The sequence below is a fragment of the Sycon ciliatum genome, chromosome 3, assembly GCF_964019385.1.
Source record: "Sycon ciliatum chromosome 3, ocSycCili1.1, whole genome shotgun sequence".
Taxonomy (NCBI): Eukaryota; Metazoa; Porifera; class Calcarea; order Leucosolenida; family Sycettidae; genus Sycon; species Sycon ciliatum.
The window spans coordinates 22,358,508-22,487,622 of record NC_088645.1 but is presented as its reverse complement, the minus strand read 5'-3'; the positions used below and the strand labels follow the sequence as shown (position 1 = coordinate 22,487,622).

The window sequence follows — 129,115 nt, the reverse complement described above, 5'->3', positions numbered from 1 at the left end:
AAGTGTTCTCAAATTCCTAAAAAGCGCTACTTGTGGCGCATGTTGCTGCGTAGGTAGCAGGTCTGAAAACACCAACAAAATCAGCGAAGCGCTTGCCAAGGTGTACAGTTGGTACCAGGAAAACAACAACAAATCACTCAGGGTTGGTGTCGCCGCGTTCAGTTCAAATTTGGTAGAAAGATTGATGGGCTGTTAGTAGCATTGCTCAGTGACTTGTGATTTTGTCGGAATTTTTGGCACGGACTGTAGCAATCGAATTGTACACACAGATCAGTATAACACCACCACCCACCCCCGAGCCAAACTGCTTGCGTCATGCAATTTGTCTTACCACTGCGGTGTGTGCGGTAGAACGCGAGCCACGAAAGCGCTTGCATTTGAACATCAGTTCTGATGGCATTGATGTTCCTATCCAGGTTTGCACTGAGAAACGAAACTTTGAAGTCTTGCAGTTTCTTTTCCTCCTAAACTGTCTTTGAGACACTGCGAGACACATCCTTTGTATTTTTTTTTGTTAACTCAATATGGAAAAGAAAAAGGACCAACAAACTACGCCTATATGCCTTGTATTTTTCTTGTTTGCGTTCATGCAGTTCTTTCATTCACTTCATCACAAGTGTCTGCGCCATCGTTGGTGGACTCTTCACGGGTGAGTGACCACTACTACTATACAGCATGCAGCTTTTCTAGGCATCCCCTGCTCTCTCTCTCTCTCTCTCTCTCTCTCTCTCTCTCTCTCTCTCTCTCTCTCTCTCTCTCTCTCTCTCTCTCTCTCTCTCTCTCTAATTCTCTCTCTCTTTCTCTCTCTCTCTCTTTCTCTCGCTCGCTCTCGCTCTCTCTCTCTCTCTCTCTCTCTCTCTCTCTCTCTCTCTCTCTCTCTCTCTCTCTCTCTCTCTCTCTCTCTCTCTCTCGCTCTCTCTCTCCGCTCTCTCTCTCTCTCCTCTCTCTCTCTCTCGCTCTCTCGCTCTCTCTCTCTCTCTTTCTCTCGCTCTCGCTCTCGCTCTCTCGCTCTTCTCTCGCTCTCTCTCTCTCTCTCTCTCTCTCGCTCTCTCTCTCTCTCTCTCTCTCTCTCTCTCTCTCTCTCTCTCTCTCTCTCTCTCTCTCTCTCGCTCGCTCGCTCTCTCTTCTCTCTCTCTCTCTCTCTCTCTCTCTCTCTCTCTCTCCTCTCTCTCTCTCTCTCTCTCCTCTCCTCTCTCCTCTCTCTCTCTCTCTCTCTCTCTCTCTTCTCTCTCTCTCTCTCTCTCTCTCTCTCTCTCTCTCTCTCTCGCTCTCTCGCTCTCTCTCTCTCTCTCTCTCTCTCTCTCTCTCTCTCTCTCCTCTTCTCTCTCTCTCTCTCTCTCTCTCTCTCTCTCTCTCTCTCTCTCTCTCTCTCTCTCTCTCTCTCTCTCTCTCTCTCTCTCTCATCTCTCTCTCTCCTCTCTCTCTCTCTCTCTCTCTCTCTCTCTCTCTCTCTCTCTCTCTCTCTCTTTTTCCAACAGAGAGTTAGGTACCCAGTGATTCTTATACAGGCGTGCTGGCAGGTTTTCTGTCATGTATTTGTTGTCTATCTTCTTCTCCGGAAACAAACAATTTGTTGACTTTGTTTTTCGCATTCTAATGAGTTACTGTGCGCAAGAAATTTCGTTCAGTGGAACCAAAAAACACACTTCAATTGACACTGATTGGCCATCCTGTTCTTTGTAGTATGTACACTACGTGAAAATCCCACCAGAGCGCCCCTACCTCCGCGACCCTTCGAGTAGATCCCGGTGGGGAGGGGCGGATGGGCGAGTCCTACTTGCCGCTTTCAGTACCACATGAAAAGAGTACTCTTCCTACGAAAAATTGTGCGTGCGTCTCGTACACCGACCAAAGGTCAAGAGCAGGGAGTCGCACAGACGCATCAAAACCCAGGGTTTTTGTGCGATCCCTGGTCAAGAGGATAGGAACTGTTGCATACATTTCCAACGAGGTCCAGCACCTGTATGCAGTACAGTACGGCATCACACTTCACAGAGTCATACCAGGATTCACTGCCCTGGCAAGAAGTCAGGAAGGCACGCTCTGGCGGGATTTTACTGTAGTATTACGATAATAAATTATTATAATTACACAAAAGAAATTGGCACGGTGTGAGTCTCACCATCTTGGTTGCTCAGAGCTCAAATCACCAGAACTGGCAGGTCGAAACAAGTCACAACGTGTTTTATGTTCCCAGAGGAAGTGGAAGTATCTGACATAATTACACAAAGTATGCGCGTGGTGTGTTCATCGTGCCTTCCAAAATTCTCACATGCAACTTTCCTCTTCTTTTTGTAACCTGCTCCAGTGTCGAGCCTGGTGGACTCTCTCATCTACAACGCTCAGCGTGCACTGCAAAAGAAAATTGAGCTGGGCAAGGCATCATGACCTAACCACGAGAGCTACTTATGGATCTCGACAGCAGTACAGATAGCAGATCCGCAGCCCCGGGGGGTTTCCCCCCTGTGTTGTATCCTGTGCACCATGAGGTGAGGTGCGCTGCTGCGCTGGCAAAGAATATCCTTTGCGGCAACCAGCCTGCCTGCCTGCATGCTAGCCATGCCGGCATGTGTCCACTCTACTCTGCTCTCATCGTCCAGCCGTAGAACTGCCTCACACTGACTGCTCTGGCCCCCTCTTGACTGACTGCCCTGCTGATGAGGCCACTCGTCCGCTCATTTGAGAATCGGACTTACGCTTGCGACTGACATCAGGACTCTTTTTTCTTTTCTTTTCTCTCGCTTAGTATTGTGACCGCGATTTTGGTTTTAATGGCTTCGTGTATGCTTATTATTGTTTAGGTAGTATTTAAGGATGGCGAGTGCACCTCTTCAACAGCCAGCCATCGTCTTGCTCTCATCTGACAAACTTACCTCTAAGACTTCTGAATAGTATTAGTGTTTTAGATGAGTGTAATAAAATCAAGAGTGTTGATTGCGAGAGCATGGAACTTGTAGTAGCAGCAAACAAGCCTTGATTGTCCTTGTTCTGTAATATCAAGAGTACATACCCCCCCCCCCAGAGTGTGCAACTCCCACATCCCCTGCTGTCCCGAAAGAATTTCAAGTTGACGTCATTTTTTTATAATGCAATGGTCTTCGCATGAGTGAAGTAGTTGGGGGGTTATGTGCTCTTGATAATAATTATATTATCATGCTCGTCTTGCTCTCATCTGACCTCTGTCCGGGTAGCCCTTTCTCTGGGATGGGGATGGGGAGAGCCATTTCGGCATGCAGATAGCGTACACACGGCGCACTCGTGCATGCAGTGCAGGTAATTTTTGGAAGTTGCTAGTGTGTGGCAGTAGTTCCCGGTTATAAGTCGAATCCCGAATCCCGGTTGTAAGTCGACCCTCAACTTTTCTCCTTCCATTTTTAGTCGAAAAAGGTCGACTTATAACCGTAAAAATACGGTACACGTCTGCACATTCCTGATTAATTTACTGTATAATTATTATTTTTTGAAACGGTGTCAATGTGTGGAAACAATGTGCAGTCACAAAAGGAAAAAGAAGATGTAATAGTGAAAATAACAATGAGGAAACTACAGGGATGCGAACAAGTTCGCACAATACTCATCAGGAATTGCCAAGTCGCCGACCCACCGAGTTTCTGCAGGCACTCCCCAGGGATATCACCTTGGCCCCATTCTTTTCATTCTCTACATTAATGCCCTTCCTCGCACCATGTCGTCTGAGGTCACTACTGATGTGCTCTTATTTGCCGATGACACTACTCTTGGGAGAGCAGCCAGAGGACCTAACCAACAACAAATGGTCCACCCCTCCAGGCCGCCACTGATGGCGTTCTGCAGTGGGCTGATTCAGTCGGAGGGTTCTTCAACCCTTCGAAGTCCTGCACCATGCAGTTCTCTCCTAGAAGTCGTGCAGAACGTGCCCACCCTACTCATCCGACTCCGCACCTGAGAATGCAGGGAGATGACGTGTCTGATGTAACGAGTACTATACATGTAGTACTAACGACTCACCGACATCTTGGAGTCATCTTGGACTCTAACCTCGACTTCACCAGCCATGTCGCCACCATCACGACAAAGTTCCGCCAGCGAGTGGTCCTGCTGATCCACATGACCAAGCGTATCACCCCAGCCGTAGCCAGCCGCTTGTACACTAGATATGTTCGACCTGTGGTTGAATACGCTTCATCCCTCTGGCAATTTCAACTCTCCAGTGCTCAGGCTACTACCCTTGAACGGCTACAGGCAAGAGTGGCGCGTGTGATCCTGCGGCATTATGGCGTGTACCCTCCTCAAACGGAGCCGAAAGCCTCACTTTTCGCGCACCTCCAGTGGCCCAGCCTCGCATGGCGAAGACACATTCAGTGCCTTCTTGAACTCCACCACCTTATCAATAGCCAGATGACGACCCTGGAGGACCTAGGCTACTCAGTGTCAAACAGCGCCAGGCGCCCCCAACATCTACTCCCACCTTTCTCTTTGTCACCACTGCCACATGGAACTCCCTCCCGGCTGCCATTCGTACTGTATCCAGCCCAAACTGTTTTACCGCTCTTGTCCGCACACACTTCTTTGCTATCACCCGTTATGAGCCCTCTGGTTTCATTCCACGGAGAGTAGCGATGTCATAGAGCACTGTGTTATTATTACTACCACCCCGCATCATTCTATTTCCTATTTTTATTTTTCTCCTCAGCAACGGTTGTTATCACCCGCTAGGTGTACGTTCTCTCACTTTCATCATTTCTTCCGTACAAATCACATGACTGTACATATTGTTCCGTACAAATCACATGACTGTACCTTTCAGTGACTGTCACTGGTCACTGTTGTTGCTCCTTGGTTGTTTTGGATTCTCCACAGGCCTTAGCCTAAATCGAGGGAGTCTCCGTCAACAGCTTATGGAGAAGAAGCTGAGGAGAAAAAGTGATGACTGATAACAGCTGTTTGTTCAGGTACTTTGTGGCGTGCTGGTCTAGTCTAGATGTGTACTCCCAGTTGACATGCCCCCTTTCGAACCCAAACAATATTTTCGGGATTGGTCTATTTTCCGCCTTGACGCTATAATTTTTCTTCTGCTTTTCTCTTCTTTCTTTGTTCCTCTCTCTCTCTTACCAATTTTCCCATCCCACGTATTTCATCACTCAAGCGAAAACAGGAAACCCCCTCAACAGGCAAACCGCCTTTGGGGAATCCTTAATTAGGAAGGCCGTCTTGGATCAAGGCCAAAGCGTAGAAGAAGAAAAACTTAAACAGTAGTGAGCACGTTGTCTGAAACAATCCACTGAGACTGAGGTTGAATTGCAACGTCAAGTCTCCGGACGAAGCTGGACGGGTTCAGATGCACGATTTTCGGAACTGGACCTAGCCAGCTTCATGCGTGACACCGTTGTCGACCAGCAATTATGCTTGTAAATGTAATGCCAATTTTGCATGCTTAATGATGTTATAATGCCAGCATTATGCCACCTGGAAAAAGGGACTATAATGCCAGCCCTAATGCTAGCATTACCCGCCCATGTCTACTTTGAGTAGTTGTGCTCCTACCTCCCAAAGGATGCCAAACCATGCTCCACATTTTCAAACACCAAATTATGCCAAAAATTATGCCGGCATACAGTCAACTTCGCCAATAACGACATTCGGCGGGGCATCAGAAAAGTGTCCTTATTCGCGAAGTGTCCTTATAACCGAAGTCCCATTTGAATGTATGTGAACCCATATTTTGTATAGTATGACACGCATATCAAAATCAAGCTCTTTTCTTGCTCTATGTCAATGTGTACTTTATTTTCATAATATTATTGCAGTTGAAAGGAACTAAAAATTCAATATGCAAGGGAAATCAATTGAAAAATATGCCTTTTTGAGCCACCTACAGGGCCAGAGACATGTACATGTATGATGATTACTGTACAATCATGTACAACTACATGTACAATGTATACATACATGTATAGGTGTGCTGGTAAATCCAACAATTTTGAAGCCAACATAAAAAAGGAAGAAAAAGCCCCCCCCCCCCCTTTGGCTGCATTTTCTTGCATGTGTGCCTTTATAATATTAAGGGGTCGTCCACAAATATCGATGTTTTTTTAGAGAAGATATTCGTTCGTTTGGGGGGGGGGGGGGGAGGGGGTTTGGGCCCTGTTCGTCTGGTCTGGAGAAAAAATGTCGAACTCTATCTATCATCATCTATGGACGGGCGCTGTTCGAACATGTAGTTTATGACCTACACAAAGTGAAAGTCAACCTCGTGAGGATAGCCATGGCAAGGTTGTGCGACCGTGGCAACGTAAACCTAGGTGTATGGTGACATTAGAGTGGCAGCTGGTCACGTTTCATGAGGAAATTGAACTTCATTAAAAAATATCGATCCCTTGCATTAACATGTGTATGTTCGTTTTGAGGGGGGAGGGAGGGGGTCTGGGGAGAAATGAACAAATATCGTCTTGAAAAAAACATCGATATTTACGGACGGCCCCTAATATCCATCACCATAGGTTCTGGTGCATGGCAGGTACATGTACATGTACATGTACATGTACTTGACTGACAGGTACTTGAAATAGCTGTCAAAAGCCCAGAAAGTCGTTATTCAAGCAGTGAATATGACCTCGGGGCACTAAAAGCATGTCGCTATACGCGAATTGTCGTTATTCAGATAGTCGTTATATCCGAAGTTAAATGTATACATTAGATGGGACTTTGCTCTGGGCATGGAAATTCGGTCGTTATTCGCGAATTGTCGTTATATCCGCAGTCGTTATTAGCGAAGTTGACTGTAATCCGCCGGAGCCTAGTTGTGCTGCGTCACAGTGTTGTCTATTTCCGCTCCGTTTTTGGTTATTTTGGCATCATTATGCTTCAGTGAGAACTTGCTCATTTTGAGTTGCGATATTAGCAACTTTTGAGCTTTTCTGAAAATATGGATGCGATTTCAGCAAATTTCACTTGTTTTGGCATGGTTGCGAAAAGCATAAGTAGCGAAACATTTTTGGCATCTTTGGGAAAGGGCTAGTTAACTAGTTGCGGAGCCGTAACTCGTAAGCATCGAGTACATTGTGAACGGATTCACAAGATACAGTAGCTCTCAACGGCTTCGACAGAAAGAAATTCATCTTGGAAGATGGTGTTCCGACACGCTTGCCTTTGGACATAAACACATGGCTGTACATAATCATTCATGATTTTCATCGAGATGTTTATGTGAAGGTGAGCGCACACGCACACACACACATGCGCGCACACACACACACAGGCGCGCGCGCGCACGCACTGTGACTTTGTTTGAGTGCCTGACACGACCATGCACTGCAGACTGCATCTGCTTCAACAAGCACAAGTCACTGAGTGTTGAAGTGACGCCAGCAACAGTCAACATCTGTCTCTTCTGCTGCGCATGGTACATGGTGTCAACTAACTAATTACTCGAACGGAGTCAGACATTGTGCCAGGAAATGCCCGTGTTGCACGCGTTCCGGGCACAGTGCGTACATTACTGTTTACTTGTCACCCGCACGGTGGCTATACACGTGCAGTCATGTAATACAGCAGTATCATTATGATTGTAGTAAGGTCGTATTATAATTTATAGCAGACTTAGCGGAGGACGTTCAGTAAGGCCGTATACATGTACAGTGTATAAGGCGGTCCCAGCGGACCACGTACTTTGAAGCATGTACTATGTAGCACCAGGCACGGAGTCAATGACGATTAGCACAGAAAGGCTATGTCAACCGACATGCTATAGTATGGCCTCCTGATAGAACTCCTGTCTACCCGGAAGGGCATGCAACCATCTTTCTCTTGGTAGGGCCCCAGTCGGCAGCGTGTCCCTGAGGGCTTCTACTATTTACGTACATGTACAGTCATGTACTATGTCTATGGAATATGGTCATTGTAGATAGATGCCCTCAGGCATGTACTATGGTCATTGTAGAACTGATAGATGCCCTCCGCCATGTACGCAATGATCAGCAGCTCTATCACGCACTGCATGGGACTGGGCTAGCTTAGATGCAGGTGTCCAGTTTATATAACCCAACGTTCAACGGATAATGCGGCAAGCATCAATCATATGCATCATCACAACGCAGCGACACCTATTCTCACCCGCACCGTGCACGAACCCATCCATCCACATCGTCCCGACCATGCGCAAGCAGAGGCCCCGAGAGGACAACGTTTCTTTCATTCCACGAGGAACTAACTTGAAGAAGGAGCTCCGGAGCACCGCGTTCTTCTTGCGTATGCTTTGCGCGGCAAGTACCCCTTGGCCCCCTGTAATAATTCGAAGTAGGTGAGGTGCACCACCAGGCCAGTCACGGACTGATATTCCACGCGGTATCCTATACCAGCATTTCCATCATGAAAGGCTACCAATACTACTAGTCAAACGTGTTCCAGTGGGACGCGTCGTGTCGGCTATGGCCCGATCTGAAGGCGATTTACTGCGAGATCTCGGACTCAGTGCTTCCGACATTGTTTATCTGGGTGAGATCGCAGTGAACGATGACGATGAAATCGGCCGCGGTGCCGATGCTGTCGTGTATCGTATTGAGTGGCAAGGCATACCCGTAGCTGTGAAAGTTGTCCACCACCTACTTGTGCAACCGGGTATCCAAGGAAGACGTGAGAAGCTGCGCAGGTTCGGCGCGGAAATCGCCAATCTCTCGCGGCTGCACCATCCGAATTTGTGCCAGCTTCTTGGAGTTGGAGTGACCAGCGACCGCGGTTTACCCGCCCTGGTCGTCGAGCTACTGGATGCTACCCTGTTGCAGTGCTGTGTGGGTGAGAGCAGACAGGATGACGTAACGTGTTTGTCCTACCTAGCGGACGCGATAGCTGGTGTGCGGTACCTGCACAGTCGGAGCGTTATCCATCGAGATTTGACCCTGAAGAACATATTGGTGAAGAGCCGCACGGCGAAAGTTTGTGATTTCGGAGTTGCTCGAGTGCTGCAGCCGGCCGGCAGTAGTTTCTTCCAGCAATTGCAGGAGGCCGCCAACCTGACGACATGTCCCGGTACATTATTGTACATGGCACCCGAGGCGCTGGCGGAGAATGCATCTTACGACACCTCTCTCGACGTATTTTCGTTCGGAGTACTGGCACTCGGCGTGCTCACTGGATTTGAACCTTCGAAACAGTTGTTGTTCCTTCCGAGGATCAGGGCCATGGAGAAAACGGACGGAGCAAGGCAGGAGGAAGTGATCACAGAGGTCGAGCGTCGTCGCATGGATTTGGACCGGCTGCAGGACAGCCATCCGCTGAAAGCCACGATCGTCCGCTGCCTGTCGAACGTGCCGGAGGAGAGGCCAACAGCAGAGCAGCTGCACCGAACGATCAAGGATGTGGCAAGACTGGCAAGCGGTTTGAACCAGGTTAGGGAAAATACGCGTTGGTCGGCCCACTCACTGCATGTACAGAGGAATCTGCGATTCGCCTTCTCGAGATCTCTCACACCCCCATGTCAGGCAAACCACCAATAATTGCCTTAGCGTTAGGGAAAGGACTGTTCCCCCCCCCCCCCCCCCCCGAGTTGATCTACACTGGACAAGAAAACAGCCACGGGCAATGACAAAAATGTTTTCACGGCTCGCGTGGGACTCGGTTGGAAGCCGAATTTTCCGCATCCGTAGGAACGCCACCATCCTCTAGGATGAAGGTGCAGATGCAGTTCCTAAGCGGTGGGAGGTGAGTAGATCAGACCCACCACAAAGTGGTCAAAGACCGAAATCCCTTTAACTGCATCCATGTTTCACTCGTGCCAGGCTACGAGTTCCCAATCAACTGTGGTTCGCAGCACGGCTGGAAAAAAATATGTTCGCTTCCAAGCAGGACTTGAACCTGGTACCCTCTGTTTCTCAATCATGCTCTTAGACTGTCCCACTGTGCTTGCCTGCTGACAAGAAAGCAAAGAACTATTGCTGGCATCAGGCACTCACTCGCATATGCTGGCAGGAGCAGTTTGACGTGACCAAGAAATGATGAGCTGATTGGTTTGGGTTTGAGTAGCACTGGTGTTGAAATATGGTGGCCATTACCACGCTTTTAAAATGCTTAGTTTGCCCTTGGTCTTTGCCTGTCCTCTCTCTCTCGTGCCTGCATGCAATACATAGGGTAGGAGTACTGGCTTGTTGCAGAGGGTAAACCACATGGAGAGCATGCTGCTGAGCCTAGAGAGCCACGCCGCTGGGCAGATGGCAGGGCAGAACGAGCTGCTGGCCCGTCTGGCGACCACTGAGCAGCAGCTGAATGCGATCACGACACAACTGAGAGCCGTCAGCAATCGCACAGTGCTGGCAGAGGACCAGCTGGCGGCGCTGGTGAAAACTACTACGGAGACAGACAAGAAGGTACACGATGGTTGTACTGTAATGGAATTTCTCACGGTGCAGGGCCAACGCAAGCACCATGCACGGTGCAGGGCCAACGCAAGCACCATGCACGGTGCAGGGCCAACGCAAGCACCATGCACGGTGCAGGGCCAACGCAAGCACCATGCACGGTGCAGGGGCAACGCAAGCACCATGCACGGTGCAGGGGCAACGCAAGCACCATGCACGGTGCAGGGCCAACGCAAGCACCATGCACGGTGCAGGGGCAACGCAAGCACCATGCACGGTGCAGGGGCAACGCAAGCACCATGCACGGTGCAGGGGCAACGCAAGCACCATGCACGGTGCAGGGGCAACGCAAGCACCATGCACGGTGCAGGGGCAACGCAAGCACCATGCACGGTGCAGGGGCAACGCAAGCACCATGCACGGTGCAGGGGCAACGCAAGCACCATGCACGGTGCAGGGGCAACGCAAGCACCATGCACGGTGCAGGGGCAACGCAAGCACCATGCACGGTGCAGGGCCAACGCAAGCACCATGCACGGTGCAGGGCCAACGCAAGCACCATGCACGGTGCAGGGCCAACGCAAGCACCATGCACGGTGCAGGGCCAACGCAAGCACCATGCACGGTGCAGGGGCAACGCAAGCACCATGCACGGTGCAGGGGCAACGCAAGCACCATGCACGGTGCAGGGCCAACGCAAGCACCATGCACGGTGCAGGGGCAACGCAAGCACCATGCACGGTGCAGGGGCAACGCAAGCACCATGCACGGTGCAGGGGCAACGCAAGCACCATGCACGGTGCAGGGGCAACGCAAGCACCATGCACGGTGCAGGGGCAACGCAAGCACCATGCACGGTGCAGGGGCAACGCAAGCACCATGCACGGTGCAGGGGCAACGCAAGCACCATGCACGGTGCAGGGGCAACGCAAGCACCATGCACGGTGCAGGGGCAACGCAAGCACCATGCACGGTGCAGGGGCAACGCAAGCACCATGCACGGTGCAGGGGCAACGCAAGCACCATGCACGGTGCAGGGCCAACGCAAGCACCATGCACGGTGCAGGGGCAACGCAAGCACCATGCACGGTGCAGGGGCAACGCAAGCACCATGCACGGTGCAGGGGCAACGCAAGCACCATGCACGGTGCAGGGGCAACGCAAGCACCATGCACGGTGCAGGGGCAACGCAAGCACCATGCACGGTGCAGGGGCAACGCAAGCACCATGCACGGTGCAGGGGCAACGCAAGCACCATGCACGGTGCAGGGGCAACGCAAGCACCATGCACGGTGCAGGGGCAACGCAAGCACCATGCACGGTGCAGGGGCAACGCAAGCACCATGCACGGTGCAGGGGCAACGCAAGCACCATGCACGGTGCAGGGGCAACGCAAGCACCATGCACGGTGCAGGGGCAACGCAAGCACCATGCACGGTGCAGGGGCAACGCAAGCACCATGCACGGTGCAGGGGCAACGCAAGCACCATGCACGGTGCAGGGGCAACGCAAGCACCATGCACGGTGCAGGGGCAACGCAAGCACCATGCACGGTGCAGGGGCAACGCAAGCACCATGCACGGTGCAGGGGCAACGCAAGCACCATGCACGGTGCAGGGGCAACGCAAGCACCATGCACGGTGCAGGGGCAACGCAAGCACCATGCACGGTGCAGGGGCAACGCAAGCACCATGCACGGTGCAGGGGCAACGCAAGCACCATGCACGGTGCAGGGGCAACGCAAGCACCATGCACGGTGCAGGGGCAACGCAAGCACCATGCACGGTGCAGGGGCAACGCAAGCACCATGCACGGTGCAGGGGCAACGCAAGCACCATGCACGGTGCAGGGGCAACGCAAGCACCATGCACGGTGCAGGGGCAACGCAAGCACCATGCACGGTGCAGGGGCAACGCAAGCACCATGCACGGTGCAGGGGCAACGCAAGCACCATGCACGGTGCAGGGGCAACGCAAGCACCATGCACGGTGCAGGGGCAACGCAAGCACCATGCACGGTGCAGGGGCAACGCAAGCACCATGCACGGTGCAGGGGCAACGCAAGCACCATGCACGGTGCAGGGGCAACGCAAGCACCATGCACGGTGCAGGGGCAACGCAAGCACCATGCACGGTGCAGGGGCAACGCAAGCACCATGCACGGTGCAGGGGCAACGCAAGCACCATGCACGGTGCAGGGGCAACGCAAGCACCATGCACGGTGCAGGGGCAACGCAAGCACCATGCACGGTGCAGGGGCAACGCAAGCACCATGCACGGTGCAGGGGCAACGCAAGCACCATGCACGGTGCAGGGGCAACGCAAGCACCATGCACGGTGCAGGGGCAACGCAAGCACCATGCACGGTGCAGGGCCAACGCAAGCACCATGCACGGTGCAGGGGCAACGCAAGCACCATGCACGGTGCAGGGGCAACGCAAGCACCATGCACGGTGCAGGGGCAACGCAAGCACCATGCACGGTGCAGGGGCAACGCAAGCACCATGCACGGTGCAGGGGCAACGCAAGCACCATGCACGGTGCAGGGGCAACGCAAGCACCATGCACGGTGCAGGGGCAACGCAAGCACCATGCACGGTGCAGGGGCAACGCAAGCACCATGCACGGTGCAGGGGCAACGCAAGCACCATGCACGGTGCAGGGGCAACGCAAGCACCATGCACGGTGCAGGGGCAACGCAAGCACCATGCACGGTGCAGGGGCAACGCAAGCACCATGCACGGTGCAGGGGCAACGCAAGCACCATGCACGGTGCAGGGGCAACGCAAGCACCATGCACGGTGCAGGGGCAACGCAAGCACCATGCACGGTGCAGGGGCAACGCAAGCACCATGCACGGTGCAGGGGCAACGCAAGCACCATGCACGGTGCAGGGGCAACGCAAGCACCATGCACGGTGCAGGGGCAACGCAAGCACCATGCACGGTGCAGGGGCAACGCAAGCACCATGCACGGTGCAGGGGCAACGCAAGCACCATGCACGGTGCAGGGGCAACGCAAGCACCATGCACGGTGCAGGGGCAACGCAAGCACCATGCACGGTGCAGGGGCAACGCAAGCACCATGCACGGTGCAGGGGCAACGCAAGCACCATGCACGGTGCAGGGGCAACGCAAGCACCATGCACGGTGCAGGGGCAACGCAAGCACCATGCACGGTGCAGGGGCAACGCAAGCACCATGCACGGTGCAGGGGCAACGCAAGCACCATGCACGGTGCAGGGGCAACGCAAGCACCATGCACGGTGCAGGGGCAACGCAAGCACCATGCACGGTGCAGGGGCAACGCAAGCACCATGCACGGTGCAGGGGCAACGCAAGCACCATGCACGGTGCAGGGGCAACGCAAGCACTGGCCATGCATCAACGAAGTCAAAGGGTTGCCGGAAATCGATTTTCATGTCACTTCCGTCAGTGGAATAATATTGTGACTGAAGTGAAGGCACACCAATAGTGCATGAGTGTATTGAAATCTATGTTGGCAACCCTTTGACTCCATTCATGGTGGTGATGAAGGCAGAGTTAGTTCTATTAATTGCTATATTTAAATAGAATTGTTGCCTCCGCGTCGTTTATTTAGATACCCGGAAGGATAATTCAAGATAAAAAAAATGCAAGTACCTGCCAGCAGAGGATGCAGTTGCGGGATGTCTGAATAACTTCTACTGGACCACATCTTCTTTCTTTTTCTTTTTTTTCTAATCCGCCGATTAAAGGAATAAAACCAGCTGCAGGCTCTTTACAAAGTTTCCAAGAGCACTTCCATTGCCTTTTCTTCAGGCGAATATAGGCAGAAGAAGAAGAAACAAACCCGTACGATGATTGATTAGCGAGAAGAACACGTTGGGAAAGGATGGTATAAAGTGACGATTCTCAAGCACATGGATATGTAGCCTGGCCTCAGTGGGCCAGGCAGCAGACAAGGAGAATCATCAGATCAAACTCACGAGAAGGTCACAGTTCAGTTGTAGATCAGATGTAGACTCAGAATCAGACTGAATCAGAAGAGGATGGACTGATGTGTGAAAGCCCTACTTATACCTGGCCAGAGTGCTCTCTGGCCAATCAGAAGCCATGCATGTGACTACCATGACTACAGGTGTGGTTCAACTGCACCAACTAGGAAATGCAGTAAGTCATGCATGATGTCAAGTAACAGATGCCTGCTAAAAAGTATGAAAGCAAGAAAAAGAATAAAGCTTTACAACAAGGTGGCTCGAACCTAAACTACATGATCTACTGTTCCCAAACCACTGGCATCCCTTCATACAAGGTACAATGAATGAGGCATGCCCAAATGCAATATGCACTGTGTTACAGAAACATAGCACATCCTACAGTCATGCACCAGTGATATTATGCATGAAGAGGTGTGTGATCACTGCGATATCTATTGTGATAACAACTAACGACGGATGAACAGAAGTAACGGTGTGTGGATGTCCTACCCAACAGCCTGTGAGAGTGAGTATGTTCTGCTCCCATACATATTCAGTTCAGTACATTCGTCATCTACTGTTATCACAATAAATGTACACACAGCCTCACACGGTTTCTTCAACTCTGCACACGTACATCATGAGTGCATCAGTAACCGTAGGATGTGTTATGTTCCGATGGGAGTGAAAGTCGTCACTTTACAAGATCAAGTGTTGTTCTTGTTAGCTCCCGGCTAAACGCAGTCCCCTCACTCTCAGAACACAGGGTTTTGTAGGACTGAATATTATATTGAAGACGTATTTAGACAAGAGAGAAGGACAAGAGTGAGAAGGATAGAGAATAGAGAACCACTGGATCATGTGCTCTTCTGTACTTCAACTCGAATGGTGTCCTTCTCCTTCTTCTGTACTTGATGGGATCTCACGCTAATCTACCTACTGTAACTTTTACAAAGGTCAAAAAGAATGGTTCCACCAATTATATTATACATACGTTGTAACGCTGCGTTTCATGCACGTAGCTAAATGCTAAGGCAATCATCAGACAACTAATGCTTTTGTCGCGGGATAGCTTGTTCTTATTGTGGGGGATACGCATGGGCATGTAGAGGAGGTGTGAGTTATCAATGCAGGGCATGCATGGGAAGAGCGAGTGATAAGAATTACATCACTGGATGGGCATGCGCAGTAGGCGCGAACTATGCATGGAGCGTGCAGACGCGGAGAAACCACCAGGCAGGACAAGGGTAAGCCATGGGGGCACTGGGCAGGGGGTGTGATGTGTGGCGGTGGAAGCACACTGTGGTGTCCACATTCAACAGCCGTGGGTATTCAGAGGATGTGGCGGTGATAGTGGTAGCCCGCGGTGGCTATGTCACGGCAGAGTAGGTGGAGAGGTAGAACTTGTTTTGGTGTCTGCACTTTGATACCAACTCCGACCTCTTGTTGAGCATAGTGTGAGGCGTCTTGAAGGTGATGATGCGCAACTTTTCTGCTAAACACAAGCAGCACCTTTTGGATATGTTGCTGTAGGACTTGACCCGATCTATGACTGCCCATTTGATACTGTATTCCTCACCTTGGTCAGCCAGCGACCATGTGTGCTTGGATAGATCGGTCTTGGAACGGTACTTTTCATGCCGCATACTGGTTAGATGGTTGCCATAGCGCACCTTGAAGGGCGTCTCGCACAGGCCGATGTATTGCCTTTCCTCGCGGTACTTGGGGTTGTGACGGAGGCCTGGTACACCACTTCCCCCTCCAAGCATCCGCCGCCCAAAGGGCATGATGGCTTGGCTCGGCAGTTGCACCCTGCCGCAGATCTCTCTTCACCAGGCGTTAGTACCTTTTGGTTATGTCCCTTCATCAGGTAGGACATGTTGGGCATGCAGGAGTAGCTCAACTTCAATGTGTTTCTGTTGAAGATCTTGTGTAGTGGCGACGCGGCAGGGAAATGTTTGCTGACTAGTTTGAAAAACCTCTGACCGATAGTGGTGGATACAGATTTGCTGTATGGTGGGTTGTACCATGTTATGTTTCTCCTCCGCTTGTTCTTCTTCTTGGTAGGCCCACCGCCGTTGAACACCATGGCCCCTGGAAATCCGCTGGCAGATAGCGCAGCTCTGTATGAGGGTGCCGCGTTGGTGAATGCCTCCTCGTCGCACGAGATGTCGGACACCCGCCTATTGATCATTGCAAGTAGATTCCGGAGTATATTGGGCGGGTGATTCGACTTGGTGTGTATGTATCTGGGTGCGTCATGCGGTTTGCGGTATGGGTGGTAGCGGCCGCTGGCTAGATCAAAGGTGATGTTGAGGAAGTCCACTGTCCTCTGGTTGGTACTGATGGTTATTCGTAGGCCAACGTCTTTGAATAGCTTCGTGATTGCCTTGCGGATGGAGTCTGCCGCGTGTCCTGTAGTAGTCCTGAGCACGGCCAGTCCGTCGTCGCGGTACAGCCCGACACTAGCCGGATCATACATATCCGCGAGTCGTTTGATCAGGAACGCTCCCACTAGTTGACACACCACTGCCCCATCAAAACTTCCCATCGTCACATCAAATAGGCTCTGCCTGTCTTTCTTGGCCCACACCTTGCCATTGGCAAATAGCAGCGACTTTCGTGCGTGGAGAATTACGTCGATGTCGCACTGGGGAATGGGAGTGAATTGGGCGGCGAACTCGAGAGCCGTTTTGAGTAGCTGCTCCGAGATGGACGGGTAAAACTCGACTATGTCGAAGCTGACAAACGAGTAATGCTCCTTGTCCTGTATTCCCTTGAACCACTGGATCACCTCGGCAGAGTTTTTCCACAGGTTGGTCTTGGTGTGGCTCTGAACTGCCCGGATGATGCGGTCGAGAATCGCCTTGCTGATGACGCCAACCTCTGTAACTTTTATCACACCTATCCGTTATTAAACAGTTATTGTACTGGTTTTTTCTTCTTCTTCCTCTTCCTGTATCTACCTGAAGAGAAAGGGATGAAAGTGCTGGTGGAAACTTTGCAATGTTGATAGTGAAAAAAGCCTGACGCTTGTTCTAGTCCGGAGTCTCAGGGCATGATCGATTGGGCGAATCCCGAACAAGTGCGCTCCGAGTGAGTGTGATCAATTGGTCGAAACCGGAGTAGGTATACTTGGAGTGGAATCCAACCACACCGCCCCCCCCCCCCCACACCGGGAGTGGCTGGAGTGGAAATGGATTTTGGCGTTTTTTACAGCTTTCACAGAATCTTTGTACGATATGCGTACATTTCGCGTACTACACCCTTGTTTTGTTCGATTGGGTGAGCGTTGCTCGGACCACACCGCCTGCTCGCACTCAATCCAGATTCGCCAATCGATGACACCCTCAGCATCGCCATGTTTTAAATGTTTGTTGTTTGTTTTGTTTTTTTGCTTGTTTGTGTTATTGATTTGTTTTGTTGATTGATTTGTCTTATCGATTACTCGATCACTGACTTGAATTTCTGTCTTTGCTGTTAGGTGTCGGCTATTGCAGCACACCTCGCGACCATGAACCACTATGCTTGCTCCAGTTCTCCAAGCATCGCAGCTGACGGCAGCTCGAGCCCAAGTCTTGCGACAATGGACGAAAGCCGACTTGAGTCGAGCACAGCCAGCATGGAGCACAGCGCATCGTCACAGGAGCAGCAAGACGGCAACCCGTCAGCGCAGCAGAAGAAGTGGTTCAGACGCATTCTACTACGCCCCAAGAGTAGCGATGTTACAGTCGCCAGCCAGCAGGTAATCTCCATCGGTACACATGCAAGCATGAACACACCAACACACCAACACACACACCAACACACACACACACACACACACACACACACACACACACACACACACACACACACACACACACACACACACACACTTGAAGTCTGAACAACCACCACATTGCCATAATATTTTTCTCAGTTTTTAGATGTGCATCTTTATGCATAGTGCACGCGGTTGTGCACAATGTTAGCCGACTGAGCTCAGCTGGCCTTGTCGAAATACCCGCATGTACATGGAGTAATGTTGCTCTCCGGCTGCTGTTTGTGTGTGTGTGTGTGTGTGTGTATGTGTGTGTGTGTGTGTGTGTGTGTGTGTATGTGTGTGTGTGTGTGTGTGTGTGCGTACGTGTGTGCATGTGTGGTTGTATTATGTAATTTTCCTCTCGTTGTTCAGGAAGCATCCAGTTCAGGCGCCGCTACTGGTGACAGTGACTTGGACCGGACTGGATCTCTGTCAAGGGTAAGAGTAATAGGGCGTTCACAGTAGCTGTCAGACCTCGCTTATCCGGTCCTCTTTTATCCGGATCCCTCGCTATCCGGCAGAAAATCGTTGGTTACCGATTTACAGCATATGCCATGCGTACATGCAGTATGTGTGTTCGATTATCCGGTTCCCTCGCCTATCCGTATATTTTTGTGGAAAACGGATGTGTGTGGTTTTGAGCGAGGTCTGATTGTACAGGTAATGCATCTTTCACAACACAAGTCATAGATCTTTCACAGCACAGACTTTCACAGCACAAGTAATAGATCTTTCACAGTACATATACAGGCAATAGGGTTTTCACAGCACAGGTAATAATACATCTTTCACAGTACGGGTAACAGATCTTTCACTACTGCTGCTCTTCAGCGCCGCGTTTGCTGGTACTCGAGATTGCTCTATGTGACACGCCATGACTATCCTCACTGAGCATAGTCCGATTACTATTATGATCCTAAAGCAGAGTAGAGTGTGACTGAGGGTGATTGAATGTCTTATGTCTGCCACACAAGTCTTGTGCTCAAAGTCTCTATACCGTCTGCAGGCTTCTGGATATGCATACTTTAGGGTACCTCAACTCAAACTCTCACAATACGGTCTCTTTGCTGCATACGTTGTTTTGTTCTATTTCCACCTTGATGATGGGCCATGGCTGAAAACTCTTACTTTACTTGGTGAACAGTTTAAATGACGTGTGCAGCAAGGAAACCGTAGTGAGTTGAGGTACCCTAATGTGTAGATGGCTGCACTGGAGTCTCTGTCCCCGGGGAAAATTGCGGAAAAAAATGCGGGGAAAACGCGGCATAATATGGCATAATTTGCGGTGAATTTGCGGTAAATATGCGGTAAATATGCAGTGAATAATATTGATGTGCGGCAATTTTCAGTGAGTATGTAGTGAAATCAATCAGTTACAAGTCTCTGGTGTAAGCACTCGTCATATTTGAGTAAAAAGCCGCCACGATGAGACGTTGCTGACCGAAAGTGCACTGTATGTACGTGTAGTGCAACAAAAAAGTTCAAAAACGCGGGAAAATCGCGGAAAACGCGGTCTTTTAAAAAATCGCAAAAACGCGGAAAAAAACGCGGCCGCGGAATCGCAATTTTCCCCGGGGACAGGAGTCTGTGAGTGATTAGAAAGGGTATGCATCATGGCTAGTACTGCAAAGACTGCAGACTGCAAGAGAGTGTCTTGTTTGCTGTTGGCCTGTCGGTGAATTGCATGTTTTCTACTTGCACACATGTACATGCAATAGTAAACACGGGGGGCCACTTGACAAGGACGATGACTGGGAAGTTCAAACACTATTGTTGTCCTGTGCTCTTTATTTTGGTTTCGGTGCATCTGGTCATTCTGGTACAGTTCTTCACAAGCACTGTTAGTCCTGACCCTTGCGCTGGCGGCGGCGCTGGCCGAGGAACACAGCTGCTCAGTGCGTACTCTGCTGATCAGTTGCCACGGCGAATACAGAAGATCCGAAAGAAGCGCAAGGTAAGACTGGCAGTGGTGATGATTGACTGCTCGTGCTAGCTCTTGTTTGCTCTTTCAACTCCTTATTCTGACGATAAAGATGTGAAACAACCAACAACAGGCATTGCTGTAGTCAGTGTCGCTGCTACTGCCGTTCCTGCTGATGTTGCTGCTACTGTAGATACTGCGGCGCTTATTGTTGTTGTTGCTGTTGTTGCTGTTGTTGTTGTTGTTGTTGTTGTTGTTGTTGTTGTTGTTGTTGTTGTTGTTGTTGTTGTTGTTGTTGTTGTTGTTGTTGTTGTTGTTGTTGTTGTTGTTGTTGTTGTTGTTGTTGTTGTTGTTGTTGTTGTTGTTGTTGTTGTTGTTGTTGTTGTTGTTGTTGTTGTTGTTGTTGTTGTTGTTGTTGTTGTTGTTGTTGTTGTTGTTGTTGTTGTTGTTGTTGTTGTTGTTGTTGTTGTTGTTGTTGTTGTTGTTGTTGTTGTTGTTGTTGTTGTTGTTGTTGTTGTTGTTGTTGTTGTTGTTGTTGTTGTTGTTGTTGTTGTTGTTGTTGTTGTTGTTGTTGTTGTTGTTGTTGTTGTTGTTGTTGTTGTTGTTGTTGTTGTTGTTGTTGTTGTTGTTGTTGTTGTTGTTGTTGTTGTTGTTGTTGTTGTTGTTGTTGTTGTTGTTGTTGTTGTTGTTGTTGTTTCAAATCTTTATTCTCACGATAGCCAGTGGCCAATAAGAGATGTTGTTGTTGTTGTTGTTGTTGTTGTTGTTGTTGATGTTGTTGTTGTTGTTGTTGTTGTTGTTGTTGTTGTTGTTGTTGTTGTTGTTGTTGTTGTTGTTGTTGTTGTTGTTGTTGTTGTTGTTGTTGTTGTTGTTGTTGTTGTTGTTGTGTTTGTTGTCGCCGCCGTCGCTGCTGTTGCTGTCATTGTCATTTTTGCTGCCGTATTCATTATTCTTACAATGTTCTAAGAATAATACCCGTGATCCACACAGGAGCACTACACCGGGTTTGCATTATGTATATGTAGCTCGCATTCATTGATGGTGCTTGTGTATTGGCATGGCACCCCCACCCCAAACCCCCACCCCCAACCAGCACCACCAGCGCCACCTAGAATTCAGCTATCACGTGTGCATATTTGTCACTAACTACGACACTCTACCTCAGTTTTGTCAGTCTGCTTTTGTGTCTGACTTTGCTCACGTGTCCAACTATTTTTTTGTATTTCTTTGTCTTGGGATTGGTCACGTCTTTGCTGTTATGTCTTGCTCTGCATGTCAGGTTTCCGTTCACCTACTTCACAGTACGGATTTGACGATTTGTAGATTTGCAAACGCTCACAGTGCCGTGCACAATAATGGTGTTCTTGGGCATGCTTCACACAATCTCTACATTGTGTCCTAACGAGAAGGCTTGAAAGTATTCTCGTGAAAACTATCAAGATGTTCGAGAACCTGACATGTGTTCTTCTCCTAAGTATTCTATTTTGTTTCTCTGTGTGTTTTCTTTGTGAATGTTGTCCTGTTTTGTTCTCCAGTGGAACAAGCTGTCCGTGGCAGTGGGAGCAGAAAAGCCGTTCGTACTGGTGCACGACGGAGCCCTGGTGGTCGTGTGGACCACGAACGGTCGCCTGGCACGCATACAGCAGACTGCCGATCTGCGCACGTGGCACGACATCGGCATGCCAACCGATCACCGCAGCATGGAGTTCTCTTCAGTGGCCTCGCACGACGCATGCCTCTACCTGCAGTGCTTTGACGGCGGACACTGGTCGTTCATTCTCAAGTACAACGAAGAACACGCGTACGCGAGCAGCGGGCAGTGGCAGAAAGTTGTCGATGTTCCGTTTGAAGGCCACCGTCGATGCACGTTGCAAGTCACCGACTCGGCAATCAGCCTCTTCGGCGGCTTTGGAGATCACTTTGAAACCACCGACAGCGTCACAGTCTACTCACGGGAGCAAGAGCAATGGAGGTCGTCTCTGAGAGTGCAATCCCAGCCGGCGGTGTGCGCTCTGCCTTGCTCCTGTGCCTGTGCGTCCATGGTTACCTGCGGAAATGGTGCACGGCGGTACCTGGTCGGTGGCGAGAGCGCTTGCTTCCTTCGCCATGACAGCGACGACGGAGACGGCGAGGAGGGCCAGTGGACGGCGGTGACCGGGCTAGACGGCGTGAATCTGGAGAGCAGCGCCGCGTGTGCACTGGCCAACGACTGCATGGTTGTGGTACGCTGCCGTAGTCCTGCAGCACGATGTGTTGTGTATCAGGCAGCGTCGACGGGCGGTGGTGGTAGTGGTGATCAACAGCATGACCTGCCAGTGCTGGAGTCCGATGTCACACACTACCCGTCAGTGGCACTGTTCAACGACCGCCTAGTGATCGGTGTGCTCATAGACGGTATCCACACACTGGATATGAGTCCTGTTTAGTCAAACAGACTGAAGCCACTTGTAGGGCTCAAAGACGGTATCCACACACTGTATATGAGTCCTGTCTAGCCAAACAGACTTTAGAAGCAGTGTGTGGGGCTTACTCAGCCTTGTGGCCAGCCTACAAGAGGCTGTGTTGTTCCTACTTCAGTATCTCTTAAACTGTCAAATCCTATAATTATAGGATTTTTTGAATTTTTTCAAATAATCACGACCATGCTTCCGCCCGGGATAAGTTGTGTGCCTAAAATGTATCGTAAGGTGGTAGGTAGGCACCGGCGGATAATGCCGGCAGAAAAATTGGCAGAATTCTCGGTACTTTCTCTGGTAAGTTTCATGCATGTTCGATATGTGGATAAAGAAATGGAGCAGAATTCGAGGAATTGCCCGCCATAAGGTTTGTATGGTTCTGCATTGTCCAGAGTGTCGTAATGGATGCATCTCTCCGGAGGTGTGTGTTCGAATCCCACCGCCGCCACCAATGTAGTAGCTGGCCCTCGGAGACAATTTCACACGCTCAAATAAAGCACTCACTCACAAGTTGTGGTTTTACGAATACTCGTAAGGACAGAATATTAGTTGCACACTCGGCAAGTAAAGATAAGAAGTGAAAGAGCACAAGAAAAGAACAATGCAAGAAGACAAAACACACGGCGAGCGGCAGCCATGTTTTAGGTCATTAACCAATCAGCAATCTACAAAAACCGGTCGCCGACGAAATTCTAGAAACATTACTGCGGCATAATTAACCAATCACAGTTCACAGCTCTGGAATATTCTAGAACAATAATACTAGCAGCCAATCACAGTTCACAACAGACAGTCATACGGGTAAAGTGGGGAAATACGGGTTTAGCCATACACGACTCATACATTACTCACGAGCGACTCACGGAAAGGGTAATAACATGCAGATACAAAATACGCAAGGAGAGAAAAATGTAACTAACTGCCCATCTTGGGGTTTGAACTTTGAACCTAGGAATCTGTATCAACACAAGCTCTACAAATAAATACTCTTTTACTGCGAAAAATATACTTTATATCAAAACGCAACTCCTTTAACCGTAAACTACAGCGGAAGCCGCGTTCGCCCCGAAAATTGGCCAATCGGCTTGAAATTTGGATTATTCCTACGGAAGTGTATGGAAAACAGTTCCAGACACCTCATGAAACCCATTTCATCAATTTGCATAGGTTGTGTAGTAAAAAAACTTCCTTCTGTCATGTACGCATGTACAGACTCAGCGCGAAGAGCTTTCGACAGCCGCTTCCGCAACTGCCCAGAGCATCAACGCACTGATCACGGAGTGCCGTCACGGCGTTGACATCATACTGAGCCACGAGAGAGAACTTCAACCTTGAACAATAGCAACTACAGTAAGATCGGGCGCCGAAGAACGCAGGGGCTCGAGCGCAGCCTAGGAAAGTTCTTAAATTTTTGATTCTAGCCAAACCATTCTTATTCACACGCGCGCGGCGAGTTGTGTGACGTCATGACGTTTGTCATGTACATTGGAAAGGCTTTCTGTCTAAAGCCTTTCCATACTGGTGCTCGATGTTTTCAGTTTGGGGACACCAAAATTAGTGTACCGCTAAAGACACGTGGTCGACACGTTGTTGACACGTTGTTGACACTTTGTTGACACGTGACCCAGTTACCGGCCTACCAAGTGCCTTTGGCGACCGCTAACAGCAACTGTGGAACAGTGCAGTGCCCTTTTTTGGAGCAACGTACGAGTAGTGCCCATGGATTATGACCCCGCGACCCCAATCTACGTGGCGGTCCGCAATTCGCTACTTCATACTGACTGGCGTCCGGCCTCGTCCCGAATTTGGCCACAATCTGCTCTCGGGACCCCTATAGGGCTCCCTGACCTGCTCCATCTCCGCCATCGTCAATGTACTGCGCATCCACCCAGGCCAGGACTGCACTTACTTACGAGAAGGAGTATTTGCAAGATGGAACCTGGGAACTGGAAGACGACGAAGAGGAAGCGTGGGAATCCGGCGGCAATGGCTGGGATGTAAGTCCAACATTGCTGGTGCCAGAGTTGCCACTGCTTGCTTATAAGGGAATCATGTGTGTTGCCTTTTTGCCTTTTCCGACGTCCTCCTCCGACTGTACTCCCGATCCCAGGACTGAACTTACGGGAAGGAGTGCTTCCAAGATGGGAGACGAAGAAGAAGAAGCCGCTGAATCCGGCGGCAATGGCTGGGATGTAAGTCCAACATTGCTGGTACTAGAGTTGCCACTGCTTGTTTATAAGGGATTCATGTGTGTTGCCCTTTTTTGCCTTCTCCCATGTTCTCCTCCGACTGTACTGGTGAACGCTGTCACATATGTTGCCCTTTCCAGGCAGTAGAAGGGAGGGGCGGGGGGGGGGGGGGGGGGGGGGGGGCAGCACATCCTGGCATCCAGGAATACTAGGCCCTAGGAACTAGGCAATCTGACCTTTCCTCTTACTCCAATAATGGTATGGATGGGGAGTTCTTGAGCATCCTCAGTCTTGTTAGAGTGAACTGTGCAACTCGGCAATCGGTGATAGCAGAGGACCAATGCCGATGGCGATGCTCCTTCCTTTTTCTCTGTCACAGGCTGCGTTCTCGAGAGGAAGCGTTATTTCTGCATTCCAAGAAGGACGGTACAATGGTGAGTGGAACCTCGTGGGTGTGCAGCCTTGCTAGTTGAATTGTAAATCAACCATTCTTCCTGTCTCTGACTTCTTCAATGTCCTCCTCAGTGTCGGACTGTCCGCGTCGCATTGAACTGGTCCGATGAGGCTGCTATTGCACACACAGTGTGGGCACTCCCACACGGGAACTCGGAAGTACTGCTACAGTACAGGTAAGGTGGCCATTGCTTATGTGCGTGCGCCGTTGTTGTCAACTTCTAAGCCAGCTGTACTCCAACCTACATGGAGTTTGAAAGTAGTCAGCTGGCGAACTACAATTGAAGTTTAGACGTTATATGCCGAGGCTTGGTCAGCTTTTTCAGTTTCACAATGCATTGCACTCAGCACCGCTTCTCGGAATATCTTGTCAGGATAGCTGTGGAATGCATCCTCCCCAGTGGGGGGACGGCAAATGTGCTGTTCATTTTTTAGGCTTGCTTTTATGGTACGTACAAATCCCCATTGAAAAGACATAGTGGAGACCAGAAACTGCAAATAGATGTTGGGGACCGCGAAGACCACCCTTCCTTGTCAAGTTCCCTGAGGGTGTGGAGGGGGGGGGGGGGAGCGGAGGAGGGACATTCCTGCACTGCTTAAAGCACGATTCACAGGAGCATTTTCAGAAATTGCTTGTACATTTGTACCAGTTGTAACCGACAAACGCATTCTCATTGAGCTTTGACTTGAGGCACGTCAGCAAGGCGCTGTTGCATCGCTGACGTCTTGTCGTGATTCTGTGAATGGTATTTTGTGCGAGTTTGCATCGCACGCAGAATCGCAGGTCGTGTCGCATTACGCAGCACACTGCCAAATTGCTTCTGTGAATCCCACGTGAATGGGAATTCCAATGGGAAGGTAATCCATTGCCAACAGGTGTATTCCCGAGCTGCGCATCATACTGCAAAATTTCTCCTGTGCATGCAAATGGATTTCATTGCTCTTCTGTAGTTTGGGAAATTCTCGATTATGATAATTCTGCGTGTGTGTGTACACCAGCCCTTAACATACATGTAGGTGACCCATTTGTGGTGTCTCATAGCCTACCTCACGACCTTATGCTTTCTTTCTGTATCACTTGTATCTTGCAGGTATATCACCCCGTGACGACCACATCGAAGTCTGAAATTGAAGTGTGAAGATGCTTCAGCAACCCCTTCATATTTTTCCATTGCTTTTATTGTGCTTCTACTGTGCATGTGTGTAACTTGTGGGGTATGCATGTGATGACAATGTATGCCGGTGACACAGTCAGATTTTGTCAATGCGTGTAACGTACACCTGCATGCTATCGTTGAAAAGGATCTGCCACTTACGATCTTCGGACGAGTATCAGGTCAGCTTGGTTTTGTGTGTGCTGTACCAGATGCTGTTCACTTCTCTATCTGTTGGATATGTGACTTTCTGCAAGTTTCTGGTGTATGGTGGCCACTTCTTTGCTTGTCTTTAAATGACATTACCATAATTCTGTATTCACTGCTTCCATGGTGTGGTCTGCAAACTGCAATCCTTAGGCAAATATCATCACGGTTTGCAATGTTGTGCTTTGGCCGCCAGCTTACCTACACATTGTAGTTGAATTATTTTTGTTTCACAACTGACTTCCTTAAGTATGGTGGCCACTGCTTTCCATGGCATTATACAATGTTCATCAAGAATTTCCTGTTTGGGTTGTGTGTGTGTATGTATGTATGTGTGTGCGTGCCCATGTGTGTGTGTGCCATGTGCATGTGCGTGTTTGTCACAAGGTGTCTGTGTGCGGGGTAGCAAGGTGGGGAGGGCTGGAATGTTTCAGTGTGCTACTGCAGTTGCATGGCTACATACAGTGCATCGCGCGCGTGCTCACCATGTTTATCTTCGGAGCTGGGGTGGGGTGGGGAGGGAACAGAAAAAGAACTGAAATTACCCATATAAAAACCGCTCTGTGAGCGGTTCTGAAAAACCTCTACTGGTGCAGCCCCGTCGTAAAAGTAAGAAATTAGAACTGGCGCATTGTCCTCCCAAATGTGAACTGATCCACCTAAATCGCGATTGACGGGACCCAAACGCACCAGTAGCACGAGGTCGGGAGGGCACAGGATCACAGCCGGCGTCGGCGCTGATCAAGTTACCATACAACACCCCGAAGCCCACCTTTGCCGCTTTGGCTTTGGCTATGGACCAGCGTCCCCAGCTGCATCCACAGGTAGGAACCTCGTGCTACTGGTGCGTTCGGGTCCCGTCAATCGCGATTTAGGTGGATCAGTTCACATTTGGGAGGACAATGCGCCAGTTCTAATTTCTTACTTTTACGACGGGGCTGCACCAGTAGAGGTTTTTCAGAACCGCTCACAGAGCGGTTTTTATATGGGTAATGTACATTGGAAAGGCTTCCTGTCTGAAGCCTTTCCATACTGGTACTCGATGTTCCAGTTTTGTGACACGAGAATGGCACGAGAATTAGTGTACCGCTGAGTGTACCGCTATACACGTGGTCGACACGTAGTCGACACCTTGTTGATACTTTTTTGACACGTGACCCCGTCAACGGTCTGCTTTGTGCCAATATTGCAATGCCACTCGGTAAACGCCGATGCCGCGTACGACAAAGACGACTATCCCGTACGCGAAATAGTTGAGAACTGCATGACGTGGACCTGACGGCAAGGACAACTGCGAGGAGACCCCTTTCGGTCGACGGGAAGGAGAACTGCATGCAGAAGTCGACGAAGTCGAACGAGGAGGCCCCTTTCCGTACCCCGTACTGCAAAGTGCCATTGATGGATGCCTTTTGCACCTGGAACGACCCCTTAAACGCTGTCGCGGCGACTATCCCGTACGCGAAATAGTTGAGAACTGCTGACGTGGACCTTTTGCACCTGGGACGGCCCCGTAAACGCTGTCGACGATGTCGTGTCGGCGGAGTGAATGTGCAGGGTGAAAAGAATTGCTGCAAAGACGTCCGCTCTAGGCCTTTGGAGACATCGTGGGAACTCCTTCCGGTACTATACAAGCTGCTGACGTGGCCGTGGACATGTACATGGAGACATGGTGGGACTTCATGTACATGGATACATGGTGGGAATTCCTTCCGGCACCCCCGTACCGCAAAGCCAACGGTGGGGAAGGAGAAGAGCAGACGTGCAGGAAGCTTCGAAGACGAACGAGGAGGAACCAGGACGAGCGAGCAATGGCAGGACTAGCTGGACCGTAAGTAGTAGCTGAATTGTGCATGACAACTTGACATCCGTGCGGCACTCGCCACTTGCCACTGCATATTATTTTCTTGTCCACTAACAATGTCTCTCCTCTGCCCCCTGTGTGTCCACGGCCCTGTTGCTGAATTGGCCCGATGAATCGAATGTCTTCCGCAACTGGAACGGCCCAGTAAACGATGTCGCGTCGGCGACTGAATGCGCTGGAGGGAAAATATTGCTGCGAAGACGTTTCCTCTAGACCACGGTAAGGCAACCCGTTGATATGTTGCAAGTTACCTTCTACTAACACGTTATCAGGTGGAGAGTGTCTTGTACTCACGTTATCAGGTCGAGAGCGTATTGTAGTCACTCTCTCTATTCCTGTACTTCATTACGTTTAAGGTGTACGTATAACTTCTCAAAAAAATTTAATGGTCTACAGTCGTGTCGGAAGGGTACGGTGGGACTGTAGACCTGTTACCTTCTAACACGTTATCACTATATCAGGTCGAGAGCGTATTGTAGTCACTCTCTCTATTCCTGTACTTCATTACGTTTCAGGTGTACGTATAACTTTTCCAACAAATTTAATGGTTCACGTCTTCAGATAGAGAGCGTATTGCACCCACTGTCTAGTCTCTGTAGTGCATTGAGATTTTGTTGATCGCACATGAAAATGGATACACAGGCAAAGCAGGCCAAGTACATGGCGAGATGTCGCCAGAAGAACGTCTTCAGATAGAGAGCGTATTGCACCCACTGTCTAGTCGATTTTGTGGATCGCACATGAAATGGATACACAGACAAAGCAGGCCAAGTATATGAGAGAGTGGACGATGTGCGGATCGACACGGCCTGCGGGTACTTCATTAAAGTTACCCGTGACATAACTAGGATAAAAGTTAATCACTGCAAAGACATTGCCAAGTATGTGAGCACTTTGGACTTGACAGAAGAGTGCAAGGGCGACGTTGACAAAACATACCGCGGTGACTGTCACCATCATGACAGCAGGGCACATCGCACGCAGCATCGCAGATCGTGTCGAATTGCGCATCATAATATTGCAAAATTGCTCCTGTGCATGCAAGTGGATTTCATTGCACTTCTCAGTTTGGGAAATGCTCGATTATGACAATTCTGCGTGTGAGTGCACTAGCCCTGAACATACATGTAGGTGACCCGTTTGTGGTGTCTCATAGCTAGCCCTTTCCCAAAGATGCTCGCCACTTTTTTCGGAACTTTTCGGTGTTTAGGAAGAAATCGCAACTTTCACAACTTTCTTCATTTTTCGGAACTATTTCGCAATTTCTCCGCAACCTTGGCGCAATTGGCCCCATGGCATGGGGTCGAAAGGTCAAGTCACCGACTACATGTTGCATTGTTGGACAAATACATACTCGTGCTCGCTCATTTCTCGCCTGCCTTCAGGCTCATTTCTGAGAAACAGTAGATCAACGGTAGTTACGATAATTATGTGCATTCCCTTTTCCGTGCACTGTAATGATGTACATGTACATGTAGGATACATGCAACAGGCTACTGGCACTGTGTAAAATGGTGGTTCACAGCAGGAAGGGGTGTACGAGTTTGCTGTCGCAGCATCGCTGCATTTCTGCTATTTCTGCTCCCTGTTTTGTAGGTTTTGCACAAGAACTCTCCAATTTTGAGTTGCGATGTTGGCAACTTTTGAGCTTTTTCTGAAAATATGGATGCGATTTCAGCAACTAGCACTTGTTTTGGCACGGTTGCGAAAAGCATAAGTTGCGAAAAACTATGGCATCTTTGGGAAAGGACTACTCATAGCCTACCTCACGACCTTCTGCTTTCTTTCTTCATCACTTGTATCTTGCAGGTATATCATCCCGTGACGACCACATTGAAGTCTGAATTTGAAGTGTGAAGATGCTTCAGCAACCACATCGTACTTTTCCATTGCTTTCATTCCTTCTGCTTTCTTTCTTCATCACTTGTATCTTGCAGGTATATCATCCCGTGACGACCACATTGAAGTCTGAATTTGAAGTGTGAAGATGCTTCAGCAACCACATCGTACTTTTCCATTGCTTTCATTGTGCTTCTACTGTGCATGTGTGTAACTTGTGGGGTAAACATGTGATGACATTGTATGCTGGCGACACGGTCAGATGTTGTCCATGCGTCTAACGTACACGTGCATGTTATGCATTGAAAAGGATTTGCCACTTGCGATCCTGGGACGAGTATCAGGTCAGCTTTGTCCTGTCTGGGCTGTATCAGATTGCTGTTCACTTCTCTATCTGTTGGATGTGTGACTTTCTGCAAGTTTCTGGTGTATGATGGCCACTTCCTTTCTTGTCACTTTGTATGATATTACATTCTGTATTCGCTGCTTCCATGGCGTGGTCTGCAAACTGCAATCCTTGGGCAAATGTCATGTTTGCTATGTTGTGCTTTGGCCGTCAGCTTGTCTACACGCTGTAGTTGAATTATTTTTGTTTCACAACTGACTTCCTCAAGTACGGTGGCCACTGCTTTGCATGGCATTATATATGAAGAATTTCCTGTTTGTGTCGTGCGCATGTGCGTATGTGTGCGTGGCCACGTGTGTGTGCCGTGTGCATGTGCGTATGTGTGCGTGGCCACGTGTGTGTGCCGTGTGCATACGCATGTTTGTGTATCTGTGTGCGGGGTAGCGAGGCGGGGAGGGCTGGTATGTATCAGTGTTTTATTGCAGTCTCATGGCTACATACAGCACATCGCGGGTGGTCATCATGTTTATCTTCGGGGTTGGGGTGGGGAGGGAACGGAAAAAGAACTGAAATTATCTATATAAAACCGCTCTGTGAGCGGTTCTGAAAAACCTTTACTGGTACTGCCCCGTCGTAAAAATAAGAAATTAGAACTGGTCCATTGTCCTCCCAAATGCGAACTGATCCACCTAAATCGCGAATGACGGGACCCGAACGCACCAGTAGCACGAGGTTCCTACCTGTGGATGCAGATGGGGACGTTGGTCCGGACCAAAGGCCATGTACTGTACTAGCGGTAGGTGGTGTTACCCTATGATAATTGCTGTCCTGTGCCCTCCCGACCTCGTGCTACTGGTGCGTTCGGGTCCCGTCATTCGCGATTTAGGTGGATCAGTTCGCATTTGGGAGGACAATGGACCAGTTCTAATTTCTTATTTTTACGACGGGGCAGTACCAGTAAAGGTTTTTCAGAACCGCTCACAGAGCGGTTTTATATAGATAATGTACATGTAGTGCAATGTAGTGTACTTCTAAACTAGTGGGTGTCGTAAATGGGAATGACTGTACATGTAGCAGTTACTGTTTACACGTGTACATGACATGTACTCACCTCCCATACATGTACAATGTAGATCTACGTGCAAATTTTTAAAAGTGTTCTTAAATCTGATAATTCTAGCCTGGACTGTTCTTAAATTTTGCCGGTTTTCCAGCCTGGGTGTTCTTCGGCGAGGTGTTCTTCGGCGCCCGATCTTACTGTACTCGGGACTCTGACAGCCGGCCTGCTGAAAGCACCTTGAACACCAACATCCGCAACGGCAACGAACAAGCCGCACAGCTCCCAGCGCTAGCAGTGGGCTTCCCCTCTCAGTCACAAGAAACCAGGAGCGACTCACAGCCTATGGAACCCACAAGTCAATCTGTGCACTCTGCCCACTTGAGTGATGTGATATCTGAGCAAGCGTTGTACAAACGCGTCATAAGTTGTTATCTTATTACTTACGTTGCCTGCATGCATATGCGCATGCCCGTTGTTTTGTTGTCTTGTCTTGCTCTGAACGAGTGATATACAAGTCTTGAGTTTTCCCTATCTGACAAGTGTGTCTTGGTCTTGTGTAGTGCCTGGGTTGCATGTAACAATTTGGCGACGAAGACAACGTCCTGCGCGATGGAGGGAGATCGTGACCGTCTTCCACCATTCGACACGTCCGGACCCCCATCTCAAGTGGCTCTGAGGTGGACAAAATGGGTTCGAGCCTTTGACTATTATCTGACGGGAAAGGACATTACGAACAAGAAGCGTTAAAAAGCACTGCTCTTGCACTTCGCGGGTCTAGAAGTTCAGGATTTATTCGAGGACCTATCCGACCCAGATGACAGCCTTCCACCAGATCAGAGAACACAGAATGACAATGAGTTCCTCAAGTGCAAGCGCACCTTGCAAGCTCATTTCGGTGCTCCTGCAAACCCTACGTATGAGAGGCACGTCTTCCGTCAGCTCACTCGCCGGCAGGGAGAGTCCACAGTGCAGTACTGCACCAAGCTTCGGCAGCAAGCTCGGCTTCGTTCTTTCGAGAATGAAGGACAAACTGCGGAAGCTATACGTGACCAGATCGTAGCCACAGTCGACAGCAGTGAGCTGAAGAAGAAGCTCCTGTCAGAACCAGCCCTGACTCTGCCACGAGCGTTGGAAATGTGCAGAATTTGGGAGGACGCCCAGTCCCAGTCGGAAGGAATGTCCTCAACCACTTCTACTTCGTCTGGTACCGGTTATACCGGGAGTAGTAGTATGCTTGTCAATGCCGTGCACCACCGAGACCAGAGTCACAGGCAAGCTGGACGGGGTGGATTTGTGCAGTCATCGCGTGGCCAGTCACGTAAATGCGGTGGATGTGGAGACCAGTGGCACGAGAAGCGCGAGTCATGCCCAGCTTGGGGCAAGTCGTGCCGGAAGTGTAGGAAGCCAAACCACTTGGCCAAAGTTTGCCGTTCACAGCAGTCCAGCACTGGTGGCAGTGTACACATGGTTGGCCAGTCTCAAGAAGTACATGGAACGTTACGTCGCCAGTCGACCCTGCTCTTGCTCCAAGTCATAGTGCAAGTGCTGGTACTGGTGCGAGTGTTGCATCCGGTCCTACAACTGCAAGTCCGTACAGCAGCGGCCTGGACAAGTACTATTCGTTGTACCGCACGCAGAGTGACAAGGACCGCGTGGACCCGTACTGTTGTACCCTCCAGTTATGTAAACAGCCAGTCGTGTTTGAAATCGACACGGGTGCAGCCGTGACGGTGATGTCTGAAAACGAATTTCATCGGCTGGCATCCAAGGTCAATTTCAGTGTCGCTCGACACAAGTGATCTGCCGAAGCTGCGTACTTACTCCGGCGGAATTCTGAATGTCGTCGGTCGCTTTAGTGCTTCTGCGACCCATGCTTCTCGTAAATCAGCAGAATTGTCGATCGTCGTTGTCCAAGGAAACGGACCAAATCTCCTGGGTCGCGACGCGTTGCAACTGCTGAGGTTGAATTGGAACTTCGTGTTCAACGTGTCACGCGAGCACTCGATATTGTCAGAGTTCCCGCAGCTCTTCCAACGTAGCATGGGCACCTGGCAACATGGAAAAGTCAAATTGTCCGTGGCAGACAGCGCCAGACCCCGGTTCCTGAAGGCACGCTCTGTTCCTTATGCGTTACAAGCAGCAGTGGAAAAAGAGCTGAGTCGACTGGAGGAAGCTGGCATCATTAGTCCTGTCCAGTATTCGGAGTGGGCAGCTCCAATCGTACCCGTTCTCAAGCGGAACGGTAGCATACGAATCTGTGGCGATTATAAATGTACTATCAACCAGTCGGCAAGAGTAGACAAGTACCCCTTGCCCAACATCGACGACTTGTATCAGAAGTTATCGCAAGGCGCATTCTTCTCCAAGCTTGACCTGAAACATGCTATCAACAACTGTTGCTCGACGACGAGTCTAAGCTGCTGACGACAATCAACACCTCCAAAGGATTGTTCGTCTACAACCGCCTACCCTTTGGCGTGTCGGCGGCCCCGGCAATATTTCAGCGCACGATGGAACAATTGTTAGCAGGTCTGTCCTTTGTCGTAGTGTATCTCGACGACATTGTTGTTTCTGGAAAGACTCGTGCGGAGCATGATGAGAATCTGAGGCTGGTCCTGGATCGTCTAGCGTCCGCGGGTCTCAGGTTGAATCGTGAGAAGTGTCTCGTGGCTCAGCAGTCTATTGAGTTCCTGGGCCATGTTATTGGTTCAGTCGGCATTAGGCCGTCGGCTGAGAAAGTGGATGACCTTGTGAAGGCCCCACAGCCCAAGAATGTCCCTGAACTGAGAAGCTTTCTGGGACTCATAAACTATTACCACAAGTTCATCGAGAATCTAAGCTCAGTGTTAGCTCCATTGTATGAATTGTTATCATCAAAGTCGTGGTGTTGGTCTGATAGTCACCAGAAAGCGTTTGATACAGGCAAGACTCTGCTGCTTTCTGAGCCGATACGTATTCATTATGATCCTAGTTTACCTATTGTCGTGTCCTGTGACGCTTCCCCGTATGGTGTTGGCGCAGTTCTGTCGCATGTTCTGCCAGATGGGTCTGATCGGCCAGTAGCCTTTGCATCTAGAACGCTGTCGTCTTGTGAGAAGAATTACTCGCAGCTTGATCCTGAGGCTTTGGCAATGGTATTTGGCGTCTCCAAGTTCCACAAGTACATCTTCGGTCGCAACTTTACACTACAAACAGATCATAAGCCACTGCTGGGATTGTTTGATCCTGATAGACCCATTCCTGTTCAGTCTAGTGGTCGTATTCAGCAATGGGCACTCAAACTAGCCAATTATGAATTTGTTCTGGAGTACAAGCCTGGGAAACAGAACGGTTGCGCTGATGGGTTGAGTCGCCTCCCCAATCCGGCGCTGGTACCGGAACCGCCGCAGCCAGCCGAGGCTGTACTATCGCTATCCGTCTTGAACACTACACCGGTTACGTCTGCATCGGTTGCTCGCTGGACGAGCAAAGATCCGTCCCTGGCATTAGTATACAAGTTCGTGTCTGAGGGCTGGGCCCCAAGACATTCCAGAGGGATTAGAGCCATATTCCCGTCGTCCTAGTGAGCTGTCTGTCTTGAATAACTGCATCCTAATTGGTTCCAGGGTAGTTATTCCTTCACTGGTTCGTGCACCATTGCTGGACGAGTTGCACGCCGGTCATCCCGGTATCGCTAGAATGAAAGCCCTGGCACGCAGCTATGTCTGGTGGCCGTCTCTCGATGCAGAAATCGAACAGACCGTCCGTGGTTGCACGCAGTGCCAGACCGTCACCAAGTCGCCGCATCGCCAGCAAGTCCACCCATGGGAATGGCCTGGTAAGCCTTGGTTACGTGTCCATGTTGACTTTGCTGGACCCATCGCTGGTAAGGTGCTCTTCATTATTGTCGATAGTCATAGTAAATTTATTGAAGCACATGTTTGCTCTGGCTCATCTGCTGCTGTCGCAATTCGCAAGCTGGAGCAGACCTTTGCTCTGCTTGGCTTACCTTATAATATTGTTTCTGACAATGGCCCTGCTTTTGCAAGTAGTGAATTTCGTGAGTTTTGCTCATCTAATGGCATACGTCATACTCTCGTTTCACCATATCATCCGTCTAGTAATGGCTTAGCCGAGCGCGCAGTACAGACGGTGAAGTCTGGCTTGGCCAAGATGTCTGGCCCTGATTTGGAAACCCGCCTTGCTAGGTTCCTGTTCCAATACAGAATGACGCCGCAGTCAACAACGGGTCGTTCTCCGTTTGAGCTACTTTGGAAGGAACATCGTCCCCGCTCACGTCTGGATCTCGTGTTCCCGGACAGCGGCAAGAAAGTCTTGGACAAACAGTGCACTGCCCATGATCGTGGTGGTGCAAATGCATACCAGTTTTATTGTGGTGATGCCGTCTGGGCAATGAATTTCAACTCCTCACCGAAGTAGATAGCTGGCATCGTGGAAGAACAGCTTGGTCCTCTAACATTCACGGTTCGTCTTGTTGATAACAGAGTCTGGAAGCGTCACTCTGACCACCTGAAGAAACGCCTTCCTGCTGAGTCGGTGCAAGATGCTTCAACTGCTACGTCAGCACCACGGCTTCCATATTCCAGAGCTTTACCTTCTACCACAGCTCTACCGTCTTCAACTGCTCTACCTAGTGTTCCGCCGAATGAGTCTATGTCACTGCCTGGCTCAATTGTACATGATGAGATCCGTGAGAATGCTGATTTATCTGTTCCTGAATCTACTTCTAACCAGTCTAGTGGTTCTAGTCCTGTCGTGTCTATGCGCAGTTCTTCTCGTTCTGTAAAGGCTCCTGTCCGTCTTGATCTGTAGTTCGTCTTATCAGATTATTTGCTGCCACGACACAGTCTATGTATTTCTGTTATTCTGGTCGTTTCCATCTGATGGTGGAGGGATGTGATATCTGAGCAAGCGTTGTACAAACGCGTCATAAGTTGTTATCTTATTACTTACGTTGCCTGCATGCATATGCGCATGCCCGTTGTTTTGTTGTCTTGTCTTGCTCTGAACGAGTGATATACAAGTCTTGAGTTTTCCCTATCTGACAAGTGTGTCTTGGTCTTGTGTAGTGCCTGGGTTGCATGTAACAAGTGAGGCGAACACCACTGTTCCGCAGGACTACACCACGCTAGTCCATAAACATTGAAACTGTGATGGATCGTAACTACACACTGGGTTCTTCGATATAACCAAAACGCAAACGTGCTATTCGTGAGTAAAAGCAAAAGTGTACGGTATTATATGTGACCAAAAAGATACAGTGAAAGAAAAGCCTAGCAAAGCATTGCAAGGCACGTTGGTTCGGCTGCGTTGGTTCAGCTGCACGCTAGTGCAAACATGCAGATCGACAATGTTGGGCGGAAACCAAACACCACAACATTGCCAGAAACTAACTTGTTCACACCTACATACAATCATGAGTCCATACCGTGTCTGGTCTGGTTTGTTATGTTAGCAACCTAGAATGCATTGAACACATGGATTCGATCACAGGCGCCTACACGTCTACCTCAAATGTCTAAGTACCGTGAAAATGGATGAATACAAACCAGCAAAGCGCCATAATGCTGTAGGGCATGCACATAGAATCGGTATGGCTCGTCTAGCCTGCAGTTACCTAAAGTACCATACATGCACAGAACAATGCATCCAATAGTCCGTGTCCAGACACACTATCTAATGTATAGTCAAGGAGAGCCTCGTGAACATCCTCCCCCTCGAATACGCGATGAGTTACCTCGCAGCGTATTCCACTACTACCTAGCTTACAATTGCATGTGTTGTACCTCTATCGGTCTAATCACTGCGTGGCAAAACGATGTGGTAAACATAAAAATGATAACACTGTGGTGCTTATGTGATATGCCTGCAATGTATGCTGCATCTATTGAACTACTGCTTCTGTCTTACTTGTGTTACCACCATAACTGAATACGTACAGATCTAGCTGCCATCTTCTCTATGCATCTAGCGGGCAGATCTTGGTGATGGGACGGGTGATTCGCTTCCCGCCGACTTGCACCTCCACAACACGCACGTGACCATCTGGGCCCGGCTTGGTCTCCATGACGCGTCCGAGTGGCCAGTGCCCACGTGGTGCATCCGGTTGCAATACCAAGACGATGTCTCCTGCCGCCACGTCTCTCCGTTCTTTTAGCCACTTCCGTCTCGCGTTGAGAGTCGGCACCCACTCCTTGAGCCAGCGCCGCCAGAACTGCTTCACCACGTCTTGAACTTGCCGCCATCGCTGGTTGGGGTGGAAACCTGTGGTGTCTACGCTTTCTGGGGCGAACTGACCGCCCATCTGACCCGTCAGAAAGTGGTTCGGCGTTAGCGGCGAGCTGTCGTCAGGGCTGGCCGACTGGTACGTGAGCGGTCTGCTGTTCATAAGGCTTTCGGCGTTCGTGAGCGCAGTTGCCAGCATCTCATCCGTCAGGTCAGCATTGCCGAGAACTGCCTTGAGGGCGCGTTTCGCCGCCTTAACCATTACTTCGTGGACTCCGCCGAAATGCGGGGCTAGCGGCGGGTTGAATTTCCAAGCCACCCCACGGTTGGCCAGGGACTTGAAAACTGCGTCGTTATCCAGAGCCTCCACCAGTTCCCTCAGCTCACGATCGGCTGCCACGAAATTCGTCCCATTATCTGAAATGATCTCCAGCGGTTTTCCACGGCGCGCGACCATCCTTGAGAACGCGTTAAGAAACGAGCTGGCGTCGAGGCCGTAGCTCATCTCGAGGTGTACGGCTCGGGTTAGCAGGCAGGTGAAAACGCAGAGGTAACGTTTGGCTTGGCTGCGTCCTCGCCCTTGTTTCGTTAAGTATGGGCCGCCATAGTCTACCGAGGCTCTAGCGAAGGCTCTCAACGGTGTAGCGAGCCGGACCTTCGGCAACGGCGCCATAACTTGCTCTGCCGTCCTGGCTTTGCGACGTCGGCACACCATGCATTCAGCTTCCCACTGGCGTATCTCCTTTCGGGCAGACTCCAGCCAGAACCGTTCTGTCAATGCCGCGAGCGTCTCGTTCGTGCCACCATGCTGTCGCAGCTCGTGGTGGTGCTTCACGATTAGCGACGTAACTTCATGTTTCCGGGGTAGAATGATCGGGAAGCGCGTGCTGTACGGGAGCCAGTCAGCTAGGCGGGTGCGGCCGTCACAACGTAGTAGGCCATCCTCATCCAGTCGCGGACACATCTTTGCTAACCGCGATGCTGCTGGCAGAGTCTTCCCCTTCTTCAGTGCGCTGATGTCGTCACCAAATGCATCCTGCTGCGCTCCGTAGATGATGGCAAGTTCCGCCGCTTCCAACTCTTGGATGTTTAGCTCTCCGCTGACGCGGTCCCCTTGTCTGCAGTTATTGACGAACCGGTTGATCCATGCCTGAACTCTCACAAGTCTCGTCCAGTTGGAGTAGCGGCTTGGTTGCACGACGGTGATCTGCTGCGTCACGAATGCGCTCTCAGACGCCTGCACAGCTGCCTTGCGAACTTCCGGGTCGTCGCTCAACCCCGAAGTATCCTTTAGCTCCGTGGCTGGCCAGGTTGAGCCGTTGCTCAAAAACGCCGGTCCTTGCCACCATAGGTCTGCGTTGACCAGGTCGTTGACGCAAGCTCCTCGTGATGCCAGGTCAGCTGGGTTCTGTCCCGTAGGGACGTAGCGCCACTGTCGCGGTGCGGTACGCTGCTGGATGTAGCTGACGCGATTCGCGACGAATGGTTTGAACCGCCGACTGTAGCTACGAATCCAGTGGAGGACCGTCGTGCTATCGCTCCAGAAGGTGACAGTACTAAGTGGCACGTCGAGCACTTTACTCATTCGAGTGGCAACCTGATGGCCGAGAACTGCCGCCATGAGCTCGAGCCGGGGAATGCTGGTAGCGGCGGTGGGCGCGACACGACTCTTCGACACGAGGAATCTGCACTCCGCTGTTCCATCTTCGCGCACACTTCTCGCATACAGAACAACTCCATAGGCTTCGCTGGACGCATCGCAGAATGCATGCAGCTCGAGCTTGCCGGTCGATGCTTCAAATTGACGCGGGACTCGGACGTTGCTGAGCTCGCTCAACTCTTGGAACCATTGCTGGGCTTTATCAACTATCGCGTCGGGAAGTTGCTCGTCCCAGTCGACGCCACTCATCCAGCATTCCTGCATCAGCATCTTGCCTCGAACGACGAACGGCGATATGAAGCCGAGTGGGTCGAATACGGCTGCTGTCCGCTGCAAGAGGTAGCGCTTTGTGATACGCTTGGGCAGATCCGGTTGCTGCACGCGGAACGTGAACTCGTCATCGAGGGCAGACCATGTCACTCCGAGCGTTTTTACCGATGGTAGGTCTCCCACCGTCAGGTCGACATCCGCTGCGCGTTCTTCTTCTGGGATCGTACTCAGCAACGCAGTCGAGTTGGATAACCACTTTCTCGGTCGCATGCTTGCCTTCCCCCACAGCTCCATTAGGTCGTCATGGAGCTTGGTACCGTCGGCGACCGTGGCAGTACTGTCCATCGTATCGTCCATGTACGTACTGTCCAGGATGGCCTCTGCTGCTGATCGGTGGGTATCGACGCTTGCGTCCGCGACTTGGCGGGCGACATACTGAGCCAAGAATGGCGACGCGTTTACACCGAAGACTAAGCGGTTGAACTGGTACTTCTTGACCGGACCATCGGAGGCCGGGTCCTGCCACAAAAAGCGGTGGTACGGCCTGTCCTCGGGGCGTATTGAAACTTGCAGATACATCTCTGCTACGTCGCAGGCAACGGCGATGGGCTTTCTTCGGAACCGGGTGAGAACATCGCAAAGGTCTCGCTGCAACTTCGGGCCGGCGTGGATGGCGTCGTTAAGTGAGATGCCGTGGTAGGAGGCGGCTGCGTCAAACACAATCCGGACCTTAGTTGTCGTCTTCTGTGGCCGCACAATGGCGAAGTGTGGCAGATACCAGCATTGGTCGGTAGGCGCTTCGTCAGTGACGTCGGTGATATATCCTTTCTCGAGGTAATCTTGGATCACTCTGGCGTATGCTCGGGCTACTTGCGGTTCACGTTGCAGTCGTCGACGTGTTGACTCCAGCCGCTTAGTCGCCATATCAACGTTGTTGACTAACTCCGCCTTACGACTGTTCCATGGTATCGATACTTCATACCGGCCGTCTACTAGCCGCGTGGAGTCTTCCACTAATTTCACCGCTGCGGCCTCGTCTGCCGATGTTGGTCCTGGAGCCGCATTGTCCGTCTCGACGCCACAGCTGTCGACCTTCCAGAACTGTTGCAGGGCTTGCTCGACTCCTGCAATTGACTTGTCTCCACCGACGTAGTACGAACGGTTGGGCTGTGGGCCCTGCGTCTGCTTGGAGTTGGGTGCTCTGAGCTTCCCTACGCAGGTCCATCCGAGCGGTGTTAACCTAGCGACGGGTTGCCCAGGTTCACCAATGACGTCACGCGTCGATACGTGCAGCTGGACTTGGTCACTGCCGATCAGCATATCTACAGTGTCGTGTTCTCCCACCGCTGGGAACGGAATCTCCCTCAGGTGCGGGTAGTTACTAGCCTCTTCTAGCCAGTCGACTGCGCGAAGGTCGCCAGTCACGGATTTGTCGGTGGTGTACGCCGTGATCGTCTGCTTCAAGTTGCCATCAACACTCCTCAGCTCGATGTCTACTGGCATAGTCTCGAACGTCTCCAGTTTGCCATTGAGCGTGCTGACCGTCGTCCGTTGGCGTTTGCCACTCAAACCGAGTCGAGTGGCGATACTAGTGTGCACATACGTCACAGTGCTGGCATCGTCCAGCAAAGCGTTGACAGTCACTGACTGCTGACCGTTGCACAGTGTCACCGGGATTGTCCGTAGAGCTACACGGTCCGTCCGGCGCCCTTGTGCCACATGTGTCGCTGCTTCTGGCTCCCCCTCTGTGACAGTCGTGACCAGTGATGTCTGGGGTGCGGGCTTCTCAGCTTCCGGAGTTGGCTGTGCGCCGCCGGTAACATTGCTGCCATGGAGCAGCGGGTGGTGATGTTTGATGCATCCACTAACCGGGCACTCACGATCACGGGGGCAGTCCTTGCCAGCATGGCCACTGCCCAAGCACCGGAAGCACGCGTTGCTCTGCTTGGCGAGCCGCCAACGCTGATTGACCGACATGACCTTAAATGCCGCACACTTCCACAGGGGATGTGCGCCTTTGCATACTGCACAGTTGACGTCGCTCTTCTGTTGAGCATGATATGCGTGGTTGCGACTAGGCGGAGCACTACGCCTCTGGAACCGGGTATCTCGGGGTGGTTGCTGCTGTTGGGGCGTGGTTTTTACTGCTACGCCGCTCACCGTTTCTGCCGAGATCATCATTAGCTCTGATTCTACTCGTGCCCATTCGAGCAGGGCTTCGACGGACTCTTCTACTTGCCGATCATACCGCCATCGATGGTACTGTGCAAGCACACGTTCGTCGAACTTACGGAGGAGCTTCTGGTAGAACGTACCAGCCTCCAGTTCTGCGGCCCGGCCGCTGTCTTTCAGGTTGATGACTACTACCTCGAGGAGCTCCGTGAATTTCTCGAACTCGGACGCTCTGTTGTAGCCAACCTTACCGAACTGCTCGATTTCTTCTACGTGGATCGCGACACGCCTGCGTTCTCCGCCATACTTCCTGACCAGTAGCGCTTTGGCGGCCTCGTACGCAGCAGGGGAATAGCCTAAGCTATCGATGGAGTCCAGTGGGTCGCCGACTAGGTACTGCCTGAGTTGCAGTAGCTTGTACTCTGGTGCTGCCGGAGATGCGTCTATGCATGCCATGAACGCCGCACGCCAAGACTCGAATTTTCTTTTGTCGCCGTTGAATGTCGGAATGCCGATCTGCTTCAGCTGACGCCATGGTTCCGGTTGGTGAGGTGCCGTCAGTGCACTCTGCGGTTGTGGCATGGTGGTGGACTCTGCAGCAGGTAAGGCTAGACCATGCCGAGTTGTCATGCTTGGTGTCTGTGCGACCATTTGTGGGACGTTGCTATAGGTTGCATAGCTAGGCTGCGTGATGTTGTTGCCTGTCCACATAGGTTGCTGTGTTCCATACTGGTTGGGACTACTGAATTGCATACTTGGCATGGCACTGTAGCTGTTAGCACCATAACTACTACTGCTGTATATGTAGCTTGCACTAGCAGATGCAGGATTCGCACTAGGGGTAGGGTAGATCCTTGGCATAGAAAATGCACTTGCACTGGTCAAGTGCTGCCGAGTGGCAGGCTGTGAATGCGTCGACCTCACTTTCGATGCCTGCGATGCGTGGGCTGCGATGCCCTGACTTGCCTGATGCTGCCTGCCCGCGGCAGGCCGACTTGCACTGCTAGATTGTGCACTATACGAAGTGCTCGCGGTCGCACGTGTTGTGACTTCTGCTGCACCGCGTGGTTGGCGCGGAGCTTGCGTCTTCGTAGCGGATGTTGCACTTGAGGCGGTCGGCGCCACCACGAGTCCTGCAACTGACGAGGTTTGCGGTACGACACACGAACTCGTGGCGGGTGGCGGAGCTGCCACTGCTGTCTGCGTGACCTGCGGGACTTCTCTCTGAGACTGCTGTTCGTGCTCTGAGGAGATTTGGATTTCTTTCGTTTGATCTCCCCCATCCGCGCTCAGGCCGGTTGGCGTTCGCCTTTCATCACTAGCTTGCGGCCATCCCTGAACTGGTGCGTGGTGCTCCTCGTGAATGGCGGCAGCTACGTTCACGGCATCTCGGGGTCCCGGAATGGATAAATCACTCAGGCTCTGCGAAAGCTGACGCGAGTTCAGCGATCGTCTCTGTAACGGTAAATACGGGCTAGCCCCACGTGTGCGTGCGTCGTATCTACTATCTTGAAACTGAATTGACCTTTCGTCATGCGAACTATCGTGAGGTGCTGCATACAGCCTCCTAGATCTAGGGACAGGGTCTTCTACTGCGCCTCTGCCATACTCAACAATCATGGCCGATGCCTCTGCATATTCTTCTTGCAACTTCTCAAGTTCTCTCAACATCTTCTCTGCCTGACTATTGTTATCCTCCGTGGTGTAAACACTAACGAGCTCGGCAATTACGGATGCAGCTCGTTCGTAACACTCAGTCAACACGGGTGAGCTTGCTACCTGATCAAATGACAACTCACCGGAACTGACCCGACGGAGATCGACGATCAGGGTCCTTCTCGCGTTGGTGAAGTCCGACTTCACTTGCACTTTCAGCGCTCTGAGTTTGCCTGAGTCCAGGGCGACCGCCTCTGGTTCACTATCCGAAAGTGACGTACCAGACGCTTGCGATGCCACCTCCTGCTCCGCATCCTCCATGCCTGCAGTGCTCCGATTTTCGGTATCGGACGTGCTCATGACTACAGTTCTCTCTGTAATCAACTTCTACGAAACGCGATCAACCATCCTCTGCTACCATTAATGTTCCGCAGGACTACACCACGCTAGTCCATAAACATTGAAACTGTGATGGATCGTAACTACACACTGGGTTCTTCGATATAACCAAAACGCAAACGTGCTATTCGTGAGTAAAAGCAAAAGTGTACGGTATTATATGTGACCAAAAAGATACAGTGAAAGAAAAGCCTAGCAAAGCATTGCAAGGCACGTTGGTTCGGCTGCGTTGGTTCAGCTGCACGCTAGTGCAAACATGCAGATCGACAATGTTGGGCGGAAACCAAACACCACAACATTGCCAGAAACTAACTTGTTCACACCTACATACAATCATGAGTCCATACCGTGTCTGGTCTGGTTTGTTATGTTAGCAACCTAGAATGCATTGAACACATGGATTCGATCACAGGCGCCTACACGTCTACCTCAAATGTCTAAGTACCGTGAAAATGGATGAATACAAACCAGCAAAGCGCCATAATGCTGTAGGGCATGCACATAGAATCGGTATGGCTCGTCTAGCCTGCAGTTACCTAAAGTACCATACATGCACAGAACAATGCATCCAATAGTCCGTGTCCAGACACACTATCTAATGTATAGTCAAGGAGAGCCTCGTGAACATCCACTCCTCACTCGGTCTCGGACGTATACTCTGAGGTTGTACATTGGAAGAAGCTCAAGCTCCCAACAGGCTCAGCCGGGAAGCGATTTGTAACATTGATGTGCGAACAGATCCAGGACTTTGTTCAGTCTGCTGATAGTGGTACCCACAGAACAGCTCTGTACAACCTAGCCGTGCTCCCAGCTCTGTTACTACCCAGGGAGTAGTAAAGTATAAGATACAGTATGTATTTTACTACTCCCTGGTTACTACAACAAACGTATCGTCGATCCAAGCCCAAGGACAACACGAGTCACCTCCAGCGCCGGATGGCCCTCTGGGCAGATGGTAATATCACTGCTCTGGTTGAGGAAGGACGCTGCCTGCAACGGCATCGTGAGCCACACCGAGGAGCACGTCGACGAGGTGAGCAGGACAAGGCAAGGCATTTTGGTTCCCTCATGGCAGAAGGACGCAGGCGCGTGCTCGGCGATGGGCACGGGGGGCACGTGCACCCCCCCAAAAAATTTCAATCTGGGTAATTGCAATTGTAATGTATGCAAATGTGCTCTAAAATTCAAGAAAGGTTGCAAACAAATTGCAGAAAATTGCCAGGGGGGCTCCCCTCGGCTCCCGTGCACCCCCCTAGTTGGGGGGCCGAGCACGCCCCTGGGACGTGTGCACGATACCCTGCGTTCCCTATCTGAAGCTGAGTCCACGCAGTCATCCGGTGTGTTAGGTATCAATGACTCGATCACCATCAAGGACTCCACCACAACCGTGCGGGCAGCCCTGGAGAGTAAGCATCCTTGCGGCACTCCAGCAGCAGAGCACATCCTGATAGCGGGAGCAGCGCCTCAGTGCCACCCAATCCGATTTGATTCCCTGACTGCCGACCTCGTCAAAACCGTGGCCATGTAGGCGAAAGGCTCGGCAGGTCCCTCTGGTCTTGACTCGTCAGCATGGCGACGTATGTGCTCGGCGTACAAAGGGGCCTCCAACAACCTTTGCTCGGCGATGGTGTCCTTCGGCCGCTTGCTAGCAACACAAACCTTGCCGCCAGACTCTCTTACCCCCTTCACCGCCTGTCGTCTAATTGCCCTGGACAAGAACCCAGGTGTCAGGCCCATTGGGGTGTCTGAGGTCCTCCGTCGCATTCCAGCCAAATCCATTCTCCGAGTAACGTCAGACGATGTAATGGAGGCCTGTGGTTTTCTCCAGAAGTGTTCTGGATTGCCAGCTGGGATAGAAGCAGCGGTCCACGCCATGAAGCGCTTGTATGAGGACGCCACAACTGAAGGAGTCCTACTAGTTGACGCAAAGAATGCCTTCAATTGCCTGAACCACCAAGCAGCTCTTCACAATGTTCGCCACTTGTGTCCTTCCCTGGCTACCACACTGCTGAACTGCTACCAAGATGATGCCCGCCTCTTCGTTTCTGGCGGTGGTGAGCTTTCCCCTGCAGAGGGTACCACACAAGGTGACCCTCTGTCGATGGTTTTCTATGCCCTCGCTACATTACCGTTCGTACGGCACCTCCGCACTACCCACGCCAACATCCGTCAATTGTGGTATGCCGATGATTCATGTGGTGCAGGCAAGCTACGGGCCCTTCGACGCTGGTGGGATGATGTGGACGAGATCGGGAAACCTTACGGTTACCGTCGGCCATGTCAACGCCTCGAAGACTCTCCTCCTCGTCTAGCCTGACCAGCTCAACCTGGCCCACAGTGTCTTTGCAGGAACTGGCATTGAAGTGGTCACGGATGGAGCACGCTACCTGGGTGCCGCCGCTAGGGACACCGGATTTCATCGCTGGCTATACAGCTGGGAAAGTACAAGACTGGCAGCAGGAGCTTATGCGACTGTCCGAGATTGCCACTACCGAACCTCATGCGGCATATGCCGCCCTAACACACGGATTGCGTGGTTGATGGACATATCTCCTTCGTACACTGGAATTCTCAGCTGAACAGCTGCAGCGCCTGGATGACACGGTCACGGAGCACTTCCTTCCGGCTCTGACAGGGAAACGCACGTTCACGGCGGATGACCTCTCTCTTTTACGGCTACCTTGCCGGCTCGGTGGAATCGGTTTGCCATACCTCAAAGAAATCGCTACCTCCCAACTGCAGGCTTCCCAAGTCATCATGAGCAGCCAGGTTGACGAGATCATCCACCAGCACGATCGAGAGTGGCAGCATCATTCCTGCGACTTTGTGGATCAGCTAGCCCGCTGTGAGAGAGCATCTGCTGCCAAGTCCTCCAAGAAAGCTAGTGCTGCCTCTTTCGCTGCTCTCCGAGAAGCTGCGGACCGCCCCTTGGCCCGTCGTATGGATGAGCTGTCCCGCAAAGGCCCCTCTTCCTGGCTCACTGCTCTTCCTCTCAAGGAACATGGGTTCCACCTCTCGAAGCAGGAGTTCAGGGACGGCCTTGCATTGCGGTATGACTGGCCTCTCCTCGATGTCCCCACGAAGTGTGCCTGCGGAGTTCTGTTCTCCACTGCTCATGCCATGTGTTGCCCCCGGGGTGGCTTCCCTACAATCCGCCATAACGAAGTCCATGACATGGTAGGGGAGCTACTCACGGAGGTCTGCCACGCAGTGGCAATCCGACGAGCCTCAGCTAGCCCCGCTCTCTGGAGAGGTGTTTACGGCTGCATCGGCAAACACCGCCGAGGATGCCCGCGCTGATGTCCGTGCCCGTGGCTTCTGGACCCGAGCACAGGATACTTTCTTTGACGTACGCGTCTTCCATCCTGATGCGGCGTCCTACTCAGCCCCCACCCGCACTGGATGCCCTACTGCTTCAGCACGAGCGCCAGAAGAAGCTGCAGTACGGAGAGCGAATCCTCAATGTCACCGGGATCGTGGCACATTCAGCCCGCTGGTGTTGTCAACTTCTGGTGTTGCCTCCCCTGAATGTGAAAGGTTTCTTCTAGGAAACTAAGCGCCTCTGTGGCTTGCTTGCCAGGCCGGCTGATTCCAGCATGCCCTATGCACACCATGTTGCATATGTGCGCTGCAGGCTGTCTTTCGCGCGGCTCCGGTCCGCTGTCATGTGTGTCCGTGGGTCTCGGTCGGCATACCATCGTCCAGCTAGCGAGCCGGAGCTCAGGGAGCTGGTGGTGGTTGAAAGCCGGATCTAAAACCGGGCCATTTGTGTTTTAGTGTAAAACTCTCGCCACTCCGGAGACATATTTTCCACACCTGTGTACTATTATTAATAATCTTCCTATCGTACCCTGGTTTCTCATCGTTGCTTTTGCCCGTAAAAGAGGCTGTTTCCTTCTCTTCACCTGGGTCTACGAGGTCTACGAGGTCTACGAGGTGATTTGTAAAAAAATTACATGGCATAATTTACAAATTGAGTAAAATATCATTGTTGAGAGCTAGTACGTACGTAGGTCTACGTAGGCGATTGCATTCTTCCCACAGACTCAGCATCTTGACGTCATTTTTCGTATTATTGACGTTTTCAAAAACGACATGCATTTTTGTTGCATTATGCATGCATGACATGACATGTCGACAATGCATGATGAATTGCTTCAAAAGTTTGAAGGAACTATTACTTAGTTGAACTACAACTATTACACAATGTAATTACTTACTACTCGGCGAAACCAAGGCTTTGCAATTCTGAGTGAGTTCATCGTCGTCTACAAGTACAAGTAGCTTGGTGATGACTGCTGTGCTGCGGTACGGTGGTCTACGTGTAAAATTGGTATGGATGAGGAGACTATTTCCAAAGCTGCTGCCAAAGTGCTGGAGCGCCTCAAGTCAGAGGGTGTTTTCGATGACTTTCGCAAACGAATCGGATGCACCATTGAGGACGATGTAAGAAATGTGGATCGTTTTGCGTCTGTAGGTTTTCAGAAGCGGACTCTGCTGGTGGGACTGAAGTACAATAATGAAGTGCTCTATAAATTTTAGCTATGAGGGCAAAAAGGCCATGTTAGATGAACAGAGATTTTAGGCACAGAAAAGCAATGCCCTATAGAGGTTATGCAATTACATCTTCAGTTGAGATGCTCTGGTGGAGCTGCGGCACAGCACTTCACTTGCACTACATGTATTGTCGGGCGCCGAAGAACGGCCAGGCTAGAATTTTACCAATCACCGCATACCGATGTGTAACTCAACTGTGCATAAACTGTAGTACATGAAAATGAGAACGGTCTAGGCTAGGAGGCTGACCTCCAGTTCGTCGGCAACTGACAGTACTGTAACAACGTGTGCTACATGCACATACATATCACCCAGAAGTGTTTCCGCTGTATGTATACTTAGCGCCTATTAGCGATTCCGCTGGCTTGCGCTGTATAGTCCGCGTCCATAAGCGGTTACCCTGATCTCCCCCCCCCCCCCTTCCACCTCCCCTGATCCCCCTGATCTCCCTCCTTCCACCTCCCCTGATCCCCCCTTCCACCTCCCCTGATCCCCCCCCCCCCCCCTGAAATCATTCACATAACCTCTTTTGGGTGGTGTGTGTGTGTCGGTGTGTTTGTGCGGCTCGTACATTTTAGGTATGAAACAGATGCATCGAAAGTACCGAAAATAAAGTACTGTAATTTCACAATTTTTCGGTGTACTTTTATTTTCGGTACTTTGGGTGCGTCTGTTTCATACCTAAAATTAAATTTCAATACACCGAACAAACACTAACACACATAGTCCAAAAGGGAACTGCTACTCCGTACCTAAATTTTCTGTTCACCTAACCTGGCTTTTTGCGCTCACACCGAAAATATTTCTGAAATTAGGGGCCGTCCGTAAATATCGAACTTTTTCACCAAACGAATTATTTTAGTTTAGACTAGGGCTGAAACGATTATACCGAATAATCGAGTACTCGTTTGATAACTCTAACGATCGAGCAATCGTTTAGATTACCGATTACGATTATTTTGCGTTTTTTAAATTTGTGTCCAGAAAGTACTGTAAACCCTCGTTTTATGAAGTTTGAATCAGTTTCCGCTGGCAATATGCAGTTGCCAGGGGTATGGTTCATGTTCTGAGGTTAAATTGACTTCAAAACTGCCATGTTTCGGAGCTACCCTTTCACTAATGCAGATTTGTTGGTATTATGAAGGCATAGTTTGTGGAAACAGAGTAATGTTTGCACAGAATTATGACACTATTTGCTAACGATTATAATCGATTACTCGATCGTTAAGCTAACGAGTAATCGATACATGAAAATCCACGATCGTTTCAGCCCTAGTTTAGACCCAACCCTCCCTCCCTCCCTCCCCCTCAGAACGTAAAAAATGTTGACATACATGCATATACAACGGCCATGTGCATGGATCAATGTTTTCTGAAACGAAATTGGTCAACCCCCTCCTACCCCATAACGAAATTATTTCGTTTTGTGAAAAAAGTTTGTTATTTATGGACGACCCCTTAGCGTATGCTGGAATTTGTGAAATTAGAGTACATGTGTATTTGTGATAGCTATACAGAGTATAAGGGATGCAAGCATAACTCATCACCATAACACCAGATGCAAGTTTAAGTACGATTAAATTTATTAATGTCTGCACTCCTAAAGCTGTGTTCCCAACTGGCGCGTGGACGCGGTACGCTTGCGGTTCATGCGTGCCCGAACGCGCGCTCAGGCTTTCACAAAAAACAGCAATCCATTTCGTATTTAGCGCGTGCGACACCTTCGAGTACAAATTTTTGACCCCGCCAGTCAAAGTGACTGGCTGGTACGTGCCTGATACGCGCTCAAAATTCCAACATGTTGGAATTTCCATTTCGGCGCGTTTCCGTACGCATGGCGCCCCAAAAGCCAACGAAAATACGCACAAACGCGTGGTTTCACGCGTACACGCGCCAGTTGTGAACACAGCTTTACACTCTTCATAGCTATAATTACGTTTCTTTTTCCGCATCAATTATTGAGTATTTGTATTAAAGCAAGAAAAACAAAATAGTGTGTTGCTCCCTATGCGTGAGCCTGCGCAATTCTTTCCGCCTTTACTTGACACTTGGCCAAACTCACAACTGCCACCCAGAGCCCACGTGAGCCCCACCAAACCTTCCAAGGACGCCCGCAAGAGAGCACTCTCTGTTCGATACACATTGTTTCTGGGAAGTCGATCAATCGTCAGCTTGACTAGGCTTAAGAATGTTTTTTTACTGCAGGACCACAACAACACAAAGTGCCTCAGCAGCCCAAACGTTGCCGGGGATATCCGATAATAACGTGTATTATTTTAATTCGCAGAATCGAACGGGCAGCAAGCCCAATTACATGAGAGCGAATGTGTATAGTGAGTATACGGTCATGTTCGGTTTCCAACAACGCACATTTTCTCTGCTATCGCCGAACTTTTTCGTAGAGAAACAAATTGTTTAAGAAAAACCCAGTAAATTACGAATATCCCAATGTCAGGGCATGTCGGATTGCAGTGAGTGTGGGGGGGGGGGGGGGGTGCATGTGCAGTGTGTGTGTGTCTGTGTAGGGTGTGCATAGGTAACTAACTGTCTTGGCCGTTTTATGCCGATGTACTCCGTGTGGTGTAGACCAGGTGACTGGTGTGCATTGGTGGTCGATTCACATGGCTTCGCCAGTTGTGTGGCTTAGACAGTTATCTGGCGCAAGTCTTGATCTGTCTTATTCAGATCTTGTTCGCTATCGTTGCTATAAGAGAAAAACTGTGGGCGCACATCCAGTGCATTTGCAGATTTGCGTGCTTCTCTTGCGACGGGCGTATGCATGGTGCATGGTGTGTGTGTGTGTGTGTGTGTGTGTGTGTTATTGTGTGGTTTGTGATATTCCTTTCCTCTGGTGGTGAGTTCTTTTCCATCAATATGGCAGCTTGTTTTGATTTCCTTTTTTTTCAATTCATTCTGCTCTACTTTCTGTTTTGTTTTGTGCCACTGCCCCTCACCTTGCGCTCAGTTCTCTGAGTGGAGGGCGGCGTGACCCCACTGGGGTAGCTGATTGATAGTAGTAGTAGTATGTGTTATGTGTGTGTGTGTGTATTTGAGTGTGTGTGTGTGTGTGTTTGTGTACTTGAAGTATGAGAAAAGTGTTGTTATTTGCTCGTCGTTATTCCTGAGTTTGAATTGAGGTGTAAAGTATGCATTCGAATGATTACTTCTAGGTTGAAGATTATGTTGCTACTTGTGAGTTGTTGTTGTAACCGAGGGTTGTTTCGGGGTTTCTCTACATGCTCACCATCGTGTTGTCTGTGTGAGCCTAGTGTATGTACAGAGGCACATGTTGATGTTTTCGTCTCTTTTACTGACCCGTTGCTTTGCAGGAAAAGTTTGTGTACTTGAAGGAGAAGGTGGGTCGGTTTGTGGAAGCCTCCCTGAACTCCCTGACGTGGCCGTGCAAGCGATCACAGATTGAGCTTCAAAACCAGCTGCGATCGGAGCTAACAAGGTAATTGAGCCCTTCCAGCCTAATTGTCTTGTTTTGAACGGTGTGTAAATAAGACAGTACACACCCGCCAGCACTGCACGTGCTCTTTGGCTGACCATGTCCGCTGCTGCTGCTGCTGCGTACCCGGCTAAATGTTCCGTCACCTGTTCTCTGCTGGACCGATGGCAGCACGATAGCTTAGCAGGTGTGTCAGACAATATCGTAGGGTGGTGCGGTCATCCATCCAAAGTACTCCTAGTGGGGCGCTCTCCTGACAATCTAGAGCCAAACACATTATTGTTAAAGTAACGGGTACTTGTACCTGGGGCGTAACGTGGTGACCGTAGCGTGTTCGACGGCCCTGCCTAGTAGGGCCGGGCACCATTGAAGCTCGGCTGTTCCATCCCAGTCCCAACATGCTTGCCGCTCAGTAGGAGTGGCCTTACAACAGCTGATTTGGAACAGTGACCATAGATGTGTTGCCTAGGGAAACGCACGTTGTTTTGAATGTTTTGAGACCCAGCGAAGGATGTATAACTCATCCTGCGAAGCACGGGATACTCATCCCGCAAAGCATGGGATACTCATCCCGCAAAGCATGTAAAACTTATCCTGCAAGGCATGGGGAAACTCATCCTGCACAGCATGTAAAACTCGTCCCGCACAGCATGTAAAACTCATCCCGCACACTGTGTGTTTGTGTCCTTACGGAAGCGTTTCCTTGTCGGTTCATTTCAGTTAGAATAATAAACTTTGTGAACCAGCATGTTGCTGTGGAGACTGCGTCGAATAGAATGGAGGAGAACATAAGCGAGATCATAAAGTTGTGCAGAGGGGAAATCGCGAGGCCAGCAAAAATAGAACTTATAATAAATTTAAAGAGGGAAGGTGAGACAATAGCAGTGAAGTGAGAGCTAAGTGCAACGGTGGGTGAAAAACTAATAATTATAACGCTAAAACTGTGTAGTGAGACAAACAATCATGCTGTGCACCTACGAAAACAATTTTAACGCAACTACATGTTTCTTCTGCTTACAAAGATCAGGCTTATGCAAACGAATACAAACAGCCTCAAGTACTTTCAACTGACTAGCATACCGTGCACGACAAAGAACAGAAAAACTAAAATCATCATACACCTGCAGACACTTAGGGTGAGACAACAAGTGAAGAAAAACGGCAGACTTCTTACGATCACAATCACCATCTGATTCCTCGTCTCCAACAACCGCAACCTCGTCCTCCGTTTCATCTCCCAACTCGTCCTCAGTGTCGTCCTCCGTGTCATTCTTCTCATCAACACTGATCGGTCCCAGGCTCGTTTGACGTTGTTTAACCTCTGTTCGTTGACTCCTCCTTTGATCTTGATGGCAACTTGTTACCATTGTTGTTGTTGTTGTTGTTGTTGTTGTTGTTGTTGTTGTTGTTGTTGTTGTTGTTGTTGTTGTTGTTGTTGTTGTTGTTGTTGTTGTTGTTGTTGTTGTTGTTGTTGTTGTTGTTGTTAAATCTTGTGTTCCCAGTGTCCTCGCCGGTGCTTGATCTCCAGTACTGTAATAATTCATTGAATAATTGGCCGTTGATCGTCTAGGTCTTTGAATGTTGATTGTGTTACTTTCTTTGTTGAATTCCGTTCCCTTCAGCCTTCTTTCTCGTTGTTCACAATCAGTGCTTGCCTCATCCATATATGCACGTGCCACCGACACCACAGACTCAGCCCCAGCACCGCCGATGATAGATGTAGGTGGCGGTTCTGGGGGAGGCAACGGCAAAGACGGTGATGAGGGCATTACCTCATCACAGCGTCCACTTTGGTCTTGAGCTGAATGTTGTTGTGGTGTGTTATCTTGTGTTGTTATGGTGCATTGTGTTGTGGTGACAATAAGCCCATTACCCGACTCCAAGACTCTCGATACGGGTAATGGAGGCACTATTGCCGATGACGGAAATTGTGCTAACGATGGCTGTGGCCGAGGGTTCTTTAGTGGCCTGCCGCGTTTTGGTCGCAGTGCCCGTGCCGAGCCAGTCAGCATATGCAGTGGGACGTGCTGCTTGATACGTGCGTTCAGATGTTGAAGAGTCCTACCAACGTACCGACTACCGCATTGTCGGCACTCAAATTGGTATACCAATTTAGATGCAAGTTGGGTTGGTAGGACATCCTTCCTCACCGTGAACGCACGTACAGTTGTGAAAACGGGTACAAAATGTACCGCGTAGTAAGTTTGCTGTACAATTTTCCGTACCAAGCGACTCATGGATAATGAGAGGTTACCTTTCCAGGGGAGAGAAAGATACGTGGGACATTTGTCCGGGCCAAAACGTTTTTCCTTTTTATCCAGCCTTTCGCTCATGAGTTCCTTCAATAGATCGTCAGGGTACCCGTTCTTTAGAAAAACGGACTTAAGGAAGTCCAGTTCCTCAGCTAGTTTGGAAGAGGAGCAAATACGCTCTGCTCGATCCACCAAGTTACGCACTAAATTCACCTTGTATTGGTACGAACAATACGAGTCAAACATTATGTACTGGCCGGTGAATGTAGGCTTTCTGTACACAGATGTTACGGTACCCTGACTAGACTTTTCCACAAGGACGTCTAGAAAGGGAAGTTTGTTGGCTTGTTCGTGTTCACACGTAAAACGTATGGAAGGATGTAGGTCATTTAGAATACCAAGAAAGATTTGGCTATCTTCAAGAGAATCAAACCAGGTGAAGGAATCATCAACAAAACGAACGTACAATGCTGGCCACAACTGTTCTGCAATCAGTGACTCGCAGTAACCAACGAACACATTCGCTAAAACTGGACCCAATGGAGAGCCCATGGCTACCCCATCAACCTGCCTGTACATAATGTCACCGAAGGAAAACTCCACACCAGTCGTCACGAGCAACATCAGTTCCCGGAACGCCGTCTCCGATATCCATGGCGTGTCAACTTCATCATTTCGGTACAACACATCTAGGCAAATATTGATAGTCTCTTCTAACGGGACGTTCGTGAACAGACTAACAACATCAAACGAGCACATATGCGCGGAGGCCGGAACCGGGTGGGAGCGAAGGACGTCAATGAATTCGAAGGTGTCTTTAACTGTATGTTTGCAATAGAACGTTTGCACGATGTCAAGCCAACCACGCAGCCATTTAGAGATATTATATTGTGGTGATGCAACCATGGATAATATGGGGCGCAACGGACAGTTCGGTTTATGTATTTTTGGTAGCCCATAGAGACGTGGCCGGACGGAACCAATGGGCCGCATTTTGAAGAACTCTTCCTCCGATATCTGTTTATTTTCCTTAAATCTCTTGAGAAAACTATTCAACTTTTTCTCTACTCGAACTGTGTTGTCATGAGTAGATACCGGACCGAGATGGACAAACTTACTCGTGTCCTCAAGGATGACCGCCATTTTTGTATTGTACTCTTGTGTGCTGATAATAACTGTAGCTCGACCCTTGTCTGGTCTTGTGATTCTAATATCGTTGTTGTTCGTAAGATGACGTCGAGCCTTAAGGTGTTCTCTGGATAATGAAAATGTGCTTCGGTCTGGAGGTTTTTCTGCGTGTTCTTCGGCGATGGCTCGAAGATTAGCCGTACAGATAGCACGCTGATTTTCAGATACTGGTGTAAAATTCTTCATGAGTTTTTTGTGGAACATTTCGAATTGCGTAAGAACTATTTCCTTTCTGTTGTTAGAAGGAGGAATACCAAACTCCGTTCCCCGGCAAAGTAATTCCTTTTGCACAGGGGATAGTTCGATGTTGGCCAGATTAATAATCGTGTCCATGTTGGGCTTAAAGGAGCCATACCGCTTTGCACGCAGCCATTTGATGTTTTTCTCGTACTTGGCGAGGAGTTTGACTTGCTGTTTGCTGTCATTCTCGGCCAGTAGTGTACTGAATCTGAGGTAGTCGTGATAGGAAAGGAACGAACGAGCCGAACTATACAGACATTTAAATTGAGACTTAACAGAACATAATGTGTCACTAGAGCGCGCAATGTCGTCTTTGAGGAATACTCTTTCTATTGCTAATGAGTGATAAGCACGGGCTTTGTGCACCCGATTCTGGATGGAAGTAGGGCACACTCCATTTTCCTTACAGCGCTTCAAAAAGATAATATTATGTGAAATGTTTCTAGCCAAGTAGCGTTTGCGCAGAGCATCATTCAGGGTTTCAACCTGACTCCTAGAGTATCTCCGTTTAAAATATGCAAATAATCGACGTGGAGACAACAATTTTATAATAGCAATAAAAAGAACAAATTCTGCAGTCATCGCCACACTACAACGAAGTCATGAAAGTTTACCAGAATTAATTTTCTTGTCACATTCATCAGTGGAAAGTCGTGATTGGTTCCGTCCGGCCACGTCTCTATGGGCTACCAAAAATACATAAACCGAACTGTCCGTTGCGCCCCATATTATCCATGGTTGCATCACCACAATATAATATCTCTAAATGGCTGCGTGGTTGGCTTGACATCGTGCAAACGTTCTATTGCAAACATACAGTTAAAGACACCTTCGAATTCATTGACGTCCTTCGCTCCCACCCGGTTCCGGCCTCCGCGCATATGTGCTCGTTTGATGTTGTTAGTCTGTTCACGAACGTCCCGTTAGAAGAGACTATCAATATTTGCCTAGATGTGTTGTACCGAAATGATGAAGTTGACACGCCATGGATATCGGAGACGGCGTTCCGGGAACTGATGTTGCTCGTGACGGCTGGTGTGGAGTTTTCCTTCGGTGACATTATGTACAGGCAGGTTGATGGGGTAGCCATGGGCTCTCCATTGGGTCCAGTTTTAGCGAATGTGTTCGTTGGTTACTGCGAGTCACTGATTGCAGAACAGTTGTGGCCAGCATTGTACGTTCGTTTTGTTGATGATTCCTTCACCTGGTTTGATTCTCTTGAAGATAGCCAAATCTTTCTTGGTATTCTAAATGACCTACATCCTTCCATACGTTTTACGTGTGAACACGAACAAGCCAACAAACTTCCCTTTCTAGACGTCCTTGTGGAAAAGTCTAGTCAGGGTACCGTAACATCTGTGTACAGAAAGCCTACATTCACCGGCCAGTACATAATGTTTGACTCGTATTGTTCGTACCAATACAAGGTGAATTTAGTGCGTAACTTGGTGGATCGAGCAGAGCGTATTTGCTCCTCTTCCAAACTAGCTGAGGAACTGGACTTCCTTAAGTCCGTTTTTCTAAAGAACGGGTACCCTGACGATCTATTGAAGGAACTCATGAGCGAAAGGCTGGATAAAAAGGAAAAACGTTTTGGCCCGGACAAATGTCCCACGTATCTTTCTCTCCCCTGGAAAGGTAACCTCTCATTATCCATGAGTCGCTTGGTACGGAAAATTGTACAGCAAACTTACTACGCGGTACATTTTGTACCCGTTTTCACAACTGTACGTGCGTTCACGGTGAGGAAGGATGTCCTACCAACCCAACTTGCATCTAAATTGGTATACCAATTTGAGTGCCGACAATGCGGTAGTCGGTACGTTGGTAGGACTCTTCAACATCTGAACGCACGTATCAAGCAGCACGTCCCACTGCATATGCTGACTGGCTCGGCACGGGCACTGCGACCAAAACGCGGCAGGCCACTAAAGAACCCTCGGCCACAGCCATCGTTAGCACAATTTCCGTCATCGGCAATAGTGCCTCCATTACCCGTATCGAGAGTCTTGGAGTCGGGTAATGGGCTTATTGTCACCACAACACAATGCACCATAACAACACAAGATAACACACCACAACAACATTCAGCTCAAGACCAAAGTGGACGCTGTGATGAGGTAATGCCCTCATCACCGTCTTTGCCGTTGCCTCCCCCAGAACCGCCACCTACATCTATCATCGGCGGTGCTGGGGCTGAGTCTGTGGTGTCGGTGGCACGTGCATATATGGATGAGGCAAGCACTGATTGTGAACAACGAGAAAGAAGGCTGAAGGGAACGGAATTCAACAAAGAAAGTAACACAATCAACATTCAAAGACCTAGACGATCAACGGCCAATTATTCAATGAATTATTACAGTACTGGAGATCAAGCACCGGCGAGGACACTGGGAACACAAGATTTAACAACAACAACAACAACAACAACAACAACAACAATGGTAACAAGTTGCCATCAAGATCAAAGGAGGAGTCAACGAACAGAGGTTAAACAACGTCAAACGAGCCTGGGACCGATCAGTGTTGATGAGAAGAATGACACGGAGGACGACACTGAGGACGAGTTGGGAGATGAAACGGAGGACGAGGTTGCGGTTGTTGGAGACGAGGAATCAGATGGTGATTGTGATCGTAAGAAGTCTGCCGTTTTTCTTCACTTGTTGTCTCACCCTAAGTGTCTGCAGGTGTATGATGATTTTAGTTTTTCTGTTCTTTGTCGTGCACGGTATGCTAGTCAGTTGAAAGTACTTGAGGCTGTTTGTATTCGTTTGCATAAGCCTGATCTTTGTAAGCAGAAGAAACATGTAGTTGCGTTAAAATTGTTTTCGTAGGTGCACAGCATGATTGTTTGTCTCACTACACAGTTTTAGCGTTATAATTATTAGTTTTTCACCCACCGTTGCACTTAGCTCTCACTTCACTGCTATTGTCTCACCTTCCCTCTTTCTATTTTGGCACTGTATTTTGTTCTCGTAACACATCATTGAATATAATAAATTTCGTTGGCAAACCTCGCGCTTGTCTGATGTCGTGGCTAATAGACCACACCAGGCTTTGTCACAGAACTAAAAAATTGGACAGATACAGAAAAACAGATACCGTGAAACCTGTCTAAGACGACCGCTCAAGGGACCTTCAAAACGTGGTCTCTGTTACCAGGTGGTCTCCTTATCCAGGGTCATTTGACTGGAAATAGCATCCCTTGGTCCTGATTCCAGTGGTCTTCTAGGACAGGTGGTCTTTTAGGACAGGTGGTCGCCTTGACAGGTTTTACTGTATCTGCAATCTTGAGGTAGGCAACGGCAGCAATGAGGCTTGCGAGTTCCAAGCAAGCTGAATATATGAGGCTTGCGAGTTCCAAGCATGCTGAATGCTTTGAGGCCAATATGGTCAGCATTATTCGGACCATGACAGTTGCTGTATATGGAATGGGCATACAGCAGCTGTTCTTGCGCCGGCAGATGCAGCGCCTAGCGGTGGGGCGAAGGGATAAGTCTCGCAACCTCTGGTGAACGGGTGCCGAAAACCCCATCAGCCGCATCCGTGTGTGGAGTTCGATTGTAGCTGGCTTGTAGCTTTCGTCCTCTGTTTGTGTTTCTTTCTTTGCTCTTAGTTAACCTCTAGCCACTGTAATCTTAGTAGCAGTGGTGAAGCTTCCTGCAGCTTCATTCATAGGAGGTGGTTTCAGGGCAGACCGCTCTTTCCCATTCGCTCTGCAACTAGATTAAACTCTTTTATCATATCAGTTATTACAACGTTTCGGCAAATTGCCCTCATCAGGCACTCTAATCATGTGTATTGATATTACATCGTGTTCACTAGCAAGATTCTCATTGGTTGTGTTGTGTTTCTGTTGTGTTGCTGCCGGTACTGCTATTGGCGCGGCTACTGTCTCCGTTGTTCACGTGGCCGTTCTGGATGCGTGCTCCATTTCTCTTCTCTCCACGGTGTGTGTGTGTGTGTGTGTGTGTGTGTGCGTGCGTGTGTGTGTGCGTATACGTGCGTGTGTGTGTGTGTGTGTGTGTGTGTGTGTGTGTTGTTACCCGTCGTTCACGAATACTGTGTTCAGCTCCTCAATCCTTCGCGACGTGAACCCCCTCGTCGCCAACATTCTCTCCTCATCCATGGACTCTCTGGTGGCGCCGGAAATTCACAGCATCGTTGGTGACGTCCTCCACAACATGTATTTAAGCCAGGAGGATCTGGATGAAGCTGAGCAGGAAATGGCCCGCCTGCAAGCTGAGGAGGAAGCTGAGGAGGCCGAGCGAAAGAAGTTGGAGGAAGCTGAGGAGCGTCAGAAGGCAGAGGAAGCAGACAGGAAGAAAGCGGAGCAGGCCGAGAAAAAACAATCGGAAGACGCAGAGAAAGCAGAAATGGTCGACGAAGAGAGGCTAAACGATGAAGTTGACGGAAGTGTGGCCCGAAAGTCAAATCCCACCAGCACCGGTGGGAAGATCTCTCGGAGTGCGTCGTCTGAACCCCCCAGTGCTGAATGTGCAGTCACCAGCGAACCTGGTCAGACAGCTGTTAGCGCTCCACCGTCACCAACCAGGCTGCGTTCCACAGCGGCTGCTATGTCTCCAGTGGCTGCCACCACTCCCGCTGCAGTGTCCAGTTCGGCGGATTCAGTGTCGGTGTTGCAGGATGGCGTACTCACTGCCATTCCCAATGTCGTTCTGTTCCCGCCGCTTGTGGCCACCAACTTTGAGGAGCCCGCACCGACTAAGACTGCTGCCAGCGTTACCACTGGGAGCAACACGACCGAGAGTGGAGCCGACCCTGGTGTAGCGGATAGTACGTCGTCGCGCAGTGCCGCGTCACGCCAGCCGAATGTTACATCGCCGATGGACGACTCCTCAAAGCCGGTGTCCAGTCTTGTCACGCCACCATCCCCACCGCCGCTGAGTATTGCAACCAAAGCGGTGACAGTATTGGCTAGTGGTATACCGGGTGAGGACAACAGCAGAGCTAGTGTACCTCCAGCATTATCAGCCAACCTGGCCGCACCAGCACCGCCTGGCCCTTCAGCAGCACCAGAGCGGCATCACTTCCCACCGATAGATGCCGAGTCATCTCACTTCACTCTTGCGGCTCCACCACCGCCGCCTAAAGCCACGGCTGTCGCATCTGTCGGCGAGTCGTCCGCATGCGTGCACGTTGATTCTGGCGCCTCCTCTACTTCGCTGCCTGGTGCTGAAAGTTCCGCGGACCGGGGTGCTAGGGCCCCTGGTCACCATGCAATAGCCCAACACGCCAGCCCTCCTACATGTCCCTGGCAGCCGCTTGGAGAGACAGACACGTGTAAGGACAACAAGGCGGGTGATGATGATAACAAACGATCACCACCACAGCCACCACCGCCACCACCACCGAAAACAGCCACACCTGTGACGCAGCCAAGTCCGTCTCAGCCCAAGCCACTGTCTTCACCGCAAGCCCCACAGGCCAATTCCCCGGTGTCGCCAATACCTCCAGCAGTCACATCCAGCCCCACAGCTAGATCTCCTCCTCGTTCAGCTTCGCCACCACCACCTCTGTCTGCAGCACCATGTCCAGCCGGCGAAGACGACGCCAAGCATCCGGCATTGGCACCAGCAACAGCTAAGCCCGGCTCTAAGGTACAGGCTGCGCCTCGCCGCACTGTCCCAGTGGTCAGCCTGCAGAAGATCACATCGCCAGACACCGCTGCCAGGCTGGCAGGGGTGGCAGCACTGGCATCGGGACACGCTGACTCCAGCCAAGGCGTCGCGAGCGCTGATGCCGCAGCCACTGACACAGCAAGTGCAGACGTTGCTCGGTCTGGGTCTGCCGTGGATGATGAATACGCTCTAGCCGTCGATCCATTGGTCAGCGAGCAGCCGTGCGATACCCAGCCATCCAGCGCGGCAGCCGAGCAACAGAAAGCAGAATCGAAATCTCCTGCCAATCCAGCATACGTCTCCTCTGCTAACGTTGTCGTGGATGAGAATGTTACATCGCCCGTCGACATCATGCTTTCCGACCAGGGAGACGGTGGCAGCGGAGTGTGCGACGAGACTCTCTCCGTTAGCTCCGTTCACACCAGCGACCTGTCATCGTTTGATAGCCGCATCTCGTCCGAGTCCGACTCCCCGTCGCCGAGTGCTCCGTGCTCGCCAGCTCCACCACCGGCCGTGTTCACCGCCACCAAGCGCTCGTCGTGTTCCCGATCACGTTCGGCTTCCTCCAGGAAGATCTCCTCCTCTACGTCTCCCGATAGGACTGCGGACAGGTCACCGTCACCGTCGACTCCATCACCAAAGCGACGGCGGCGACGACAGGGCCGATCTCGCAGACCAGTGAACAAACCACCAGCAGCACCAGCAACAACACCAGCACCGGCGTGTGATGATGTCGGTGTTGCGAAGGAGAAGGAGGACGATGGGGTGGCGATGTCACGACGCGACGGCGCTCACGGGTCGCCGTCCCTGGTCGTGCCGTCGCCGGTAGCGTCGCGCAAGTCTCGCCGCTCCAGCCGGCCCACTCGCCGCTACTCTCCCTCTGAGAGACGTCAATCATCCGTCACAGCTTCAGCACCACCACCAGCAGCAGCAGTAACAGCAGCAGCAACGCCAGTGATTGACGAGGTCAGAGTGAGAGCAGTGGCGGCTGCCAAGACCACCACCATCGCTGGGCTGGCCGGGGTGCGTGCAGCCACCACCATCGACGACAACTCGCCGTCGAGCTCCGAACCCGGCACGCCTCAGTCGACGTCGGCGCGATCCCGACGCCAAGCGAGGGCCACGCCCGTTGCGGCGGCCGCGGCACGACTGGGTTCGGAGCGCCGCCGTCGCCACAGCAGCTCATCGTCGGCATCGGTTGCCAAGCGAACACGGAGGTCTGCCACCGCCGGTATGACTGGCGCAGGCACTGGTGATGGGACGGCGTCTGACATGGACGTCACCAGTCCGGTCAAGGAGTCTGCGGTCAGGACGTCCGCCAGGCTCAAATCCAGCACCAGGCACTGACGACGGCACCTGTGCGTGTGTGTGTGTGCGTGTGTGTGAGTCTAACAGTTAGCTGTCTTCTCCAACCCTCTCCATCTCTATCCCTATCTCTTCTGGACTTCGATAATTATGTTGGCACACGTGGGCTAGAGTTGTTGTGGAAAAATCGGACGTATCAATCACTGCCTGTGGCTTTGGGCTACTGTTCGCTTTTCGCTTTTCCAGTTAGACAAGACATGTGTTTACGTGTTTGATGCTTCAAAACCACTCTTATTAAATTTGGACAGGTTCTTGTCTTCTTGATCAACCTGGTTTAGGCGTGCGGTTGTTGTGTTGTGTGCTGGCTTTTCAAGCATCTGATACGTGATCAAAATTTCGAAAATACTTTGTGTTACATGTACTGTACTCACATCTGTGTTTGCGTGTTTGTGTGTGTGTGCGGATGGTGTCTGCTGGAAAATGGCCTAATGGCGGAGTGTGACAAGCAATGGTAATATCAAGCTGGTGGACGAAGCGCCGGTAGAAGGAAAATGTATTTTAACAATTTGAAGTCTTAGCAACTGTGACAAGTTCTAATAACCCTACACACCCCTGGGAAATTTCTCCGGAACACCGTACTTCTAAACATGCATGGAGTGAATTCCAGCGATCTGCGCCTAAGAAGCTGGTATAGTACTATGCAATATACATTGTATATCAGCTAATCCATAGCGGCCGCATGCAATACAATTGTCGCGTGCATTCTAGATCTACATGTACATGATCACATGATTGTGTTGTTTGACAGCATGTTCAATAGTTTGTTACAAGGCGGAGGGTGTTTTCAGCAAAACAAGGCTTATCTAATAGTACATGATTGCACATGTATCGCAGTACATGTAGTACAGGATTGTACAGTCAGATCATGCATTGCAGAGAGCACTAAAAAGTGAAATGTTGAAAACATTTTTTTTTTCAGTCATTGTCAACATCACCACGGCTCAAGACCAAGAGTAAAGTCATACCAAGAGTACACATGCATATACCGTAAAGTTTTATATAAAAGCCGCACTTGAATAGAAGCCGCCCTCGAATAGAAGCCGCACTTTTGGGCCCATCAAATCACACATAAGCCTGGTTTTAGTGTTCACATACATAGAAATACCTGTCTTGTATAGAAGCCTGTCTCATAATTATAGAAGCCTGCAAAATTTCACCAAAATTTCACCAAAATTTAACATTGTATGTACTCTAAACAAACCTTCGGGGAGAAGGAAAAAAAAGAAAAAAATGAAAAATGTTTCCGCTCGGGTTCGACCCGAGGACCTTGTGCGTGTGAAGCACACGTGATAACCACTACACTACGGAAACTCACATGCTGGTTGAACGACAAAAGCGGTGTGTGAGTGTGACTGTTACAAACTGTACAGACAGACAGTCAGTGGAACCAGGGGGGCCGGGGGGGGGGGGGCAGGGAGCCCTACACGTACCAAGAGTAGGGGGGGGGGGGGGGGTGATACAACGATACAAGTTATATTCTTGCACATGTTTAAGTTAACTGGTCGGATCCCTTCAGGCATATCGACATACAATGACTATGTACAAGCACAATGTAGATGATGGCTTCCACAGCAAACGCACAGGACGGAACAGTGCCTGACGTGCCCCTCCCAATTCATTAGTGCGCCATGCCAGTGTGTCATCCTACCTTAGGAAACGCAAAGTCCAAATCGACTTTAATACACCCAAGCAGGATCTTAATAAAAAAGCTAACATTGAATCCCTTCTTTACCGCAGGCAGTTTTTAAGCTTGGTTACCATGCACAAATTTATTTTCAAGTATCGACGTTGCCTTGCTTCATTCCATTTCAATATCACGCAGAGTGCGAGACGCCCTAACAAAATTATTCTCCCTAAAGCAAAGACCACATCAAAATCGTTGTTTCTCTTCCAAACCTCCCTCTTATGGAACTGCCTCCCACCAAGACTAACTGCAGAACCATCCATTATTGTTTTCAAGAATGAGCTTCGCAAACTCACTTGCAAACATAGTGCTTCGCTCTCCGGTATGCCTACGCCATGTACATTATAGCAATAAAAACTGCTTCATGGCAGTTTTCTAAAAAAAGTTATTGTGTTCTAGTCCATGGACCACGTCTAAAAAGTAAGAAATTAACGAAATGTGATAGCCGAAAATTAAAATTTCACACAAAACCTCACAATAATCACAACACTTGAAATGCTGCTTTCAACACTAAACTTGTACTGCACCAACAATTGGCAACATGCATGTCATGCATGCATAGGAAAGAGGATCACGAGGGGAAAAGGTCTTCTACATGTAGCTTTTCATTCTGTGTGTGATTATTGTGAGGTTTGTGTGAAATTTTAATTTTCGGCTATCACATTTCGTTAATTTCTTACTTTTTAGACGTGGTCCATGGACTAGAACACAATAACTTTTTTTAGAAAACTGCCATGAAGCAGTTTTTATTGCTATAATTTCTTTTGTTTTTTCTGTCACCAATCAATGGAATGCCCTATACTATATCAATGTGTAAATTTAAACTAAATGATGGCCTTCACATCATATCAAGACTCTTGTACAGATTATCGCCCATTTGTTCGTTCATGCTTAACCTTTCTAGGGGCTCCCGTAAGAAGACCATAGGTATGTGGGAAACACCCTAGTAAAATAAATAAAATAATAATAATAATAGAGTACATAAACGGTTTATGTACTCTTGATCATATCAATACCGTATTATACGCCTTGATGTGCAAGCCTTTTCTTGCAGAAAATGGCATAGCATGTTCTTCTACGGGGAAACATGTGAGTACGTAGTGGTGGACCGCGGTGATACTTTTTTTATACGGAGGTCATTCTGTGCATGTTGCTGTAGCAGAATTTCATGACTGTCATAAAATCGTCTTGCCTTTCAGATATTTCAGATTTCCCCACCCTCGATCAGATTTAATTGAGAAATGTAACCAGGTGCGTGTCGCAGATGTTTTTTGTTGATTCTGTGTTTAAAATGGTTTATAATCATGGGTTTTCGTGATAAGGTCATCCTGCATCATATTGCACTGAAATCGTAATCCTGTTGATGTCGATAGAACTTTTGGAAGTAGTTCAATGACTTCAAACTGTTAGTCCACGATATTCTAAAACAACACAGCAAAGGAGGAACAATAAACATGTATTAAAATGTAAACAAAATACATTGCTGAGTCCGACACCTCGTTCCAACAACTACACTGATCCTGAGGATAAAAGGGGCAAGGCTATGGTTGGAGGTACTGAGAGATAAACAAGACAAAATCTTACACATCTTTTGGTGGGTATGAATGATATCCAGTCGAACCTCTTTAGGACGAACACCAAGGGACCGATGGTATTAACTCTGTGAGTTTGTCTTAACCTATTTATAACCAGTGAATACAATTATTTCTCCAATAGACATACGAATAGATTTCTTCTACAGCGAAAGATTCTAAGCCACACCAACTCATTGACTCGTCTCGTATGAAACAAATGAGTCGTAGAGAGGTTCTGCAAAACGAAAATGCGTACAAACTTTCGTTCTACTTCATGAAGTGCGAAACTTCGCACGAACTTTCGCAATTTTGGACACGAAACTTGCAGGGAACGCGAAATTAAGTGTCGTAGGAAAATTCGTGAGATCGGGTCATGGCGTACGTGCACTTGGCCCGCGCAAACTACGAAAATGTGCAGAACGCAAAATTCGTCCACACTTTCGCAAGGACTGTCGCGAAACTTCGTTCGAATTTTCGTTTTGCAGAACCTCTCTACTGAACCTTTCTTTAGAAACATGACTGCAACTGAAACAGCAACAGAGAAAGTACGATACATGTGCAGCACATTCTTGCAGGTACATGTACTACAAACAGATTGCAGATCGTAATTCTTGCTTTGGCGGCACGAAACTTTATTTGGGGCAGTGCAATCTCGGCGGTACTCACAAATAATAAATCAAACAGCCCAGACTCGAGTAAACAAATCCAATCATACAAGTACGAGATCTTCACGAGACGAGACTGCACCCATTGGCTTGTTTCGTATGAAGCAAACAAGTTTACTGAACCTATCCACAATGGAGATTTTCCCTGATATGCGAATTTATTTTGCAAATTCGGTCAATGGGTCCTTGAACCTTTCCCTCCAGATTGGGAACTGCCAACGATAGTATGCCACTGACCAGTGCCTTACTTGTAACGTACCAATGTACAATGAATATGAGTATTTCGACAACACATCTAACATACCGGTAAGCCTTACCGTCAAGAAGGTGAACTCGCGTTCTTCGTACACAAGGGCAAAGAGATAAAAATGGACCTAAATCCGAATAAAATCAGCACACGTTTCCGTAAATGAAAGGGTGAGCATAAGCAAATGAATCGAAGGAAACCGGTCAACTCAGAGATCACCTGTCATCGAGTATTCCGTAAAAGGAGGCCTCGGCAGCGGAAAAGCTAAATAATTTAGAAAAGAGATCCTGTCAGCTTTTCCATTATTTATTGCATTCCGCCCAAAATCAGCACACTTTTCGTAAATGAAAGAGTGAACACAAGCAAATGAATCAAAGGGAACTGGTCAACTCACCTGTCAGTAATATTCCGCGAAAGGAGGTCTCAGCAGCACCGAAACGAAATAAGCCAGGCCAGGAGTCGAAATATCCGAAACAGCTCATACAAGAAGCAGTTCCAAAGACAGAAGTTCCTTGCGCATGTACATCCGAACACGGACTGCACTGCAACACAATGTCTGCCGTGCACGTGCACAGCACGCGGCTACCACCCGCTGGTAGATCTAATACCGAGCACCTTACGTAGAGACTTATGTAGCCTAAGTGAAATACCGAGCACCTTACGTAGAAAGTTACGTAGCATAGCGGTGTCGTTTTTCTTGCCATGTGAACACAATAATAGAAAAGCTGACAGGATCGCTTTTCTAAATAACCCCCCCCCCCCGCCCCCCCGTGTGCTCCCCAATGCATTCACGCTGCACAACTTTTCACTACTTTCACTTTAGGCCAAGTAAAAAAAAAGCTAGATGATCGTCCCCGTCCGCCCCAGTTTTTGTCAGCGCCCCAAGAAATATTTTATTTTTTAAATCGTGAGTTTTACTATATGGACCACATACTACTAGTATATCACAACGTCAGTATCGATCTGCTGAAGAAAGAAAAAGAAAAAAAGAAAAAAAAAGAAAAAAAGAGAAAAAAAACCTTGATGTTGTTGTGTACACTGTGTGCATGAGAGGGTAAAAAGTAAAAAAATAAAAATAAAATCCTCCCGCCCTCCCCGATTTTTCCAAAAAAAAGGACGATCATCTAGTAATTTTTTTTACTCGGCCTTAGCGTGTACATGTACATCCTTCAAAGCGGTGAACCCCTTGATAGGCGACAAGCCTCTGGGTCATCCTAATAAAGATATTATTATTATTATTATCAGTTCACACTTACTGTACAGTATGTGTATATCGGGATAGCGATAAGAATAAGCTGAACAGCTGGCGAGTAAAACAGTACCGTAGTACGGTACATTGCTTTGGTGTAGTGTGGATCGAAAGGTAATAAGAATGGTGACTACAGACCCACAGGCCCACTGGACCACTGCACTGACGGGTACTATTGGACGCTAGAAGGGGTGTGCGACTGTGCGGATTCTGCTCGAAAAGGTGGCGGATTCTGCTCGAAAAGGTGGCAGATTCTGCTCGAAAAGCAGTGAAATTGGCAGAACCATACAAACCTTATGGCGGGCAATTCCTCGAATTCTGCTCCATTTCTTTATCCACATACCAAACATGCATGAAACGTACCAGAAAAAGTACCCAGTTCTGCCAATTTTTTCTGCCGCCATCATCCGCATATGCCTAGATACTAGTAGTGATCGTGTGCTACACATGTATTGGATTGGTATTCAAGTGACGTTCCACAAGACATCAGTGTGTGGTGAATCATGAGTTCATGACCGGCGTCCTAATTGTCTCCTCTGTCTCCTGTTGTTGTAGAAGTGTACATGTATGTAATCCTCAGTCATGTTCAATCCCTTCCATTGGTTGGTTGGTTGGTCTTTATTTGAATTAGTTGCGGCTACACGTACTGGTAGAACAAACGAGCAAGAATGCTCACATAATAAGTTGTACATGGCGCCGGGGGGAATTGGTGTGTGTGTGTGTGTGTGTGTGTGTGTGTGTGTGTGTGTGTGTGTGTGTGTGTGTGTTTGTGTGTGTGGTGTAGGGGGGGGCTAGAGGAACAAGCAAAACTAAACGAGTAACGTTACAGATCCCGGGGCTTAGCGATGCAAGGTAGTGAGTGGGACGTGTGTGGGGGAGGGGGGGGGGGGGGGGGGGGCACACACACCCATACACGCGCACCATGCATACACACTTTCATCTCACGAACTCTTGAAACTCCCCTGACAAGTATCATTATTTACTTTTGAAGAATCCTTCGAAGAAAATATGATTGAATGAATGAATGAATGAATGAATGAATGAAGCGTCTAGGGTAGGCCAAATGTTCGGGGCTACCCAAGAGAAAATAAAAAATGTTAGCTGTACATGTGTGACATTTTTAACTCCTGGACAGCCTCAGCCCAGTGAGTAATTAGTTCTTCCGTGCGAAAACTACTTGCGAACGTTTGATCAGGGGTGATACAGTCGTGTATAGCCCCTATCTGAGAAGAAACTCAGAAAACGTCTAGTGCCGGACCGGTCTTCCTTCGAGGTGGTGGAGAGTCAATGTAGAACGCAGTATGTTCATGGGCTTCGCAGTTTGCTGACAGATCCAGTTGTGCGTTACGTGGTCATTGTGCAAACTACAGTTCATGTAGTACTACTAGTAGTTCAGTTATCCGGCGAGGGGGGGGGGGGGGGGGATTTTGGACAAGGCCTATCTTGAGATGATCACTGTAGTCATTCCACTACATGTAATTGCAGGACAAGACCGATAAATCGTTTGTCACGTTTCCGGTCGAAGCTGCGCCAACTCTATAGTATAGGGGCCAAATAGGCTAGCTCGGTGCACACTGCACAGGTCCTAGGCTGTCAGGTCCGTGCACTCTGTCAAGAATGTTCTAAATCCTGACAGGTAGCTATCTACGCGTCTCCTCCGTGCCCATGGCCCAGATTATCACGATGTCATCTCACATGTCACACACAGTCTACATTTTTGAATCATTATGTAGCACTGTGCGCGATCGGTAGGTTTGGAGCATAAACTCCAGTCAGATTAGTATACGTGTGCTCACCAATGCTGTGTGTGCGAAATTCCTAGGAAGGGTCAGGTCGTATGACAGTCGGGTGCTTCACCCATGCCTTAAGATGAGTTACGTTGACACCTTGCTGCCAAAATGGTGCTACCAAGAATGCTTCACACGCAGCGTACCTTGAACTCCTGTCAGAGACGGAGTAGCCACAGGACACAGGTTTTTGACATCCAAGATGGCATGCCAAATCCGCCCTACCACGGTCGGGCAAGAACGAACTCTATCGTTTCCCTTGTCGTCCTCTGAAGTCAATGGGCAGCTAGTGAGTGGTGTAATGCGCTCACTTCGGATGAGTCACAAGTGCTTGGAACATTTCATGACCTGTTTTGTTGCTGCCACGGGCCTCGCCTCAATGTCTAGACCGCCCCAATGAATCAAGAATGGACTGAACAGAAGTGTCTGAAGCCTGAGGATTGACACTTTCTTACAGGAAAAGTCTTTCAATCTCTTACTCCTCAGTGGTATAACTGTAGATTGCAGTGCAGTTCTGCTCCATAATTTTATTAATTAGAAAATCCCGAGATACCTAACGCCGAGTAACGGTGCCTGTGTGTGCGTCTGAACGTCAAAGTACTCTTGGCCTCTGATGTTACTGCTCTACATTTCCTATTATTAGTATGAGCCGCTCGTACTCTTTGTTTCAAGGACAAGCATCGACCCAGGGAGAGAGGGTGTAATTTTGTCACAAATTATACCCATTCTCTCTCGGTTGATCTTTGTCCTTGAAACATTGAAACTTCACAGTACATGTACAGTCATGACATTGTATACCTACTCAGGCTACTGGGATTGATCATTCCTTCGGCGGACCGAGGACCATGCAAGCAGGAGTCGAGTCTCAGTTGGCAGCAGCAGGAACATGCTCCCACTGCCTGAGTGAGACCTTGCAGAGCCGCGTGAGAAGTGAAGAAAGGGAAACACAGTGCTGCCCGATGATGAAATCCGATCCTATCATCATGAGTCGAGTTTGCGCCTGCACCAGTGCACACACCAGTACAGTGTTCGCAGGTCTAGGGCTACATAGCATAGCACCCGGCGTCATGGACTGGCCGCTGGATCGGATTTCATTGAGCAGCACTGTACATCATGTTGAAAAGGGCACTCTTGACTTTAATAATAGCTTCACAAACTGCTATGTATCACGTACTGCAGGGGAGTTGAAAGGTATTTTAGTGTGGTACGGTCAGCCATCAGAAGTACAATTTTACTCGTGGGGAAGGGATCATGGGCTGAGCCGAACATTTTGGGAATTTAGAGCCCAAATCGGTGCATTTTATTGATCCGCAGGGTACTTGGGGCAAATAGTGGTACGGTCAATACCGTAGTGACCGTACCGTGTGCGACGCTCCTGCACTGCACACAGTCTACTGAGGTTTGGAACCGTTGAACACTGCAACCTGGCTTACCATGCTTACTGCACTGGCACATACATCATGTGAGTGACATCACCTAAGAATTAGATCTTCCATCAAAAAAAAGCTGTTGCCAGTCACGCGGTTGGTTTCAAACCAACACACTATCAACACAGATGCATGTCGCATCTCTCCTTGCATAACACGCCAAACGCAAATGATTCATGTTGTATGACTGTCCTCATCCGTCGCCTTAAGAGGCATAGGGCACAGTTGCACACAAACAACATGATTCACAGCGCACTAAAGCTGTATAAATTCTCAAAGGGTTCACAATGGCAGGCAGTTTTAAAGAAAAGAAGTACAGCTGCATTCGCTCTGCTGCAACACCGGAAGTCAAACATTTAAAAAATGAGTGAAGTGGGGCTGCAGCTGGAGGAGTCATAATTGTATTGCTCTCCCTGTTAGAAGTATAGAATAAATACTCTGGAATATAATTGGGGTTTGTGCTTGACGAGATCAAGACGAATGGGGTAGGCTATTGGCACACCATCAAGAGATCTACGAGTGTACGCGTCTCTGCCCTGCTCACACCATTAGTTCGGTTTACCTAAAAAAACAACAACAACGCACATAAAGAGTACGGAGATTAGAGTCCTGAAGTTCTGAATATAGTGCTGTCTTGCTCTACTGTACGAGTAAGTGTGTTCCTCGACTGTCGGGTTAGGCGTCGCGTTTCGTTACAAGCAGGCGGATGCCGTTCTTCGAGTGCATCACGATCGTCGGGTACGGCTGTGGCTCCGGGCCAGTGATATCTGCCTGGCTGCTGAACTCGTAGCGGGCAATCAAGAGTGACAATAGCGACACGACCTCCTCCATGGCCATGCGCTGACCCAGGCAGCTGCGGCTGCCGACGGAGAAGGGCAGGAAGGCGTCGCGCGTGGCGTTCGGCGTGAGCGTGAGATCGCGAGCGCGTGGATCCGACGCCGTCAGGAAACGCTCGGGCAGGAACTCCTCGGGCCGAGCCCAGACGGCCGGGTTGTGGTGGAGTCCCCACAGTGAGACCATGATGCGAGTGTCGCGCGGCAGCGTGTAGCCGTCGATGACCATGTCCTCGCCAAGGCGCCGGTGAATGAACGGCACTACGCTGGCGAGACGCATGGCCTCCTTGACGCACGCCAGCAGGTACGGCAGCTGCTGCTGCTGCCGAGACGGTCTAGCCGAGGCACTCGACGCCGATGAGGATACAGACGCAGAGCTGTTGTCACTGTCCGAGCTGGCGGTGGTGGTGTGCGTACCTGCGCTGTCCGATTCGCAACCACCGGAGCAGGCGTTGGCGTGCGAAATCTCCTTGTAGCATTTCTGCTGAGCGTCGGGATGTACGGCGAGGTAGTGGAGAACCCAGGACATAGCCGTTGCCGTGGTATCGTGGCCAGCGAACACCAGCGTTTCCAGGTCCGACTCCAGTGCGTGCAAGGCTTCCGCTGAGAGCGAGGCCAGTCCAGGCACCCGGCTGACCAGGTGCTGCTGCAGTGGATTGCTGCTGCTGCTGCTGTGTTGTGTGGCCGTTGCCGACTCACTGTTGTTGCTGCTGTGCGCCTTCTGCAGTATGCTGAGAAAGTCCTCGCCGCTCTGGGTCCTGGCAATGGCGGCAACTTGGTCGTCGCTGTCCTCGCTCTCGGTGTCCGACTCCTCTTGCTGCCGTTGTCGCTTGGCAATCTGATTGTGTGTGAACGAGTGCGCTGTTCGAACAAGCTGCGTATACAGCTTGCCCGCCGTCGTCCTCCAGTAGACGGCGTCAATATGATGGGTGATGGCCAGGAGTCGGTCTACGATCATGCTCAACAGCTTGGGCACTGCTCTGGCATACGCAACAACGTCCTCAGCAGGCTGTTCCATACGCGAGTCATCAGGCATAGCAGCTCTCTGACAGTGTGATGAATAACTGTACGCACACCGCAGTATGACGTCAAGGCTCAGCAGGCACATGGCCTCCTGAACATCCACCACTGCACACGGTCGCTCTCCGTCTGCCGCTGCCGACAGTCGAGCGTCCCACACCGTGTCCAACTCGGCGATGCTGGCCCGATAGATTGCGCCGCGCCGCGCCGAATGGCGTGCGCTCAGCGCCGGAGCGAGAAGCTTCCGACGCGCAGCGCAGTCCGGCGCACAGTTCGTCACCAGACTGGAGCCTAGCCAGGGCTGCAGGAAGCTGTAGATGTACTGCTCACGCGGATGGACGCTGGAGCGCAGCACCTTGTTGACGCTATCCGGATGATGCACGACAATGAAATCGTCCAGCGGCAGGCGATGCAATCGGAGAATTCGGGGATGCTGCGCCACCCAGCGGCGCCAGTTCGGTAGGGAGATGTCTGGATTGAGCAGCTTGGCGTGCCCGCTCAGCCAACTGCCCTCAACCGTCGGCACGCGCCTCAGTAAGGAGACGCGTTTTAGCAGAGAAACAACCTTAGCCATTTGCTCACGGAGAGAGAAGGAGACGAGGACCACTACCAGGCTGCTGAGCGCCGCCGAAGAGAACTGGTTGAATGAAGTGAGGAGAAACATCAATGGCAGTAGCAACGACACCAGCGTAACAGCAATTGTGCCGCACCCCTGCAGCACCATTGGCGATTGGGCTTGGGGCAGGAGAGCCACAAGAAAGCGCAGCCAGCCGCTAACACCGCCATTGGAGTTTGCGAAGCTTTCACCAGGAATTGAGCTATAGAAAGTTGTCGTGGACGATTGCGACGAGTCCATCTGCACTTTATTTGCGGAGCGCTCGCTTGATGAGCGGGCGGATGCGACTTTACTGTGAGGAGCTGTCCCCTGTAATAATGCACGAGCTGCCCAATGCTTTTCCGTGCGCTGCTTGGCTAGCTGCGCGAGTGGTGGCCCCTAGGGACTGTCCCTGCACGCCGCTGACAGCACGAGGTACTGCTGGATGCTGGTGTGTGTGTGCGAGGGCACCACTCCACACACACCGATGAGCTAGCGCGTTGAGGACTGACTGGGCAAGCTGATGTGAAACTTACACTGAAAGGCACAACGCATAGCACAGACTGCACGTACGGCAATGATGTACACGATTTGCCTGTGCTTTCTCGCAGCGCGAGCAAGCTGTACTGCGAGACAAAAAGAAACAGACGGCGGCAAAAATAGGGCACAAACGTTCTCTCCGTCAGCCTCGTAAGAAATGAGCCTACCTCTCTGATTCAAGCTGTTTTGTTGCCCACGATCTAGGTCTTCATTGTATCGTTTTCATTTGTTCTAGGACAGGGTTTGTCGTGTGGCTGATTCAAGCAAGGCGCACTTTGCTGAGCCTTCAATACGGTCAGGCTGGCCCAGCGCGTACTTTTGAACTCGGAGCTGCTGCAGCTATGCAGCAGGCCCGCTGCGGCACGTGCTACATGATTGGGTGACATCTTTTCTTGCATTGCTTCGCTACTACGCCAGTATCGAACACTGATTGTATGCGTATTTGCTTTTACGGTTCGGGGTTCGCGAACGGTTAATCAGTGGAGGACGGATTGCCGTGGATAAAATGCCCGAAAGGACGGACCAGTAGTTGTTGGGTGTATCGGAGTACGCGATCAGATCGCTGAGACCAGGTGTTCGTGGAACAGCACAGGCATGATGTACCGACTTCGCTGCGTGGCTTCGCCTGGGCGACCTTTCGGCACTGCGCGGTTTCATGGGACGACCACAGCATGGCGATATGCCCAGAATTCGTGTGAACAACATGTTTGTGCTGGACGGGGCCTCGACCGAGAGGGGACAACATTGGGTTTAGACAAAGGCAGGAGGCCTTTACACCTCATCCCGATGTCCTTGATCACAAAATACCTACAATGTTATCGAACAGAGGCTTCAGTCACCTCACAAATGTATACTTTTATACGACGGGAACAATACTTGTTGTGCAATCAATGAATATTGCATGTAGTTTCCCGACGAGGCTACCAGGATTCCAGGGAGTGGAACATTCGCGGATGTTCCCTGTTTCTAAGGCACTGGGGGTGCAGTTTGAGGGACCTCTGGGAGTTGTGTCACGGGTCGCTGACAACTGCGGTACGGTCATCTACTTCGGCAAGGAAGAATGAGGTCGAGAGTACTAGTGCTTCACAATGCCATACGAATGGTACACGGGTTACGGGTTAAATTGCTTCTGTGTATGGGATATAACAGCAACGTTCCACTGCTTTTTGTTGTTGTGTGTATGTGTGTGTGCGTGTGTGTGTGTGTGTGTGTGTGTGTGTGTGTGTGTGTGTGTGTGTGTGTGTGTGTGTGTGCGTTTTGTGGACAGAATTGCACCTACTTGAACCATCTGGACGTGTATTGTATGCCATTGTCGACTTCTACGTGAGCTACATGTACATGTATGAGCAGCAGCACTCTCCATGGAGTATGCATAGCCAGTAGTAGTTGAAACTCCGCTTGGGAATGCTCACCGGAGTCCGCACTACAAAAGTGTACTGCCCGAAGTGTTTGAGTTGGTGTCATGAATTTCTCCTCGATTCTCGGACAGTGTCGGAGCCAGGGAGTACTTCGAACTAGTAAAATGCCATAGATCGGTATGTTACTGCTCCCTGGTCAGAACACAAAGTTCAGAGAAAGTGCAGCAGCCTCACCCTGCAATCTGTGCCGCACAGTCGACCTCGTCGTCCTATTGACGTTGATCCGCTCCGGGAGAATGTTGTTGATCTGCTTTGTCCACAGCTCGCCATGGGATGTCAGCTTTGCGCGTATACTCTTTGTTTCGTGGAATCAGTGTGCGTAGCCGGTTGTTGGGAGATGTTCTGCGAGCTTTTATTCCAATCTTGCTTTGCTATCAGGTAGGTAGGTACGTTTTTTATTTAATTTCGCAGACTGGCGGTGTCGCACACGGAAGCGAATGGGAACAGTAAGCGAATAACATCTTACGACGCCGCGATGTTATTCTAAAAGAAGCGCCTTTCCGATATGTTCAACGGTCCTCTACTTCAATTCCAAAGAAGAACAATCATTGTCAGCCCTTCTGAAATTCCGCGACGATCAGGTTTGCGGCATGAAGCTCGGAGTTACGAGAAAAACGTGAACGTCCTCTGCTGAGTCTGGTGTGTCTGTCTTTGACATAATGACATTAATCACATTGAGCACTCTCTGCAACTCGGCGATCAACGCATTCGTAGACACATGTATCTCCATATTCATGAAGTCAGCGCACCACGTGGTACAGGTACTAGGTGGTGTTTCCACGATTGAAGAGCACAATTTGCATCGGCCAGTCCGGACAATGGCGGCCCCCACGAGGATCGGATACGCGTTTACCGGATATTTCAACCCTTCCCCGGGAGTCGACCCCGAGAGCAGCTGTGCTGAACACCTGGGATTCGCATACTTTAGATATTCAGTGAATGATGTACTGTCTTTTGCGCCAATACTGGCAATAGTACAAATAGAAGCAGCGAAGATGGAAGGAAGACCAGCGACCTATCTTCCTCTGCACACACCGGCCAGTGGTTCTCAGGAAGTGCGAAGGGCACTGAGATCTGGAGATCAGGCATTGGAGCTGACAGTAGTAGTAGTAGTAGTAGTAGTAGATTTTATTATTTTACTAGGGGAGTCCCAACAGGCGTTGCCTTTTTACTGGGAACCCTGACAGGGGCTTGCTTACCTAGCTCTTTTTTTCCGGCACGGTTACTAACACTGATACCGTGTAGTCATGATTCGAATTCAAACATGCATCTACACCCTACAAGGCTACACGCATTATGTACAGTAAAACCTGGTGTAAGCGACCTCTGGGTTTAGCGACCACCTGCTCTTAGCGACCGTTTTCCATGCATGTACAGTTCTACACAGAAACTGTGGGACCTGGTTCTAAAGACCACCTGGCTTTAACGACCGCTTTTGCTTGCACCGTGGGGTGGTCGCTTAGACCAGGTTCTACTGTACATAAACAAGGTTTGTTGGCAGTTCGCGTTGCTGAACAGTGTCATTATGCTGTGCATGCAGGTGCCGTTTCGTTTCTTTTCATTTATTTTATTATTAATTTTTATTTGTTTACGTCAAACACAACCCTACCTACATGATTGTATACATATGTGTGAGTGAGGAAGGGAAAAGGAAAAAGAAGCAGGAACAATCATTGATGGTAGGGGCCCACGCAATTATGGTGATGCATGATCATGCCTCGCAGGTCTTCTGCAGTCTACGGTGCAACAGTGTGTGCCGTGTTGATGATGTAGCAATGTAGTTTCCTCCATCTCAATCTGGCGTGTAATAGAAACCGGCGTTCTTGTACCCAGGAGCCGTGCGATACCCGCCTCGTCCTCAGCTAGTAAACGGTTATCTTCGCCCGATATTTTCAGACACTAGTTTAAGCCTGCCTTCTTGACTGGAAATTATCAAGGGGAGTTGCACGAACTACCAGAACAAGGGAGTACGCCCTGACCAGAACCATCCTGGAGACGGAGCACAAGAAGCTGCCGCCCCGACAGACCTATCTTGATCACACACGTACATGTACGTGTACAATGTACATGTGCTGCCCATTTGTCGCGGTAACGTCGCGATGGGATCTAATCGGGATTATCCGATAATCCACATGCGTGCCAAATGAACTAACTCACGTCACTGAACTTTTTTTCCAACTTGCGGTGGCGTGGATGACCGAGAGATGGCCAGTTTTCCGTGTTCTGAGCAAGAGTACAAGTCATATCAACAGTGGCTACCGACATAGACGCATCCATCGTCAGCTCAACATACCCCTGATGAACCCTTGGCCTTTATAGCACCTTTCGCCTTGACAGCGTGTTATTTGAGGACCGGCATAATTACTTCCAGCTACATGTATATGTAAATCTGACATGCATTGTCTGACATTGGATGCCGACTACCTCAGCATAAAAATGAATTCCTCGGGGTGATCTCGTGTTGATCAAAGCTGACGCCAAGCATCTTACGGATGATCGTGCGAGAGATTCGGTCAAAGTACACAATCATGGTCTAGCTGCACACCGTCCCAGCAAACTCAAGAAGTTTTTATACCATCAAGAGCACAATTATACATGTATAATGTACATGCAACCAGTTATGTTCTCTTGCTACAATATAAATATTAGTACCTTGTAGTTAGTCAAGTACGCCAGTCAGCCAGGTTATGGTAAATGATGGTTGAGAACGTTTTTTACAACCACTGGTGGAATGGGTCATCACTGCGCAGCTCTATACAGGAGGATAGCTTCCCTGTTGTCAGAAAAGACCTAGGAGCCATACAGTGTTGTAATGGCCTAGGTTCGCTGCCGCCTTAGCTTCACTCTGCTTAGATCAAGCGTAATGACTATGACTTCGCGGTTCGCGTTCCCTCAGACTGTCTCACGATGTTTCCTCACCGGCGTCACTGGTTGCCGTGGAGGCTGCACTTGAACGCTAGCCAGCCATGCACCATGCGTTTAGCTGTTGAGGTTGTTTGCGCTTGTGTTCATTTCACTCCATTTTTAGCTCATTTCCTGCATGTCGTTGTTGTTGCGCTTGTGTGTAAAGTAATGTCTACAAGTGCAGCAATTGTTACGTTATCCTTTGAAGTACGACCTCCTCTTTGCCTCATCATCATCATCATGAGCTCACTGGCTGCTAATACTAATACTAGTAATAATCCCAAGAGCTTACACGAGTATAAGCAAGACACTCCTAATCTACATACAGCTACAACTGAAATCCGACCCGTGACCCGACATTCTAGCGGTCTCTATTTCGTAGTTTTACAATCCCGTGCTGGGTCTTTGCGATGTGAGCGCACCGCTCAGGGGTCGGATTTCAGTTGCCAGCACTACTAGTACCTAATCATAACTTAGAGAAGGCACTTGTTTAGTGCTCTTTGTTGTAGTTCAGTCACTTTACCAGCCGTGTCTATTATCGTAGTCCGCGATGTGAGAATGCACACTCTGTTACGTATGCATGTGTCAAGATGGCGATCAACTCCTGTCACTTTCGTCGACAGTTGATGTCACCTCAAGCGCAGAGCTAGAGGGACAGCTAGATGGGGCTGTACACGCGGTATGATGTTCTGCAAAAACAAGACTTAGTAATTCGTTAGTAAGTCCTTGCCTATTGAATCCGCATGTACAAAATTAAGTGAACCTGTGCGGGTCTGTAGCCCTTGCCTTGGTGCATGGGTAGGTGTCATGGTGAGGACAGAAAACCGGCAGAATTTGATATGTATCTGGTATGCTCCATTCACGTATGGTATGGCATGTACTACCGGTATTACTTATTAGTAAATAACAGTACATGTATATTGCGGATACAGAAGAGGAGCAGAATCCCGGGAATTGACCGCCATAAGCTGTGTATCCGTATGCCGGGCTCCGCCAGTTTCACTGTTTTTCGAGTAGAATCTGCCGAGGCGTACGTGAATCTGACCACAGGCCAGCGAGTGGACATGCACAATGTACTAGTACGTCATGCAGATTAAGATCTACACCATAATAATTATGTGTTTGTATCTGTGCCACCTGTGGGCCTTGCAAGTAGTATAGTAAATGTAAGATGCCTGACTACAATGCACATACACGTAAGTAACTAGTAAGTAGACTCGAGAGCAAGCAGAGAATTCGGAGAAATACAACAGACCACCTGGTCACCAACCGGGTGGGGCGAAGTCTCGCACGAGAATGTCGAAAGGTTACCGTCTCCAATGCTCCGCTTGCCAAGTTTCGCTTTTGTGTATCGGAGGAGAGCGCCATTGCGCGAGGTATATATTCGCCACGCTCATCAGAGATAATTATAGCACCGTCTCCAGGTAGTCCAGGTAGTGATGAGTCTATTCACTATTTTTGTCTGCCGTACTTTCGACCTTCTCCTCTTGCATGACGTCAATCTACTACATGTACAGTGCTGGCAACTGAAATCCGACCCCCCCCCCCCTGGGCGGCGCGCCGCGTCGCCCAGGGGGGGGTCGGATTTCAGTTGCCAGCACTGTACATGCACAGTGAGAGGCATTGAGAGGCTTTGAATCGTTTTTATCAAAATCAAAATATTTGCCGGGTTGGAAGGTGGGATCAAAAAAAAAACTGTACATGTATTGTATACGTATGTGATTAGGCATGTACTTTGGGTAAGGACAAGGCGAAGCGAGGCTCAACCGAAGACGGGAGCTGGAGACGGAGCACTACTGTCCTGAAGACGGAGATAGAATAACCACACAATGTATGCTTTCACGCAGCAATGACCAAAGATATCTCCCCCCCCCCCTCCTTTCCAGCAGAACGAACGGTCCCATGCGCAAGGTCTCCATACTGTGGAGAAATCCATTGCGTCTGAGGTCTCTTGAGGCTGCGTGGCGCCGAGCGTACAAAATAGCCGTAGTCACTTCACTTCGATCACGATAAACCTTGGCGACTGGTCGCCCAGGATCTGCCATATTTTTCCAGGATAGCCCCAGGACCAGGGCCCATGCTGCCCTTGAGACAACTGTCGTTTCCCGACGCACGCGACACTGTATTCACGTGTTTCTCTACAAGAGACTCCGCGGTGCTGCCACCATGAACCAGGCTCCAAAAATACAAGTCATGTTTAACCAGTACGGTGCATGTATCACAGGAGATGGACGAGTACTTTCGACCTACCTGTCATCTGCATTCTCTAGACTGAGTATGTAGTGCCGTGATAATCTCAGAGATACATGTAGATCAATGCAGCCCTACATGTACATGTATGTGCAATTTGTTGCCATACCTTCTGGAAGCTGTCCAGACCACAATGCGAATCGTGCAGTAAAGTTAGTTTGGAACGAAGCACGCAGACGTGCGCGCAATAACCCGGGCACTACGAAATGAATAGTATCGGTTCCGCGCAGCAGACAGTTCCCAAACGCACAGGGAGTCCTTCTTCATCAACTGGTCACTACAGCATAACACATACATATCCTGCACAACTCTAGTCTTGTAGCTGCTGGCTGATGATGGCCTACATGACGCACGTGAAACTCAGAGTCCCGCCACGTTCCCCTCCTCTTCTTGCTGTACTACTATTATTATTATAAGCTTGTTCGCGTTGACATCACCAAGCAAGCTCGGCTAGTCTTCGCATGAGCCAAATGAACAAAAGAAATGAGAAATGAGCGAGGTCAATGAGGTGAACACACGCGTGTAACTTGCCGTACTTCCAGTGCATAATCTAACACGTTATATCTCTTCATCGACTTCAATTACATACACACAGTGTACGACGTAACATACAGCACTGCATACACGTATGAAGCAAAGCAACAAGAGAGAAAAGAGGAAGAAAGACATAGAAAGAGAGAGAGAAAAAGAGAGAGAGAAAAAGAGAGAGAGAGAGAGAGAGAGAGAGAGAGAGAGAGAGAGAGAGAGAGAGAGAGAGAGAGAGAGAGAGAGAGAGAGAGAGAGAGAGAGAGAGAGAGAGAGAGAGAGAGAGAGAGAGAGAGAGAGAGAGAGAGAGAGAGAGAGAGAGAGAGAGAGAGAGATATATATATATATATATATATACTCAATCTGCGGACAGCATCATATATATATATATATATAGAGAGAGAGAGAGAGAGAGAGAGAGAGAGAGAGAGAGAGAGAGAGAGAGAGAGAGAGAGAGAGAGAGAGAGAGATACAGTACACTGACTTCACTCTGTACTAAATGCAACAGAGGATAGGCGGACCACACAACAAGAGCAAGACGACAATGCACTGTGCAATGATTGATGCTGATACATTTTAACGTCGACCATTGTCTTTTTCACTCTTCAGAATGATAATGATGGGAGTTTGGGGAGAGGACGGCTGTTATAAGGGAGGAAATGAGCCAAACCAGGCACTTACAATGTATTTGTAGTTGTTGTTGTTGTTGTTGTTGTTGTTTATTTTACTGCGCAGATTCTAACGGGCAACTTGCCCAATAACAAGAAAGCGAAGGCCAAGAAAGTAATAATAATAAAAGAAATAACCGGGGCAGCAGAAAATGAATAATACCTCTAAGAACTCAGATGGTGAGCCTAGGGTGTGTAGTCTTTGCCCAGTAATCGTGACAATCAGATATTTTGACTACAACACAGTGGCACTGTTTCCGAATGATCGCAACCAGGGAGTACGGGTACTAAGAAAAACTCATTGATCGTCATGCTTGGAACTCTAACACTTAATATGAAGATGTTGGAACCAGTGTTTATCCACTAGCTTGTTGCTATTGTCTGAGCTTTGCATCTGAGTGTACCGACCACTGCTGCCTTGTGTTCCTCCTGTTACTACACTACACGCACACATACACATACACACACGCACCCCCCCCCCCCCCCCAACACACACACACACACAAACACACATACACACAAACACACACGCACCCCCACACACACACATACCCACCCACACACACACCACACACATACACACACGCACCCACCAACCCACCCCCCCCCCCCCCACACACAACACAAACCACCCAAATGCTCACTTTGTTCACATTTGGCCATGGTAGAAATGCTCTCTCTTTTGCGATTTGCATGGGAAGGTCGATGTTGATTACTACACACATCGATCCACCCGTATCAAGTGCAAAATCCAAAGCCTCCGATGGACCCTAAGGGGGATAGTACCAGTAAAATCGATCCCAATTTTACTCTTTTCGTGCTAGGAAAGTGCTTGCGATCTACTAGTGTTGAGAAGTATATCGACGACACGTGACCAGAATAACTTCTCCAACGGTCCATGCAGGATCTCTGGTTGGCATCTTCGGATGTCTAAACATCTGTGCTCGTTCAAATCGGCTGATGTATGTATTTTAGGAAGTAACTGACGCCATTTTGCACACTTTGTGTCGATGCATTCGATTCGGTTGGCACCCAATCCAGACACGAAATAGAACCACGATTGATGACACTGACTGTGATAGCTCCAGGAATGATCAGGGTCCGGGTCTGCGCACACCGTCGGACAAAAAGCGTTAGAAAAGGCAACAGTTAACCTTCGCGCCTAGCTCCATGCAGTTGATCTCGGAATGTAAAAGCATGCAGTTAGTTCAATACAGCTATTCCATCTCACCTAGGAACAGTGTAGACTGTGGTGTCGTCTCCGTGAGCAACTCTACCTTTAGGATTTACACCTGGGCTAGGCACACGATTCGCGCGTTCACACTGGAACAGCACTACAATGTCACTTTTCTAAATAACTATTAAATTTTTATTTTTTTGGTACAGGGTGAGAGAGCATGATATGCGATGCTGTCTCACCTCACCTAAAATAAATCATTGTACTACATTTACCTACTAGTCCTTGGTGTCACTGACAGAAACTCTGCAGTAGCGACGCACTGCTTTTTTTGGTGTTTACCAAGGAGTCATACACCATTACACGACTCCCTGGTGTTACATGGTCTAGACTCTAGGGGTGTCGAACCACAGCGTGACACCACACACGGCAGCAGTGCAATGTGGAGACAGGACTTCACTACACTAGTACTCTGTACAGTCATGTACGCCTCCCTATCGGCACACAGACTCACTAGCCAGTTTCAGAACTCAGTTCATCGCGCCAGCTAGCTTACATAGCAGTGGAGATTGGACAAACTGTGACAGTGTAGCTTGAAAACTAAAATATTTTGTTTACGAGAAGAAACAATGTGTTGGAGATAAGCAGCAGTGGGAGTTTTTGAGTTCGCTAGGGGAGTTCCGCAATGGTACGCTGTACGCGTAGCCTGTCATTCGAAGTTTGGAAGAACCAGTTCCATGTCGTGACATTCTAATAAATTTAAAAAATATATTTTGACGGCTCCTATAGCTGCTGCAGTACTCGCTCTCACTCAGTCTGGGTTGCCTGAACCCTTGAATTCTTTCCACTGTAAGCCAACTATTAGTAACGTTTGTCTCTTTCTTTCTCCCTGAGCACGTTTCATGGTTTGCCAGAGCACCAGAAGAATAAGAGACACACAGTGGCCACAGAGAGCCGCCATACATTGTGCTAGTAACCTAAAGTCCAGTGTGTGCTGCGTTCGCTCTTGGCTTGGGCATGAAAACCGTGCTCCAGCCGAATCATGGACATGACGTCAGCAATGGACAGCTAGCCATCAGACCGGAGACGTTGGAGTCAGATTACTTCAATGATTAGTGCCAATACTAGCGGGTAGCAGTCTTATTCCAGTGGAGGTTAGAATACTGTACGATAACCCCGATATGGAGAGATTACACTAATAACAGAATGATGGAGAGCAGTTACCCTTCAATACTCGTAAGGTAATTCCCAGTGTCGTGGGTAAAATACTAAAATGTGCTGTTTGGGGACTTCAGCCATAACTTTGGCCAGTCAATAGCCACTGTTCATGCACATTGCAGTGTGTGTGTGTGTGTGTGTGTGTGTGTGTGTGTGTGTGTGTGTGTGTGTGTGTGTGTGTGTGTGTGTGTGTGTGTGTGTGTGTGTGTGTGTGTGTGTGTGTGTGTGTGTGTGTGTGTGTGTGTGTGTGTGTGTGTGTGTGTGTGTGTGTGTGTGTGTGTGTGTGTAACGTTATGTGATTGTGTGTAGCCTACTTCGAGATTGAGAGAAAGAAGAGAGAGAGAGAGAGAGAGAGAGAGAGAGAGAGAGAGAGAGAGAGAGAGAGAGAGAAAGAGAGAGAGAGAGAGAGAGAGAGAGAGAGAGAGAGAGAGAGAGAGAGAGAGAGAGAGAGAGAGAGAGAGCGGGAGAGGGAGAGCGGGAGAGGGAGAGCAGGAGAGGGAGCGGGAGAGGGAGAGCGGGAGAGAGAGAGAGAGGGAGAGAGAGAGAGGGAGAGAGAGAGAGAGAAAGACATTGCATGAGGAAAGGAGAGAGAGAGAAAGAGATTGCATGAGGAAAGGAAGACTGGAAATGAATTAGTTGCTAGAGAGGCAGGGCACGGATCACTGGTTCACAGGACTAGAGATGGAGAATATCAAACTGTGGACTACACTGGTTACACGTACAAGATACAATCAGTCATGGATAACGCCAACTGTCGTGAAAATAGAGCACTTCAATGGTGCTGTCTACCGCCTCAAGGAAACTCTCGGATCAACGCTGTGCAATGTTTCAGTAGCGGGTGATGACACTGAAGAGCACTACACTGGTTTTGTTGCAACAGATTCGGTGAGACCATGCATAACGCACATACTATCTGTCGCTCATCAGCGTAGCCTGCTCTCTCTCTCCCTATCTCTCTCTCTCTCTCTCTCTCTCTCTCTCTCTTCTCTCTCTCTCTCTCTCTCTCTCTCTCTCTCTCTCTCTCTCTCTCTCTCTCTCTCTCTCTCTCTCTCTCTCTCTCTCTCCTCTCTCTCTCTCTCTCTCTCTCTCTCTCTCTCTCTCTCTCTCTCCTCTCTCTCTCTCTCTCTCTCTCTCTCTCTCTCTCTCTCCTCTCTCTCTCTCGATCCCCCCCCCCCCCTCTCCCTCTCCCTCTCTCGCATTCACCCGGGTTGGGCTTGAGCCTTATGCAACACTCCCATAGATTATATTAATAGCATCACCAGATTACGTCATTGTACCAGCCTACATATACATGTGTTCAAAGTTCAGCGTGTGTAGCAGACTGTGCAGAGTAACACTACACCATTGCTTAGTGCAGTGCAAGTGGTAGACAATCGCTGGCCATAACTAATACTTACGTAAGCGGGGGTCCCTGGTTCGAGTCCTGGTGCCCCGGTGGTCAGTCAATTTTCTTCATACTTTTCCCATTTGCACCTTCCTTCAAACTAAATTAATGAATAAAACTTGTCAGGCCGGCGCCGGCCTCTCTGGCATGGAGACTATACGACCAAGAGGATCGCCACAATCACAGGCTAGGTGACAGCGGTGGCAACGGAAATCCGACCCCTGAGTTTCGTGCTGAAGTGCAGCACCGATTCTCAGCGATTCTAGTGGGGTCTTTTATCCTCTATTTTGACGTAATTCGTAGCATTGCAATACCTGGGTCTTTGCGCACCGCTCCAGGGATCGGATTTCAGCTGCCAGCGCTATAGGATCTGGACGATTGGCTGTTGTTTCCAGTGAAATTCCCCGAGATCAGAACACCCGCTGGTACACAGAGACTACATTTTTCCTGGAGCAGATCGGTGGAATGCTCTTGCTCCCAACTGTCGTCAATTGCAATCTGCTAGTACATGTGGACGTCTACATTATCTCACCGTACTAAGCTTTACCTAGGGTTCCCTGTAATAAAGTCATGCCCGTCGGGACTCTCCTGTAGTCAAAATTGATAATGAACTCTACTTCTTACTAACTTCTACCTCTACTACTACTGACTACTACCCTACTGCATAGTTACCGATGTTTGCAAGGTTCCTTGACTAGAGCGGTTGCCTAAGACATGTTTCACTGTCTCTACTCTCTAGCCTTTCCTGGTTTCGATGTTTCTATCAGCAACATTACTACCGTGTCTGACGCAATGAATAATCTAGGCAGAACGCGTAAATGCGTGATCCGCAGCAACCATACACACATACTTGCGACTGAAATGTTTCAACTTTCAGCGAGTTGAGGGCCGAGAGTCGATGGTTTCTGTGACACTCGAAGTGTTCTGGTATGCATGCACTAGAAACCTCCCAGTCCCAGGGTCCTGAGCTGTCGCCTCCCTCTTCTCAACGTCACGGGGTTGTGCTAGAGACAATAATAATAGGTCTGTCAACCAGCAACTGCAGTACGTATACATGTAGATCTATAAAATTCATAGTTACTCAAATTTCAGAAATTTTCGGTGCTCAATATTTTCGGTATGAGGGCAAAAGGCCAGGTTAGGTGAACAGAAAATTGAGGTACAGAGAAGCAGTTCCCTATAGGATTATGTGTGTTAGTGTTTGTTCGGTGTATTGAAATTTTAGGTATGAAACAGATGCACCGAAGGTACCGAAAATAAAAAAGTACACCGAAAATTTGTGAAATTACAGTATCACATTAGCGTATCATCGGCTATACAATTGTGTTGAGAAACACAACCAGCTGCTGTTAAAATAGGAAGTAAGTTTTGCTTGTGCCAGCCCACTGCCATGCCTGATTATACCAGTCATCGAAACGTACAAGTACATTTTTTTAAACTAATTTCATGTATCACACTCACACAAATGTACACGAAGTACACATGGTACATGCATCAAGGCATGCATGCAACAACTTCGTCCCAACTTATCAACAAGCGCTCGAGAAGGTAACAATTTGGCTCTGAACTGCCCTCCATGAAAACCATGCTCGCATTCAGTCGTAGATCATCGGGAACCGTGCCCACGCTAGCCCTTGGCGGATAATACCGGCAGAAAAATTGGCAGAATTTGGTACTTTTCTGGTAAGTTTCATGCATGTTTGGTATGTGGATAAAGAAATGGAGCAGACCTCAAGTAAGTGCCTGCCATACAGGTTGTATGGTGTACATGTATACCAATTTCACTGCTTTTCGAGCAGAATTTGCCAATTTTTCGAGCCTTATCCACCTAACCGGCCCCACACATACGATGTACAGTACCAGTAGGTTCATACTAATCGTTATAGATCTACATACATGTACATGTTTTTCGATTTTGACAGCATGTTACAAGGCGAGGACGCGTAGTGCTCCTGACTACAACCATAAACCGGTTACTACGGCGGCAACACGACGACTTCTACAACACAAAAAAACGAAAATTATAAAAATCCTACCAACCCGTAGAGTAACGAGGGTCCGAACCTGGGTTTTCCCAATACGGTTCAAATGGTCGCAAGACCGGGACTCTGCCAACCGGTTTATGGTTGTAGTCAGGAGCACTACGCGTCCTCGCCTTGTAACATGCTGTCAAAATCGAAAAACATGTTAACTACCAAGCAAGGCTTCTATACATGTACATGTACGTACAGTCAATAAGTGCACAATCCTGTCTTGGTAAGTCATGGCAGTTGTTGTACACGTACATGTACCTGCATACGTACAGTCATACATGTATACAGATGCCATTGTCAAGATCTTTCAGGAGCCAGATCATAATAATTATAAAATATAAGCATGTCAGTTTGAGCACTCTGGCAAGGTACGTTCGGGCCTGATTGGAAATTTTTATTTCCATTGCTATCAGGTTCGGCCTCATTTCCTCTGATCTGTGCTGCGCTGATGAGTTCAAAAAGAATGAAACAGCATGCTGTCCGCAGATTGAGTAAATATAAGCATGTATTCTTCCTCGTAAAATTTTGAAACCTGCTTCAAGCCTTCATTTTTTTTACTTTGTACGTATATGACATAGAAGTGTGTCTTCTAGCCGCTATTTGACAAGTTAGGCACGACTAGCGGGTTGGTACATTGGTTGCGCGAGGAGCAGCTGGTAAGTGAATCGAATCCCATCACAGCAGTGTAATAAACTTTTGCTGCGGCAAAACAATTTTTGAAGCCAATGATTTTCATCTAACAAGATAATCATTCAAGAACCAAGTTTGTGTACACAATTACAACTAATCCCGTGACCATGGTGACATTCCGCCAAAATCAATGCACTATTACCATCATCACTGTATCAGTATCACCCATGTGCATGATTGTGATGTGCAGCTATTGGAGCAGATAGAAGAGTGGATCATGGACACTGTGCGGAGTGATTCGCATACAATTATGTACATGATTGTAACTGAGTGCTGGGGTGTTGGATATCATTGTTATGCATGTGATCAGGAGATAACATGAATATTGTAATGACGTATAAAAATAGATGTACCCGACACCCGTGCACCACTGGTCTGTACATGGCGGTTGGTGGAGCTTGCCTCTAGATGCATGCATGTCTGAACCACCAGCCCTACAGCAGGTACCCTTCTCTTCCTTTTTTGTTATCAAATTTTGCATTCAGTTAGAACAGAGTTTATTTCTAGGCCTGGGTCTCGTGCTGCCCAAGTTGATTCTCTACATTACCCCACCATCCACCCTTTTCCTAACTGTGAACATATAGACCTTCCATGGCCCGTGGCAATGTTTACAAATGTGCCGTTCGACCGGCAGAGCCCGGCTGTACGTGCTGGTCGGCACAGAGGCACGCGGACACTACCCAGTAACCAAAGGTCACGGGCGAGCAGCAAACCAGAAAGCTGCGAATGTCGCCGGTATCATGGCAACAATACCATGACAACCGATCCATAGAAGATTAGAACTTTGAACAGGTAATATGCAACCATGGTAACATACACCAGGTATAATCTAAGAGCTCAGCACGGCAAGATGAAAGCTACCTACCTACTTCAACGATTCAAAACCAGCGCCGACACTACGGCGTGTAATAATACAATGGGATAAAAATGCTCTAAAAAAAGGATAAATCTGCGCGTAGAAATTCAGCCGTGTGCTATCGGCGTAAGGAATAGATGATAGAGTTCAAGTTGAACAAAGACAAGTTCTGCGAAATATACCAGCCAACTCGGCAATCATACGCACAGACATCGGTGAGCCCCCGTGAGCACGCCGCCCTAACACCAGCTGCAGAGATGCAACAGCGCATGGCGAAAACGGCCAATCAAGCTGAAAAGACACGCCACGGAGATGGTTTACCATCAACTACCTACGTAATTCAAAACCAAAAGGTGAAACCTAACTTCGTAATTCAAAACCAAAAGGTGCAACTAAGCTAAAACGTGAAAATTCCTCTCCTGAGGTAGTGAAATTGCCCAAAAATATCTTCTGTGACGATGTACATGTAGGTCATCGGATTCAAGTCACAAATCTAGATGCAGACCAGCTGCAGAGAAGCTTGAAAATCTAATCTCAGATGCCCGTGGGTATAATGTCGGGGAGCACCCATGACATGCGAGCACGTGACGAGCACTGCACACACGAGTGCACTGCTCACTCCATATCACAAGACAGTAGTAGAACAGTTGCTTACGGCAAGAAGATGACCCGAACGCAGCCTTACCGACTAAATGCAAACGCCAGCCACCCGTCATGCTGCAGAGGTGGAGATGGCGCTACCAGAATGTTACGTACGCAATGCAAGGAGGCTACCGGACGCAACAGCGAATAGATTCAAGACGAATTAGGTAAACCGCATGGCACCAAATACTAGGATGCTGCATCGGTGGCTGGGGACCGTTGCACATGTTGAAAGTCAATTTTGTACACGGTGTATCGTCCGCAATGAGAAGCAGTCTGGTAAAATGAGACTCCGCCGAGCTTGGTGCAAACATCAATGTACAAGGCAATGTCAGAATTCGGCACAGGAAATGGACGTGGGCAATAACTGAGCGCGTCGGCAAGCGATCAAGAATATCTATTCCATGGGGAGATGCAGTTTACGGTAACATGGACTTACCGAAGTATGCACTCGGTGTAGTGAGAGTGCTCGATATTGCGGAGGAAGAGCATAGTACAGAGAACAACAAGGTACATGGACATCACATCAACTCTGTAGTATCAGTTCATTGGATCGCACACTGGGGCGGGTATGCATTCAGGGAGCTGCTTTCTGCGATTGGCGCTGCTGCTGCTGCATGCGTACGCGCACGCGTTCCCGCTGGTGCTTCTGCAGCAGCTCTCGTCGTCGCGACGCCCACACCTGCAGCATCTGCTGACAGTCCTTCTCCATGCGCTCGAGTTCGTGGTTCTGCTCGGCCAGGACAAACGCCTCGAGATCGCGACCAGGACTGAGGTCGCGCTCGGCCTGTTGACTACCACCGTCGGCAAGTGTGGGTGGTGGCGATCCCGGGAACACGTCCGAGGAGGGAGCTCGGCTTCGCGGCGAGCGCGTGCGACTGCTAGAGGACGCGGAGGACGCATGACGTCGACTGCTGAAGCTGGGCCTCTGCATGTAGACGAGTTGCTTGGGTGCGATCGGCGGCGGTGGCGAAGAAGAAGCTGGGGATCCGGGCACGCTGCCGCTGTACTGGTCGTATAGGCCATCCTCGGTAGCCGCATTGCTGCAGGACGATGAGCTTCGGGTCTCCGGCGTGGTCTCCTGAGTGCTAGATCCCGTAGCAACGGCCATGGTAGCGGTGGCAGTGGAGGGGACAGTCCCTCTGCTCAATACCCGCTTATCTGTGTCCTGGCCGCTGTCCCCGCTCGTCGTGGATCGCACCGGATTGTGCAGCGGCGACCACGTGTGATTGCCATCGAGCTTGCACAACATCGTCGGTGCTGCTGCTGCTGCTGCTGGGTCTGAAACGGTGCGTGTTGCGCCATCTCCATTGCCATTGCCCGTCCGGCCGCTGCTGGCGTAACGCTGGTCCTGGGAAGGCGCTGTCTCGCTGTTCAGGCTGCCGCGCTGCCGTACTGTGTTCACCGTGCTGCCGTACTGGCCTGCGGATTCTGTGAGCACAAACACAACACCCGGACATGTGCACACATTCAACGGAGGATGCACCCAGTGTGAGGCAGAGCACGGAACAACAACACGGGCAAGCAAGGCTAGTACAGTTGCCTGGTGATTGCGTAAACATGAAACTCAGAGTAGCGACAAACTGGCCCTGCTTGCCATTGTTGTTTCTGTGTACTGTAAACCGTGAAATTATTGCGATGGTCTAGTTTCTGCGAAATTCGCGACCGCGTGGAAATCGCGAAATTTAGACAGCGCAAAAAGGAGATCCATGAAAGGTTTAGCACGAATGCCACAGGTTTAGCACGAATGCCATTCTGCAATCGCAAAATTAAAACCTCGCAAACCTGTCCGGATTCTGAAAGCGCGAACTAGAAACGCCGCGAAAATTTCACGCTTTACAGTATGTATGACACATACAGACAATACTAGAGAAGCAGGTTCGAGATGGATGGGAATGTTTTCCTCCGAAGAGGTCAATTTCAAAACTGTTAACGCTTTTTGTAATTTCGGTATGACAACGTGCAGAAAGTTTAACGATGGCCACCTGGCCACCCATCTGTATGCGCATCTTTACGCAGACATCTCAAACCAGGTTCGCGATAACGTTTCTTCGACTATTTTAAAACGGAAAAAAAATTGGTCATTAAAACGTTCGACTTTGTGACTCGTTACACTTTCCGGTTGTACAGTTGTGTATGTACTTGTTGTTAGTGCATGCATGTGTTGCCGTTGTGTGCAAAGTGAGTCTTCACTGTGAGTTAGTCATGCCCAGTTGTGTTTCCGTCGTCACCTTCTAAGTAGAGCATTTCTGTTGCCAATGAAGGCATGTCCGACCGTCTGAGTGTGGAGAGGGCAAGGGACTGGGAGAAGTACGAACAATGGACAAGTCACCACAGTACCCACCGTTAGCAGGCAGCAGCCGTGCAGTCTCGGACGGTAGCAAGATCTCCTCCTCATCTAATGTCGTCATTGTCTTGGGTGCTGGCTTGAGGGGCGGGCTGTGCAAGAGGCTATTGTGAGGTAGCGCACCCTGTGAATGATGACGGTGGTGATGTGGACGATGATGACGGGAGACATGCTTCTTATGATGCGGGTATACTGCAAATATACACGAGAGAGAGAGAGAGAGAGAGAGAGAGAGAGAGAGAGAGAGAGAGAGAGAGAGAGAGAGAGAGAGAGAGAGAGAGAGAGAGTCATGCTTTACCCGAGCAGGATCGAGCCTAGGTGTAGTGCTGACCTACATCAGGAGACATTAATAAGTCATAGCAAACTTAAGAGAGGCAGTGCGGAATACTGGCAAGATTAGACTTTCGACATTTGCGCAGTGCACGCAGAGTGTTCAACAGCACAGATCCATGCATCGAAAGGTGTCCCTGCCCAGACCGGGTGGTGTACTGGTGGGGGTACACTCGGTCCCAGGGTGTCTCGAGCCCTGGTCACGCGCCCTTCAGGACGGTTCAACGGCGGCTTCAGAGCATTGCTAGTGGAATCCGTTTTAAGGCAGGGCCAGACAAACAGACCAAGAGCTCATGATCGTACAGCTCACGCAGAGCATAGAGCTGCTGACTAGTTACCAGCAGCTGAGCACTAACACGAGGTGGAAGACCAAAGGCAAGTCGGGCGGCACGGTTCTCCGTTCTTTGGAGGCACACCAGTTGTTCCTCGCGACGCGATGCAGAGTACGTTAGCCGTTCGGTAGAGTAGTGTGTTTCACCAGAGAATTGGAGATTTCTTGCTTGGGCTAATATCCATTGACTGGCACAAGGGCACGAACAAAAACAATGACAAGTGCGGACTACGAAACTTCCCGTACCTCCAGCTCCGAAGCATCCGCCCTCATCCATCGTTTCTTCGCGCGGATGTTCGACCAGCCCTGGGAAGAGCTTAGCAATGACGAGCCTGTCTGGGTGGAACATACCCAAACCAGCCGAAGTACGCTGGGGTGCTCCCTGGGGTGCTCTCTTGTTCGTTCAAACCTGCTCTCTAAAAAAGATCGGTAGACCTGTTTTTACGTTTGATCAGCTGAAGTACGCTGGGATGCTCCCGTGTTCGTTCAAACCTGTTTTCTCTAAAGATCCGTACACCTGTTTTGATAACAGTGATCAGCCTGGTGATTCGGTCAGCAAAGTCATAGCAATTACAGCCCCGGAGATTACCAAGTGGGAAGTTGGGCAAATCGAGCGGATCGTTGACAATTTCGAAAGGCCAACCGAAATCTGCACGCAGACTCAGGTGTTGGAATCAGCCAGTGGCCTTACAAGAAGTGTTCATTCCATATACTGTAGAGGCAGAAAATTCCGTCAGTCAATAATTTCGTCCAACTCCAAAGAAAAGGAGTTCGTCAGGTTGAAAATTTCGTCCATGGATCATAAAAGAGTGTACTTCGAAGTATAGAAAAGCTGGACAAATCGATATTCGTCCTACATTGAATTTAGTCTAAAAGCTCCTTGGACGAAAAAGACGAAATTAAATTCCAGACGAATATTTCTGCTTATACAGTACATCTACATAAGGCCAAGTAAAAAAAAATAGATTGTTGACCGTCAGAATTTTCCGAAAAATCGGGGCGGACGGGAGGGTTTTATTTTTATTTTATAACTTTTTTTATATCTGCATCGACCGGCCATCTTGAAATCTTAGCATGACATTGTATTACATCTATGGGGTTATGGGTGTACTACCATTGTTGGTTGTGACTGCTACCAGTCTGCCTGGACACACTCCAAACACTTTGCCCATGTGCAGATGACTCTGTGATACAATTTCCTGCTGCCATGCGGCGGGCACGCACACACACACACACACACACACACACACACACACACACACACACACACACACACACACACACACACGCACACACACACACACACACACACAACTTTTCTTCACAGTGCGGACCCTTTCAAGCGCATGAGTACGAGTTCATCGAGCAACAACAGCTTCGGACGCGGTACACGGTGGCTGCGCAGTTTCCATGAATTAGAATGCAGGCGTAGATATCAGGTGGTAGATCTACACTGTACAGACTACGTACAGTGCCATGTATTGTACGAGTAGTTGCCAGATTTCACACAAGTACGAGTACACTGGAATCACACTGCACTGCGTGATGTCGCTACGGTAAAAGCACGTTGAAGCTGTACATGAGAGCTCGCATACGCGCGTACTGCTAAAAAAAGTTCGCGTTTCGCTAAACACACGAGTTATCTACGTTGATCACGAAAATAAAAAATAAAATAAATCCCGGGACGGACTGAAAAATCGGGGCGGGCGCTGACGATCAACAATCAATTATTTTTACTTGGCCTAACCCGGCAGAAAGTAGACAGTGAAGGTAGTAAGGAGTACATGTACTGCAATCATTACTCTTGTCAGTTCTTGGATGTCGATATGAGCTTGAATTTCTGCTCTTCCAGATGAAGGCTTTGCTGGTCATCCCGATGCTGCTGCTGCTGCTGCTGCCGTGGGGTCTGTTTTGCTATCTATGTTTTCGATCCTGCTTGCGTAAAGCTTAATTCCCCCTCTCTCTCTCTCTCTCTCTCTCTCTCTCTCTCTCTCTCTCTCTCTCTCTCTCTCTCTCTCTCTCTCTCTCTCTCTCTCTCTCCCTCCCTCCCTCCCTTCCTCGCATCGTCATGAACCATGTCTTTGTGGGATTGAGCAGGAGGCTTTTCGCAACGAGGTATTGCAAGCAACCGCTCAACGTTATCATCCTTCAAGCATTGCATTATAACAACCACATCAGATCCAAAATAGGTTGGTAGAAGGCAATATGTTCAGCTGAAGATATTGCGTTCTACCCACCTATTTTGGATCTACACAACACTCCGGTGAAATATTTGGGGCCGCCGGCAAATGTCAGTATACGCTGAAGAGGAGCAATGACCCACAGAAGACCACTGGGGACCTCTCTCTCGCAAAGGGGTCTGGAGTTTGCAGGTCAATCCTTTTCAATGAACAAACGGGTCTTGACTCCCACCCACTCACCAACACTAACACACAATCTTGTTTCGAACGCAATCCCGAATTCGTGGATAATCCAGCTCAGAAGAGGACGCATCCTCTACATTACCTGGTTGTGGACCAGTCCCAGTTCACCTACTAGCTGCTAGAAATGTTTTCGGAACGCCACCACTGTACTTACGGGATCGTTGGCGCAGACAGTCCACGAACCAGGCAAAGAAGAAGACGAACACCAGCATGTAGCAGGTGATGTAGACCACATTCTTGTGATTCGAGAAGATACTGGACGTGGACGTGCTGGGGCTGGTGGCCGACTGGCGAGTCTGCAGCATAGCACAGTGGCACTCAATTACTGTACGTACTCTAGGCCATGCTCTCGCTTAGTACGAACATTGTCCGGAGCCTAGGCGCATGCTACTACGGTGAAACCTGTCTAAGACGGCCGCTCAAGGGACCTTCAAAATGTGGTCTGTGTTACCAGGTGGTCTCCTTATCCAGGGTCATTTGACTGGAAATAGCATCCCTTGGTCCTGGTTTCAGTGGTCTTTTGGGACAGGTGGTCGCCTTATCCGAGTGGTTGCCTTTACAGGTTTTACTGTATTTTGTATCCGAGGTACTTCTTATCCCAGCACAGCACAGTAAACCTGTAAAGGCAACCACTCGGATAAGGCGACCACCTGTCCTAAAAGACCACTGAAACCAGGACCAAGGGATGCTATTTCCAGTCAAATGACCCTGGATAAGGAGACCACCTGGTAACAGAGACCACATTTTGAAGGTCCCGTTGAGCGGTCGTCTTAGACAGGTTTCACTGTACAAATTCATGTTCACCTACAGAGTTTTAAGCAAGCTCCCAACATCTTATGAGTACACAACTGAGTGTCCAGCATACACTCAACTCACCAGCAAATGTAAGCACAAGAGTGTACACATGAGAGGGACAGCTCTGCTTTGTCCTCGTACACCAGCGAGTGCAAAACAGACTGTCATCTGCATGCCAGCGAGTGCAAAACAGACTGTCCAAAGTCCAGCAAATGCAAACACAAGGTGTTACACACGACCGTGATGGCGCTGCTTTGTCCGCTAGCAGGACCCCCGCACCACCCGAATCTGTTCACCGTTCGCTGACACATGACCCGCTGAACATTTGTTTTGTTTCTTTCATTTTTTTAAATGTTATTTTACATCGCAAACAAAACGGGTAATTGATCGCCCGCTCAACTCACCTGCAGTGCCGAGACCAGCTCCTCGACGTCCAGGTAAGTCTCGTGTTCCTGTTCGGCCATTACCAGGTCTGCACACTGCTCTATCAGTCCGCTAGTGCGATTGGGACTGAACAGGACGCCATGCATGACTTGCGACATCAGCAGCTTGGCCATGCGTAGCTTGCCAATGTCGTTGTCAGTACTGCAATCATACAGGAACACACGTACACCAAGATAGTAAAACTCAGTGGAAGAAGGGTGGTGGAGGTAAGGGTGAAGAGAAAAAACTAGATAGTGTGCAAGATCCCCACGGTCAACTGGGTACTCACAGCTCGGAGTGAGGGTAACACGGATGCAGTTTACAGGGTTATGGGCCGTTACACGCCCGATTGGTTGAGAGACTCACCCACTCTCCCCTGACTCACTTGTGAGGTCTGAATTTGCCGCTAAGGTGTACAAGGCATAGGCACAGTGGTGGCCTGCGGAAGCGAAGGCTAGTTTGTGTGTTTCTGAACATTCAAGCGATGCCAACGCGAATCCCGCGAATTATTATTATTATTATTATTAGTGTGCAAGATTGTGTGTGTGTGCATGTGTGTATGTGTGGGTGTATGTGTGTATGCACATGGGTGTGTGTACGTGTATGTGTGCGTGTGTGTGTGTGTGTGTGTGTGTGTGTGTGTGTGTGTGTGTGTGTGTGTGTGTGTTCTGTCAAGCATGACACTAAATCCAGAAATGCAAAATTCACGGCAAGGTGACGTACCTCGAGGTGATGATATCACCAGCTATCAGCTGGTCCAGCACAACGCCTTCGCACGTATCATTCAGCACCAGGCGGATAGCCTCCTCTGCAGTCCCTGCCTCCACTGCGGCGACGAAACACAGGACAAGAACAAGCGACAACGGCGCCCGGCAAAGTTACGGTACGCACTCCAAGGAAGCAAGATGTGCAGGCCATAGTTAAATGTACACCAGAGGCTCTGTGAAGCACTTTCAATGAGCCAGTCAGACTATGCATTGCTGTCTATGGTACTGGTCAGTGATATCCAACCTCATGGATAGAATAAGCCCATTGCGCATTGCCAAATATGGAAGGTATGAGGGTAATGCATGCGAGTACGCTGGGATCAGGAATGCACTGTTCAACACGCCAGCTAGACAACCATGCCCACGTGGCCGTGTGTTGGGGGGGGGGGGGGGGGGGGGCGTTCATGGTACAAATTACGTCGTTGCGCAGTGGGCGTATAGCACCGCGGCGATACGCAGCCCGGGCACTACGTACACTGTGCTGTACACTGGAACGCCGCTCTAGTCGGAGAATGCCGAAGAAGGCCGGGATTTCACCAAGCACTGCATGCCAATGGATACACGGTGCCTCAACTGTGCATAGACTGTAGTACAAGAAAAACGAGAACGGCCCAGGCTAGGAGGCTGACCCCGTGAGAAACAGGAAACGGATGTGGCTCAAGCAGGGGAAATCCCCCATGACAACCCGTATTGCTTACCAGTCACCTTGGCACCATTCAGGATGGCAATCTTCAATGCCTCAGATCCACGAACCACAGACACCTGCGAGCAAAATGCAAAGCACGAAACCAAGCCGAGGTTTTCGCAAAAGTACACAAGCATGATTCACTGTTCTATCATGACGTTTGAGCACAAGAGCCCATACACACACATACGGACACTCACACCCCCAGATTTGATGTCACCAAACACAGATATCTATGAGTCGTACCCTGTAAATCACGGTTCATTTCATCGCCATACAGTCAGACCTCGTTTAACCGCACACATCCGTTTTCCACAAAAATATCTGGATAGGCGAGGGAACCGGAAAATCGAACACACATACTGTATGTATGCAAGACATATGCTGTAAATCGGTAACCAATCATTTTCTTCCGGATCCAGATAAAAGCGATAAGCGACGTCTGACTGTAGTATAGACCACACCGATTTTGAATGACAAGTGTTTAACTAAAGTGCGCCTTATACTTCAGAGAACACGGTATACAGTCAACTTCGCTAATAACGACTGCGGATATAACGACAATTCGCGAATAACGACAGAATTTCCATGCCCAGAGCAAAGTCCCATACCACTGTAATACATGAGCCAGGGACTACAGAAACCACCCTATGGCACTTTTTGGAGAAAAAATTTTTTTTCTCTCAAAATGTTGGTATGGTATGGTAATGTGCTCAAACAAAATTTCGAGTTGATCTGCGATGGTAAAATGTGCCTAACCACCTATTTAATAATGGCATATCAATTGAGCAATATAGAGCAAATTTATGTACACAGTATGTAATGTTCTTTGTATATCTTCATTCTTGCTACTACGTAGTAGTTAGGCAGTTCAAATGTATAGTGAACTATGCCCTCAGCTTCATCCAGTGACGCCTACTAAATCCACTAATCTCGGTGGTACTGCCGCTCCTCTTGTGCTAGCGATGTGTGCGAACACAGGGCCTGGACACTACATTTCGTCTCTTCCTCTGTACGGGCGACACGAATTTTGTACCGCAGATTGTCACACAGTGCGCATACGTCTGTCCTTGGCTTCATCACTTTGATGTGTGCTGCCTGTCTCCTCCAAATGTGGCAAAATGACCTGTAATGAACAGGCGAATACTGTGTGACGGTCTTGGTGTAGATGTATGCAGACTTCTTGTGCTCGGATGCTGGTAAGTATACTGGAGGGTCCTCAGCACGACCTCCCTCCGCTGCAGGTTGAGGTAGACCGTACATGTTAGCATAATTATGACTAAATAAACTGCACTACATCGTGCTCTATGTCTGCTGAAATGGCCAAGTGCTCTGGTGTTCTCCCAGTCAAGCCATGTTGTGCCAGTTGAACGACTCCTTTGTTTGCCTTTTTTGAAGGCGCTTCATTACATGACTTCCAACAGCATGAACTGCCATGAACACGTCTTTGCACAACTCGTAACCACGTACATGATAGCGGAAATAGAAAGGTCGATCACCACCGCCAGTCATCGACTTTCGCATGCTTCCAGTCAGTGCGCCCAGAACAAACTGCTTGAACTGTTGAAGCGCTTTTTCGATTCTCGCAGTTTAGAGACTTCAAATATGTAGTCCTCGAGCTGCTGCTCTGGGATGACTTTCCAATGATTCTTCGACTTGCATCCACAGCCTCTCTCAATCCCATCGCGTATATCCGAGGAGACCACGCTTCACCTGCTCCGTCGTCGGTGGCTCAGGTGCGGGGGTATCTGGTTCGTCATTCAATTCCGAGTAGTCGGTGTCACTCTCCGCGTTTGAAATTTCCGAGCTGTCGGGGCTTGGCGTTTTCGACACAACACTAGCAGCACTCGAGCTTGCTGTGACTCCATACGTCTTCTTCTTAGGTGGCATATCATCGCCGTCGCTGTCAGCATCGGTGTCGGAATCGCTCGCGGACGACTCGCGGATGCCAGCGCTGAATCCGTAAAAATTCTCGTCGTCCGATTCAAGCGCCTTCGCATCAGGGACTAGTCGACTCCACACAGAATCGAGCTGCGTCGTGATGTTGTAGCCATAATCAATCACAGTAAGTGGAGCCTCATGAGTTACTCGACAATCGCTCGAGCTCGGAATCCTTCCCCGACCACCTAACAAGACGAGAGACGGAGAAGCTCTTGAGTCTTGTCAAAACAAAAGTGACGAGTTCTGCGCTTCGCGTAACTTTGAGTCGCGTGACTTTGAAACGTCATAACTTGATTTTGATATCAAACGTCGTAGGGCGGTTTCTATAGTCCCTGGCTCACATTATAATGAGACTTCGGGTATAACGACACTGCGCGAATACGGACACCTTTTTGATGCCCCGCCGAGTGTCGTTATAAGCGAAGTTGACTGTACTGAACGGTTTCATTTTACTTGTAACTTACATGTGAACCGCGCAGACGTGTATCCACCGTCAGTGTGGATGTAGTCAGCGATGTGGTGACGGTAGCGGTGAACAGAGCCAGGCTAATCGTGCCCGTCACCATCCAGATCAGGCCCACTCCCTTGCCGATCTTGGTGCGCGGAGTGATGTCGCCAAACCTAGAGTGCACGTGCACACACACACACACACATACATACACATGCACACATGCGCGCACACACGAACACACACGCATGCACACACACACACACGCACGCACACACACACGCACGCACGCACACACACACACACACACACACACACACACACACACACACACACACACACACCAGGTGTATACCCACATTGCAAAAAAATTAAACAATATTTTCAACTGGTGGTGTTAGTGGACATTATATAGCGTAACTTGTAGGTCCTTTTAATCTTTGTTCTTTTCTACAAAATATTTTCAAGTTAGCGATGAGAGAAGGAGGGGGGGGGGGGGGAAGGGTGAAGTACTTTACATGTATAAAGACAGGCAAATCTAAGAAATGAGGACTAACACCTCCACAGAGACAGAGCTAGAGACCATTAATATCAACCCAGAAAGGTGAATCAGCTGGGTGGTTTGACCACCACTAATTCTCCGGCCCATTGAGGAATGACCGTGCTAGTTCTTCGTGTCATGAAGCGGCCACATGCCATACCTACTTCAGCCACGCACGGCACATTTATACTCGAGAACTTACCCCACCGACGTCATTGTCACGATGGAGAACCAGAAGCCGTCAAAGATCCCCGGCAGGAAGTCGCGTGCAAACATGCTGTGCTTCCTATCGTAGTTCTCCTGTGGAGAAGACGTTGCGCAGAGGAGAAAATGCATCCAGTTTTGCTGATAAAAATATGTAATAAATTCACAGTTCGCCTTGTACTAGTACTCCATGAGACTGAGCTTTCTGTGCATCCGTAGCACCGCCATCCCCCTCAAGGATCAAATCGCACGGATGCACCTCCTTTTGCTGATAACTTGCATCGACATCCTTTGTGAAGACCAACGCATTTAAAAGTTTTTTTTCCAGAAGGTTGCAAGAATAGCGAATGTTACATCCTTTGAAACATTGAAGGTACATCATCCATCACAAGTACACTTGAGCAGCAGACATTACAATTGATCCGTTCATAGTGACAAAATTAATGTTCACCGCCAATTCACCGCAAAAAAATATTGGGCATCAATTTGTGCTTTTAGTAGCCTTCTACCCATTATACAGGTACCAAGCATTGTCCGTGGGCAAAGACAAGAACCATGTTTTGTGGAAGGGGTAAACATGCAAGAAGAATATACGCGACACCCAATTGCTAGTCTCTAGTCGATAGTCGCTAAGTATGATGATGGCTAATGTCACGACTAGCAGCCTGTACATATGTGTCACATCTTGAAAAGTGTTAGATGGGCATGGTGAGTCGCTGATGAGCAGCAACCGCGTCCACTGAGAAATAGCATGATAAACGAAAGCCCATTTTCAAATTACCCAAAAGATGCATGCTGTGCTTGCTTTCTCTCAGTGCCGGCTAGCGCGCCAGTTCATGGGTTGCATGTTTTAGGATACCCTACGTGGCAGAGCTCGTATCCGTGCAGCAGAGAAATTTGTTGCGCAGGCCCATATGTGTGAGTGAGGGAGGCTGGCCTCCCGGCAGTAGTCGCTGAAGGCCACGTGACGTGCAAGGTCGCTGTAAACTGACAATTTGGCACAGCACTACACTTCTCTCCCGTGGCTCATAAACACTCGACAAATTCTAGTATTGCTACCAGCAGGAGTACATAACCCGAAGAGTGTGCAGTGAGTGGGGAGACTACGATGCAGACATGCACAGCAAAGCGGTGCGGTCTACTTACGACGCTCCAGATAATGATACCGGCAACAGCTGCTGATACGAGCACGAAGCAGAGGAGTACCCAGGCACCGGACACCACCGACAGGATGCTGACGGGCATGTACACATTCTTGACAAGGTAGACTGCGCCGGGTGAGGGGACAACCTGGACAACCGACGGGATGCAAACACACACATACAAGCACGAACACACACACACACACGTACACACGCACACACACACACATATACACACACGCGCACACACACACACACACACACACACACGTACACACACACACATATACACACACATGCATACACACACACACACACACACACACACACACACATATACACACATGCACACACACACACACACACACACACACACACACACACACACACACACACACACACACACGGAAAACCACACCAAACCTACACGTAAACACCCAGGGTTGGGCTGGAGAGCACACGGCTTTGCGACACAGAGTACAACGTACTCACGACACATTTCCAGGCTGAGTTCAGCCTGTGACGATGGAGCACATATTTCCAGGCTGAGCTCAGCCTGTGACGATGGAGCACATATTTCCAGGCTGAGCTCAGCCTGTGACGATGGAGCACATATTTCCAGGCTGAGCTCAACCTGTGACGATGGAGCACATATTTCCAGGCTGAGCTCGGCCTGTGGCGATGGAGCACATATTTCCAGGCTGAGCTCGGCCTGTGGCGATGGAGCACATATTTCCAGGCTGAGCTCGGCCTGTGGCGATGGAGCACATATTTCCAGGCTGAGCTCGGCCTGTGGCGATGGAGCACATATTTCCAGGCTGAGCTCAGCATGATCGTGTGTACATGGTGTTGGTGCACGCGCGCGTCACCGTGGTGTGAAAAGCAGTCTTCGTCTTGAGTTCGTCATGTCTAGTTGTGTGTCCATAGTGGCCTTGCTAATAGAGTGGGCCTACAACAAATAGTCTTACGAACGCAACTTCACTCACGAGCACCAACGGATGCATACCCCAATCACCATGTTGCACACGGCAATGCTGCATAGTCTGTATTGAACAGCTGTGGCAGACAGCAATGCCGCATAGCCTGCATTGAACGGCTGTGACACACAGCAATGCCGCATAGCCTGCATTGAACGGCTGTGGTGCACAGCAATGCTGCATGGTCTGCATTGAACAGCGGTGGCACACAGCAAAGCTGCATAGTCTGCATTGAATAGCTGTGGCACATAGCAATGCTGCATGGTCTGCATTGAATAGCTGTGGCGCACATGCACACGCTGAACTCATGTTGTACAATACAGAGGTTTGGCAAAAGAAGTCGTAATGGTGAGTCAACAGAATTCCGGAACCGCTTATGGGTGATAACAAGAGAAGATAAACAAGAGTGTGCAACTCCGGATCTCTCCTGCACAATCTGCAGATACCACCGCCCACGGCGGAAATGTTTGGTGACGTCACCTTTTTCAGAAAAAAATGCGCATCTTGCCGCAGAGCAGTGTGAGAGCACGTGCTGGGCACCGACCTTGTAATGTAAAGCCCGGCCAGGTGCACGGGGCAAAACTTTCCAAAAGATTCGCAGCGTGTGGATCGTAGAAAAGATTACGTCAACAAAAAATTCCGCCGTGGGCCAACCCATCCGGGAGTTGCACACTCTTGTTTATCTACTCTTGGTGATACGCACTAGCACACAGCGAAACCGCTGGTGAGCGCAATGTACAGGTATGCAGAGTAAGCCGCTAGTGAGTTGCTAGTGCATCGCTGTGCAACGACTTTGCCCAAAGCATTTCAACTGATGATTGTTAACACATACTGTAGGTCGACAAAAAATGACTTTCACCGGCACAGTGCGGGATCTTGACCTGGCGACTGAGCGGGCAAGGGACAAACCGCCATGGAGAGCGATGGTCTACAACTAGTGATACTGAGCTGGAGCAATGGAAAGATTCATCAAGAGACAGTAGCGGACCGAACGTTAGTGTTGCACTTTATCAATGTTAAGTCAACAAATATTCGGCGCATATCTATTTTCGGCTATTTTCGGCCTGGTCATGTTTGGTCGAAAATTTGCTGCGGCCAAAATTTTGTTTTCCAAGGTTCACTGTGACAGTGTATACAGGCAGCAGCAGTGCAGGCCGAAAATTTGATGCGGCCGAAATGGGTTTTAGCCCTGGGAGGCCGAAATTTGAATGGGCCGAAAATTAGTCGACTTCCAGTAACCTCCACGTAGTATGGACCAGGGATGAATTTACTGTCATTTTTTCGCATAGCAGTTTTCGCGACGCAAACGCCAAAATGCGTAGCAGTCCTTGATTTTTGATTAGCACTTTTTCTTCCACGAAGACCGACTAAAATTTCTCAGTCCACGGAGGGAGTACTCGTGCTGTCTGCATAGCTGGCAGAAAATTAGCGTCACCGCTGCACCTGTAGCTTTCTCAGAACCAAGCCATTTCTTCTGGACATCGACCTCTGCCACCCACTTCTCAAAGGTACTCTGTCGTACAGACATGTTGGAGGCAGAACCAGACTAGACAAAAACTACAGCTTGGACAATTGTCAGAGAGAAGGACGAACGTGATTCCAAAAGTTCCTCACGACCAGAAAGACCGACTGGCTACAAGCAGAAATCTACAATAATATCACGAAAAGAGGTAAGTGAACCAGAAAGAAGAAAACAAACAACAAGACCTCCGCCGGGATCGTGGAGGAAAGATGATGCTTGTCAGTACGGAAAGTACAACTTACTGAACTTACTGAATGAAAGCCGCGCAAAGTGGTACGTGTAGTTCAAGTAGGACACCAGTACATGCAGTCAGTATGTGCACGCGGAGCCAGCCACAGTTCACAGGTACATGTACTAGAAATCACACCTTCCCGAGAAAAAAGCGGGGTCCGTGCACTGTACAGGTGTAGTGAGTGTACGACATAGTCACAGCATCACTTTTACTGACTGCGCGAGCTAGTATGCAGTGCCGTTTATGCATCGCAGTTTCCTGCGAGTCGCTGTGATTTTTGAGTCGCACTCGATCGATTTTGAATCGCAAACTGCGATGCGATACCGGATAAATTCATCCCTGTGGACGTTATAGTTGAGTGGGTAATTACGCAAATAGCGGGCGTTGGTCGGAGATTCCAGTGCACACAGGACGGGGTCTGCCCAGCTGGCGAACTTACCCCGACAAAGCGCTCGGTAAGCAAAGACCTCTGCGGCGTCTGCACCGGAAATCCCATAGCCGCCGTTCCGTACATGAGCTCCTTCTGGATAGCGTTGGCTGCACTCATGTTGTAGTCAGTCAGATTGAGCTACGGGTGGGTCAGACACAGAAGTATAGATGCAAACATTCACACAAGATAGACCGCCATGTTTGCCCTGGGAACCAGGCAGCTAGGGGCACATACTGAGGCATACATACTACCAAGAGTATATAACCCCCCAAGAGTGTGCAACTCTGCATATGGGGTCTCCGACGGCAAAAACTCACATCACGTGTCTCAGATACCTTTGTACTACGTACAAACGAAGGATAGCGTGCGCGCAATCCGAAAATCTGCTGTGATCATGGTGGGAATTTGCATACGCGCAGTGAGTTTCTGTCAGAGAGTGCTTTTTTTAGTACTCCGCTGCTCGCTAAAAACGGGCTGGGAACGTACAACTGCGACACTGCACCACGTGATGTGAGTTTTCGCCGTCGGCGTACCCCATAGAAAGGGTATCAGGAGTTGCACACTCTTGGGGGCTTATATACTCTTGATACTACGTGCATAACTGCAGCTAATCTGCAATCTCCGCGCCAGTTCGACGCGGCAGACAATGAAGACATTGGGTGCATTAGGATTGCGCCAAGACGACACTAAGTGCAATCCTGATGCACCCAAGACCAGTAACAAGAAGTCTCATGCACACACTTATGGACACATGCGTTGGTGCACGCACACACGCACACACACACACACACACACACACACATGAAGCAGCGATATGGCACACATGCACACACACACACACACACACACACACACACACACGCACACACACACACACACACACACACAAACAGATACACATACAAACAAACACACACACACAAACCCACACAACCCCCCCCCCCCCCCCCCACACACACACAAACATACACAAACACGCACACACACACACACACACACACACACACACACACACACACACACACACACACACACACGCGCACACACGCACACACACACACACAGAGCAGCGCTACAGCACACTGACCTGCACATACTGCATCTCCCGAACTACATCCTCGGAGCAGCAATAGTCCAGTATCTGCAACAGCTGTGAAGCCACAATGCCATCAACTGACGTCCTGTTGCCTTCAGGGCTAGCATACGTATAGGGTCGCTGCTGATACCACAGGGCAGTCAGCTCCTTGCCTTCAAATTCCTGTCTGCAATTGACCTGAAGGCACAAACCGGAACATTGTGCACTGTAGTTACAGCACAGCAAGGTGATGATGTATATTGATGATGTCATAGTGATGTCATAACGTGCTGGCTCCTGTGCATGGGGATTGAAAGCTAATTCGACTGTACGTGCGGCGGAACGCATTGCTGTCCAGTGGAATCCGATCGAGTCAGTCAGCTCTGCGCCCTGTACGAGGGGAAATCCCAGTGTTCGCAGGTCTAGGGCTGCACAGAACCCGGTGCGTGCTTGCCTCGTGCAATCATTTTCATTGAGCAGCACCGTAGTTAACATAGCGAACAGCCGATCACATGTCGGATTTGTCCACCGGGTACAATAGTACTACTAGACCGTTACTTCGGTCCGTAAGTCAACAAATTTTCGGTGCATATTTATTTTCGGCTATTTTCGGCCTGATCATATTTGGCCGAAAATGTGTTGCGGCCGAAATTTTGTTTTGCAAAGGTTCAGCGTGACAGTGTATACAGGCAGCAGCAGTACAGGCCGAAAATGTGATGCAGCCGAAAATATGTTTTAGCCCTGGGAGGCCGATATTTGAATGGGCCGAAAATTTGCCGACTTACAGTACGTTCATGCCGACCAAATGCACTCTATCTGAACCAGGTCGGTGTGTTTACTGCACAAGGCTGGTATGGTTTCTGTTGACCACTAGTACTAGGTCCATACACCCTCTCAACCAGGTCACTGCCCCTGTCGACCTGGCTCAGTAGCGGGCACTGGTTCAAGTCAGCATATCCGATATGCTGACTAGTGTGGTCTAGATGGCGATCGCGTGCTGCGTAGACCCTGGACCACTGGGTCAAGTCAGCATATCTGTGGTCTAGATGGCGATCGCGTGCTGCGTAGATGCAATGGACCAAGCAGAAACCCGAGGTAATTACGCAACTACTTATGTTGCATTCTCGGATGCTACGACTCCCTGGTCGGAATGCCATGAGGAGTCATGTACACATAAGGAGCCAGGGATGTCAGACACACTATGGCCACTACTTCAGATGGATGACCGTACCAACGCTAAGATACCCTCCGGCACCCCCTTTAAAACAGCACCAAGTCGTCAGCAATACTAGTATTGCCAAGAGTACATACCCCCCCCCCCCCCCCCCCCCAGAGTGTGCAACTCCCACATACACTGCTGTCCCGACAGAATTTCAAGTTGACGTCATTATTATATATATATGACGCAATGCTCCTTGCACCAGTGATTTACAACATGTGTACGGGTGTCAAAGCATCACACGTTTTTCCTTGCAATAATTTGTACAGGATCGATCGGCTTCGGTCAACCACAAGTTCAGGATTCGTCTGATAATCCGTGTACAGTGCGCATTGCATCATCAAAATGACGTCAACTTGAAATTCTGTCGGGACAGCACCAATAGTGGAGTTGCACACTCTGGTGGGGGGGGGGGGGGGGGTATGTACTCTTGGTATTGCTGACGACTTGGTGCTTTGGGGGTTGTGCACATGTAGTACGTGTACTCTTCGTACCATGCATAAAAGCATGCTAACTATGATGCTGCAATTCGGAAGTCGACCAGGGGAAGTGTGTCCTGTGCATCTGGCCCACAGACTTACCCGAATCGGCTTGGCCTTCGTAATAGGATCCATTTTGTTGTGTTTTTTGTCTGAGTCGGTGGAATGAGCCGCGCGGAGCGAGCCAAGCACTGCGGCCAGGCTGAGCAACAGCCGCAATTCATACGTCCAGGATGATCGCAACATAGGCATGACGGCTACAGCGACCGGCAGAAGGGAGGCGCAACGCAAAGCTGAAACCACTGAATGACGATTGTTCCTCGACTAATCTGATCGTTGGGTCTCTCAGCGGTGCCCTTTCAAATTTCTACAGAATCCAACTCCGTTTTCAGAGTGATCTGTGAGGCCTGGCTGCGTGGCTTTAGAGTTCATATTTTCTTCCGCTCTGTGGGAAATGGTACTCGAGACTCACTTGTGCAAGCTGAAGGTGGTTATCCTACGATACGGGGAATATTGGCTCAGGCCATCACAGACAAAACTTACTTCTTTCCAAAAAAATCTTCAACAGTTCAAGCCTTCCAGTACTACCTCGGTCTGGCAGTGTGCCATATATTGCAGGTGACTCTTCGGCCAGCGTCGCCAAGACTCCAAAAATTAATAATTCATGCACATTACTCATTACTACATTAGTACGACAAGGTCACATCATCATGTGCAAGGAGTTGTCAGTTGACATGGTTGACGTCTTTGCTCATGGCCATCTGCCCTGGTAGTGGAGGTGCTAATTATGTTCATGCCGATTCGGTATAGGCGGTATGCAGTGGTATGTGTTTACAGATAGAAAAATCATGTACATGTAGATCTACTTCGCTAAGTAAGTTCTCCCTGTGCTCGGCACCCACCCTAAACGGTGCCTCAAGAGTCAGGTCTCAAGAAGCCCAAGATGGGCAAGAAGGTAGCGAAAGGTGCTTGAAAGGTTTATCGCTAATGGCCTAGCAAGTTGGTTTATCGACAAGCACCTGGGAAATAGGGCATATGTGCTCCAGAGAGCTCGAGCGATAAGCGCACGATGATCGTCAACATGTCTGATTCAAGCCATCCACACAGCCAGTACATGATTGTATTGACTATTGTGCTTGCTGACGAACCTCACATGCACGCGGCAAGGCGCCGAAATCGTGATAGGTGTCAACGAAGCTGACGTCAAATCATGCGATGTTTCACAATAGTCATTCACTGGTCTGTCGCAGACGTGCAACACAGGTTGTTCATCGTCATCATCATCATCATCATCATCCCCGAGATCAATCTCGCATTTCGACTTCGCTGGAGCAACATACAGCAGGAATGGCGGCTTCATTTACGCGCGTTAAAGACTGTTCTTTTCAGAGTTTTCGACCAACCCTCTTACGTTTGTCCTGTGTTTACTGAACTGGCTAGACGTACATGTATGGGCCGTTGTACACAGTACAAGTGCAACTCCTACAATTGTAGTTAGGCATTGGCGGATAATGCTCCAAAAAGGTGGCAGATTCTGCTCAAAAAGCAGCAGTCCTGTCATACTCATACTCATTATGATCATTTAGAAAAGCGATCCTGTCAGCTTTTCTATTGTTGTGTTCACATGGCAGAAAAAACGACATCGCTATGCTACGTAAGTTTCTACGTAAGGTGCTCGGTATTTCACTTAGGCTACGTAAGTCTCTACGTAAGGTGCTCGGTATTAGATCTACCAACGCGTGGTAGCCGTGTGCTGTGCACGTGCACGGCAGACATTGTGTTCAGTGCACATGCATGCAGTCCGCGGATCCGTGTTCGGATGTGCATGCGCGAGGAACTTCCTTCTTTGGAACTGCTTCTAGCATGAGCTGTTTCGGATATTTCGTCTCATGGCCTGGCTTATTTCGTTTCGGCGCTGCTGAGACCTCCTTTCGCGGAATATTACTCAATGACAGGTGAGTTGACCAGTTGCCTTTGATTCATTTGCTTGTGTTGACTCTTTCATTCAGGAAAAGTGTGCTGATTTTGGGGCGGAATGCAATAAATAATGGAAAAGTTGACAGGATCTCTTTTCTAAATTTTGCTTTTCTGCTGCCGAGCTGCGGGGCCTCCTTTTACGGAATACTCGATGACAGGTGATCTCTAAGTTTACCGGTTTCCTTCGATTCATTTGCTTATGTTCACCTTTCATTTACGGAAACGTGTGCTGATTTTATTCGGATTTAGATCCATTTTTATCTCTTTGCCCTTGTCTACAGTGTGCGAAGAACACGAGTTCAACTTCTTGACGGTAAGGCTTATGTTAGATGTGTTGTCGAAATACTCATATTCATTGTACATTGGTACGTTACAAGTAAGGCACTGGTCAGTGGCATACTATCGTTGGCAGTTCCCAATCTGGAGGGAAAGGTTCAAGTACCAATTGACCGAGTTTGCAAAATAAATTCGCATATCAGGGGAAATCTCTATTGTGGAGAGGTTCAGTAACTTGTTTGTTTCATACGAAACAAGCCAATGGGTGCAGTCCCGTCTCGTGAAAATCTCGTTTGCGCGGGCCAAGTGCACGTACGCCATGACCCGATCTCACGAATTTTCCTACGACAGTTCATTTCGCGTTCCCTGCAAGTAACAGTTAGTTTCGCGTCCAAAGGAGCGAAGTTTCGCACTTCATGATGTAGAGCGAAAGTTTGTACGCATTTTCGTTTTGCAGAATCTCTCTAGTGACTCAATTGTTTCATACGAGACGAGTCAATGAGTCGGTGTGGCTTAGAATCTTTCGCTGTAGAAGAAATCTATTCGTATGTCTATTGGAGATATAATTGTATTCTCTGGTTATAAAATAGGTTAAGCTCACAGAATAAATACCATCGGTCCCTTGGTGTTCGTCCTAAAGAGGTTCGACTGGATATCATTCATACTCACCAAAAGATATGTAAGATTTTATCATTGTGGAGTGCCTTGTTTATCTCTCAGTACCTCCAACCATAGCCTTGCCCCTTTTCTCCTCAGGATCAGTGTAGTTGTTGGAACGAGGTTTTGGACTCAGCAATGTATTCGTTTACATTTTAATACATGTTTATTGTTCCTCCTTTGCTGTGTTGTTTTAGACAATCGTGGACTAACAGTTTGAAGTCATTGAACTACTTCCAAAAGTTGTATCGACATCAACAGGATTACGATTTCAGTTTCAATATGATGCTGGATGACCTTATCACGATAACCCATGACTATAAACCATTATAAAGTAGATAATCAAGCGAGGTACAGAGGGCTTGATGGCTGATCAAAGCCCAAGGGTCCAGCCCGAGGGCCGTAGGCCCAAGGGCTTTGATCAGTCACATGGCCAGCAATCAAGGACATCTGAGAGTTGTAATTTTTGTACTCCTCCGAGGTGTGATTTTTGGCGTGCTGGGCCAAGCACAAGGAAGCCAACTGCAAAAAAACTGCAGAAAATCGTTGTTGTTTGATCCTTTGGTGTAATCTTTGTTTCTAGTCGAAGCTGGTTGCTGTTTGGAGCAGAAACGCTGAAATTGACTATTTTCTGCATGTACTCATACATGTACTCATGTACTCAGGCATGCAGTCTCACTCGTATTTTAGCTATTTTTCTGGAATGGATGCTGCTCTGCGCCCCTTGGTGAACATTTCCTGCGCTCGTGGAGCAGCTGAAAAGGACCACTGGTATGTCTGGTTCCTGGTTTGAAAGTGGAGAGTCGACTTTTGTGCCTTGAAAAAGGAGTAGAGAGCGATAAAGGTACGTCTGTGGCTGATTTTTGAGTGCTCCTCGTACATTTTTGATCAGGATAGAAATTCTCAGACCAAAGTCAGACCAAAGTCAGCGCGATGATGGTCGTACAGTTTTCTTGTGAATTTTTTAGTTGTTTCATCTCGTATCTATGTCAGTATCGTGATGGTGAAGTGGAGAGGGTGATTTTCTTCCTCTAGGCTTCGTTCGGCCGACTTTGCTTCGTCCTCGTTGAAAAGTGATCCTGAAAAAAAGGTCGATTCGCAAAATTTTGTTGATTTTCAATGTACGAGATGACATGCGATTGCTGGCTATGTCAAGCCCGACTGTACCTCGCTTGAATATGCTTCAGACTATCCCCAACATTTTTTTGATTTTGAATCAAACTCGCTTCATTCTTTGGGTGATCTCGAGTGTGGACAATGTCGGCCTTTCGTTTGGGATTTCAGAGCAGCCTGAAGTCTAAAGTGCATGTCGTTTTCGTCCCGTTCGTAAGTTTCACACAGAGATTACAGCAAAGGGAAAGTAATGTGAGTGGACGAAAAACCTGTTTCGTGAGAAATTTCTCAGGACTACGTGTCAAGAGCCAGACGTGGCTGAAGAGTCACGGAAGTATTTTCACTTCGACCATACACGCCTTGCTCACGCTGCATACTGCTGAGAGTTCTGCGGTGCTGGAGCTAGATTTCCAACTCCACAAGTTGAGACGAAAAACCTGTTTCGTGAGAAATTTCTCAGGACTACGTGTCAAGAGCCAGACGTGGCTGAAGAGTCACGGAAGTATTTTCACTTCGACCATACACGCCTTGCTCACGCTGCATACTGCTGAGAGTTCTGCGGTGCTGGAGCTAGATTTCCAACTCCACAAGTTGAGAGCCGCCGCATCCCCGACCACCACCCCTATCGGTTTCTTGTTCTTATAGCCAGATCACCTTGAAAAGACTGAGATTGGGCATGATCAGGGCTTCGATGGTTTTGTCGTACAGTTGCCAATGGCAGCGGGCTTTGATGGTTTTCTCGTACAGGTTGTCAATGACAGCGGGCTTTGATGGAATATCAAAGCCCGCTCTCCGAGGCTGCTGATTGGTCGTAACCTAGCAAAGGGCACGTGGGTCGTTTGAACACAGAATCAACAAAAACATCTGCGACACGCACCTGGCGCATGGCTACATTTCTCAAATAAATCTGATTGAGGGTGGAGAAATCTGAAATATCTGAAAGGCAAGACAATTTTATGACAGAGTCATGAAATTCTGCAACAGCAACATGCACAGAATGACCTCCGTATAAAAAAAGTATCACCACCACTGCTCACATGTTTCCCCGCAGAAGAAGAACATGCATTATGCTAGTGCCATTTTCTGCAAGAAAAGGCTTGCACATCAATGCGTATAATATGGTATTGATATGATGTGAAGGCCATCATTTACATATTAATATAGGGAATTCCATTGATTGGTGACAGAAAAAACAAAAGAAATTATAGCAATACAAACTGCTTTATGGCAGTTTTCTAAAAAAGGTTATTGTGTTCTAGTCCATGGACCCCGTCTAAAAAGTAAGAAATTAACGAAATGTGATAGCTGAAAATTAAAATTTCACACAAAACCTCACAATAATCACAACACTTGAAATGCTGCTTTCAACACTAAACTTGTACTGCACCAACAATTGGCAACATGCATAGGAAAGAGGATCACGAGGGGAAAAGGTCTTCTGCATGTAGCTTTTCATTCTGTGTGTGATTAATGTGAGGTTTTGTGTGAAATTTTAATTTTCAGCTATCACATTTCGTTAATTTCTTACTTTTTAGACGGGGTCCATGGACTAGAACACAATAACCTTTTTTAGAAAACTGCCATAAAGCAGTTTTTATTGCTATAATACTCATAGCGTCTATGTATCCAGTGGAATGAACTACCGCAAGTCTCTGCTCTCTGCTGCTCCTGTTCTGCCCCCCCCCCCTCCCCCGCTAACACCCGATATGGCTTCAGTGCAATTTCTTGTTTGGGCGCTGCCAGGTGGAATACACTTCCACCCCGCATGTTTAGTTCACCAGCTGGATTTCGCTCACCCATCAAAATATACCTAGGGTTCCCTGTAAAAAGGCGCTGACGCCTGTTCGGAAATTGGGAATTAAAAAAAATAGCACTTTCCTTTTGAACACAAAGGTCAGGCTTATGAATGCGTTGGAACACAGCCTCCAACACTTTCACCTGTAACTGATAACCATGACGTCCACGACACAAAACGGAGAAACATGAATCAGAATACACTTGGCAACATTCAGGACGAGATACCACATGATTATACACACTGCAAAAGACTTACGAGGTCGAAACACACGCCCACACTCACTCGCACACTCTCCCATACCCACGCTCTCTCCCTCACTCAACTCACTGCTGGAGTCTCCTCCGTCAGTGCCGTTTCCGTCATCGTCCTCATCGTTGGCGGTCACGTCCAATTTTACGTCACGCTGGGTCTCCTCCTTTGTCATTGTTGTTTGCCGGTATCATAGTTCATACTGAAATGAGCTGTTGAACGTCTTGGTCTTTGAGAAGTTGTTGTAGTAGTCTGCTCCGATATTGACGACGGTAAGGTTTGGTCAGAAGGTGGTGGATCCGGCAAGGGGCGTATGCCTGGCGTTTGTTGAGTAACCAGAGCCTTCCTGGGGTTGCCACGATCTGTGATATTGATGGACTGTGGTGTCGGCTTTGCTTTCACGTCACCATCAACTACCGTCATCGCTGTTGCTAATGCTGATGCTGCAGACACCAAAGAGTCTGTTAAACCAGCGACGGATAACCGGACTGGATATGGTGGAGAAGGCTGGGGCAGCACAGGTAGTGGGTGCTTCCGTGGCCTGCCACGCCTAGGCCGGTCTTTCCGTGCTTCCTCTGATAGAATGTGAAGCGGTGTGTGTTGTTTAATCCGTGCGCTCAGGTGCTGAACAGTTCTACCAACATACCGGCTAGCACAATGCCGGCATCCAAAGTTGTATGCAAGATCATGACTGAGTTGGTAGAATGTCCTTCAGCACCGTGAACGCACGCATCGTTGTGTAGACGGTTGTGAAGTGCACTGCATAGTAGGTCAAGTTGTTTTACAACTAAGCGAACTTCACGGCACAAAATTAATAATTGATAGACTCCTTTCCCTTCCATGGTAAACATAAAAATACCGGACATCGAGTAGGTCCGATCGTGACGTCTTCAGGTGTTGAAGTGGTTGACAAATACTTGTGCAAAATGTGGTCCGGGCCTCCGGGTAGCCTTTCTTAGTAAACACCGAGCGGAGAAATTCAAGCTCATCCGCTAGTTTACTAGGGGAGCAAATGCGCTTAGCTCGGTCAGCGAGGTTCTGGACTAAGTTTACTTTGTACACGTACTGCGAGGAGCAATAAGAGTTGAACGCGACATACTGTCCAGTGAACGTGGGTTTTCGATCAAAACAGAAGTCACAGTTCCACAGCCAGTTTTCTCGACAAGTACATCCGGTCAAGAAATGACAATTTATTGGAATGTTCATATTCGCAAGTGAACCGTATGGAGGGATGTAGACTATACAACATGTCGAGAAAGACTTCTCTATCATGCTTGGTGTTGAAATATGTAAACGAGTCATCAACAAAACGAACATAGAGATCTGGCCACATCGATGCATCAATTTTGGCTTCACAAAAGCCAACGAAAATATTCGCCAGCACGGGACCGAGCGGGGAACCCATAGCGACACCGTCCGTCTGTTTGCACATAATGTTGTTGAATGAGAACTCAACCCACCAACTCAGTCATCTTGTATACAACTTCGAATGCCCGCATTGTGCTAGCTAACTGTTCAGGACCTGAGCGTACGGATTAAACAACACACACCACTTCACATTCTATCAGAGGAAGCACTGAAGTCGCTACTTCTAAGGTCGTATTGCTTTCCCTCACGGGGACGTGCGATTGGTTGTTGAAGGTGACACCTGTGTGAATAGCTACTGGCTCTTGGCGTCTGTTTGCACCACGTCATGAGCGAATCTGACTCTCGTAACAGTTGCTGTCTGGGGCCTCACCAGGGCACGAGATTGTGGTTGTTTTGGAGCACAACTACAAATTGCAACTAATTTGTAATTTTTTTATTGTTTAAGATTCGCCTATCGAGGGGGTTTCCAAACTTTCCATAATACGAAATCTGTAAAAGAAGTGATGAGCAATAGGTGAGCAAAGAAAGAGAAAAAGACATAGTCTAGGGCAGAGCTCTGCGCTTGAGCATATGATTGTAAGCTTGCAGAACTGGAATAATACATGTAAAATGATGTAAAATGTGCAAAGCTCGACATGCCACCCAAACCCAGTCCGTAATAACACAAGAAACACCGGAGCGTAGAAGATACCAAGCGTACCGTCCAAGATGAAAAACCGAAGGAGAGTGAAAAACTAAGAACTATAGCAGAGCCAAGTTGAGTAGAAAGAGCGCGCGAAGAGGTGAGAAAGGTGTTTGTTGGAATGGAGCGTCTCTGTAAGTTTGTGTCCCTGGTGATGGTTTCGCCTGGAGAGTACTCTTCAGGCGCAATCTTCCTCAGCCTACTCAAGCTCAACTGTCTGACGAGGGGTAAATTCCCCGAAACACTTTGTAGTGAGCAGGGAATGGTCACTTGGTGCTTTCTTCAAGGTTTGCTGAGTGGACCGGGTGCGATGGGCACCTCATGTGCTTCGGATGACAGTCGTGACTCGTGAGCCAGTCAGGTGTCAAGTTCGGCAGCAAGCGTGTGTTCTACGTAGGCCTGAGCAACCAACTAATACTTGAACTTCATTTAGAAATACAATGTACAGATATCTACCCTATTTTTCACCGCTAATTTGATCATCGGAGGATAAGCCCCCCCCCCCCCCCCCCCCCCCCCGGTGAATTTTGAGTGTTCAAAGTGCGGCCTATTCCCGAGAAAGCACGGTACATGTAAGTCCGCAGGTGGTGCTGGCGTGGAGGGACGGTTGTGGGTATGGGCGTGTGTGTGTGTGGGGGGGGGGGGCGACAGAGTAAGCGTGTGTGCGTGTGGGGGGGGGGGGGGGAGTGCGTGTGTGGCGGGGGGGGGGGGATGCGTGTGTGCATGTGGGGGGGGGGAGTGCGTGTGTGGCGGGGGGGGGGGGGGTGTGCGTGTGTGGCGGGGGGGGGGGGGGGTGTGGCGGGGGAGTGCGTGTGTGACGGGGGGGGGGGGTGTATGTGGCGGGGGGAGTGCGTGTGTGTGTGGCGGGGGGGGGGGGGGTGCGTGTGTGGCAGGGGAGGGGCGACAGACTAAGGGTGTGCGGGGGGGGGGGGGGGGGGAGAAGAGGAAAGGGGACTTTATATTTTCCTATCAAGTGTCACGCATAGAGAAATCTGATCATACTTCAGTAATAGATTCTAAGAACTCAGATGGTGAGCCAAGGAAGACAGATTGTGCCGTTTTTTCTGCTTGCAACTTTCCCCCAATAGTAATGGATAATAGATTTTATACTTTGAAGTAAGCAGTATAAAGGTCAATATGTGTGCTGTCAGAGAGGTTTTCAATCTGAACAGAAGGTTTCAAAGTCAATCAGCTTCTTGAATGTCAATCTGTTTGAGTTGTGGTAGGTATTGGCGCCGCGGTAGCTGGTGCGGATTGCATAGATGATGCTGGTCTCTTCGGCACCGTCAAACTGCCAGTCCACGTAGTGAAATCCTGTGAAGCGAACAGAGTCGGCAAAGTCGAATCCTGTGTCGTCCTCGAGGAGCCTGCGCTTGCAGACGTGCCACGTGATCAAGTCGACCGAATGTGACAGGGTGAGGATGTTTCTCATCGTGCCGTAGAGAGGGTTCGTCACGTTGTTGCTGAGTGTCCAGTAAACACCAGTGGCTGGATGTCGCCGAATGGTGAACTTCGTGTGTCCACCGGGGAATTCGATGAACTGACGGAAGTGCAGGAAATTCTCTGATGCATCGTAGTCGACCAGAGCCGCCTTGTTGATCGCCTTGGGGTCGTTGAAGCGCAGTATGATCACGACGCCGTCGCCGCCCGGTGTCTCCACCGCGTTTCCCTCCTGCCAGCTTGGCTCCGTCAAGTTACCCCATTCGGCCGGGATCCAGCTGCGGTTGAACGGCAGTATATTCGAGATGTTCCAGCATTCTGGCTTCGTAAGATTCTCACAGCTAGCGTCTCCTCGGATCATAACGGCTGTGAAGTCACTGCCATAGTACGTTGCCGGAAGTTTGCGATACTCCATGGCCCTAAAGAGCGTTCCACTGCCGCTCACTGCACTGCTTGATACGTTCAACAAGGGGGTTGGGGCTGTGTGGTATGGACCAGCGAAGATGGTCGCCGCATCGGACCATGTCTTGCCACCGTCAGTACTGCATGACACTGCTACGTCGGTGTTGTTGGCGAAGCGCCCCTCACGGCCATGTGCGATTCCCATCAGATAGAGCGAGTCGCGGTGCTCGAAGAAATTGGCAAAGTACATGCGAGACACGTTGGCCAGGAAAGTCCACGTTAGGCCCTCATCGGAGCTGCGGAACACAGAGACCTGTGTGGGGTGCAGGCCACTGCCGAAGTAGTCGTGCGATGCGAGCAGCTGATCGTGGTAGCGAATGATCGACGGTGAGCCGAGGTAGACGTGCACCTTCTCCAGGTGCCAGTCGATCTCCGACAGACCCAGCGTGGAGTCCGGCAGTAGCTTTCCTGAGCACATTCCTACTCGCCCTAGCATAACATAGAGACAGGCAAGAACTACTGTGCAAATGATCGGCATGCTGCGTTCCCCACAGAGAGAAGGAACTCCGTGAGCTGAAGTCAAAACCATTTTCAATATTATCACAGCCGTGCCAACTAACTTTAGACATACACGTTTCTCAAATTATTCGAAAGATCTTCTTGCTAGCATCGATCAACACGACGATGCGGCCATGACCCCAGTCTACGTCGACAACATCTGGCTGCATCATCAAGCTCATGCGATACGCGCTGCATATACCAACAAATGAATGAAAATGGAGACGCGTTGCAACTCTGTGGTTCTACCGTTGACCTGACTGGTGCTGAGCTCGTGCGCTGTCAAGACTTTCTTTCATTTGCACATGTCCAATCCTAGATGTTTGATTATTCAGAGTTCTCTGAAATTTGCCCTTTCAGGGAAACAAATCCGGCCCCGACTTATACATGATTGTACACTTGTCAATGCAAACAAAATCTTTTCTGATCGAGGAGGAATCACGGATCAGCTTTGCGAATTTTGATGTGTGCTTCATATCACTGATCACCAGGGAAGACTGAAGTGTGACATAACGCGCACTGTCTGTAGTCTACAGAGTACGGTCAGTTCGCTCTGACTTCGTTCGGTCTTTACATGATTCACTAGCGTTACCAGGCGAGCTCTGGCTTTTCGTCCTTCACAATCGAAACCAAAATTAATATTAATTTGAGTAAGATTGGGGCCGATTCATTTCCGACGTTGAGCATGAGGAGCATTTGAAACTATTAATAATTATTATTATTTTCTCGGTGGACGTACGTGAACGACTGAGTCTTGTACGTAAAACGGTCACGCTCGTTATTTTCTTGGCCCTAGGCCTAGAACTAATTACGTGTAGAAGTTGTGGGCCTGCTAACCCTTTATCGTTGAAGCGTTGACCACAGTCAATGGCAATGGCAGGTGTGAATGGATGTGTCGTGATCTTGGTGCTCATGGCGCACTTCTGCTGCTCGACGTGGCGAGTGGATGGCCGCATCCTGGAGGATTCCACTCTCGGCTTGTCAGAGGTCGACTGGCACCTGGAACACGAGCACGTCTACCTGGGCTCGCCGTCCATCGTGCGCTTGACGGACGATCGTCTTGTGGCGTCGCATGACTACTTCGGCGCCGGCATGCATTTCGCCACACCTGCCGACTACAAAGTGTCCGTGTTCGGCAGCAGCAATCAGGGCGTCACGTGGTCGTTCTTGGCTAACGTGTCCCACATGTACTGGGCCAACCTGTTCTTGAGCAATGGCAGCCTGTACCTCATGGGCACTGCCAGCGATGGCCAGGGAACGGGCAAGAACATCTCGCATGTGTCCATTGCGCGCAGCACGGACGGCGGCAAAACGTGGACACAGCCGACGTATGTGTTTCGCGGTCCGTACCACACAGCACCAACGCCCGTCCTGGCCCTGCCCGATGTTGACGGTGGGCGGATATTTCGTGCTATAGAGTATTGGAAGCCACCGGGCTCGTACGGCATAGATTTCTACGCGACGGTCGTCAGTGCCAGCATGCAATGCACGGACCTGACCGACGCATCGTGCTGGAAAATCACGGACACGCTTCAGTTCAACAAGTCTTGGATTCCGAGCGACTGGGGCCAGCTGGTGGACCCCAGCTGGCAAGAAGGAAACGCCATTGTGACGCCGGACGGGAAAGGAATCGTCAACATCCTCCGCTTCAACGGCCCCCCGGTGGTAAACAAGGCGGCTGTGGTGGATGTCCACCTCTCCTCCGGCGCACTGACCTTCCGACAGTTCATCAGCTTTCCTGGCGGACACACAAAGTTCACGATTCGCCGGCACCCGCTCAGCCGCACGTACTGGACGCTGAGCAATAACGTGACCAACGCAAGCTACGACGGCATGCGTAACGTCCTGACCGTCGCGCACTCGGACGATCTGATCACGTGGCACGTGTGCGAGCGACGCCTGCTCGAGGACGATACCGGCTTCGGGTTTGCCGACTCGGTGCGATTCACCGGCTTCCACTACGTGGACTGGCAGTTTGACGGTATGGACGGCACGGATATAATTTACGCCGTGCGAACATCCTATCGCGGGGCCAACACATTTCACAACTCCAATCGGCTGACTTTCAAGGTCCTGGAGAACTTTGCTGGCTTCTGCTCAGAATCAAGTCCACTCTGACCTTTGCGTTATGTCATATTTATGGTTTGTTTTCTTAAAACTGAGTAGCCAGCCACCACAATAGCTTTATCAAACATTTATTTCTATGCACAAGAGCATGCTTGCAGAGCCACATAAGCTGGAGGTTTCTCCACCAAATCCACACCTGGGGGTCGCACCAGAAGTTTGTTTGCTGCAATTTGGACCTGAATTGCAATAATATCATGTGGGAGATTACAGGCGACAAGTTCGAGTCAATGCAGCTAACCCGCCCCCACATGTACTGGCTTCTAGTTGGCTATTCCTATGACAACAACCATGTGATGTGCAACACTAGTTCCGGTATGTATAGTTACGCACAGTAGATTCATGCAACATACATGTACCGTGATACATTAGCATACTTTGTGCAATGGTCTGAAGACAAGTTTACCCACATTTTTAATTCTGGATCTCTTTCCTACATTGCCAAGGCGATCAACATGTGAATCCATGACCAAAATGCTTTAAAGAAAATACCACCAGTGCATGCAAGCTAGCAAACGACCTTTCTTTTTGATGAATCAGGCAAGAACCGAGTACAACTGCTGAAGAAAGAGAGCGTGGGAAACTTAGATTTGTCAAAGGTGAAATCAAGGAAGGTGAGGAAGAAGAGCTCGCATAAACAGAGTATCACGGAATCGATCAGTGTGGAATCTGTGGATTAAATGTAGAAGAAGGGGGGGGGGGGGGGGGGTGTCTCTACAGAAGAGATGTGTGCCCAAGAGTGCCGGTTCTAAGTCTAAAAGGTCAGCCGGAGATGTCCTGTTGGGAAATCCCTAACAAAATAAGAAAATGTAAAAGAGAAAAGGACATATGGATACGAGTTAAGAGTAACTCTCCATCACTGTAACATGATACTATATACAGTCAGAAAGTGCAATAACTAGGCACAAAACTGACAGAGTACTGAGACATTCGACGTCCTGACACCTAACTTCAACACATCTCCTAAAATAAGAAAAAATAATAATAATAATAATAATAATGTCATAATTGTATTTCTAGCGTGCGTTCACAGCCCGTCGACCCTTAGGCGGACGTCATGCTTGATTATATAAAATTAAATTTTAATAATCCCTCAAACCCGTGAATAATATTATTATTAATTTCTTTACAACGGACAACAATGTCTCAGTAAAATATGCTAGAGCAGGAAAAAGCCAACTCCGCCCGTAGACTGTGGTGTTCTTAGCATTTCAGTTGGGGTGTTCAGGGCAGTACGGACAACACAAGTCACGACCACATCGAAAACTAGTTCGCTTGAAGACTGTTTAAAGTGTACACAAACAACAACAATAACTGAAAAAGTATGAAAAAACTCTCAAAAAGAAACTAATCAAAAAAGCCACGAGGGCCATCTACGAAAATGGAGGCATCGCAGTTCGCCCTCAAGGAAACAGCAACTATTGCAGCGAAGCGGTGAAAACTGCAAGAAAGCGAAAGCCATAGATCACCGCCCGGGACACAACAGTAAACGTCTGCACCAAAGAAGGCGCAGCATTGTACACACGTACACACATACAGCGCACAGACTCAGTGCAAGTGCACTGTACATTTGGCAAACAAAAAATTAATATAAAAGAAAATCAAGACAGTTCAAAGCAGGCCAGGGCAGGGAGTAGTCAAATACACTAGTCACTACTCCCTGGCTCAAAGCGCAAAAAGACATGTTCACGTCATGTTCAAGGAAATAATTAATTCAACGAAGAGAAAAGGAGAGTAGAGCTAACGTTAGAGGGGCTTAGAGAAGTACAAGAAGGAAGGAATGGAGAAGAGAAACGTTCTTGAGATGAAGAGTAGAGGGAAGAGCTGAGAGACAGATTGAAAAGAAGTTCTACAGAAGACATGAGAGAGAAGAAAGGTGAGAGAATAGACAGAACGAAAATAGCAAAGACAAAGTCCACAACAAATTCAAACCGTGGCAATGTCGATCTTGTTCACAAGTTCAACCTTCAGGCGGGAACACGGGGCGGGGCGTTCTTGGTCTGAATGATTTTCGGCGTATACCGGTACTATACACTACATATACTGAAAAAGTTGCTTCCGCCATTTCGTGGACTGGATAACAGGTTCTCGACCGTCAGCCCGGTTTCATCGGGCTACAATCTGTTCTGCTCACTATCAGCGTGCTGTTGGCGCTGCTGGCGGCGTTCGAGCCGTTGTCGTAGCCGTTCTTACCGTGTTGACAACTGGCCCAGATTGTACCCGTCGACAAACTTGAAGTTGTAACCGGGCACGCCGGAGAGATCGCCGTTCTTCCTCTGCAAGAACAGCTGGGTGCTTTCGGCGTCGCCATGCGACAGCGCCACATCCTGGTCGAACGCGGAGCGCAGGGTGCACGACATGTCGCTGTTGAACGTGGCAATCCAGGAATAGGCCGGCTGGCGAACCGCTGCCAGAGGTGTCATGGCGCCGGGATTAGTCGTCTTCAGGGGTAACAGGCCCACGCCGACAGTCAGCCCGTTGTTCTCATTCGTCGGCACTAGCGCCATATCGACCTACGGTGAAGGTATGATGGGGACGAACAACTACATGTCCTCGAGCATTGTGTCGGCCCATTTCGTCCAGGCCCCTTGCATTTGTAGGCCTTTCAGGTGTCGGAGCTGCTCCTGGCAATCGCCTTCTCTGATTGTATTCAAGATTTGTTTTCTTGGTTTTACCACGGGTGCCTTTGGTGTCACGAAACCCAGTCCGGCTCTGGGCGGTCGGGGAGCAGGCGTGTCCGATACGGCCGTTTCGGCACATTCCAATTCCACAACCGGCGAGAACCTACGGGTAAACGTCTGTTCTTGTTTTCTGTGATGCCAATACAGTTGAGCGATGTTGTGGTCTTTGCTGTGCTTGATAAATGTTGGTTTGCGTTGCGCAAACCGTAGTTAACCTACATGTCACAGAGCCGCATCTCCCGCATGGAGATGCCGTCCGCGGACACGCCAAAACCGGCTAAGTCTCATACGAGCTCCGCTAAAGTCGTACGCACTGCCGGGCTCCCGCGTGGGGCCCCACGCAAGCATTTGCAACCGATTAGTCGTCTTCAGGGGTAACAGGCCCACGCCGACAGTCAGCCCGTTGTTCTCATTCGTCGGCACTAGCGCCATATCGACCTACGGTGAAGGTATGATGGGGACGAACAACTACATGTCCTCGAGCATTGTGTCGGCCCATTTCGTCCAGGCCCCTTGCATTTGTGGGCCTTTCAGGTGTCGGAGCTGCTCCTGGCAATCGCCTTCTCTGATTGTATTCAAGATTTGTTTTCTTGGTTTTACCACGGGTGCCTTTGGTGTCACGAAACCCAGTCCGGCTCTGGGCGGTCGGGGAGCAGGCGTGTCCGATACGGCCGTTTCGGCACATTCCAATTCCACAACCGGCGAGAACCTACGGGTAAACGTCTGTTCTTGTTTTCTGTGATGCCAATACAGTTGAGCGATGTTGTGGTCTTTGCTGTGCTTGATAAATGTTGGTTTGCGTTGCGCAAACCGTAGTTAACCTACATGTCACAGAGCCGCATCTCCCGCATGGAGATGCCGTCCGCGGACACGCCAAAACCGGCTAAGTCTCATACGAGCTCCGCTAAAGTCGTACGCACTGCCGGGCTCCCGCGTGGGGCCCCACGCAAGCATTTGCAACCGCGACGCGCGTACGGCATGACGTATAAGCCACCTATCAGCTGCAGCCTTGGGTGCAAGCTCACCCAAGGCCACCCTCGCAAGGCAGGAACAAGTAAAGACATTCACCAGTTGTTTGTTGTGCCTGCCCGCCGCAGAAATTGTTTCCCACCCTCCCGCACCATTTAAAGGGAAACTGAACGCCAAAAATAAGTATGGCTTATCCGAAGGAGAATTGGGCACTGATTCCGATGAGCTATGTCTCGAGCCGATCAGAGAAGAGGAACTGTGTCAAATTTCATAAATAACACCTCCCATATTTGACCTTTGGCCTAATTGGCCTTGATGACGTGCGTACTGCTTAGCTGTCACCATGCTGTGCATGTTCAGCAGTGTAATTGAATGGAAGAAAACAATTACTTTGGTGTTTTGCAGCTCTGTTTCGTTCCCTGACGGTAACCAAATCTAGATGTAGGAATCTGTTGAGCAGGAGAGTGACACATGTCTTCCTGAAGGCTGTCCAGGCTGCAGTGGCGATGAAGAAGACACGATCATCACCCCGAGATCGATCGTAGCGAATTGGAAAACTCATGGTGAATTTGCTTCCACTCCAAGGCAATGTCGAGGTATGAAGGGTGCTTGTACTGCCTTCCAAAGTGAAGAGGAGATGAACATGGCTTTGCATAGCTGTTGTTCTATGCCAACTTACCTACTCTTGCTGGTACCGTAGTGGCATATTGCAAATTTCGTGGACGAACAACTCTAGTCACTAGTGGCTAGTGAGCAACACTAACAGGTGAGATTTTTCAATTCGACAAAAATTGTTTTTGTTTGAGAACTGACAGTGGCAGTCATTAGACTCAGTAGGTGTCTTTGCTGCTTCTTTCCCTTCATTGGTAGGGTTGTGCTTGAATAGTACAAGTGCTTGAAGTAAAATAAAATAAATAGAACATGTGGAACATAAATCTAATCAAGCATCAGTACATGTATTGTGAAGTTCAACTTCAAAGCACATGAAATCACAATGATCACGAAGTTTATGTAATCAGGAGTACACCCTGTGTTTAACGAACACATGCACACATGCTGTATTGCGCACACACATGTACACATGTGCGTGCACCCCCACCCCATCCCACAGACACACGCATGCAGCGCACACATCCATACACATGTGCGTGTACCCCCCCCCCCCCCACACACACACACACTCCTACCCATACACATGTGCGTGCCCCCCCCCCCCCCAACACACACGTGTGCACATACAGATACACAAACACACACGCACGAACACACACACACAAGATATGTGTAAGTGTACATGGTCTTCCTGGTGCAGATGCTGAGCCAGCACAATGGAAAATACCTCCATCAAGATGCTTGATCAAGTGTTGTGATAATGGCACTGTTTGTTTGTTTTTACAAAGAAGTGCGGGAAAGATTACAATGCATTATAATTCATAATTGTTCTTTGCCTTGTACTGTGCAGACCAGAATGCTTCGCTATCAACTCCTGGCTTTCCATCGGCATGGTGTTCAGCTGCAGCGGCATCTGGTCCGGGGAGTTCAAGTTGCTGGATGGCTGCACTGACACAGGATGGGTTTGCGTTGGCAATGCGATACGGCAGTCATCCCACATCACGAGCTACATGTTTATGTAATTTATATTGTCGCTCGTCCAGCAACGTCAAGGCTCTGCATGTAAACACAGGAGAACACCATAATACTACTCAGGGGATAATAATTTTGGATATAAATTTCGTGACAATTATTAGATTCACACAATATTCACAACGTATGCAACACGATGCTGTCTATTGACACTACTTCAAACTGAAGTGCTCCCTACTCCTCTCCCGTTTTCATCTCCCTCTACCTTATGAACACTCTGCATTACTGGTTTCGTTTCTACCCTTTCCATTGCTGCCAGCTCCCAGTCTTTTTCAATGCACAGCACCACCTTGACAGTCATTTTTGTGATTTGATGTACACATACTTTGAAGTTCAAATTCGAATTACATGATCAGATTTTCGTTCCACATTTTCTATTTATTTTTACTTCAAGCACAACCCTACCGATGAAGGGAAAGAAGCAGCAGAGAGACACCTACTGAGTCTAATGACTGCCACTGTCAGTTCTCAAACAAAAACAATTTTTGTCGAATTGAAAAATCTCACCTGTTAGTGTTGCTCACTAGCCACTAGTGACTAGAGTTGTTCGTCCACGAAATTTGCAATATGCCACTACGGTACCAGCAAGAGTAGGTAAGTTGGCATAGAACAACAGCTATGCAAAGCCATGTTCATCTCCTCTTCACTTTGGAAGGCAGTACAAGCACCCTTCATACCTCGACATTGCCTTGGAGTGGAAGCAAATTCACCATGAGTTTTCCAATTCGCTACGATCGATCTCGGGGTGATGATCGTGTCTTCTTCATCACCACTGCAGCCTGGACAGCCTTCGGGAAGACATGTGTCACTCTCCTGCTCAACAGATTCCTACATCTAGATTTGGTTACCGTCAGGGAACGACACAGAGCTGCAAAACACCAAAGTAATTGTTTTCTTCCATTCAATTACACTGCTGAACATGCACAGCATGGTGACAGCTAAGCAGTACGCACGTCATCAAGGCCAATTTCCAAATATGGGAGGTGTTATTTATGAAATTTGACACAGTTCCTCTTCTCTGATCGGCTCGAGACATAGCTCATCGGAATCAGTGCCCAATTCTCCGTCGGATAAGCCATACTTATTTTTGGCGTTCAGTTTCCCTTTAAAAGGCAGGAGGCACGGGTGCTGCCAATGGGCGCCGCAGAGTGCACGCACATCGGCACCATTGAACTATTCATGATGTGTACTAAGCAGGGAGTCGTCAAATACCGGGAGTGGAAACGAGATGCGCGAGCGTGATCCATGCTCGCCTCGCGCTGGATCATGGAGCACGCCGATTTTTTTCAAATAATCTTTTTTGTGCCACATTCACCAATTCCGCGGGATTTTCAAAATGTCAAAATTTATTTTGGTTCTTCCTGCAAGCGGAGCAGTTTAGACGTCTCCATACATAAACCTCGTCAGATTTCCGCTTCCCTTTTGTAGCACTCTTCGTCGTGGATTCGTCGGCAGTGCATGGTCATGCTGGACAGGGAGATATCGGTAGCCATTTTACGGCTGATGTTTTAGGAACTTGGGCGAGAGGTGAGTAAAACCAAGCTTTATCGAGTGAATACTTCTATCACTGAATAGCTTTGTTTTGGTTTGTTACACATGCATGCTGCATGTACGGAGCATTCGATTTATCAACCTGCAGTCAAGTACAGACCCAGGGAAGCTTCTCTTTTACTTGCCCAATGATCGTGCATAAAATTTTATGTGAAACTCGTAAAAAGAAATGCAATGGTAGATTTAAGAAACTATGTGATGGTCAGGAATCAGGATACACATGGCATTCTCTACCTGAATGAATACTTGTGACAATCTTAATATAGAATTACTGCGCTGTTTTCCGTGTGCGTTTTGTCCAGACCTGGAGACCACATCAGCTGTGTTTTCAAGTTTAATTTGCGGTACAGTAGTGGCAAGAAAGCCGTCCATCATGCCAGCATCATCCGCAGCAGCAACAGCAGCAGCACCCCAGCCCACCGCCATAGTCAACTGCACTGCAGAGACACCTAAAAGATACCATTGTGGTTGGTGTGTTGTTGCGGTGAGAAGAGAACTGGAAGCTAGCAGAAAGCCTGAGTTAACTAGCCTCAAGCCGGTGTTGGCGACTTTCGGCCATGAAATTCTGGCCAACATGTCTCCGAATCTACCAAACTTTGAAAAGATAATTGAATCTGAGACACATGAGCATCCACCGTGTGTGTGCATGCACAGTGTGGGCATGTCAGTATGTGTGTGTGTGTGCTGCCAAAGATGGCTCTCTCGTCGTGCCGATTGAATATGGTCCCTGACCTCTTGGCAGACTGCCGACTTTCTGCCGTCGCTTTCATGTTGTCGGCCCCGCAAGGGGACAGGTGACTGTAATGGCAGTGTTTACCAGGACCAGGTGTGTGTGTGTGTATGTGTGTGAATGTGCGTGCATGCGCAGTTCGTGCATGCCGTGTGTGTGCATGTGCAGTTTGTGCATGCCAGTGAGTGGGTGCGTGCATGTACGCATGCGTAACTGCTGACACCCAAAGTTGGCAAAGAGAAGCGAGACAGAAAGAGAGAGGGATTTAGAACAGTTTAATTCGGTGTGCATTGTCAATTCTGTGATACTCGCCACAATCGGCCAAATCTGTAATTGGATTCTCAGTGTTGGTGGTGCATATACGTTGTCATGCTTCCTCTTGACATGAGACATACTGAAAGCGGTGATGTTCTCTTACACTGAAGAAGAAAATAAGAGAAATTCCTTGGCTTTATAATAATGTGGTCGTCATTAAAAAACAATAATGTTTTAGAAACAAAGGGTCCCTCAAAAAGTCAGTGGCATATCATCTTACACCGAGAAAAT

At 49.2% G+C, this 129,115-nt stretch overlaps 6 protein-coding genes, 6 long non-coding RNA genes and 1 other non-coding gene across 14 annotated transcripts; 8 read left to right on the top strand and 5 right to left on the bottom strand.

The window, feature by feature from the left end:
• The first annotated feature begins 250 nt into the window (after positions 1-250).
• Positions 251-2,956, top strand: LOC135812589 (uncharacterized). The gene is made up of 2 exons (XR_010552860.1): positions 251-649; positions 2,309-2,956. It is a non-coding gene; the product is annotated as an uncharacterized LOC135812589 (long non-coding RNA).
• A 5,213-nt stretch (positions 2,957-8,169) lies between these two features.
• Positions 8,170-22,663, top strand: LOC135811765 (probable serine/threonine-protein kinase DDB_G0271402). Of its 2 annotated transcripts, XM_065325011.1 has the most exons (6): positions 8,170-9,362; positions 10,101-10,337; positions 17,770-18,030; positions 18,463-18,528; positions 19,916-20,044; positions 21,547-22,663. In XM_065325011.1, the coding sequence occupies exons 1-6, from the start codon at positions 8,406-8,408 to the stop codon at positions 22,435-22,437; spliced, it is 2,541 nt and encodes an 846-aa protein (XP_065181083.1). In that variant the 5' UTR covers positions 8,170-8,405; the 3' UTR covers positions 22,438-22,663. The 2 variants fall into 2 exon arrangements, with proteins under 2 accessions (XP_065181083.1, XP_065181084.1); XM_065325012.1 differs by lacking the exon at positions 10,101-10,337 and having other exon boundaries at positions 8,171-9,362.
• Positions 22,664-24,080: 1,417 nt separating this feature from the next.
• Positions 24,081-26,708, top strand: LOC135812588 (uncharacterized). Its single transcript, XR_010552859.1, has 4 exons — positions 24,081-24,659; positions 25,036-25,090; positions 25,182-25,285; positions 26,201-26,708. It is a non-coding gene; the product is annotated as an uncharacterized LOC135812588 (long non-coding RNA).
• A 1,545-nt stretch (positions 26,709-28,253) lies between these two features.
• LOC135811764 (uncharacterized) lies at positions 28,254-30,815 on the top strand. Its single transcript, XR_010552688.1, has 2 exons — positions 28,254-28,550; positions 30,141-30,815. It is a non-coding gene; the product is annotated as an uncharacterized LOC135811764 (long non-coding RNA).
• A 4,439-nt stretch (positions 30,816-35,254) lies between these two features.
• Positions 35,255-35,995, top strand: LOC135812931 (uncharacterized protein K02A2.6-like). Its single transcript, XM_065326149.1, has one exon. It carries the CDS (start codon positions 35,255-35,257, stop codon positions 35,993-35,995), a length of 741 nt encoding a protein of 246 aa, XP_065182221.1.
• A 1,540-nt stretch (positions 35,996-37,535) lies between these two features.
• LOC135812930 (uncharacterized) lies at positions 37,536-43,880 on the bottom strand. Its single transcript, XM_065326148.1, has one exon. It carries the CDS (start codon positions 43,878-43,880, stop codon positions 37,536-37,538), a length of 6,345 nt encoding a protein of 2,114 aa, XP_065182220.1.
• A 4,277-nt stretch (positions 43,881-48,157) lies between these two features.
• LOC135811763 (protein enabled homolog) lies at positions 48,158-63,014 on the top strand. The gene is made up of 3 exons (XM_065325009.1): positions 48,158-48,404; positions 51,845-51,969; positions 59,719-63,014. The coding sequence occupies exons 1-3, from the start codon at positions 48,294-48,296 to the stop codon at positions 62,633-62,635; spliced, it is 3,153 nt and encodes a 1,050-aa protein (XP_065181081.1). The 5' UTR covers positions 48,158-48,293; the 3' UTR covers positions 62,636-63,014.
• Positions 63,015-63,891: 877 nt separating this feature from the next.
• Trnav-cac (transfer RNA valine (anticodon CAC)) lies at positions 63,892-63,964 on the bottom strand. The gene has a single exon. It is a non-coding gene; the product is annotated as a tRNA-Val (tRNA).
• A 7,492-nt stretch (positions 63,965-71,456) lies between these two features.
• LOC135811762 (cytochrome P450 4F2-like) lies at positions 71,457-74,435 on the bottom strand. Its single transcript, XM_065325008.1, has one exon. It carries the CDS (start codon positions 73,993-73,995, stop codon positions 71,962-71,964), a length of 2,034 nt encoding a protein of 677 aa, XP_065181080.1. The 5' UTR covers positions 73,996-74,435; the 3' UTR covers positions 71,457-71,961.
• Positions 74,436-89,262: 14,827 nt separating this feature from the next.
• On the bottom strand, positions 89,263-108,950 carry LOC135811760 (uncharacterized). Its single transcript, XM_065325007.1, has 12 exons — positions 108,453-108,950; positions 106,665-106,850; positions 105,587-105,715; positions 102,421-102,564; positions 101,273-101,370; positions 100,546-100,702; positions 98,154-98,217; positions 97,412-97,514; positions 96,670-96,850; positions 95,625-95,766; positions 92,384-92,578; positions 89,263-91,470 (listed from the first exon to the last, which is right to left on the bottom strand). The coding sequence occupies exons 1-12, from the start codon at positions 108,600-108,602 to the stop codon at positions 90,617-90,619; spliced, it is 2,403 nt and encodes an 800-aa protein (XP_065181079.1). The 5' UTR covers positions 108,603-108,950; the 3' UTR covers positions 89,263-90,616.
• A 1,011-nt stretch (positions 108,951-109,961) lies between these two features.
• On the top strand, positions 109,962-111,580 carry LOC135812587 (uncharacterized). The gene is made up of 3 exons (XR_010552858.1): positions 109,962-110,305; positions 110,609-110,640; positions 111,458-111,580. It is a non-coding gene; the product is annotated as an uncharacterized LOC135812587 (long non-coding RNA).
• A 14,349-nt stretch (positions 111,581-125,929) lies between these two features.
• Positions 125,930-126,956, bottom strand: LOC135812586 (uncharacterized). Its single transcript, XR_010552857.1, has 2 exons — positions 126,796-126,956; positions 125,930-126,312 (listed from the first exon to the last, which is right to left on the bottom strand). It is a non-coding gene; the product is annotated as an uncharacterized LOC135812586 (long non-coding RNA).
• Positions 126,957-127,529: 573 nt separating this feature from the next.
• Positions 127,530-128,459, top strand: LOC135812585 (uncharacterized). The gene is made up of 2 exons (XR_010552856.1): positions 127,530-127,815; positions 128,142-128,459. It is a non-coding gene; the product is annotated as an uncharacterized LOC135812585 (long non-coding RNA).
• Positions 128,460-129,115: the final 656 nt, after the last annotated feature.

What these genes read in the sequence shown, in the direction of transcription:
- LOC135811765 (XM_065325011.1), top strand. Translation starts at nt 8,406, where the DNA reads ATGGCCCGATCTGAAGGCGATTTACTGCGAGATCTCGGACTCAGTGCT. An exon ending in GGACTGGATCTCTGTCAAGG is followed by an intron (nt 18,529 to 19,915) that starts GTAAGAGTAATA and finishes ATTCTGGTACAG; the next exon opens with TTCTTCACAAGCACTGTTAG. An exon ending in AGATCCGAAAGAAGCGCAAG is followed by an intron (nt 20,045 to 21,546) that starts GTAAGACTGGCA and finishes TTTGTTCTCCAG; the next exon opens with TGGAACAAGCTGTCCGTGGC.
- LOC135811762 (XM_065325008.1), bottom strand. Translation starts at nt 73,995, where the DNA reads ATGGACTCGTCGCAATCGTCCACGACAACTTTCTATAGCTCAATTCCT.
- LOC135811760 (XM_065325007.1), bottom strand. Translation starts at nt 108,602, where the DNA reads ATGCCTATGTTGCGATCATCCTGGACGTATGAATTGCGGCTGTTGCTC. An exon ending in CGAAGGCCAAGCCGATTCGG is followed by an intron (nt 106,851 to 108,452) that starts GTAAGTCTGTGG and finishes TTGTGCCTTCAG; the next exon opens with GTCAATTGCAGACAGGAATT. An exon ending in TTACCGAGCGCTTTGTCGGG is followed by an intron (nt 102,565 to 105,586) that starts GTAAGTTCGCCA and finishes TCGGTTGTCCAG; the next exon opens with GTTGTCCCCTCACCCGGCGC.
- LOC135812930 (XM_065326148.1), bottom strand. Translation starts at nt 43,880, where the DNA reads ATGGAGGATGCGGAGCAGGAGGTGGCATCGCAAGCGTCTGGTACGTCA.
- LOC135812931 (XM_065326149.1), top strand. Translation starts at nt 35,255, where the DNA reads ATGAAAGCCCTGGCACGCAGCTATGTCTGGTGGCCGTCTCTCGATGCA.
- LOC135811763 (XM_065325009.1), top strand. Translation starts at nt 48,294, where the DNA reads ATGGATGAGGAGACTATTTCCAAAGCTGCTGCCAAAGTGCTGGAGCGC. An exon ending in GATGCACCATTGAGGACGAT is followed by an intron (nt 48,405 to 51,844) that starts GTAAGAAATGTG and finishes GTTGCTTTGCAG; the next exon opens with GAAAAGTTTGTGTACTTGAA. An exon ending in CTGCGATCGGAGCTAACAAG is followed by an intron (nt 51,970 to 59,718) that starts GTAATTGAGCCC and finishes TACTGTGTTCAG; the next exon opens with CTCCTCAATCCTTCGCGACG.